The sequence below is a fragment of the Adiantum capillus-veneris genome, chromosome 3, assembly GCF_014529385.1.
Source record: "Adiantum capillus-veneris isolate H3 chromosome 3, ASM1452938v2, whole genome shotgun sequence".
Lineage (NCBI taxonomy): Eukaryota > Viridiplantae > Streptophyta > Polypodiopsida > Polypodiales > Pteridaceae > Adiantum > Adiantum capillus-veneris.
In genome coordinates, this window is record NC_140933.1 from 24,083,962 (window position 1) to 24,191,597 (window position 107,636).

The following is a 107,636-nucleotide window of genomic DNA, read 5'->3' on the forward strand; positions in this document are numbered from 1 at the left end:
TTAAGTTCTTGATAGCTTGTCTCTGGTGTTGTCATCAATCTAGCCATAAATCCCACATACTGTAAGAGGGCGACAGGGTGGAGAGGACTCCCCTGGCCTTAAGACAGTGATTGGGGTGGCTTTTCTAGTGATGTGTTGTGGTGAAATTTACGCAAGCTATGTTGAACAAGTACTAATCTCACTTTGATTTGTCATGACAGATTTGTAAGAAGGTATTAATGCAACAAGCACCCCCTCCCCCTTTCTCTCTCTTTCTTAAATATATAGTTGTGTTTGCTTGATCATCGCCGATACGTTTCAAAGCAGCCCGAGCACTATCTCTCTCTCTCTCTCTCTCTCTCTCTCTCTCTCTCTCTATCTCTCTCTCTCTCTCGTGTTTTAGTGTGTGAGAGTATTCCATTGGTGTTAGGGTTAGTGTAATTCCTTGCTTGTTTGTGGGTTGCTCTAACGATTCTCCTCTTTTGCGTCCTAGTTCGCTCTTAAACTAGGTGGTGCCCCTTGTGTAGTTGGGATTTGGCGGTGGGTTTGTTGTTTTGGTTTGTGTTGTGTTGTGCCCCAGCCCCATTGAGCAGCACGGGAGCCTTGAAGGGTGTCTAGAGGCCACTCTTCTTGTTGCCCGCCCCGGACCGCCTCAACGTCTGAAATGATGTTTTCATAATAGGACTTTTTGGCCGTCCTTATGCAAGAAAGCAGATCCGCACATCCACTTTATGTTTTATCACTAACCACATGGCCTTCACCTTCCCACTTGCTCTGCATGTCCTAAGAGGTTTCCACATGAAAACCTTCTTCAAAGCATCGAACCTCTACTTTGATCCACATAGCCGCATAAGTCATACACATCCTAAATTCTTTGGTCTGCACTGGGTATTCACATATTCTTTGACATTCGGACACACATCCGTAAGCACCTTTGGCATTGCTTTTTAGGCTTTCTGGAATTGGCACTTTTTGGATGCACCAACGTGTATAGGGTGGAGGGCCCCATCAAGTGAGCTTTATTGAAGACAAATCCGCATGAGCAGCATAGATGGTGAACAAGGCAACCCTTTTTGGTAGTGGGGTAATGACGGGTGCATGCTCATAGTGAATGATGACGAGCTTGGAACCTTATTTGAATTGCCTTTTAAAAAAAAGGTTATTGAATGGTACAGTCCCATGAAACTTCTCTTTTGTCCTCTAAGACACACATAGATCTTCAAAATTTAAAATGAGTGTGCCTGCGCACGCATGCACACACACACACACACAATTGATCAAGTTAATCAAAGCAATTGTTAAGCAAAAATTGATGGGCTTAACAAGCACAAAAATTATAAGGATTTAATCAAGGCATCAATGCTCAATGCCTTGACCAAAAATAGCATAAATTTGATTTTGGAAAACTTGTGAAAGTGTCTAGGCATGCACATACATTTCAATTCAATCAATGCTCTCAAGAAATGTAATTTGACTCTAGAAACAACAAAACACAATGAACACAATCAAGGAACTCAAGCAATGTTAAGCGAGCGAAGCTTACCTTAGATTTTTTAAAAAGCGAAGGAGAGTGCTAACACATTGCAAAAATGGTGTAAAAAATGGGAAAGAGGGAAAAAGTGAGAGGGAGGGGTACAAAACATAAGAAAAACATTTAGCTATAGATTAGCTCATCAATGGTGAAATCTCTTACAAAAGGAGAGAGAAGTTGTATAGGGAGTGAAAAAACATGTACCAAGAGGTTTTCCTTGGGGCATTATCATACATTAAAGAGGGAAAATTTACAAAGGGCTTTGTCATTGTAAGGGACTATGAGAGGGCTAATGTCAGGTATTAGATTTTCAAGTAAGGGAATATGGGAGTACAAGAAAACCTAGAGGGGTGGGAATCCATCAACAAGAGAGATGCTTAGCTATCAAGCCCTCCAACCTATAAGTGAAGAGTAGGTGCAAATCCTATTAAAAAAAGCCAAGTACCACGTGAAATTACTAGTAATGTAGAGGGAAAAAAATCCAAGTACCATGCCAAATTACTAGCCATGTAGAGGGAAACAAAAACTTTTATTATGAGAGAAATTGGGGGGGGGGTGATTAGGGGTTGACATTAGAGGTAAGGATAGTCCCTAGGTTTGGAGAATTTAGCCAATTGAGGATGGGTTTAGGAAGATGGGCAAGTTCCGGCAAGTAACACAAGCAATGTTAAGCGAGCGAAGCTTACCTTAATTCTTTTTTAAAGGCAAAGGAGAGTGCTAACACATTGCACAAATGATGTAAAAAATGGAAAAAAGGAAATAAATGTGAGGAAAGGGGTACAAAACATAAGAGAAACACCAAACACGTTTTGCTACAGATTATCTCATTAGTGGTGACATCTCTTACAAAAGGAGAGGGAAGCTATATAGGGAGTGAAAAAACATGTACCACGAGGTTTTCCTTGGGGCATTATCATGCATTAAAGAGGGACAAAAGGGCTTTGTTATTGTAAGGGAATATGAGAGGGCTAATGTTAGTAGTTAGATTTTCAAGTAAGGGAATATGGGAGTACAAGAAAACCTAGAGGGGTGGGAATCCATCAACAAGAGAGATGCTTAGCTATCAAGCCCTCCAACCTGTAAGTGAAGAGTAGGTGAAAATTCTGTTCAAAAAATCCAAGTACCATGTGAAATTACTAGCCATGTAGAGGGGAAAAAAATCCAAGTACCATGCCAAATTATTAGCCATGTAGAGGGAAAAAAAACCAAGTATCATGCCAAATTACTAGCCATGTAGAGGAAAAAAAAACTTTGTCAAATTACTAGCCATGTATAGGGGAAAAAAAAATTATTACGAGAGGAAGCATTGAGGGGGGGATTAGGGGTTGACATTAGAGGTAAGGATAGTCCCTAGGTTTGGAGCATTTAGACAACAACCGATGGGTTTAGGAAGATGGACAAGTTTTGGATTGCAGAAAGGAGTTTTTAAAGGGGTTTGTTGATGATATTGGCCAACCAAAGCTTACAATTGAGGGGTGAGAAATGTATTTTTACAACAATGGGAGAGTCATTGGCTTACGCTTGTGAAGAAGAGATTCCCTACAATGTAGGAAACAAACTCAAAGCATGCCAAAAGAAGGGGTATGGGGTAACCTTTGGCTCTCAACCTAGAAAAAAAGCTGCCACGAATGTTTATAAAGCTTGAGAGGGAGCTTTCTCTAATTATATATCGCTTAAGTTTTGAGATGATGAAGGGTGTGTAGGGTGCCACGAGCACCAATGAATGAGGGGCTTTTGGTGGCAATGGGAGTCTAGGATACCCAAGTTGGAGAAGGAATATCTTTTATAGAAGTGTATATCAAGGATAAAATCCTCTTGAGAGGAAATGAAAGGGATGATCTTAATGTGCTCCTGTAGAGGGTGCCCATAATGATCACAGAGGCTAGCCAAGCTATTGTGAGAGCTCTTATGCCAAATGCCGAATGTATTGTCTACGTAACTTTTATAATATAGTAGGGGTGGAGCATCAAGAAGTTTAATGCTATCTTCTAGATGACACAAAAACAGACAAGCATACTCTGTTGTAAAATTAGACCCAATGCGATGCCTTTCACTTGGTGTCAGAAGCCACCATTGAACGAAATGTAGTGATGATTGAGGACAAGTGATACCAAGGCTAGAATGAGGTTGAGCTTGGGGGTGAAAAATTGCTACAAGATGACACATTTAAAATAAATAAGGCCCTTGACGATAGGGATACTAGAATAGAGTGACTCCACATCAAAAGGAAGAGGATGATATGCGGTGGAAGGGGGAGGGATCCAAGGTCCACGATAAGTGACTATGAATTCCTAAGGTGTTGCTTTTTTGGAAATAAGGATATGATAGAGTTGTGAATGAAGCCATTTGGAGGCATTTTCCAAAACATAGCCTTTACACGAGCAAATGGGGCAACCCACAAGATTAGACTCGTGGATCTTGGGAAGGAGGAAGAACGGACAAGGCTTAAGGGTGATTTTGGGAGATGCTAGAATATAATTTTTCTCTTTAACAGGAAGGACTTAGCAAGGATAGAGGAAAGGAGGGATTGCACAAATTTGAGGGGTGCTGAGAAGATGGGAGCATCGGTAAGGAGGTGGCGAGACGCTTCTTGAATGTACCAATCCTTAGAAAGGATAACGGGTCCCAAGTTTTTATATTGTGGGTTTAAGTGATTGTAGGCCCTTGCCAAAGATGGTCGAGTGTGAAAAGAGAAAGGGCTAGGAAAAGAAGAGAGAAGGGACTCTAGGATAGAGGAAATGCCCTTGAAAACAATGCTAAGGGCCAGGGATGGCAAAGGAGGAAGCCAAGAGGGGTTAAGAATGTGGAAGTGGGGAGGAGGAGGTTGTGGTGAATTTTGGAAAAATAATTGAAGTTGGTATCCTCTCTCCAACTTAGAATAAGCCTCTATAATAGAGTCATTCTTCCTCTATTATAGAGGCCTATTCTAAGTTGGAGAGAGGATACCATTACCACTATGTCAGGGAGAGGCTCTCAACAAGATCATCTTGGCTTATGTGCCAACACATGACAACCTTGCATATCTTTTCACAAAGGCATTGCCTCGTGAGAAGTTTGAAGCTTTCCGCAAAGCTTTGGGCTTACTCCCCTTTGTGGATTGATCATGTCGGCACTCCCCTTTACTCTATGTGCCAGCTCTCATTCACCGCACCACTATAGGGGGGATTTGCTACTATATACATGTGGTAGTGATGCCTATGAATACACTTAGGACCATCGGGGCATTTTTTCCCTCACTAGGAGGGTTTTTTCCCCTATGCATCGTATACACACCCATCATTCTAGGGCTATCTATCTTTCCATTGCACACTAAGTAATACATTCTCTATTGTGTGCCTTGGGCTTCCTTCGTCTTCTCCAAGCTGTGTGTGTTTTCCTACAACTCTAATTCCAACAACAGACGTACTAAAGTGTTAACTAGTGCATAAAGTGGCAGAATGTGTGCAAAAGTCACAAATCACTTGCTTATTAGTTGTACTAAGGTATAAGGAAGCTATGAAAATTGTCATGGCCAAGTTTGGGTCAATGTACCTTTTTTGGAGGAAGATATACATTTCAAAGTCCTTCGAGCAATTCAAAACCTATACAGGGAATGGGGCGATCCAAAACACTATAATATGACAACAAAGGACTTAGTGAGCATCACGAAACACATGCAAATGTCAAACTCCAAAAAATACAAAATTTTTTAGAATCGTGATTCTTAACATCTTGGCCAAATTGAGAATTTTTTATCATCACAGGGTATATCAAGTTTACTTATGGCTATTTGCATCTATTTGAAGCAAATTTTCATATCAAGTCCTCCATTGCCATTTTTGTCCACAATCACAAATGGAGGACAGTATTGGTCATTGAATTTTGGATTATCTACCTTCAATTTCATAAGAGCTTCTATACCACTCTTGAACTTGTGAGGAGCTTCTCCCAGAACTTGTGCATCCTAGCCTCTTTTTACCACATTCCAGTCATTCTATTTCACAAAGTCCCAACAAAACTAAATCTTCAAGACTGCATTGCAGACCCAAATCAAAGTGAAACAATCAACAGCGACAATTTCTATTGATGTTGTCTTGGCTCTTAAGGTGTTTGCATGGATGCATTAAGACCCATATTGAAATCTTAGCAAGCTCTTTCAAACCAAAAGGCAACTGTTGGTATTTGGTAATCACAAGGTACCTCGTAGCGATTCATAGTTACATGCATACGTCCCCCTCTAGATGCCAGTGAGGCATCCACTCCTTGTTGCCGTAACTGTTCTAAATCTTTCTCGAGCAAAATATTGGAAACTATATATGCCATTTCAATACTTCTCAAGTGAAAAAATTTATGAAAGGATGAGAGAGAGAGAGAGAGAGAGAGAGAGAGAGAGAGAGAGAGAGAGAGAGGCTACCGATTGCCGTGGTTCAGAGGTGTAACTCAAAAGAATGAGATGATACTGATCGTAGTGCTTCCGAGGGGTACCTTGCAAAAAACCACGAGGAGGGTTAGAGGTTTGTCAAGCTCAATGTTCGTAATCATACAAGAGGTCAATGTTATTAATTGTTTGTTGTTCCATTTTTATGTTTCAAAAAAAAACAAAACATGCAAGTTTCCTTGCACGGGGGAGTTTGCACAGTCCTCCCCAATTTTTATAATACGAGGGAACGTGCCATTCCCACGGTAGCGTGCAATTCTTAGTGTGTTCATTAACTGCGTTCTCAGTGTCAAAAATGTCAAAAATCACAGAATGATAATGCTTACTCACCGCGCGATTGAAGGAAGGCCTTTCCTTCGCATCTGCTAAAAATATCTCAATGCTTCGTTGCCACAACCATGTTGTGCATATCTCATGAAAACATCCTAGCCATGAAAAAGCGCCTTTCTTTTGCATCTGGTGAAAAATCTGATTACTTCGTTATTGCCATAGCCATGTTGGGTATATCTTGTAGTGCACCACATTTGGCAACATAACCTGAGTGGATACATGCATAGAGCACATTGACATAAGTGATTGCATTGGGGGAAATGCCATCTTGCTGCATGCATTGAAAACTGTCCAGAGCTTCATTGGCCCGCCCTTGCTGGGCATATCCTCCTAAAGTGCAGTCCAAGAAACTACATTTGGGGAGAAACCCTCCCTTTGCATTCGCTGAAAACACCCCTTAGCTTCCTGGCCCTGCCCCTGTCGGGCATATCCTGTAATCAGTGCATTCCAAGAGACTTCATTCCGGACAGAAAGCTGGTCAAGAACTTGTTGTGATTTCAAAAGTACGGCATACATGTCAACCAAAGCATTGGCAAGCACGACATCTTTTTGTAACAGCCCCTGCCTAACAATCTCATCATGACTCTACTTGCCCATGATAGCATTTTGCATAATGCCACATGCCTTCAAAACACAAGCATAGGTGACTGCATCCGGAGAGAAGCCCTCACTTTGCATCCGATGAACACATCCAAGCACTTCTTGGCCCTGATCTTGTTGGGCATATCCTGCAATCAATGCATTCCAAGAGACTGCATCCCGGACATAAAGCTCGTCAAGAACTTGTTGTGCTACACTACACTTGGCATACATGTCAACCAAAGCATTACCAAGCACGCCAGTTTTTTCCAATAGCCCCCGACTAACAAGCTCATCATGAATTTGTTTTCCTGTGTCGACGTCTTTCAAAGTGCCACATGCCTTCAAAATGCAAGCATAGGTGACTGCATCTGGAGAGAAGCCCTCGCTTCGCATTCGCTGGAAACACCCCAATGCTTCTTGGCCCTGCCCTTGTTGGGCATAACCTGCAATCAATGCATTCCAAGAGACCGCATCTCGATCAGGAAGCTCGTCAAGAACTTGTTGAGCTTAAGTACACCACACCTGGCATACATGTCAACCAAAGCATTGCCAAGCAGTTCTTTCCAATAGCCCCTGATTGACAATCTTATCGTGAATTTGTTTTCCCATATCAATGTCTCACATAATGCCACATGCCTTCAAAATGTAAGCATAGGTGACTACATCTGGAGAGAAACCCTCACTTCGCATACAATGGAAACAATTCAAAGCTTCCTAGCCCTGGCCTTGTTGGGAATATTCTGCAATTAATGCAGTCCAAGAGATGAAATCTCGGTTGGGAAGCTCGTCCAGAACTTGTTGTGCTTTCCAAAGTACACCACAATTAGCATACATGTATACCAACGCATTGCCAAGCACGACATTCTTCTCCAACAACCTCTGAATAACAATCTTGTCATGAATTTGTTTGCCCAGATCAACGTCTTGAATAATACTGCATGCTTTCAAGGCACAAGTATAGGTGACCGCATCCGGAGAGAGGCCCTCGCTTCGCAAGCGAAAAACAAAACCTGGCCTAAGTTTTCTGAACGACATGAAGGAGCTGTGTGACCTCATTCGTCATTAGCATTACGTCTAGCCAAAATAAAAGAGGACATGGATGCATAATGTCTCTTTTGGCAATCCTTGAACAACGTTATGGTCAGGCACAATTGTGAGCCGGCAGACTTCCATGGGTAGCAATGTGAACTGAACCAACAACTTTAGCATTATAACATGTAGGTGTCATTGTCAGACAATGTTAAATTGAAAGGGCCTTCTAAAAGACTTGACCCTCCCCAAAGCATTGATTAAAACTAGGTTCCTCCTCATCAATCCCATGTACAGAATCAACGGTCACAGAACCACAATGTGTGTACAAAGGAGTATAGAATGACCCTGATGCACCTACTTGGCCACATAAATAAATATGCATAACAAGAGTAAAATGCTTCTCAACATACACCACTGCTCTGCCTTCGATCAATGAGTAAGGTAGATCAAAGGGGGGGTCTATGCAAGTGGAGAATCTTCTACGAAGGCACTATATCCAGCAGCCCCTTTGGCTACAATCTCCTTTCCTTGTAGAATTCTGCCGAAAACAGAAGCTTGAAACAACAATCTTTGATCTTTCAAAATCTTTCTTTATCTACAAAATAGAAGTAGTGAGCCTTAAGCCGAAAGAGTACAGAAAAAGGTAAGGAACGTGGAGAGGGTGAGGCATGTCGAGCGACGACGTAGAAGCCATGGCGTGCGGACCTTAGTGCGGACATGAGCGGCGACCTGTAGGATGATGCGTGCAAAATGGTCGCCTGGAGAGAGAGAGAGAGAGAGAGAGAGAGAGAGAGAGAGAGAGAGAGAGAGAGAGAGAGAGAGAGAGAGAGAGAGAGAGAGAGAGAGAGAGAGACCCATGCTCGATTCTGTATCTAGGCACAAAAAGAGGAGCCACGTGGGTTAACGACAGGCCAGGAATTTGGAAAATAGAAGTAGCGAGCCTTAAGCCGAAAGAGTACAGAAAAAGGTAAGGAACGTGGAGAGGGTGAGGCATGTCGAACGACGACGCAGAAGCCATGGCGTGCGGACCTTAGTGCGGACATGAGCGGCGACCTGTAGGATGGTGCGTGCAAAATGGTCGCCTGGATGGAGAGAGAGAGAGAGAGAGAGAGAGAGAGAGAGAGAGAGAGAGAGAGAGAGAGAGAGAGAGAGAGAGAGAGAGAGAGAGAGAGAGAGAGAGAGAGAGAGAGAGACCCAGACTCGATTCCGTATCTAGGCACAAAAAGAGGAGCCACGTGGGCTAACGACAGGCCAAGAATTTGGAAAATAGAAGTAGCGAGCCTTAAGCCGAAAGAGTACAGAAAAAGGTAAGGAACGTGGAGAGGGTGAGGCATGTCGAGTGACGACGCAGAAGCCATGGCGTGCGGGCATGTTAGTGCGGACATGAGCGGCGACCTGTAGGATGGTGCGTGCAAAATGGTCGCCTGGAGAGAGAGAGAGAGAGAGAGAGAGAGAGAGAGAGAGAGAGAGAGAGAGAGAGAGAGAGAGAGAGAGAGAGAGAGAGAGAGAGAGAGAGACCCATGCTCGATTCCGTATCTAGGCACAAAAAGAGGAGCCACGTGGGTTAACGACAGGCCAGGAATTTGGAAAATAAAAGGAGCGAGCCTTAAGCCGAAAGAGTACAAAAAAAGGTAAGGAACATGAAGAGGGTGAGGCATGTCGAGAGACGACGCAGAAGCCATGGCGTGCGGGCCTGTTAGTGCGGACATGAGCGGTGACCTGTAGGATGGTGCGTGCCAAATGGTCGCCTGGAGAGAGAGAGAGAGAGAGAGAGAGAGAGAGAGAGAGAGAGAGAGAGAGAGAGAGAGAGAGAGAGAGAGAGACCCAGGCTCGATTCCGTATCTAGGCACAAAAAGAGGAGCCACGTGGGCTAAGGACAGGCCAAGAATTTGGAAAATAGAAGTAGCGAGGCTTAAGCCGAAAGAGTACAGAAAAAGGTAAGGAACGTGGAGAGGGTGAGGCATGTCGAGCGACGACGCAGAAGCCATGGCGTGTGGGCCTATTAGTGCAGACATGAGCGGCGACTTGTAAGATAGTGCGTGCAAAATGGTCGCCTGGAGAGAGAGAGAGAGAGAGAGAGAGACCCATGCTCGATTCCGTATCTAGGCACAAAAAGAAGAGCCACGTGGGCTAACGACATGTCAAGAATTTGGAATTGCCCACTACGCTAACGAAGTAATGACGCTTTTTCAGGTGATCGTTACAAGTGGATTACACCTCAGCTGGATAAAGGAAGTGTGCAAGTGTATCCATGGCGATGGTGGCGGGGCTTTCTGCGGCGTCCATTGTCTCGCCCAGCCCATGGACATACGGCAAACAACTGCTTGCTGACTCGGCAAAGGTAGAACATTGTCTCCTTTGAGAGAGAGAGAGAGAGAGAGAGAGAGAGAGTGCCCAGGAAAATTGTGTTTGCCTCATGGTTATATTCATTTGAAGAGCTGATAGCAGAGACGTTGTTGTGATTTGTGGTCTTTTGATAGAGCTACTTGTTCAAAGACATCTGAGGAGTTTGGGATGTATCTTTTGGAATGCAAAGTATCATGATGCCCTCTTTAAGGTCCTAGGATATCATAAGGTTGGAAAAGGGGGCTTCTCAGAAAGCCTGTATTGATGAAGATAATGTCAATTCACGATGCCCAAATACCCATCTATGAGTCAAGCATTTGAAAGTGATAGCTAAATGTCCACTGCATGAGTGAAACATGAATCGACTTATTGGATACAATGGAATAGCATGACCTTTCTCATTTATGTGAAGTTTAAGTTCTCTGCCTCTACTGTGAAAAGTAATGATTCTTCTAGGAAGCTTAGGTGCACCAAACACACATTGTCATGGATCATGGGAGAGAGGAATAAAGCCTCTTGATCCACATATTCTTGCACATGGAGGAGGAAATTCTTAATCAATGGTGTGATTGGTATGTCGTACCCAATCAAACCTCCCTCACTCTCAAGTGACGAAAAGCAGGGTAAGAAAATAAAAAGCAGGATGGACAAAGCCAACAGAGAGAAATTTCTGTTACAGAGACAGAAAAGCAACATCTCTACCTGAGGAGGGTTCTCGCCTTGACCCGATTCATCTTCTTGCTTTGACTCGTAGTGGTCACCATTTCCAGCCAGATGGAACTGGTGACCAGCTACCTCTTTGACTTTATAACGTAAAACCTCTGTCATACACAATCACACTTACTCATAACGATGCAGACACACATGGTGGGAAATGATCGTGCTAGCACTATCAAATGCAGTGCACAAAAGAAGCTGTAGTCTTATCCTTGGCTCTTAGATCAATGCCCAGGATTACCATGTACTGATCTATGTTTTAACCTTGGAGCTTCCACGACAAAGATGTCAAATCATTGAAGTAGTTTCCATTTGAACATAGAGTGTGACATTCTAATGCAATTGGATATTCAAAGCCTAGTTTTTTTGAACCTATTTTCCTTGCTAACCACAGGATAGTTTTTGCATGGCTGGCACATGAAAAGCATGGCATGTTCTCTTTATCTTTGTGCGGATCACTATACAATAGTGTTTCATAAAAATTCTGTCACTGTCTACAATTTCTGATTTTCTTATTATCTAACCAGATCCAACTTCTCTAGTTTCTCCTTTATTTCTATCACAGGTTTTGATTCACCATCATGTAAGATCGTGTGCATGGATGACATCTCCATATTGTACAATGAGCTCCAGGAGTAGCAATTTCGAAGATCAGAAACTAACAGGTATTTAGAAAGTCTATTTAGCTACTTTTATTTAGGAGGGCCGCTTTTTGTAAACCCAAATTTCCAAGATTAAGATGAACAAAGTGGCACCTTTGCTTTATTGATTGCCAAACTAGAGCTACGACTTCAGAACTAAGGAGAACTAGTGGGATCACAAATTTTCAATTTGTGATAGAGAGCGAATGAATGGTCCACTTATAAGTTTTTAGACCGTTTTTGTTGAAGAACCTTATCAGTTGTTTGTCTATTGTTTATGGGGAAAGTTTATTGTACTCAATGAAATTGTACATGGCTTACCATGGATGTGGCATGATACATTAAGACACTTTCCAATATTGGAAATTTTTTCATTGAAGGGTGCATCTTCTCTTGCTTAAGGATTGCATGCACCGGTGCCATTTTCTCTTGTGATTGTATCACCACCCACACCTTTTAGCCTCTTGCCAATTTTCTTTCTTCACCTTGAAGCCTCTCTATTCTACCTTTTAGTTTATCACTTCAGCCTATCCTTTCTTAGGCTCCCACCTTGTTTTGCTCAAGGCTGCTAATCCTGCCTCACTCCCAGGCCCTAAGAATGGTAAACAAAAATCGGTCTTCCCATCCCTAGCTCAGCCCAACTTTGAGCATCTCTGTGAAAATCTTAGGAGTCTCAGGTCGCCATGGGCCACTTGTTAAAACTTGATCCTAGCAGGGTCTGCTAGCCCTAGTCCATCGTGCAAGGTGATGACCTTCCAAGTAACCTTGGCGCATGCTGGCTGTCCCAGACCATATAAAATTCTTGATAAGACATTGGGTCTGGGCTGTACAGAAACTCTAGAAAATCCAACAAAAATCGATGTGTCACATTGTTCCCAAAAGCACCTGGTTTTCCACCACAATCCTCCCTATCAAGGGTAGATGGGCCGAGCTCAAGTGGAGAAGCTGCCTCCGAATGCTCAAGAGGAGGGGTGCAATCTGCCACTCAGGTGTTTGATCTAGTCCGACTTGGCAGCCCATATCTACATAGGTATTCTGAGGATAATCCAACTGAAACCTTGTGTGGAGACCAATTGGGGGTGGTGACAGACCGTTGCTCTAGTGATGAGCCCATTGGAGCTACATACGAAGTCTGAAGGACCCGCTGACCCCTTTTAAGATTGGCCTCTCCGCCATGCAAGTATAGTGCAGTATATTAGCAAACTCTGCATCCAACTTCTTCTCATCCACAAATAGGAATATGTAAGCCTCTGAGCCCAATCTCTTGAACTAGGGACACTAGGCAGCCGTGTCTAGCAGATTTGGACACCGCAAATCTTTGCCCCCGCCCACTCGCAATCATCACCTACAATGTTGCAACATCCTTGAAGTCTAGAAGAATGTCGTCAAATCCCATCATGTTGCATGCATATGGGCCAAGGTTGTTTCCTTCCAGAAAGCGAAGGCATGCCCCGCCCCCCCTCCCCACCCCTCCCCCCCAAGTTACAGACTTCCATTCCCCGTTCCCATTCCAACTTCCGGATCCAAATCTCCATTCCGTATTTTAGATGTTGTTGGGAAAACAAGAGCAAGTGACACCTCTATAGCAATGTCTCCCAATAGCGCGCGAGAAACAATTTAAGCACCACAAACCATATCAAAAGAACTCCCACAACACCACAACTCAAAGCACACGCCCACCCAAAAGACCACCATGGAAACTAAGAAGCACCTGCCATGGCATGGAATTACAACACACGTCAACCAATGCACTTGAGGAAAAGCGCTTCCCTCTTCACCAATTGATTCCTTAAAACCACAATTGCAAAGTGTGCATATGCCACAAAACATGTAAGCCTTCACAACTTACTCTACACCAAATTGCTTGCGAGCTGCCATATCCTGTACCCTGCGGAAAATATACTATATCTTCTAAACCACAATTCCAAAAGGGATGCTTTCAAGCCTCAAAAATTCTTTGCATTTTTTGCAACAAGACAACAAATTTCAAATCTATGCACTACTAGGTGCAAAATTGGCGTGAACAGCAGGCTACCATAGCAGGACTACATGCAGAGAAGGCTAGTCGAGGGAAACTAGTGTGCCATGACTACCTAGGCTTCGAGAATGGTCTTGAGTATCACATCTTGTTTTTCAATGAAATTGTGAACCTTTTTATAACCCCTTGAGAAAGGGCCACATTTTTGCAGATAGAAATTCAATAATAAGTGAAAAATAAGTAAATAGGGAAAATGGGTTCTATGCACTGTAAAATGCTCATGATGGATACTCAATGTCATGCTGATGATCATGTTGTGTGCAACCAGAGGATATGCAACTACTGTAAGTGCCTGGACATGCACGGCCTGCGCACAGGCTCACAAAGATACCATAACACTTCCTAAGCTAACTTGAACCCTAGACCTGAGATAGCTTGTCCACGTATTAGATGTGTACGTGACATCCCCTCCTTTTCAAAGTGAGGTACTGGTACAGAGCTGCATGGCTTCCTTGTAGTCCGCCAACAGCTCTGGGTAATCTCTGAAAAACTCTTAATCGACCCACACTGCCTCGTGGGTTCCTCGATCCTTGAACTTCAAAAAGTACTGTCTAACTTGCTTCTTTGAGCCATGGTGAAACCGATGCAACAACACTTGCTCCGGTTCCATGACTTCAGCTTCATCAATGATCTCCGGCTCTTCTTCTTCGGTAATGTCCTTTGGAGGTGTACCCTAAAACACTTTCAACCAAGAAACATGGAAAACGTTGTGCTTCATAGAAACTGCATTGATCTTCTTAAGGATAGGAAATGGACCATACATTCTGAAAGACAACTTAAGACACTTCCTTCCAACTTGCTTAAGACGTTGCTTCATGATGCTTAAATAAACCCAATCTCCTTCCTTGATAGAAACATCTTGACAATGCTTGTTAGCCTGTCGTGAGTAAGATTCAATAGCCTTGCTTAGCCGAAGCTTCACACACTCAGAAATCTCATCCAACGACTGACTTTCAGCATTGGCATCAGGCATTGAACTGACCGAGCGAGTCAAAAGTGATTGGAACGGACGTCCAAAAGCTGCCTCATACGGAGTTCTACCAATGGTAGAGGAATAAGAGTCATTCAAAATTGCTTGAACCAATGGGTGATAGAGCTCCCAATGAGACTGCTGATCATGCACATATGACTTCAAAACATCAAAAGCCAAGTGATTGTAAATTTCTGTTTGACCATCTGACTGTGGATGAAAAGCCGATGAAAAATTCAACTTAGTGCCAAAATTTTCAAAAGAGTGCGCGCCAAAAACTGGACGTGAACTTGACATCCCTATCTGAAACAATTGACTTTGGCAAACCACAGAGGGGGTACCAATGCTTTATGAACAACCGTGCTACATCTTGTGCAGTGACTTTGGCCTTACAAGGAATCAATATGCAAAATTTGCCGAAACGGTCGACAATTGTCAAACATTGAGTGTTCCTTGAATGCAAACTAGGTGGAAGGTTAGTCGCAAAATCCATAGAAATATCATGAAAAGGTCCATCGGGAATAGGCAGTGGAAGCAAGAGGCCTTGCTGCTTACCCCGAGGAGCTTAAACCTTTTGACAAATGGTGCATTGTGTGACATAATGAAACGCAGCCTTTTTCATTTTAGGCCAATAAAAGAATCTTTCTATTTTTTCCAGAGTGGTGTTCATTCCCCTGTGCCCACCCGTGAGAGTCATAAGCATCGTGCAATATGGTTGTTCTGAGAGAGGGCAACACACATAGACCGTGAAGAAAATACAACAAACCTTCACGAATGAGATAGTTGCTAGGCCCTTGGGAAGCAAGAGCCTGCAACCATTGCTTACCAAACTTAGAATCTGCATACTTCTTCATCCTGTCGAAAGACACACCCTGAAGAGAAACTGTGACAACCGTGCTTGGCGATCACTCCAATGTGCACTAGGCATAGACTGGAGCCACTTGAGGGCTTGGTGATATGTGCGAACTGTGAACTCTCTACCATACAGAAAATGCTTCCAATGCTTGAGAGAGTGAATGACAGACAGAAGTTCTTTGTCATAAACTGAATAGTTCTTTTCTGCACTATTTAACTTCCGACTAAGGAATGCAACTGGACGGCCATGCTGCTGAAGCACAACACCTATGGCGACATTGCTCGCATCCGTTCATACCTCAAAGGGGTCATCCCAAGAGGCAAGGGTAAGACACGGCGCTTTTGTCACCGCAATCTTGAGAGCTACGAAAGCCTCAATGGCTGCCTCAGACAAATCCACGCGCTGTCGGCGAGTCTTTACCCCTTTCAAAACATCTGTCATGGGTGCGGCAATGCGTGCAAAATTCTCTATGTGCGAACTATATGCTTGATATAAACCAAGAAAAGAACGCACATCTTATGTAGTTTTGGGCAAATCCCAATTACGTACCTGTTTTACCTTCGCGGGATCTAGCTTGACGTGTTCTGTAGAAATGATATAACCCAGATAAGTAACTTTAGTGAGAAAAAACTCAAATTTCTTAGTTGCAATGTACAACTGACACTCATCCAAAGGGGTTAAAACCCTTTCTATATCCTTTTCATGTCGTTCCCACGATGCAAAAAAAAAGAGAGAAAGATGAACACACACACGCCAACCATATCGCCAAAATGGCCTACCATGAGACGGTTAAATGTACCCACGACACCTGTCAATCCAAAAGGCATGACCACATACTCCCATTGCCCTCGCTCTATGCAAAAAGCGGTCTTGTAGATGTCGCCTTTGAATACCCTTACCTGATGGTATCCACTTTTGAGATCGACCTTACTGAAAACCCTTGCCCCATTGAGGCTATCGAGGATATACACAATGCGAAGCATCGGGAACTTGTTCTTGACGGTCATCTTGTTCAATGCCCTGCAATCAACACAGAAACGAGACGAACTATCCTTCTTGCGGACAAATAAAATAGGAGCAGCAAAAGGACTTACACTAGGGCGTATGAATCCTCTGGCCACCAACTCCGTGAGTTGCCGCTCTAACTCTTCTTCCTAAGTCTTGTTCAAGCGGTAGGGAGCTTACTGAACTGGCTATGTCCCCTTCGTGACTTCGATGCGATGGTCCTCCGGCTGCTCGGGAGGGAGACGGGGTGGAAGATTATCCTGCAAAACGAGGTGCTCATACTTGGTAAACAGGGCTCAATACCTGTTTGGAGCATGAATGCTCTGGGTAACTAGAGAGGCATAGATAAATGCCGCTTGCACTCCTCTTCATAATTCACGCTTCGCTTGCACATGAGAAATGAGAGGTAAAGAATGCAGACCCTTCTCACCATGAATGATCATGGGAGAGTCACTTTTGGCATTTAGAGTGAGAGTATTGTCTACCCAATCAATGAGAGGGTTCACGAAACCATATAATGCCCAAAATCATATCACATCCTAAGAGAGGAGACACGACAAATTTTCTGTGGAAGGAAGCTTGTTGAACAGTGAAAAACACATCAAGGCACTCTTGCGTAATGAGAGAGTCCATACCGGGAGCGAAGCCCGATACCTCGAGAGGAGTTGTCTGGCTAACCTCTAGGCGGGCTCTCTCTACAAGAGAGGCACCAATCACATCATGCATACTGCATGAATCAAACAATATGACAAAACGCTGACCCTTCACATGACCATAACATTTAAAGAGAGACTCATCAATGTGTGTGTCCAAAACATGTGGAGACTAGGATTGGTTCATTAAAGTGCTTGTGGTAGCTGTCGGTGCTTTGGGTTCTTTAGGTGGTGTTGTCTTAGGACAAGCCTTCTTAATATGACCCTTGATGTGACATTGATAACATCGACCTTACTTAGCATAAATGATTTGTTCTTTTGCCATTATGTATCCTCCTATAGTTCCTTGTGCGACTTTTTCATCCGGGGTTAGCTTAGGTTTAGCAGGTGCTTTAGCTTTACTCTTAGATTCATTTTGAGAGTTCTTTTCCGAAGGATTAGAGGAAGATTGGCTAGAAGAGTTACCATTCTTACCATTCTTACTGTTCTTATCATTCTATGGGTTCTGAAGAGTCTGAGAGGTACTGTGAGAAGACTTGTTTTCCTTAGGATTTCCTTTGTTGTGCTTCATGTCCTATGCGAGAGCAATCGCTACCGCCTTGTTGAGATCCACTGGATTGAGTAATTCGACATCAAACTTGTTATACTCGTCTAATCCAAAAAGGAATGCCTCTTTGCGCTCATAATCCGATTTGCGTAATTGGGTGTCGAGCTGCAAAATACGGTTAGAAAAAGACATGACGGGTATGCCATTTTGCTTGATATTGCACCAATTTTCTCTCAACCGCACTAAGTAGTGAGGTGGCATAAACCGCGCCTTGAGCTTGTTTTGGAAGTCGGCCCAATTGAAAGAAAGGGGCACGTCTTCTTTGGTTTCCTCTAGGTGCGCGTCCGAATGTGCCTCTTGCCATGCGTGATACCAATTAATGGCATCATCGTCAAGGGACATGGCTGCCGTCAAAACTTTGCTATTTCCTGTTTTCTTAGTTGTCGCAAAGTAAGCATTAAATTGATGCAACCAAGAATGAATAACATTAGCATCCATCTTACCGTCATACTTACTGAACATCAACTTCTCAGTGACTGGGTTGTTGGAGTCCGCATCTCAATTTGAGCTACCTGATGAACTGCCCACATCTTTGACTGGCTCGGACTTCGAGGTGAGTACCTGTAGGACCAACTCTTGCATGCGTTGGTCTCTCTGCGCCTCACGTTCTAATTCCAAGGCAGCTCGTCTGTCTTCGACCGCTATGCGTTGGGCTTTGCGTGCTTGCTCACGCTCAGGCTCAATAGCTGCCTTTCTGTCTTTGTTCGCCAAGCGCGCTTGCTCACGCTCATACTCCAAGGCTACCCTTCTTTCTTCATCCGCCAAGCGCGCTTGCTCACGCTCACACTCCAAGGCTGCCGTTCTTTCTTCGACCGCCAAGCGCGCTTGCTCACGCTCACGCTCCAAGGCTGCCTTTCTTTCTTTGCGCTCGCGATCCAAGGCGGCGTGTTGCGCCTCTTGTTGTAGCATCTTGTCCATCATCGACTTGACCAAAGCCTCCATGTGGCGTAGATGGGGAAGGGGGAGGGTCGGAAAAAAATCCTCTTGGTGGGGAAAGTTCTTCTTCACTACCTCCCTGCTCATCACCTTCATGCAAAGTATCCATTCTGCTTCGGGTGATGACCATACACTGAGATCTTGGGTACTTAAGTTCGCGAGGAACTTGGGTTCTTGAGGTTCTTGGGTTCTTGAGTTCTTGAGTTCTTTTGCTTGCAATCTATGTTAGAGAAGGCTTTTCTCTTACCCGAGCTTGACTCTTCCCTGCGGGCGCACCCTTTGGCTGCCTTGCGCTCACACGAAAGTTTCTTTTTCCCACCCCATGTCGATTGACCGGCCGCTAAGTGCACGGTCCGCTCAAGAGGAACAAGGGGAGGCTGGACAAGCCCTTCTTTCTTGGGTTACCTGTCACTCTTCAAAAACACGATTAGGAATCGACACGACCAAGTGAACTAGGGTTGCGTGCGACCGCAACAAGCAATAAATTTTATGTGGTTCTTTCCTTGAGTGATACAGAACACTGCCAAAGCTCTGATACCAATGTAAGGTGCAGCGGAAGTGAATGTTGATTTTGCTCAAGATGAGTGCTCCGAACTGTGCTCAAGGGTTCCTTTTACTTACGAAAGGGAGAGCCTTCCGTTCCTTCAGTGAGAGAGTGCAATGATCACAAACAAAGTGAATGCCACTGTGAATGAAGGTACTGAGACTGAGAGAGAGAGAGAGAGAGAGAGAAGAATACGACACAAGACGGTTGTCAAACCCTCCTCCAAGGGCCCCCCTCTCTATGGCGAGAGAGATCTATGCTATTGATTGCACAAATCTGGTAAAATAGTCTAGATGCAATGGACTTGTCGACAATGTCGACGACAATGATGACGACAACGAGGACGGGCTGAAATATGAAAACGGTAGGGCTGAACTGCTGAAATCTACAAAAATGCTGACTTTCTGCTGATCTCTGACAATGTGTCGACGAGGACGGTGTTGGCAAGGATGCGACAATGATGCGTTGAAAATGCAGATGCTGAAATCTGCGGACAGCAGGCTGAATCTGAAAACGATGGTTGACTCGACGGGGTGCTAGGTGGAGTAACTGAAGCCAGTTTATCCTTTGGCCCTGCATAGAGACATCTTGAGGCACATCATACGGTTTATCCTTTGGCCCTGCATAGAGACATCTTGAGGCAGTTTATCCTTTGGCCCTGCATAGAGACATCTTGAGGCACATCATACGGTTTAGAACATTCACCCAGAGAAAAATCTACAATGTCAATTTTACGTCGTGACTTGGACATATTTTTGCTAGATTTTCCTTTAATTTTGATATTTTCTTCCTTTTGGGAAGATTCACCATGCCTAGCGCGCTTTACCCTCGTGGTATCTACCCCTTCTACCTTGGTCTTACCTTTTGCCACTCTTTTGATATCCTTCTCCACTTTCACCTTTCCCTTACCTTCAAAACTGATGACACTTACTGATAGTAACAGGGAATGGCCATTTTCAGGTCTCTGTTCCCCGTTCCCATCCCAATTTCCCGTTCGGAATTCCCGTTCCGTGTTTCAAACGTGAGTATCCGAAACAACAAATGGCATTTCATGCATGTTGCCGTTCCTCGTTCCGATTTTCCGTTCTGGGTAACTATGTACTTACTGCCTGGTTGCCGGGGTAAGGGTGGAATGAGAGTTCCGATTTCATGCATGTTGCTGTTCCCCGTTCCGATTTTCCGTTCTGGGTAACTATGCACTTACTGCCTGGTTGCCGGGGTAAGGGTGGAATGAGAGTTTGTTGTGGTGGTGGGTGTGGTTGAACCAGTGGTTGTAGAATTGCGGGGTAAGGGTGGAATGAGAGTTTGTTGTGGTGGTGGGTGTGGTTGAACCGGTGGCTGTAGAATTTGCACGGGTGGTGCTTGTTGTGGTGGTTTGGGTGGTGGTGGTCTTGCTCTTGGTTGTGAAATTTGGTTTTACCTTGCTCTTCTGTTGAAATTCTGCCTCCTTGGGTGTGGACAGTAATACATACCATGGCCGTCTTCTCCACAATTGTAGCAATGGCATTTGTGGTTTTGCCTTTGTTGTCCTCTCCCTTGCTCTTGATTGCGGTTGTGTGCATGCCTTTGCTGCACCAAATGCACAGACAAAGTCTCTAGCTGAGTAGTGATGCGGCTCAACAGGTCTTGCTACTCTTCTGATACCTCTTGTGGTTGGGTCCTTTGGGCGGCTGTTGCAGTTACTGGGGTTAGTCGGATTGAGCTTGATTCCTCTGACTCGTTGACTCTTGCTTGCATGTGCAACTTCTTGTCTTTAAGGCGGACTACTTCCATTTCCAACTCATACGATGTAGGGAATCTCCCCTTCACCTTCTCTTTAAGCGGCGACCACAGGCCAGCAATGAAATGATCCTTCTTCAGGAAATTAGGCGCTCCTTCACCTTCCTTTAGTGAAGTAACTCATCACTCCCACAAATCCACAAACTTGGATTCGTAAGTGGCATACTCTAGCAATTCATATGTGGCATACTCTAGCAGATCTCCGTGCTTTAACAGTAGCTACTATAACTTTTTTGAGGTTGTGACTTCACCAACATAGTTACAGGGGACGGGGGGGACGGGCCCTAGGGCCGGGGAACGGTTGTAACCGGGCTGGGAACGGCTGGGAACGCCGAGGGACGGACGGAAAACGGGCCGGACGGGCGGGTCGCAGGGGGGACGAACCGGGGCCGGCCGGGGCCGGACCGGGGTCGGACGGACCGGACGGGGACGGCAGGGGTCGGCCGGGGTCGGATTCAAAAAAGTGACTGTTTTTGACCGTTTGCAACGGCTCTGTGCAGCCCCAACTGCCATATTTTTAAGCCTTGGCCCTTGGGAGGCTATAAAAGGCTCCCTTGGGCCTCTTAATACTCATAGTCTCAATGCTCAATGCTCATTCCATTTCCCTCAAGCTCAAGGCTCAAGCTCATTCCATTTCCCTCAAGCTCAAGGCTCAAGTTTGAACTTTGAAGCTCTCCTCTCCCTCTTCTACCCACTTTGAAGCTCTCCTTTACTCTCTCTCCACACAAGCTCTCCTCTAACCCTTCTAACTTCTAAGCTCTACTCTCTCGAGTCTCTCCACCATCATGTCATCTCAAGCCAACTCCACTTCTCAAGCCGCTTCTTCTCGAAGGAGGCCCGCCATGCAAACGTGGTCGTGGTGGGATGAAGTCGACTTTAGCTCGCGTGGCAAAGGTGGCGGTGCAAGACCATGGACGTGCAAGCTATGTCCATACAAGAGATCGGGTGGTTCAAACAAAGTGCGAGTCCATCTTCTTCATGAACCCGGTCACGAGGTGAAGTTTTGCCCTCATGTAGCTCCCGAGAAGAGGTTGGATCTTCTTGAGAAACTCACGGTGTATGAGGTTGCGGAAGCGGCCAAGAGGGGCCGTTTTGTTGCCGTTGATCCCTCCGCCACGGCGACACCGTGAGAGCAAAGGGAAGCCAACCTTGACGACATCTCTCGAACCTTCAAGAGCCATGGATCTACACCGTCCTCTTCCCTTCCGCATCGCCAAACCACTCTCAACGAAAATTGGAATCCTAAATTGAAGGAAGAGGTAGATAGGTCGGTTGCCCGATTCTTCTTCCACGACCACATTGCCTTCCATGCTTCGCGGTGAGTTTCCCTTGGCATATGCACATTGCAATCTTCCATTTTGTATTCATAATGGGTTATAATTTCTCGACTCTCCATACTAACGCAACATGCTCTATTTTGTGTGGATAGGTCTCCATACTTTCGAACCATGGTTACGAAAATAGGGGAATATGGCTCCTCTTATGTGCCACCTTCATCGGAGAGGCTTCGCACCACCCTTCTTGACAAAGAGAAGCTTGCCGTGGAGCAAGCGGCCCAAGCAACAAAGGATTTGTGGGAGACCAATGGCGTCTCTCTTCTTGTAGATGGATGGAGCAACACCCGCAAGCGGTCCATCCACGGGGTGGTGGCCTACTCTCGGGGAGAGATGTACTTTGTGGAGTCACATGATGCATCCGATAGTGGCAAGGCCGCCGAGATGCTTGCTGCGGAGTGGACAAGCACCATAGAGATCACCGGCCCGGAGAATGTCCTTTGTATGGTTGCAGATGGAGAGGCGTCAAATAGGGCAGCCGGAGCTATCATTGAGGGCATGTATCCCAGCATCCATGTCACATTTCGCATGGCGCATTGCCTCAATAACCTCCTCAAGGACATAGGGAACTTGTCATGGATTTCACCCACCATTGGTGACGCCTCTCGAATTGTCTCCTTTGTGCTCAACCATCAAAAAGTGCGCCATGAATTCTCAAAGAGGAGCCAGTTGTCTTTGCTCAAATATTCAGAGACAATATTTGCATTCAATTGGCTTATGCTAGGCCGCTTGTCTACATGTGGCGGAGCCTTAAGGGGCCTCTTTCTCAGTGATGAGTTCCAGGCCATGCCGGAGTCTACATCAGCAGTAGGATTGAAATGCCGAGAATGGGCCGACGACGCCGCTTGGTGGGAGGAGGTGAAGACTCTTGACGCCATGGTCAAGCCTATTCTACACCTACTTCGAGTGGTGGATGGCTTGCAGCCATGCATTGACAAAGTCTACGAAGCCATGGATCGGATGATAGAGGCACTTGAGAAGCTTGTGCATGACCCTGTTCAGTATGCGGAGATTCATGGCTTGTGTGAGTCGAGGTGGAATGGATACTACTCTCCACTTCATGCGGCAGCTTATGTGCTTGACCCTGAGTTTCAAGGAAGGCGTCAAGAGACCGACAAGGAGGTGAGCAAAGGATGGCGGCTTGTATTGGAGCGCCTTGAGCCTAGCAGTGACATTAGGCGCAAGATTAGAGACGAGCTACTCAACTACAGGCAAAAGAAGGGCTCCTATGGATGTGTAGATGCACAGCTTGATCGCAACAAGATTGGCTCGGTTTTGTGGTGGGAGGACTACGGAGGAGATGGCCCACATTTGCAGCGCTTGGCTGTTCGTGTCCTTAGCCAAGCATGTACCACTAGTTGCTTGGAGCAACTATGGAGTGTGTACAGCCACATTGCCTCTAAGAAGAGGAATCGCCTTGGCGTTCAGAGGGCCAATGATTTGGTGTTTGTGAGCGCTAACTTGCGCATGCTTGCCAAGAGCATCACACACAAGGCAGATCCTTTCACTGAGTGGGAGATGGCACAAGAGAATCCATCTATGGACGATACTCTTTTGGAGGAGCTAGAGGAGGATTTCGAGCCTCAATGCGAGCCTCCCGAGCCGGAGCCCTCATACGTTGCTGACGACCTCGACTACGACGACGATGTGGAGATTCAGCAGGCGAGCACTTCTTGAGTTTGATGATCATTGATCACTCGACTCTCGAGTCTAGACTCTTGAGTCTACGACTCTACCTACTACATAGCCCTTTGTACTTTTTGTTATCCTTGAGGCCTCAGGCTTGTCCTAAGTCCTTTAGGCTTTTTGACTCTTGAGCCCTTGTGGCATGCACTTCTCATTTTGTATCCATCGATCATCGATGTTTTATTAGCACATTTCAGCCTATATGACTCGTGTTCTTTGGTCTATTTAGTGTAAATTTATGGTCAAAGTGATGCTCTATGTGTGTAGATCAAAAAATGCCAAAAAAACTCTTTTTTTTTTTGGCCGTTCCGACCTCCGTCCCCGTTTCCTGACTTTTGCCATCCCGACCCCGTTCTCGACCCCGACCCGCCGTCCCATGTAACTATGTTCACCAAACCTCTTCACGAATGTAGCACGTAGTAAGTCCCATGTATCCTTGATAGCTTGAGGCAAAGCATTGTACCAAGACTTGGCCTCTACTTTCATCAGTAGAGGAAAGATTCGTAGCCGTGAGGCGTCGTCATCCTTGTTGGAAACTACACAAGCGATGTCAAAGTTATCCAAAAAATTGGTGGTGATGTCCCCTCCCTTCATGCCAGTGAATGTGGGAAAAGAGACTTGCCATGGTAGTAAATCAATGAGCAGAGAATCACAAACTTTTTTTTGTTTTGGGAATGACTTAGTGATTCATAAAGGTTTATACAGGGGTGGAAAATTGGAGATCGAGCTAAGAAGAGCACAAGGCTAGAATAAAATAAAGATACTTACATCAAAAGAGTGGTCGTAATCAAGAATGGGCAAGACGATAGGATGTGGGGATCTAAGGATTTCATCAAACATCTCTGCGCCGAGCAAGAAAACAATCTTTTGCTGGTAGAATATCTTCCTATCAATGTGCACGTTTACATGCATGTGTTGCAAGACACGAAAAGGAAAGACTTCTGGCCTATTATTATTATCCATGTTGGGTGTAGGACAACGCTTTGAACACTAGAGTTGTATACCTTAAGTGTTGATAAGGTGACACTTTCACCACATGCCTCTACCTCTTGTTGAAGTCCACATAATCCTCCAAACTGGGTTCAAAATAGACTGGGCGAGAAGAGTCTACCTCACTCGGTTTTCCATTTTGCATGCGACGGCGACGCTTGGGTGGTCGTATTTTACTTGAACTCTCTAGGCCTAGAGAGAGCGTAGGCCCACTTGCTTTCACTAAATGCTTTAGGCTTTGTGGCTTTGACTTTGTGGTTGATGTAGTTGATGACTCTTCTTTGACCGTTGGAGAGAAAACACTTGGTGCTATACAAAATCTGACTAATGTGAGAGTGTTGACGTGGTTCTCAAAAGAAAAGCTCACCGTCTTTTCTTCACCTTCTCTGTCGGCATTCATTGACAGAATGCTTTGGTTGATAACAGTGATGACACTCTGTAGCCCTCCCTCTTAATGCTCTTGATTTGCGATAAGGACGAGCAATGTGAGATGGGGAGCTTACCTCTTGGATATCGATGACGCTACAACCTGGCAGTAGGACTTCGATGAAGGTCTTTAGTGCTTCTACAGTGTCCTCTTCTTCAGTCTTCCAGTTTAAAAACTCCTGTAGACACTCATCCATGATTGATGACATGCATCGCTACTCTTTGTTAACGGAAGGTCTTTGCAAAGCCCTCCTCCGTGGGGACATCAAATGAGAGGCGAAGATGCAAAACAGACCTGGTGGCCTCTACACCAAGACTAATGCATGATGGCCTCATCATGGGAGCAATGGGCACCACCTAGCTTGGAATGCGGCTAGGATGCATGGTAAGGGGTCGGCACATAACACAAGGAAAATTGTGAGAGTAGAGGGAGGGAGATGAAGAGATCATTAGAGCTTCATCAACATAGACTTCATAAACACCATACAAACATTCATGAGGTGAATTTTACATAATCAACATTTTACAAACTCATGTGTGCATGGTAACTCAAACCTCTTGGCCATTAAGAAACATATACATACATAGACACCAAAACAAACAACCATAGCCAATACTATGTTATAGTAGAATTATTCGTGCCTAGAGGTGCATACACAAGGATGTACATGTGAGAGTGTGAGTGCTAGAGCTTGATTTTTTGTCTGTCCGTTTACAAAAGAGGAAGTCTCTTTTAATAGGCTAAGAGTGTGATTACGAAAGAGATTATGAGCAAGAGGGGTTATTACAAAGTAACCTTAATTAGGGGCATTCCTCCAATGAGAGAGCTCCATGTACCCTGCTTATTGACCAATTTTCTCCTAATCGTCTTTATCATGACAAGCTTTGTCTCCATGTCACCTTGCATAGCTTGAGTCCAAGAGCTTCCTTACAATATTTGAGAGAATCTTGATAAAATAAGAGAAAATCTAGCAATAATAGAGAGAAACCTATAAGAAATTATGTGTGTGGAGTTGGATAATCATGAATTCTTCCCCATGTGGACAGATAGGCTCCACCATTTTGGCTATATCTCTCAAACCGTAGCTCCAAAAATTATTAAAAAAATAGGGCAAAAAGGTCAGCTCAATGCCTACAACTTTGTTGTTGAAACTTTTTAAAAATTCAGAATTGAAAAAATAGAGAAAAATCCCACAAAAATATGTGTGTCTTTTCCTTCCTGAAAGTCTTTCAAGTGGTCCCCTCTTGACTCCATGTGCAAGCCTTGTGTCCACAAGTGAATTACGCTTGCATTTGATAATACTTTGTTGACTTTAACTCCATAATGCGTAAGATTCTGCTCACTTTCACTATTGACTGTTATTCTTCACCTGTAGTGATGGTATGTAGAATTAGCATCCAGTGAACTTTTTTGTTTTCATAGGGTTTGTTCCTACCTCTCCTTATTTCCAAGATCCAAATGCGTTGAAACCATAGCTATGTACAAAATATATGCATAGATTTTTTGTGATTTTCATGCATCAGGTCCCTCCTCCTCCGTGAAGCCTTGAAGCATTGCCATCAAGTGTATACCAAGAGAGAGGTGGACCGAAAATTTGAAAAGCGGCCCTCAATGTCTACCCCAGCCGAGCTGTACTGAACTGGAATGAGACGGTAAATGTGAGGAGGGCATGATCTACTGCTACCCCAATAGGCATAGTGTTGCACTTTTTTTTGGCCAAGAGCATAGGGATTTTGAGTGGGAAGGAGAGAATTTCTACGAGAGCCTGTGTTCTTTTGCAAGTTTAAACTATACGCTTTATTAAACATAATCATAATGATGATCTCACTTGGTTTGCCTTGGCCGAGGGGTAGTGGGCGAGAGAGAGTCGGAGGAACACGAGGGGAGGTGCAAGCAAGAGTAGCAAGGCCTTCTAGAGCGATTGTCGCACCGGAGATGATGAGAGGGTGTGAATAGGGTCTTGAAGAGGTTTTGTTAAAATAAAAATAGAGGTTTTTTTTGAACAAGCTGATGAGAGGTCACTATGAGTCGTGAGGGCGTGGATTGGCGAGCGGACGTTTTGCAAGCCGTAGGCCAGGCTGAGCAAGAAAATAGAGCTAGAGAAACCACAAGTGGTATGTAGGCCAAGGGCGTTTGCAGAGAAGTGAGGAGGGTCGGTTGCCATGCCGAGAGGCACCATTGCTTGCGAGAGAGAAAAGGGGCACCACCGTTTGCAGGGGATTGGGGAGACGCCGTGGTTTGCAAGCGAGGAGCAGGAGATGACGAGTTGTGGGGCAATATGAGAAGGGGCGCCAGTTTTTGGTTGTGCCGAAAACGAGATGCCGAGAGTCGAGTTAGAGAGAGAGGCTTGGCCTCTGCTGTGTCACGAGCAAGCGAGAGAGAGGCTTGGCCTCTGCTGTGTATCGAGCACGGCGTATTCTGAGAGAGATGCTGTCCTGCTTCGAAGCGTAACCAGGGAGAGGGAAAGTCCACCTGCATGGGCCACCAATGCTTTGAAAAAAAAAAAGGGCTAGCTATAAGGGGGCTCTCCCATAGAAAGAGGAGAGGCCGTGAGTGCGTGGGTGAGAGAGAGACCTAGACTCGGTGGTTGCTGCGGAAAGGAGAAGACAGAGAGACATTTGCTCTTAAGAATCGAGAAAGAGAGAGGAAGAGAAGTGCCTAGTGGGTTGGCTCGAGAGGTAGTGAGTTCAAGCCTTTATCTGTAAGGCAGGCTAGGATGGAGAGCCGCCTTTATAACATAATCGAGAGGTTCATAAGTCGAATGCTTCTCTCTAGAGCTAGAAGAGTGAACTCTTTTGAGCCATGGTCGATAGAGAGAGAGAGAGAGAGAGAGAGAGAGAGAGAGAGAGAGAGAGAGAGAGAGAGAGAGAGAGAGAGAGAGTATTTGGAGCTACTAACCAATTACAGACTGCACTGCCCTATTGGGTGTAAGCCAATTGCAAGTGCGCTGCCCTATAGGATGTAAGCCTCAAGTCGCTACCATTGCAAAGTTTGGAGCTTACGAAGCTGTCTCGACAAAAGGTTTTGAAGACAAAAGATAAGTTTTGTTAAAATGCTGTAAAAACAATATTTTCAATATTCATGCAGAATAATCTCACAATATCTCGTGCTCGTCTTGTCTTTCTCTCTCTATTTGGAAATAAAGACAACATTAAATTCACTCTCTCTCTCTCTCTCTCTCTCTCTCTCTCTCTCTTTTGATGTATGGTGAAGTGATCACTTCGTTTGTGGATAGTCATTGGTGAGATCGGACACTGAGAGTGCATTGCACATTCCTTGGTAGCAGTTTTCAGCAGCACATCTCCAGCCATAGTTCCTTGTTGGTGGGCTTGGGTTTGGCAGTTTGAGCATCTTTAGTATTTGCTTGGTTTTTCTTGTCTGGGTTTGCTCCATGGCGTAGGTCTAGAAAAATATCCATCACATGGGCCCGACTGTAATGTCAGGGTATGAAACTAGGCTGAGCCAAAACATAATCCACTGTGCTAGCCCCATGCCTATTAGGAAAACAAGGGAACCCACTCGATGCTGGAAATCTCTGGAGGCCATTGAAGATGGCCAGTCCATGTGCAATCCCCAAATTTGTAAGATATCCCCCATATCCAGTGTCATCCTGCAAACACCTGGTCAATCCCATATCACTGACATCCAATTCTCTCAACATTTTATTTGAGGTATCGTAGAAACTGTCTGAATCTGGCTCGTCCTGGCATTAATGTCTCCTAGAAGAATGACATCTCCATCCCTAGAGAACTCCCATATGTCCTCATCCAATATCATGTAGTGTGATTGTCCCCTGGACGATGCATAATGAGATGTGATGGGGGCAAAATAGCTTATTGCAATGTAGAGTGGCCTGCTCATCTCTTCAAACAATACGAATGAGGGGTTGAAGCTCCTTGTGTTTTGAATAGGTGCTCCGCCCATGAAGAGGTTGTTCATGCCTTCTACTCTTCCTCTTACTGTAGAGTTTTCACCTGCTCCTTAATGCTTTCGAGCTCCTTTATCATTGAGGGTTGATTTTCTCCCTCCTTTGCGGGGGTATTTTTGCAAGCTGTGAGGTCTCCCTTAAGTGCTTTGCTCAATGCATCCTTTTCATTCATCGTTCTTTCATTTTAATTTCCAAGATTCAAATGCCGCAAGTGCATCCTCTAATCTTTTTTGCATCACAAATTCCATTACATTCACTTTTGCCCTCACAATCGTCTGTATTTCGGCCTTCAATGATGTGTACATCTCGTCACGCTTACTAAGCATCTCTTTGTCCAATTCTTTCCTCATATCTGCATACATAGTTTTTTTGTAAGTCTTTGCATTCACATACATCTCTTTTTTCAATGTCACCCCTCAAAAGGCAGAGCAATGCTCTACAGGCAAAAAATGCATTGTGGTGATATGGGAGGGGGAAAGGACGGACAATGAGCAACAGATCATCCTGATAAGGTTGGGTGATCTTCTTTACAACGGTCCAAGCGTCCGCGCTGTCGGAGCAAAGGGGATCAATGAAGGCCTTCAGTAGCACAAGCGAGGAAGAGCTTGACGAATTGTTGAGTCTCACCGAATTGAAGACAAACCCATCGTAGCGCTCAGAGAGATAGAGAAGAAGAAGAAGAAGAAGAAGAAGAAGAAGAAGAGAGTTTTAACGTCGTAGGAAACTATCCCAAGAGACCTTAAAGATCTAGCCGGTGAAGAGAGAGAGAGAGAGAGAGAGAGAGAGAGAGAGAGAGAGAGAGAGAGAGAGAGATGAAATGAAATGTAATATTAACGTCTTCAAAAGGCCAAAATGACCTATGAGACCAAAAGGTTACATGTGGTGAATCTAATATCAGGTCTGTGTACAAAAAGTACAAAGAACTGAAAAGAAAATATTGGGTAGGGGTGGGGTGAGAAAATGAAATGAAATGTTATATAATGTCTTCAAAAGGCCAAAATGACCTATGAGACCAATTTGATACAAAATAGTGAATCTGATACCATGTCTGGGTACAAAAAGATTAGAACAAAAATACTACTACTACTAGAATCCATCCTCATCTGCACTATGGATGTCGCGAGAGTATGGCTCGAATCCTCTGCTGTAGTCTCCGTCGATGCTGTGTAGCCCCTCTCCTCAATCGTGGCTGTCTGGGCGGGGGGGGGGATTAACGTCTTCAAAAGGCCAAAATCATAAATGACGTATGAGACCAAGCTGTTACAACATAGTGAATCTGATACCATGTCCGGAATAAAAAGAACTGAAACAAAAAATACAACTACTACAAGCTGGGACTGTATGGATGTGCCAGCTAATACAAAGGGTGCCCAGTACAATGTGTAGTACAATGAGACTGCACTTTGTACGTCAAGAAAGTATGGCTCGAATCCTCTGTTGTAGTCTCCGTTGATACTGTGTAGCTCCTATCCTCAATCGCGGTCGTTGAGAGAGAGAGAGAGAGAGAGAGAGAGAGAGAGAGAGAGAAATGATATATTAACGTCTTCAAAAGGCCAAAATGACCTATGAGACCATCAGATACAAAGTGGTGAATCTAATACAATGTCTGAAGTACAAGTACAAAAAGTACTGAAAGTAAAAATGAAAACTGAAAATGAAGTGTGAAATGTGAAATCTGAAAATGTAGAATAGGCCCTCAATGACAATCTGGGTGTCGTGCTAGAATGCCTCTGATCCTCTGCTGGAGTCTCCGTCGATGTAGTGTGCTCCTGTGTCTCGGTCGTGGTCGTCTCGATCTCCCGAGCTCAGTCGCCCTGTCAATGAGGGTGCCTCTCGTATGAATGCGGGTACAACCCTGTGCTGGTGGTTGGTCTCTTGGCTCCCTCGATCCAAAGAAGTCTGTGATCTGTCTCTGCGACTGTCGTACTCCATGTCTCCTCAACAGACTATCTCTATGTCGGTGTAGCTCAAGTAGATATAGGCCAAGGCATCTCTGATCCTGATACCTCATGACTCTATCTAGGGGTCCAAAACCCTCCCTGAATAAGCAATGGAAGCGCCCCCGTATCTCATAATACATAGTGCAGTGGCATATGTAGTGTAGCTCTGTCTCTGGCTCTCTACCGCATAGTTGACATATCCTAGACTCCGGTGGTATCCCTCTGAATCTACCCATCTCAGTCTCTAGCTGGTGTGAGGATGTGCGAATCTGACCAATAGCACATCGCAGACCATGAGACAAATGAGTGTCCATGTAGCTTGGACGAGTCACAAACCCATCTCCCGAAAGTTGGAGAAGGTGCTATTTGTAGAAAGCCATCTTGGTGCCCAACTCTTGCATCGGCTCTACCCATGTCCTTCTGGTGTCCAACTGTATAAGATCCTGCCGAATGAGTCTAGTGATCTCCGTCCGTGTGACTGGTAGGGAGGGTGCATCCAGGGAATACTGAAAGGGAGGCAATCTATCCATGCTGAGACCATGCCTCTGAAACCATGAGGTCATCTGCGCATACCAACATGATGCATCTCCCTGCATCGCTAATTGTCTAGAGGACTCAAGAGCCAATCTGGTATATCTGCCTCTATGTGTATCCCATAGACTGTGCATAAAGGACACTGATCTGGTAAGAGCCTCAATCTCTATAGGAGGGGCGGTACCTCTGCTCGAATAATTGCATGTGGTATGGAGGCCTTGGCTCTAATCATCCGGGATATCATAAATACCAAGGGTCTCTCCATGTTCCTCCAACTGTCATGATTCACAGATGGTCCCCACACTTGGACCCCAAAAAGCATAGCTGAAGCAACCAAAGTATCAAAGAGCCATAACTTTGTTCTGGTTCTTGAAACTGAACCTGCGAACACATCCTCTCTAGCCCTCCCAATGCCGCATAGGCTCTGGACAGTCTAGTCTCTGCTGCTCTCCTCAGAGTAAACCTCGGTCCCGTGAATACCACCCCCAGATATGTATATTCATCTGTGTACTCCACAGAATCTTGACCATATACGAATGCAGGTGCCGATCTCTTGACCCACTGTGGTGTGGTGTTAAACACCATAACCTTGGTTTTACCAAGGTTCACAGACAGTCCACTATCCTCTGCAAAGTTGTGCAATGCATCCAAATGTCTCTGCATGCCCTCTGGCGACTCTGATATTAACACAATATCATCAGCATATAATAATAAAGGGATCCATGTCCCTGCTAGCTAAGCGCCTCTATCACCCTCTCTGTCAATGTAGTCAGAGACCTCATCTACATACATACCAAAAAGTGTAGGGGACAAAGGACACCCCTGTTTCACTCCAATAGTGGAATGAACAATGTCAGAAAACCCCTCAAGAGTGCGTACCTGGCCAGTCACTGAGCCGTATAAAGCCATGATCCCCCATATGATCTCTGTGGGTACTCCCAAGTTCAGTAGCCTGTGCATCAATCTGGCCCTCGGCACTGTGTCAAATGCTTTGCGGAAGTCCACAAAGCAGCAATACATCCGTCTCCCATGAGCCCGACCCTCCTCAATAAGGGCTCTGAGTGTAAGAATATGGTCCAAAGTGGAGAATCCCCTCCTGAATCCAGCCTGTCCTGTTGCTCGCATGCCCTCATTTTCTACCCATTTACTCAGTTGCTGTTCAAGAATGGATGCATACAACCATGCCAATGTGTGCCCTATCAAAATAGTACGGTAGTTCCCTGGCACTGTGGGGTCCCCTGCCTTGAAGAGAGGTACAATAGTAGATAATCTCCAGGACTCGGGTAGTCCCTCACACATGACACGGTTAAACAACCGTGCAAGAACCTCTGACAGTAAATCTCTAGCATGTATCAAGTGCTCTGCCACCAAACCATCATGATCATATGCTCTCCTAGTCCTCATCCTGTCAATGGCGTTTTTCACCATCTCAGTGGTAAAGAAGGTACTAGTGGCTGGACATGGCTCTAGAGGGTCTGGTAATGGTGGTTGCCCGGGTACTGTATATAATGATGCTGCATACTGACCCCAAGTCTCGGGAGAGGTAATCAATGGAGGAGGTGAGTGCTCACGGAAGAGACGCCAGGCCTCACCTGAATCTCGACTCAAAACGAGCTGATACAAATCACGTTCCATCTGGGCTAAAAAGGCCCGCTTCTTCCGTCGCACTAAACGCCGAAGAGCAATCCGAGACTGTCGATATGTAATGACTCCAAGTATAAGCTCGCTCTGAATCTGAACTCTCATCTCTCTGCATTCCTCATCATACCAACTATTCTGAGGCATGTTCCCAGAACGTCTTCTCTGATCTGGTTGAGTGTGTGGGTATGCCTCTGCTGCTGCCCCATGCAAGATCTCCGTCAATAAAGTGGTGATCTCCTCCACTGTATATACAGGCTCGGCTGCCCACATCCGTCTGTAAATCTCTTCCACATAAACTGAATCCGTCTCTGGTGTAAAAGTATACCGTGTGTGTGCAATCCTTCATGGTGTCTGAAAGACACTATACTGGAAAGAGACTGAAAAAGTCAGGAGAGCATGGTCCACTTCTACTCCAACACGCGTAGGGCCCACACTGAAATCCTGAATATTAGAGATGAAGCTCGGTGAAGTCATGACATAGTCTACTGTACTGGCCCCATGTTTGAGTGGAAAGCATGTGAATCCCCCAGACGAAGGAAAAATCTCTAGACCATTAAGTATGGCCAAACCATGCGTAGTCGCCATCTCTATGAGATATCTCCCATACTCTGTGTGCTCTCTATCCTGTGAGTGTCTGTCAAGCCCCATCTCCGATATATCCATCTCTCTAAGCATCTCCTCCGAGGTATCATAAAATACCGTTTGGGAGTTGGCAGTCCTGGCATTAAAGTCTCCCAAGAGAATGATATCTCCATCTCTAGAGAATTCCCATATGTCATCATCAAGTATAGAGAAAGGGGATTGCCCTCTAGGTGAGGTATAGACTGATGTGCTAGGGGGAAAGTAACATATAGCAATGTATAAGAATCTGCCTGTCTCAGCTCTTAGTCTCATCCACATGTATCTTGCCTGGTCATCTCTCCGGACAATCTGTAATAGCGGCTGCAACTCCTCCTTGAATAAGACTGCTACCCCTCCTGAACCTCGACTCCCATGCTGGGATCTAGCGTCTGGCCGACAAGCTGTCTCCCATAAATAACCAGTCACACTTGGCATCAACTGTCCAGATTTTTTATGTGTCTCTGAGTAAAAGACAATGTCTCTATCTCTGAAGCTATCCTCAAAGGCACCCACATCCAGCCTATATGATCCATTACAATTCCATGCTGCCATCCGGAGTGTGGTCCCATATGTCTCGCACCGTCATGCTGTGCGTTTTTCCAAAACCACTACTTTCCCTCCTCTATAAAAGGCAATTTTTCCCTTCTCCCTTGCCGCCTTGATCTCTGGCATCAACTCTTGCATATGTGCTATTTGTGCTAAAGTAAGGTCATCCCCCCATAAATATTCCAGTTTTCTTAAGTGCCGGTCTCTTCTTCAGAATTCCTTCCTTGTTTCCAAAGTCGGGAAACACAAAATAAGTGCTTTCTCTTTGACGTTTCCCTTCTCATCCACTCCTTTCTTTCCTACTCTCCAAGCACCTGTGTGCATAGGTTCCGGGATGCCCATGCGCTGCAAGAGTTCCTTCACTTCGTCTTCTACATTTTCGGTGTCTTTGATACCAGTAATACGCACATGGAGGGCTCTAGTCCTCTTCTGTTCCTCCTCAATGGTCATATTGATGATGGTAGAAGTCTGTGCGGCTTCTGGCATCCGGGCCTTCCCTTTCTTTGCACCTTCAATCCATTTTTTTGCTTCGTCAACTTTCTCCTGTGTTTTAAAAAGGCGCTCCGCCCATGAGGAAGCCTCTTTCGAGTTTTGTTCTTCCCCTTCGCGCAGAGTTTTCACCTGCTCCTTAATATGTTCGAGCTCCTTTAACATCGAGGGCTGATTTCCCCCTTCCGTTTTGGGCATAATTTTGCAAGCTGCAAGTTCCCCTTTAAGCTCTTCAATCACTGCATCTTTTTCCTTCATGCACTTTTCCACATTGGTTTTCCAAGATTCAAAGCTTGCAATTGCCTCATCCAACTTTTTCTGCATAATACATTTCATTACATTCACTTCTCCCCGCATTAGAGCCTGCATCTCCCCTTTCACAGATAGATACATCTCATCATGCCTATCAAGCATCGCTTTATCTAATTCTTTCCTCATATCTGCATACATAGAATTCTTATAACTATCTGCATTTGCGTACATCTCTTTCCTGATGTCATCTCTCATAAAGCTGAGCTCAGATTTAATCATTACTTGAACCCTCTCCATCATTAAATCATCTTGGACTTTGACGGTTTTCCCTGCCCTCAGTGAGCTTGGCGAGAGTATACTATCTCTGCTCCTCCGCTTGAAAGTCACTTTCATTTTTTGTGGGGTGGTGAAGCCACTTGCATCACCATCCTCGGCTGGTTGGTCCATCTGAGAGAGAAGAACAAAGACTCATTAGCAGAGGTCTCGCCTCCACCCTGGTTGGCCTCGCCTTCGTCACCAAAGTCCTCGCCCTAGCCCTGGTAGGCTGGTCTCGTCTCGTCGCCCTTGGCTCTTCTCGCCCTCACCCTTGGTAGGCAGCTCGCTCTCGCCCTTGGCAAGCAGCTCGCCCTTGTCCTTTAGAGGTCAGGACCCTCGCCCTCGCCCTTGGCAGGCAACTCGTCCTCGCCCTTTGGTAGGCTCCTAGTCCTCGACCCAGGAGCTCGACCTCTTGACACAAGACCAGCAGCTTGCCCAGGCTTAGCAGCTGGCCCTTGACCAGGTCTAGCAGCTCGCCCTTCCTCTTTCGACCAGCAGCTCGCCCCTCGCCCAGTCGAGCTCGTCTCTCGTCCAAGATCAGCAGTTCGCCCTCGCCCAAGACTCTCGTCCAGCAGAGAGAGAGCTCGCCTCTCGTCCCTCGTCCAGCAGGTTTGCAGCACGACAGCTCGCCCTCGCCTCAGCCAGCTCGCCCTTGCCAAGAACCTGCTCGTCCTCGCCTCAGATTCCTGCTCGCCAAGAACTGCTCGCCCTCGCCTCAGCCAGCACGAGAGAGAGAGAGAGAGGGATTTGTTGCAAAATAGAGACTAGATTAATGCATAAAGAGTATGTACGTTGGCTGCTCTTCAGTGGCACACATGAAGAACACAAAAAAGGTGGCACATTTTAAGCATTCCACCTTTTAGAGTTTCCATATCACATACCACATAGCACATATCACCATTGATTATATTTACATGGATTACACAGGTTCAATTCACACAAGAGATGCAACAAAGCCTACATCATCATGGCCCTCCTTGATAACTGAAATTGCATCTTTTACAAAGTGTGCTGAATTCAGTGAAGTTACCTGTGGTATTTTCTATTCTTTGTTTGTACTTTTGTGTGTGGCATAGCCTCTGCTCTTGCTTTGCGCTATATTTCAACTAGCAGCTTTTTATAGAGCTCCATTATTTACTCATTCGTCTTGATTGAATCTTTCTGGATGGCTTCAAGCTTCCCTTCCACTTTCTTCAGCCCTTGGAGCAGATAGAGCTCTCATGTCGATTTTTACCGATGGGTAGTGGGACTGGTAGAGGTGTCATGTAAGGGAAGCCACAAAGCTTTTCTTACCCTCCTGATGTTGGTGCTGCTGAACAACAGTGACTGTGTCTGGACGAGAGGGGATACTGCCCTCCCACCCACAAGGGGCCCCCTTCCCCATCTGGGGGGTCAGCAAATAGCTCTCAGCCAGCTGCTCTATTGATCCTTAGCGTTAGATAGCTGCTGTTATGTAGACAAGAGAGGAAGAGCCTTGCGGCTGGTGGGTGGTCGGGGGACTGTCCATAGTGTGCGTAGCATCATGCACAGCATGTACAGAGATTTCTATGCATAATTCTACATTCACTATTGAGCTCTGTTTACACTATATTGTTGTTACAGTGTATATTGAAGCTAATGGTTATGTAAACTTGTCGATCAAGTTATCTAGGTTTACCAGGTTCTTGCCATTATCTACGTTTGCAGGTTCTTTTAAACTGTACTGAGAGAAAAAAATGTGTCATAACATTAGACAAAGCAGAACCCTCTGCATAACACTCCCCTTTTTTTCAAAAATTGAGACGTTGCAGGTCAAAGCTGTGTATTGGAGACGAGGGAGTCTGGAGTTTTACGACGAGAAATGCTTTCTCTACCTATAACACTCATTGCTTTGGCTTTCGATACTGCACAAGATGAAAGAGTGCTGGCATCAGAATTTGTAGACAGTATGTCCCTTGCCACCAGCATTATTTGTTGAATCGCTTGAAGTTGCTATGGGTTCTATAGGATTGTAATGAGGGATTTTGAAAGTGATTTCTTATGTGGCCAGGTTTCCTATGGTTTTCTTTTGACTCCAGTGCCAGCCTTGCGAGGGAAAGATTATGGAAAGCCAAAGATGAAGTACCCTGATTATACAATGACAGAGTCTGGATTACAGTTCAAGGTACTCTACTGTTGGTATCTTCTATAGACTCTCTTACGCGTGCACACATATAATGATGCAGATGTATACACAGTTTAGAGGGTGCTAACAAAATCTCTCTCCCCCCCCCAAAACAACCACCACCACCCAAAAAAAACAAAAACCTTTCTTTGAACTCCAAAGATGTAGGACAGCCATTCTACTTGAGAGGAGACCTCACCTAGCCTCTAGGCATACTGACTTTCTTCTTTGCCAAAACACATGAGCACGAGCAGGAGTGTTGACACCATACGAGCCCGGCGGCTCTTTGGTAGGGGAGACGCCCTTTGGTAGGGAAGACGCCCAAGCCGACCGGAACACCCACACCATAGGTAGATGGAGCTATCATTGAGCGCCACAGGAGGAAGATGCCAAGGAATTCATGGAAAGATAGATCTTGTCACGTTGCTCACTTATTATTTTTACTCAAAAACGGCCTGCCCAACCAGGGCTAGAAAAATACAATTACCCCTAACCGGTCAAAATAACGGGAAACTTGAAATTCTCCCGGTTTTTAGGTTAAAATTTGAATCTTTTGCCGGTAATTACACTAAAACTTGTGTAAATTTGCCGGTTTTCTTAAAGGTAAGCTCAAAATCTAATTTCAGTCGGTTAAAATACACTAGACCCCGGTTTTTTTTTTGACACTGTGCCCAAGCTTTTAAGTGACTGGACCTATTTTAATGGGTTTGAAATGACTTCTTTTGACTTAATCATTTTCTTAAAACGCCGCCCACATGAGAAACCTGAAATTTACCTCTTTAGTGCATCAAATCACGCGTAATCTCTTGGGAAAATTCCCTGCTTGAGCTCTAAGGGGGCTAGATCTCCTCGCCCTTCTTTGTAAGTGTGCTGGCGACCGGGAGCATGATGGAACTGTCACCGTCAGCTCTCTCTCATACACAAAGCTCTCTCGCCCTCTCTACCTCTCTCACTCTGTTATCTTGCTTATCTACTTAAGTGTCTTGGGCATCTTCCCCAGCAATCCTCCTCTACATACTCCGGTATCCTTCTACATATTTAAGCGCAATGGCGTCACACGATGCTTCTCCGCACAAGAATGGCGCCGCTTGCACACATCAACCCATGGAGGAGATGCCTCCTCCTCCCGATTCTACGCACATGCACAGGCTTCGTCGTGAGGGTTCTTCTTTCCCATCTTCCGCCTTCGACACATCTCTCATTGCTATACGGGAACAAGAGTGGCAGAGATGCAGAGGCAACTCGTGGAGCTGCGCTCTACGCAGATGCGGTTTTCGCCCGTCACCATGGATGCTTTGCCTCTTCAGCTCTATCCCGATCCCTTCAAAGGGGAAATGAAAGAGTGTGAAGAGACTGCCATAGGCTCGTGGTTGGCGAAATTGGCCGTTTTCATCGATATGCATTGTTTTACGGACGCCCAACATCTTGGGAAGCTTCCATTCATGCTAAAAGGAATGCCTATTCTTGGTGGGTTGCGCTATCACCGCAACCCACCAAGGAAGGCCTATTCTTGGTGGGTTGCGCTATCACCGCAACCCACGACTTGGGCTCTTGTGCCCGCGTTGTGCAAGTCGATAGGATTGAATGCTTTAAAAAGCTTTTTTGTTGTGAGATGTGAAAGCGAACTCTGGATGCTTACTCACAGGCCTTCAAGGATCTTCTCCATAAAACGAAGGCTGTCCATGACCCTACGGTCATCGTGAAAATGTTGTACCTCTTCTGATTGCCGCCAGTATATCAGAATGAGGTTTTACGCAATCCGATTACATCTATTGAGGACATCTATAAGTTTGCCAAAACTATGATAATACTTTGGCGGCTTCTAGAGGTGGACCGACGGATGGGGAATCTCCTCGTTGTGGTTCCTCCACGTTTAAATTCAAGCGCTCGAACACTTCAGCATCCACAAGTCAGCCATCAGACCCTCCGCGCAAAAAAATCGAAGAACAACGGCAAATCGAAAGCAGCTTGTGTGGAAGACCAAAAGAAAAATCGATGTTTCGATTGCCATCGGACCGATCACTTCCGCGGTGATAAGGCGTGTCCCAAGCAAACGAAGAAGACGTCTACCTCCGCACCGGCGAATACTTCGGTAAACGCCATCGTAATTCAGGTACTTTGTCTTCTTTGAATTCATAGAGTTTTCATGATAATGCATGTAGCCGCTCGGGTTGTCGCATTAATAAGGCTGTGTATGACCCACATGATCTTCTTCGCGTCAAAGGAGAGATCAATGGCCATGTTGTAACAATCTTTTTCGGCAACGGCTCTACTCATAACTTCATTTCTTCTCAGGGGGTACAGGCACTTAGGCTCGACACGTCTCTCGCAGACCATCCGTTTGTGGTCCGTTATGTGGAGCGTAGGAGCTATCAATGGACTGAGGTTGTGGCGCGACTCGACCTTCGAATCTAGCGTTACCATGAAGTCTTGGACTTTGCATCATGGGCCTTGAACATGTCCAAGTGTAGCGGAAGTGTTTACGGATTTAGCTCGGATCTAGTACTCCGCACAAACACAAGGGACATTACTTCACTTGAGAGAACTAAACTGAATTGAATGTGAGAGAGAGAGAGAGAGAGAGAGAGAGAGAGAGAGAGATGGTATGTCGGGTCCGAAACCCTCAAGGGCCCTCTTACTCTATTGCCAGAGCAAGTACTTTCTTTATTCTTGCACAATGCTTATACAATGATGCTAAATGCTGAGATGCTGATGCTAATGGGTACTGATGCTACAGATGCTGGGTACTACTGAGATAATATTGAAGGTATTGGGGTACTGAAGGTACTAATGGGTACTGCACGTACTGATGGATATTGAGGTACTACGGGTACTGATGGGTATTGAGGTAATGACGGGTTCTGTGTCAACGACGACGATGACGAGGTACTGATGGGTTATGTGTCGACGACTACAAGGTACTGAAGGGTACTCCGGTACTGCTGGGTACTGAGGGGTACTAGATGCTGGGGTGTCGTGTCAACGGCGACGACGATGAAGACGAGGAGTTCTGTGTTGAATGACGACGACGAGGAGATACTGATGGGTTTTGTGTCGACGACGATGACGAGGTACCGATGGGTATTGCGGGTACTGAGGATTTCTATGCTGAGCTAAGCCGAACAAAAGGGGTGCTAGATACTGGGGTATTGTGTTGACGACGATGACGAAGCTATGGCTGAATAGTGAAAATGCTAGCGATTTCGATGGCTAGAATCTGCAACCATGATGAGGCTAGGGCTGAACGCTATCGCTTAGGACGACAACGGGCTCAGATCTGCTGGCGATTAGAGGCTGAATCGCTGGCTGTTTCTGGTTGGAAATGCTGGCTCTTCTGGGCTGAAAACGCTAATGGGACTTTGAGGAAGGTGCTGGCGATCTGGATGAAGAACACCAGTGAGGCTGAGAGGCTGTCGGTCCTCCTCCTCCTCCTCCTGCTTCCTGCTTTCCAAGCGCTGCCTATGGCTGCTTATAAAGGTGCCAACTTCTGGGTCGAGCAGCAAAAAGGAGACCCCACGACCATGGGATAAAAAAGCTGAAAATAACTTATTAAAAAATACCATGCTAAGGATCGGTCTACATGCGGTAAATTGTCTATGTGCAGTACCGTGCAAGAGAGGGTATGCAACGATGATTTTCTTGGATATGCGCGTCCTGCTAGAGGCTTGCAAAGGTGCTAGGCTAGGTCGTAAGCTAATGACTCATGCTAGAGTGTAGTAGAAGCATGTCCACGTAGCGCAAGTGAACTGCGCACGTGAGAGAACATGTAGATGTTATTTTAGGCATGCCATGGTTTTACGACAAGACAACGTCTCTGTCTATTGATTATGCATCGCACACACTTTTCTTTTGAGCTTGATGGTGTGTACCATGTAGTCAAGGGATCTGGTTCTTCCCTGACCGCGGAGTATGATGTAAATCTGCTTTTAGCTAATGAATTATTGCGTTGTCTCATGATTCTAGTGTGCAACTTGCAGTTTGTTGGGATAAAGATTTTGTTGTTAATTTCCCGTTTCTGTCACAAGATAGGCACCACGTGCCAATAGAAAAGAACAAATTGAATAGACTTTTAGCACTTCAATAACTATTGAATTGAGAGAGAGAAACGACACGCGACACGGAGTGGCGGAATTCCATCCCAGAGAGTATTGTCCCCAAACCTTGGCGCCCCTTTCGGTATTTCTTTATATTGCATCAACACAGTACAAGCCGGTACTCTAGACTCTGCACCTTCTCCAGGAAGCTTGCCAGAGAATGAGCCCATGGCCTCATATTTAAAGGACCTAGGTCCTAGAAGTAGTTTACATGAAAAGCCTTCAAACTCGAAAGCTTCTGGTCCAAAAGCAATGCCAAAAAGCTGCCAACATAAATCACGGAAATCCGTACACGGCATGTTAGCACTGTCTGCGCGTTTTGCGAAAATCTGCCACGTCAGCACTGTCAGGGTAAAATCCGGGATGTCCGTACAGCTGCCACGTCATCAATTTTTGCGCAAGTCTATGTGTGTGTGTGTGGGTTGTGCTTTATTCTAATCCTTTATGTCACTTAGGCCCTATCGGACGGGGTCCCATCAGTTGGTAGGACTTCTTCTTCTAGTGTTGCTTGCTCTTCTTAGGGTTTAGGCCCCTTGACTGTGATCCGAAGGTTTACTCTGTTCTTCACTGACTTGACACGTCAGCAATTTGTAACAGTCTCAATGTCATTCTCTTCTTTCAAAAAGTGATATTAATGCATTGGAAACTTTTGAGTCTCTATCCTATCATGATATAGGTGTTAAGCGTTATTTGGATTATGTTTTGGCTGAATTTGCGGACGTCTTTCTGTCGGATTTACCAGATGGGCTTTTGTCATGAGGCTGTGGCAACCACTAACCTTAGTCGTTGGTTTCTTTCCCTTGATTTTTATTTAATTTTTGGGACCCACTTTTTGAAGTCACAAATGGCCGGACATTGTGTGGCCAATGTGAAACAGACGACGGCCGAGAGTTTCACCCGCAGTCGGGAAGGGCAGGTCGCCACGAGAGGCGTGTCGGCACTGGAATCGGAGCAGTAAAAGGGTGTCTAGGCTGAGTTCAAAGTCATTTAGGCCCCTCGCTAGAAGTTGGTGGGCACTAGGGAATTAATTCAAAAGAGACATAACGGACACTTGGCGGGTCCAGATAAATTTTCCAAGTCAGCTTGAAGAGGGGGCGCCCAAATTGAGAGAGGAGGCTGTTTTGCTTCATTAAGTGACTAAAGTGTGTGTGTGAGTAGTGGGTGCACGTGATCACAGCTTTAATGGAAAGCTTGCCTTCTCCCTTGTCTTTTGTAGCGCGATGATTCCGCTCTCGTGCACCTCTCTCCCCCTTTGAATACAGAATCGTAATGCCCTGCTCGAGGGCTTTCCAGCTGTATGTATAGTTGTGTGGGTTCATGCGCGTATGCTGAGGCAAGAGCCTCTTGTCCAGGTATTGGATTAGTTAATTGCTAATCCTCCGTAGGTACAGGTGAATTTGGAGAGATTTCACGCGAGAAATCTCGTCCGATTCAAAGGTCAAGTAGCCCTATAGGTGCGGGAGTACGAGGGCTTGCTACGGATGCGACCGGCATGCGAAATGGGGCCCAAAACAGTAAAATACAGCCTGCTGTGTATTTTCCAGGTATAGGGTTTTGACCCTAATTGGTCCCGAATACCCCCAGGAGCTTTCGGGAAGTGATGGGATTACTGTACAGGTGATTTGGTGCATTTTTAGGGCAGAAAACAGAGAATTCAGCGCGCTGCAGATTCTTGCCAGGTTTGGGAAAGTGTCCGTATGCGCCGGGAAAGTCACCTTTGGCATGGGGATTTTGTCTGTGAAGCCTCCTATGTTAGGCTACCAAAATTGGGCTAGAGTAGGCCATTTTTAGCCCAGTAAAAGCGAGACAGCTCGTAGGAACTTGCAGGTTTTCTCCCAAGTTTTATAAGAATAAAGAAATACCAAAAGGGGCGCCAGTCTTTGGGGCCTACAAGGTGTCGTTGTCTGCTTGGTAGCACTCTATCTGCCGAGCCATGGTTTGTTTGAAGTATTAATTCCAGTTATAAGTTTATTTGCGAAGTTTCTCTGTGTCGTAAAGTCAAGTAAAGTTTATCAAGTAAAGATTCGGGTTAAAGCTAAAGTTTACCCGCCCTATTGGCCGGTTTTATGGTTCCATCGGGACAGAATCACTTTTTCTTTAAATAGTGAGCCTTGGTTGGTTTGTGGAAAAGACACAGAGCATAGGAACTCGGAATTACACTATGACTGACAGGGCAAACGACGCCAGGGAAGCGGGTTCCTCTTCACAGGACAGACAGGCTATTCCTCCTCCAATGTTCGAGCGTGGTTAGAGTTCACAGCCACCCTTGTCAGTACCTTTTGTTAATTTGAATGCTCCACAAGGTCAAGGGTATACGACTAGGCAACTAGACGAGGATGCATTCAGGACACATTTGGTTGCCGCCGTGAATGTGTTCTCTCGGTTGGTGCAGAATCCTAGGTTTATGGAATTTCAAGAAGCACCACCGATGTCACAACAGACAAGGCAATTGTCTCATGTAGTAGAGCCGGTTGAGGCTCAAGCCCGGGTCCCTTGTGCATCTCAACAGGACAGGGAGCACTCACATGTTGCGGAGTCACGTGGGGCTCCAAGACAAGTTCCTTCTGTCGACGAACAGTTGGCTAGGACCCCTATTCCACAAGCTTTACCAATTCATCCAGTCACCTTTCAGAGTCCGCATGTTGCATTAAATGGACAGAGAACTAGTTTCGAGGCTATGCAACAGGTTTTTCCACCACCCACGGTACATCATTGGTTTTTCGGGGTGGATCGGTGTTTCAAAGCATGGATGGTTATGTGCTTGGAAACTATGTTTGGGAGTATGCAGGGCATGATGCCAAACCCCATGTATGGTAACATTGGCATGCAGCAAGGGTTTTAGTGCAATCCAGGCTAGTTTGGGGTGCCACAAGGCAATTTTGGCATGTCTGGTTTTTCCGACCAGCATGCACATATGGCACCAGTGATGCAAAATGTCAATGGCCAAGGGGCGTGGATGATCCCTATCATAGTGCCCATGTTGCAAACAATTCCCTATGACAATTTGGGAGCACTTGAAAAGCCAAAAGCATACAAAGAAGGTGGTGCAACTGTAAAGTTTGATACTTTCAATGGCTTTGAGGATAAGGCAAAAGCTCTTACTTTCCTCCAGTAGTTTGATACAACTTATGAAGGGGGGAGTTTTAGAGAGGCCTCTAAGGTTAGGAAAGTTGCCACTTTCTTGAAAGGCAATGCGCTTACATGGTGGATGACACGGTTGATGCAAGGACAGGCACCCGCCACATGGGTATACTTCAAGCAAATGTTTGCATTTGCGTGGCTGTCAAATGAATTTGAAGCCGATGTTATGATAGATTGGCACCAACTCACTGTGGCTACTTGCAAGAGCCTCCAGGAGTACAATCGGAGGTTTTGTAAAGCGTTGCTCTCAATAACCTCCTGCACGTTTGTGCCACTGAGAGAGTAGATTGAGAGGTATTGTTGTGGGCTACCTAAAGGGCTTCGAGATTACTGTACAAAGAACAGTGGCTACTCTCACTTAGCTTATGGAAGTTGCCAGCACTGGTCTTGCCTTGTTGAAGAGAGAGGATAGTGGGTTTCAGGGCAACGTGAATGGGGGTCCGCAAAAGAAAAAGGCAAACAAAGGCAAGAACTCAGTCGAAACGTCTGGAGCGCAGGCTAAGAAACGAAAAAGGAATCCTTTTGTGCGCAAGTCGTTTGAGGAAAAGAAAGTTCTAATGGTTGAGAACAAATGTTTCATATGCGAGTAGACTGGTCACTTTGCTACAGATTGTCCACAAAGAAGAAGACCAGCTGATTCGGATGATAAAGAGGACCGGAAAGGCAAGAAGCCTAAACCCACGACAGGTCTAGTGCTAGATATGGTGGGTGATAGGCCAAGTTCAGATGCCAGTGAGCTATGCAGAGCGTGGGGTAAAGGCCGAGACTAAACAACACTTATCTTCTTTGATCCAAGTACTAAAGCAAACTTTATCTCATCAGTTTTGGCCATCAAGCTGGGCATCAAAGTTGAAGAGATGGGGTACACAGCAGAGGCAGTGTTCGCATGTCCTCGCCACTCAAAGTGTGTTACACCTATCATTAAGAAGCTGCGTCTGCATATCCATTCATATGTGGACACATAGGAATTTTACATCATGCCTTTGGAAGGGTGCAATGCAATGTTGGGAATCCCGTGGATGTTCCGTATACATGGAGTGCTGGATGTCTTCAACAATAAGATCACTCTTCAACATAGGGGCAAAACTCACATCCTTGCTGTAAAGCTTAAAGGGGAGTCTGTCCCTATTGTATTCGCTTCGACTATCACTTCTGTAATTAAGAATCATCTTTCTGCATACTTGATTTTTGCACATGATGTTTTAGATAATTGTCGGTCAAATTTATCTGTCTTAGATAAAGAAAGGTCAGCATTTTTGCGAGAGTTTAGTGACTGTTTTTCTGATTCATTACTGTCGCAGTTGCTGCCAGAGAGGCTTGAGGATCATGTGATAGATTTGGTGCCAAGTTGTAGCCCACCAAATATGCCTTCGTACAGGGTTAGTGCGGCTCATCAGAAAGAGATTATGGGTCAAGTAGAGAAGTTGTTAGAGAAAGGGCTGATTCAACCTAGTTCTTCACCCTTTTGCTCCCCAGTGATTCTAGTGCAGAAGAAGGATGGCTCTTGGCGCATGTGTACTCATTACGGTGTGTTGAATAAGAATACCATCAAGAACAATTTTCCTATCCCAAGGATTGACGATATAGATGCGACAGTGAAAGTGGTCGAGACATTCTTTTATTGGCCTACTTTGAGGAGAGATGTGGATGCCTTTGTGCCAACATGCGTGATTTGCCAAAAGGTTAAGTTTGACAAGCAAAGGGCATCAGGGTTGTTAAAGCCACTGTCTATTCCAGATAAGCCATGGGAAAGTATTGCTATGGATTTTATCTTTGATCTTCCATGAACACCGACAGGGAATGATGGTATATGGACCATTATTTGCAGGTTCAACAAGCAGGCCCATTTTATTCTTGTCAGGAAGAAAATAAATCTGACGAGATGGCATGGTTGTTTATGTACAATGTATTCAAGTACCATGGTATGCCACAATCTATTGTCAGTGATCGTGATCCTCGTATGACGAGCTTGTTTTAGAGAGGCTTGTTTGAAAACATGGGCACCACGCTCAAATTTTCCTCCTCATTTCATCCACAAATTGATGAACAGTTAGAAGAGGCTAATTCTACTGTCTTGGATCTATTGAAGTGTTATGTGTCAGATAATAAGGGCAAGTGGGAACAGTATCTACCCATGCTTGAGTATGCGTGCAACAAAATGATGCATTCGTCAATAGGCAAGGCACCTTTTGAGATTGTTGAGAGTGGCAAAAAGGTTCCTCCCATTTTGCACACAAAGGATAAAATTTTCTAAGGAGATCGATATGTTGAGAAACATGGATGAAATGTATAAGAAAATCAAGCTTGCCTTGGAGAAGACTCAATCAAAGGAAAAAAGGGTTGCTGATCGTCACTGACGTGAATTGTTGTTTTCACCTGGTGATTGGGTACTCTTACGGTTTGAAAAGGCAAGGCTAAAGAAGATGAAGGGCAAGGAAAGGTTATTCCCCAAGCTCAACATGCGTTATTATGGGCCTTTTCAAGTACTTGATAAGATCAACGATGTTGCTTATAGATTGAAATTGTCTGACACTTGGAAGATTCATAATGCATTTCACTTGAGTTGTAACAAACTTGGACACTCCAAGTCAAGAATCTACCGTGACACCACAAAAGATCACTTCAAACAGTTCACAGTTCACAATTGATTCGACACTGGCCCCGACGGAGTTCCGTGCCTAGAGATATTGGCCCCAAAGACTGGCGCCCCTTTTGGTATTTCTTTTTGTATTAATCTGTAACTCAAAGTACAAGCGAGTAGCTGGGACTCACTCTCAGACTGCGTCCAGATGCTCTGAGAAGTGAGAGTCCAAACTACCAATATCTTTAAAGGTTTACAAGGGATGCCAAAAGCAGAGCCCAAAATCTGAAAATCAAAAGCTTTTAAAATAAAGCAAAAGCCCTCTGTCTCTCACAAGCTCTCTCTCTCTCTCTCTTGAGAGGAAAATAAAGCAAAAGAGTTATCTCAGGAGTTACAGAATGTTGTGACCAAACAACAAATTCAAGAGAAAACTCAAGAAGAGACATTGGAAGCAACACAACAAGACTATAATACTTCAAAGGTACAATCTGAGACTTTTGTTAAAGAAGTGCTATCAGTTTTAAAGGAAAAGAGAGGGAAAAAAGCTTGGAAGGATATGTCAGAATTGGTGGTTTACCAGATGATTGGTCGGTGGGCACTTTACCAGATGAACATTTAGAAGGCTACATCCTAGATGTAGACATACTTAAGGAAAGATTAAGTAAAGTGGTGCCCTTCGTGGATCTTGGTGACCCAACTCACATTGAAGTTAAAGGGAAGCAGGCAAAGGTTTGCTACTACGACCTACATGAGAAGATCAAGGTAATGAAGCAGCCTAAATCAGTGCAAGGTACATCGGTATGGATCTCAGATGAGTTGACACCCCTTCAACTCAAAAATAGAGCCAAAGAGTTGGCTAAAGTCAGAGAAGCAAGGAAGCAAGGAAAATGGGTAGTGTATAGACTCTAGAGGAGGAAAAGCTATTATCCAAGACTTCAAGAATCCATCCATTCCCACAAAGACATGGACTTAGGTCTTCTATAGATGTAGACACAGTATGCACACGGTGATTTTTTACCATTGTAAACCTAGCTCTCATGAGTCATGAGAGCAATGAGGTTATGTTTTGCACATGCACTCATTTTCCTTTTATGATACCCGAAGTGGAATGTAACCAAAGATGTATCGGTTTTGTCTTATAGGCCAGCTTTGGCCTCCACAGGACGTTAATTGATTTTCTTTTGTTCTTAATGCTTTTGTTGGCAGCAGTTCGTCTGGGAATTCTAGTGATAAGGGAAAAAATAAGATGAGTTTTCATTATTGTAAAGCTAATGATCACTTGATCAAGTAGTTTCCTAAGTTGAAGGCCAAAGAGGCTAAGAAGAAAGTGGCTGGATCCACTACTAATGTTGTATCCACTACAAATGCAGCTATTGTTGAGTCTCTATGAAAGGAGACTGTGATGCTAATGTTGATGCAGAATGGGCTTTTAGTGCCAAGTGTATCTATAATCTTGTTGTCCACAATGCACGCATGTTAGTTGTTGCAGATTCACATGTGTGGCTTTTTGACAGCGGTCCTACAAAGCAAATTACCTCAAATCATGATTTGTTCACCTCTCTTAAGTCTCTCCCTTATGGGAATTCAATTACTTGCATAGCAGGTTCCTGTCAGTCTAGATTAGAAGTGATCTGGCACTTTTGTGAGTCTATTCGTAGACCGTGTATGCCCAGTCACACTAAGTGTAGATGCATATCCTCTGGTTGCACACTGCATAAGCATAAGCATTTACATCAGAATCCATCAGAGTCAGTTTGGGGATTTTTCCAATGCATTTAGCCTATTTTCCCTATTTTTGACATTTTTCACTTATTTATTAAGTGACTTTTGTTGGGAACTGAGTAGGGCAAATTGGGTAAGTTAATATATAAGCAACCCAAAGCTAGCACTCTTTGGCAGATGAGCAAGGAGCACAACAGGCCCTCAGGCAGCAGGTACTCCCTCTCTCTCAGCAAGAACTCTCCAAGTTTCCCTTGGTGAGCCCAGAACCCCCTTGGCGTTTTCAGCATTGCATGTGTCGCCATCACCAGCACACCTAGCGTTTGCATTATCAAGGAATCGCCAGCAGATGCTATCAGCCTGGCGTTAAGGAAAACCCAGCCTTGCTTAGCGTTTTGATCCCATGATTGCCAACAGTCCCAGAACCTCAGAATTTTCCCACTAAGCCCTAGCGTTTTTGCATACCATCAGCAGTACCAGATCCCCCTAGCGTTTTCCATTGCTGCCATCGCCGGAAGTTCCCTGACAACCTAGCGTTTTTGCTAGCGATAGCAAATCTGCCAGCGTTTTGTATTTTCAGCCAATCAGCATCAGATGGTCAGCGTTTTTCAGCATACATGACAGCATCAGAGTCAGCCCTAGTTGGTTGCAGAAGATCCTTAATTTTCAGCCTTGAAAACGCAGCCAAAACAGTCATTTTCAGCCACCGAACAGCCCCGAAATTCAGCAGGTAGAAGACCACAGATTTCAGCCCTAAAGTCGTCGTCGTCATCACCGTTGTCGTCATCGGCATAGTCCCAAGTTGCATCAGTCCATTGCATCCGCATTGTACCACTTTGTGCAATCAATAAGTAGACCACTCTCGCCGACGAGAGTGGGGCCTTCGGAGGAGGGTTTTACAACCTCTCGGGTGTCGTATCTCTCTTCTCTCTTTCTCTCAGTCTCATACACTTGCACGCACAGTGTTCACTCACTTTGTTTGTGATCATAACACTCTCCATTAAGAACAGAAGGCTCTCCCTTCCATAAGAACTAAAAGGAACCTTGAGCACACTATGGAGCACTCATCTTGAGCAAAGCGCAAACATTCATTCCGCTGCACCTAACACTATGTTCTGCCTCACCCTTGGAGAAAACATTGATATCGTCAAAGAAAGTGCCAACAAATAGTCTGTACTCTCAAAAAATCCTGTCCATCATCCGGTGAAATGTCGCAGGAGCATTGGTTAAGCCAAAAGGCATCACCAAAAACTCAAATAACCTAAAAGTCGTTCGAAAGGCTGTCTTGTAGACGTCTCTAGGCGCGATTTGGATCTGATGATATCCGCTGTTCAAATCAATCCTGCTAAAGCACGAGGATCCCTGTAATTTGTCAAGTATATCATCCATCCTAGGAATCGGAATTCTGTTCTTGATGGTGATTTTGTTGAGAGCTCTATAATCAATGTACATTCTCCAAGATCCGTCTTTCTTCAAAACCAACAACATTGGAGAGCAATACGGTAAAGTACTAGGCTGGACAAGACCTTTTTCCAAGAGGTCTTTCACTTGGTTCATAATTTCTTCATTCTGGGCTCAGCTCACACGGTAAAGTGGCCGGTTCAGTGGTGTGCTTCCAGGTAACAGATCAATGGTATGATCCTCAGAACAAGCGGGTGGTAACTCGCCTAGCAGGCCCTCTTAGAAGCAATCGGCATGAGTGGAGAAAATCTTGGCGTCCTTTATCAAGTTCAGACATATTTGTCCTATTCTCATCATTCATCTCTCTCAAGAAGATCTAGTAAACAAACAGATTGGATTTCATTAATTTTGAAATGGCCGAAGCCGATACAATAGGGATAGACTCGCCCTTAAGTTCACATCAAGTACAATGGTTCTGCCCTTCTTTGTGGTCAAAGTCGCTTTCCTCGCCTGATAGTTGACCACGTCGTTGTTCTTGTGGTACCAGGGAATCCCCAAGAGTACATCACAACCTTCCAAAGGCATTATGTAGAAGTCCTCATGCCCCAAATACCCTTAACAATGCAACCGAAGTTTGCCAATGACAGGTGTAATGGCTATGTCCCTGCCGGGTGCCGCTAGAACTGCCTCTACTAGTGGTCCCATCCGATCGGGTGTGATCTCGAGCCGTGCCGCCAATTCAGGTGAAATGAAGTTGGCCTTGTCTCCTCCATCAAAGAAAATTAGGGCTTCTTGGTCTTTCACTTTGCCCCAAGCTTGGCGAAGTTCTGTACTCTCATCAATCATGCTAGGGTCAGTACCCATGCAATCTGGAACGAGTCCTGCTTTCATCTTGCCTTTTCATCCACGGTCCTCAGTTGCTCTCGAACTCTCTGGCCTGTCTTCATCCTTGTTGTTCTTTTCTTTCGGTGCCTTTTTAGGGCACTTCGCGAAGATATGCCTAGTTTCCCCGCATCCGAAGCACTTCCCCTCTTTGATGTAAAGAGCTCTCTGTGAAAGAGTAAGCTTGGGTCGTGCATCCTTTTCTTTCTTTTCTGGGTTACACTTCTTCTTTCTATTTTCATTGTTCGAAGTCTGTTCATTCCTCTGTGTCATGATTTCATCTGTGGGGTAGGTCAAACTGCCAGAGTGAATGGCAAAACCCCGTTTCGCATGACTCATCAATTCCTGAATGGAATCTGACTTTTGTTCTAAGCAGTGATCTCGGATCTCTGTAGGAAGACCCAAGGTCAACCGCTCAATCTGCTCTCTGAACGAGATCTTCTTAAATGAAGAGGCGGGTAGAAAAGAGCTCCAGAATCTCTCGCAATAAGCGTCCAAAGTATCCTTCTTGGTCATCTGAAAATGGTTCCAAGCGGTTCGTATGTCGCGTTCGTACTCTCGAGTCAGCCAAGAAGAAATAAAAAGCCTTTTAAATTTCAGCCATTTAACTGGCGCTTTCCTGTTCAATAGAAGCGTGGACCACCAAGTTTGAGCGTTCCCTCTAAAATAGGAAGTAGCCCTCTGAATCTTGGAGTGCTCTGAGTAACGTCCTCCAGAGAAGGCTTTGTCAAACTGCTGTATGAAGGCCAAAGCCTTCGAAGCATCTCGAAGACTAGAAAAAGTGTTAAATTTAAATGACTGTCCACCTTCTTTGAACTCTTGGACTTTCTTGCTTTTATCTTCTAGAAAGTCATACTGGTTGGCTTTGTAAAAAATTTTCTTCTTTGAATAGAATCTGCGGTCGTCGAAGTCCGAACTATCTGAAGACGAGTCCTCTGAAGAATTGTCTGAAAATGGGCGAGATTTAGACTTCTTTGCCTTTTTCTTGCCCTTATGCTTTTTACTTCGCTTTTTGCCTTTTCTGTCCTCTTCGCTCGAATCGGAAGAGCTAGAAGAACTCGAAGAAGAAGAAGAAGAAGAACTAGGTAATCCTTCAAACCGCACACGCTTCTTTTGCTTTTTAGCCGAGGCAAAAGTAGACTAACGACCCAAATAACCCGGGAAGTTAGTTCCTTTCTTCTGCTTTTTGTCGTGCGTTTCTGCTTTGTTCTGCGCGTTAAAAAGCTGAGAAATCCATGCATCAACCACCTCTTCTAATTCGTGCTTAGTAAACATCCTTGGGGTAGGAGGTTTCTTGAGTACTGGTTTGGGGGGTGGTTCAGTGGTCTACTGCCACTGTGCATACACCTGGTCGAAGGAGGTTTGAGTCATAAATTTCGCAAATTTCGGGTCCTTCGCAAAATTTAGCATCATCTTTCTTGCGTCCTCGATCAGTCGTCGACGCTCCATCTCTTCAAGCTCCGCCGGAGTAGGCCGAGGCGGGCCGTACTCCTCGCGTGAATCTTCTTCGTGCTCTCCTCCCGCATCTCCGGATGCAGAGGGAGTCGACTGATCTCTGTCTGAAGCCATAAGTGTCACGTAAAAAGGATTGGATTTCCCGGTAGCAGAGAAATCGGCCGCGCTCTGATACCATTGGAACAAACTTGGACACTCCAAGTCAAGAATCTACCGCGACACCACAAAAGATCACTTCAAACAGTTCACAGTTCACAATTGATTCGACATTGGCCCAGCGGAGTTCCGTGCCTAGAGATATTCACCCCAAAGACTGGTGCCCCTTTCGTTATTTCTTTTTGTATTAATCTGTAAAGTACAAGCGAGTAGCCGGGACTCACTCTCAGACTCTGCGTCCAGATGCCTGAGAAGTGAGAGCCAAACTACCAATATAAAGGTTTACAAGGGATGCTAAAAACAGAGCCCAAAAGCTGAAAATCAAAATCTTTTAAAATAAAGCAAAAGCCCTCTCTCTCTCTCTCTCTCTCTCTCTCTCTCTCTCTCTCTCTCTCTCTCTCTCTCTCTCTCTCCCCAATTTGCGTGGAATAAAGCAAAAGCAATCCCCAAAATTTGCCGTAAAAGTGAATGCAAAAACGCCGCAAAAAGCAGGTGTCCGTACAGCCTGCCATGTGTCAGCTTTCCGCAATTGGCGCCACAATTTCTGGGGCTGCCGTACAGCCAACCACGTCAGCATTTCAGATCATTTCCAGCCTGTCCATTGTGGGGAGGATGTGTGTGTATTGGGCAGCCACGTCACCAGTTTGTGACATGAGTCTTCTAAGACCCTTCGTGGTGATATGCCAGAAGATATGTCAGATGAGGATCAACTAGAAGTTGAGGAAGTTGATGAGATCTTGGTTTGTGAGTAGATTTTGGCACATAAGGAAAGAAAAGTTAAGGGAAAAGTTGTATGATGGTATTTGGTGAAGTTCAAGAACTATCCACTTATGGATGCAAAGTGGATGGAAGAGTGTGAACTGCTAGAGTCACCGAACGTATTGCAGCTTTACCTTGAGGCCTTTGGGTTACAACCTACGTATGCTCCAACTCAACGTGCTCGAAAGAGGGGTCATAATGGAACTAGAACATCAAATGTACATACGGATTCAGTGCAATAGAAGTTGACAGTGCTCTACAAATGCTAAAGGTATAATGTTCACTTCTATCGTAGATAGAAATGGCAAAAGTATGAAGGTTTCATTTCTATATTTCTTGTGGATACATGTGATGATAAAATGGTGCTAATCACACTAAATCTATGGCATGTATATCTGTCATGTATATCTGGCATGCAATTGAGGACGTTTGCGATTTCAAGAGGGGGGTATGCCACGAGGCTGTGGCAACCACTAACCTTAGTTGTTGGTTTCTTTCCCTTGATTTTTATTTAATTTTTGGGACCCTCTTTTTGAAGTCGCAAATGGACTGACGGTCGAGACTTTCATCCGCAGCAGTGGAGGACAGGTTGCCACGAGATGGTCGGGCCAGTAAAAGTATGTCTAGGCTCAGTTCAAAGTCGCCCCTCACGACACGTGTAAGTTGGTGGGTACTAGAAAATCAACTCAAAAGAGGCAAATTGGACACATGGCAGTAGGAGAGCAACTTTCAAGCGAACACACACTCCAAAAGCTGAAGTCTCAAGAGGGGGCGCCCATTTTTGGAGTGGGGGAGTGGTTTTTCAACTTAGTGTGACTACAGTGTGTGTGTAAGTAGTGTGCAAGTGATCAAAGCTTTAATGGAAAGCTTGCCTTCTCCCTTGTCTCATGTAGCGCGACGATTTGCTCTTGCGCATCTCTCTCTCCCCTTTGCACATATGGTAATGCCCCACTAGTTGGGCTTCTCAGATGACTGTACAATTCAGGGGGTTTTATGGGAAATTGCCTAGGCAAGAGCCTTCTGTACAGAAACTAGATTAGCTAATTGCTAATCCCCCAGAGGTACACACAGTTCCATCGTGAAGGATTGCAAAATCGGAGAGTTTTCTCGCATGAAAATTCACTTGATTCAAAGAGGAACCGTCCCATTGTATGCGGGAGCACTTGAGACACGCGTGGGCGTGTTCGCTCCGCCCAAAACGATCCAAAATAGAAAATTACAGCCTGCTGTGTCTTTCTGCAGGTTTAGGGTTTCACCAGGGTAGCCTCGGGATAGCCTTGGGATGCTTAAACAAGGAATTACAGCACGCTGAAATTGGCCTGCGGCTCACTGGAAAGCTTCCAAATTGCAAGGGAAAGTGTCCTTGAGGTGTACTTTTGACCTGAAGGGATTTTTGTGCCGTTATGCTGGCGAAATTGGGTCCAAAACCTGCAATTACAGCCATGGACAGCTTGGTGAGAGTTAGGTGAAAGCGTTCAAATCCTTTATTTGGAATAAGAATAAAGAAATACCGAAAGGGGTGCCAGTCTTTGGGCCCTACAGTGTGTCACTGTGTGCTTGGAAGCACTCTAGCTCCCATACCGTGTTTGGTCCTTATCCTGTTATATGCTGATGAGATTATTGGTTTGTGAGCATCTTCAAGCTCTAGATGATTTTTATATACATAAGGCCCTTACAATGAACCTTGGGGAGACCAAGGTCATGATCTCCCACTCTTGGAGACAGGGCAGGAGAGTCATGCCACATTCACACTTGCAAGAGGTCAGGTAGAGTCCGTTGCTTCATATGTAAATCTGAGGTTTACCTTTTCCGCTGCTGCAACCTCCTTGACTATGGGAGTAACCACCAGAGCCAGACTGACACGAGGATATGCGGCCCTATCCATGCTAGAGGGATGGTCTCACTAGGCACACTTCTAGAAGCTGCAGACAAAGGGGCTCTTGATACTTTTGTGACTCTGTCATTGATGTGTGCAGCAGCAATATGGGCACGTGGATTAGTTGTTCTTTCCTAGACTGAGATTGAGAGACTGCAGGCCATTATGAATCAAGGAGGATATGCAACAAACCCATCAGAGCAGAGTTTGCTGTGCCACCATTTGCCTCACAGACAGATTCAGATAGCTCCCCCAACCAGGTAGCTTGTTGAGGCAAGAGATAGAGGATCATGGTATGCACAAGTGGTACAACAGTTTACACAGTAATTATTAGGAATTGATAGCTCATGACCATGAACCACATTCTTGACGCTAGCTCCTAGAGCTTGGGCTTGGAAATACTGTGCCATACAGAGGTTTTCCTACAGGCCTAGACCCCGTGTGGTGCACAGGGGTTAGCAGGGGCGTCAGATATTATTGATGCTTTTTAGAGGTCCACTCCTACAGTCCCTAAATCTCTTTCTCTGTATGCATGCATTGCATTGTGCTCATTAACACAGATCTGAGCTGTGTTTACTTTATATAACATCAAGTTTTGCTTTGATTCTTCTTGCTCATTGCTAAATATGCCTTCTGTCGCTTTCAACTAATTGTATCCTGTTTGCAGGACCTGCGGCCAGGCTCAGGACAAACACCAAAAGAGGGTGAAACTGTTGTGGTATTTCATTTGTTCCCCTTTTGTGTTGCTTTAAAAATTTATGGTGTGTATTATTCTATAAATGTAACGCAAAAGAAAAAGACAAACCAGGATGAACTGTCCAATTTTTTATCAGGTGGATTGGGATGGTTACACTATTGGCTATTATGGTCGTATTTTTGAAGCCCGGAACAAAGCAAAGGGTGGCTCATTTGAGGTAGAAACTCTGCTTTTATTTTTTGTATAACTTTTAGAGCCAAGGGACTGGTTGATGCCAGTTTAATTCCCATTTTTTAAAGACTGAAAAATAGCCTGACCTGAAACTTTTGTCCTGTCAGTCTCTATCATTGACTGTGCAACAACGTTTTATTCACATGCATTTCAAAGAGCCTGTTGAATGAGATGCGGGGAGGACTCTTGTCCATCTGTATTCATCCTGATGCGATCAGTTATATGGAATTGTCCCTCTAGTGTAGTGCTCTCACTAATGTGTGTTGAGCTGGAGCCGTGGCCAGTTAAGCTCCTACAAGGAGTGAGGGTCAAGTTCGTAGAGGGAATGAGTTAATATACATGGGATTTCTGACTTCATATTGAGAACGGATATGGTTAGATAATCTGTCTGTGGCTGGTATACAAACAATTGAGGAAGAGGGCATGGGGATTGGATGAAGGAGATAATGAGATTCAGTCGATTACGTGTGTACAGATTTAGAGCCATGACATGACTTGTGCAGCATTCATAAGATTGAGAGTTGTGGGCACGTTATAAGGCCATTTAAGATGGTAAATGTATGAGCTCTTCCCGAGGCAAGAAGATGCACCCCAAAGGTTACTTTTTTGCATTGTGTGACTCTTTGTACGTCCAATAGAGCTGGTCTATCTGTCTGTGGATAGATTTTGGATCTCGAAAAGGTGATTTGTTTGGCTATCAATAAGCACATCAGATAATTTTTTTCCTGAGAAAAAGATCCTTCTATTAGTTAATGAAACTGCCCATAGAGCTACAACCACCTCTACAAGAGAGGGCTACAACAATCCTGAGGGGGAGACTCTCCCAATGAAAGAACAACATATGTACAATGAGGCTAAATCAAGAGATGGGAGGAGGGGAAAGCCACACAGGTGGACGGTAGTGCCATCTGAGCACACCCTCGACCATGGTGAAGAAAGGCCCAGGGCGCCAGAGTCGAAGGAAAGCCTCTCTACGCCCCCGCATGCGGTCGGAGCTGCCATGGAGTCTCTCGAACTATCCTCTGAGAGTATGGATTAACTCTAGTCAAAGATCCCGAACTGTCTCTGCTGGTGGTACAGGGCGAGCCTCAAAGATGCGGAAGCAGCGGGCCCGCCAGATGAACCAGATTGTCAGGCCGCAGATGAGCTCCCAACACTCCTTCTCTCACTACACCACTCCTGTGGAGTAAGCTCTGTAGCAGGCTGCAGTGTAGGTCGACCCCCCTTATCACTATCATCCTGTTGGTGGAGGATAGCTCAAACTGAAGTGCCGGGCCCGTGCGAGTGGACCAAGAAGCTGCCCCCCAAGTGTACTGTCGTGCTCTGGAGAGAGCTTGCATCAACCGAAGAACACGAAGCCAAACCTGCTATGCCAAAGGACAGTCCCACAGACAGTGGCGCTGACTCTCCACAAGATAGTCACAAGCTGCGCATGCTGCCGAAAGACCACTATGTACTAGCCAGCTCCCAACTGTTGTAGCTCGATGTGCAATCAGCCACTAGAACAAAGTGACTCGTCTCGGCTGTCTGGAGTCCCACAACCTCTCCCAAAAAGTTGTCAAGAACTCAGCTGTGAGACCCTCCTCGTGCCAATGAAGTGCTGCAGCAGGACGAGACTCCCTCCGTGCTGCCAGTATGTGACGTCCCAGTCGAACAGTGTACTGAAATAAAGGGACACCTAGATGGTTTAATGAGGAGAAAGGGTCCCTCCAAAACCACTCTCCAGGATCCCACTGCACTCGTGCCAGTGGACAGCTCTCCCAAGCCCACAGCCTCCAGTGGCCAGTCTCAAGAGCTGCTGGGTCAGGATCTATGACACAAGTCCTCCCGCAGATGCCCACAACTCGGATCCTCTTAAAACAGCACTCTGCCACCTGTGGGGCCTCTACTGAAACTCGGTGTAAGCATCCCTCACCCTGTATCTCAAAAAACAGGGAGGGTACAGTCTCTTAGCAAGCGCGAACTGCGATAAGAACCTCCAGTCGAGTGAAGGCCCCCATCCATATGGGCGCTGCTGACTCGAGTGGTGTGAGCCACTTAGCTGGTACTGCCTCTGCGATGTCCCGACACATGCTCTGCACCCCTCTCATGCCCTGTAGCTGGATGCCTTGAAGCTCCTCTGACAAGCCTGAGAACTATAGCCAGTCACCTAAAGTGCGTGTTGGACCCTCTGCCATGGGACCCCAGGACACATGAGGCCTACTACCAACCAAGTGGCCTCTTTGAGTGCTAACCATGGGGTTCCAAACAAGGGACTATCTCAGGCGCTCCTCCGTGCAAGTAGGCTGACACTGCTCCAGGCCTCTCCGCAGCTGCTCCCAAGAGCGGAGCAGACTCACAGCGAAGCAGTCCTCCAGTCTCCTGCTCAGGCCAACTCTGCGCATCTCTGTGAAAATCCATATGGTCGAAGGTCGTCAGGGGCCTCCAGCCTGAGGCACTCTAGCACTAAGCCGCTGAAGCAAAAACTCCTTCCAGGGCTCCTCCTCTCCCATGCCACTTTGGCTCGGGCTCTCTGAGTGTCATGCCCTGACCAAAGGAAGTTCCTGATCGGCCTCTCTACTTGGCTGATGCAGGAACTCAAAAAGATCCAACAAGAAGTGATGTACCACATAGTAGCCAACACACCTGGTTGGCCACTACAATCCTGCCTGCCAGAGAAAGTCGTGCGGAGTTCCAATGTAACAACTTCCTCCTGATGGACAAGAGGAGAGGAGCAATCTGCTGCTCAGAAGATAAGTCCAAGCCAACCTGACAGCCCAAGTATCGAACTGTAGCCCCTAGGGGAATCCATCTGAAATCCTCGCCTGGCAGCCAATCAGGCGTAGGAGCACTACCAGCCGAGAAAGCCACTGTCTTTCTCCAGTTGATTAGTGCGCATGACGCACAACAAAAGGTCTCAAGAGCCTGCTCACACCTGTGAAGGTTGGCCTCCTGGCCATCCAAGTACAAGGCTGAGTCATCTGCAAACTCAGCATCCAGTAGCTCATCTCCCCGAATAGGGAGCGTTAAACCACGTAGACCAACCTGCTGTGAAACCAAAAATCTGCTCATCGCCTCAGCATAGAACAGAAAGAGGAAGGGGACAAGCGGGTAGCCCTGTCTGACCGAACGCATGAGCATGAAACAATCACATCTACCTCCAGACAAAAGTACCTGTCTGTAAAGAGCTGACACACCTCTGATCCAAGAATCTGAGAAGCCCATCTTGCGAAGAGTGCCCTCCAAAAAGTCCCAGTCAACTCTATCGTAGGCCTTCTCAAAATCGAGGAGTATCACCAGATCCTCACCATGGAGACGCGCAAGGGCAGAAGCCTCCCAAAAAGTAAAGATGTTGTCAAGGATACTACACTCCTTGACAAAACTTGTCTGTGTCCCATGTATAATGCTCTCCAGAAGTGGGTGTATCCTCAAACTCAGAGCCTTGGCAAGAATTTTGTAGGATGAGTTGAGGATGATGATGGGCTGCCACTGTCGAATCTCATCCAAGGAGCCACCCTCCTTGGGAATGAGGTAAATCAGGCCCTCACTCATGCTGGCAGGCATCTCTCTTGTGTGCAGGATGTACTGAAAAGCGCTGCAGAGATCTGAGCCAAGCAAGTTCCAGTACTCCACTGGGAGTCAAACCATCCTCACCTAGACAGCTACCACGGGGAAGTGCTCTAAGGGCCACGTGTAGCTCCTCTAGCTGAAGAGGCAGCTCAAGCTTCTGGCGCATCTCCTCAATCACAAGACAAGGCATCTGTGCCCACACCTGCTCTCTGCATGCATCCTGACGCTCTGACTGAGGCTCTGCAGACAGTAGGTCACGGTAAAAGTCAATAGCAACTGCACCCATGTCCTCTGGCTTTGAAGTTGTTAAGAATGGGATCGTGCTAGTTACGGTGGATCAAAGAGAAACATAGTGTTAATGTGTGAGTGTGTGTGTAAGCAAGATTATCACTCAAGTGAATTAGGTTCTAAGATAGAATTAGCTTGGACTCATAAACACAATCTTGAGTATCAATTTAGACGAGATTTCTTGCAAGAAATCTCTAAATCAACTTGTACCTGCTTGGGATTAGCAGTTAGCTAATCCGGTACTTGTGCAAGAGGCTCTTATCTTGGCAATTGTGCATAAACCCACAGAACCGTTCATACAGATGAGTAGCCCTTGAGTTGGGCATCACGAATCTGTATTCAAAAGAGAAGAGAGGTGCACGAGAGCGGAATCATCGTGCTACATAAGAGAGAGGAGAAGGCAAGCTTTCCATTAGAGTTGTAGACTTTGCACCCACTACACACACACACACACACACACACACACTCTGTAGGTTCATAATGAGCTTCAAAATCAGCCCCAGCAGCCCCAAATCAATTTTGGGCGCCCCCTCCGAGCTAAGGTGTCCTACAGAGTGCTCCAGAGCTGCCAAGTGTCCGCTATGCCCATTTGGTTTAAAGTTCTAGTACCCACCATCTTATGATAAGAGCTCTAGGCTTGTGTATGCTCATGCAAGAAGTACCTGCTTTATTTGTACAGGTGCTTTTATGCATGTTTTATGGGATGAGTTCCGTAGTGCTGGATTCACTTGATTTACCCAACCATTCTTCCTATCAAGTGTTTGCTTTAGTGGCATATACAAAAGTTGTAGGCTGTTCAAGTTTTGAAAGATTCCCCCATTAGTGCAATGTTCCTCTACTCTACTCTTATGGCCAAGCATATGCTGGTGACTCTTTTCATGCTTAGAAACGTTAAGGAGGATGTACAACAGATTATGTATGCTCTGCATTTATTTGGCTTGGCAGCTATAGTCTGCATGTTTATTTTCGTAAATCCAAGTTGTTGCCTCTAAATGGATGTGATTGGCACAAGATTCTATGGCCAGGGGAGGTTGTTTCCGTGAAGCCATCATATGCCACCTGGGATATGTGTCCACGGCGTAGAAACTTGACTAGGTGCTCCAAAGATTGCACTTAAAGTGCAGCTGTTGGAAATTATCAACCTTGCCATTAGATGTGCGACTTAGAATTGTCCAATGCATCATGATGGCCTATGTGCAGTTCTATTTACTACTTTTTGGCTGGCCGTAGCGGCGCCTTGGATCTCTTATGTGATGTATGTTGGAACATTTCTAATGTGCATCCTCCCACAAGTAGAGATTGCGGTTTTTATCTATGGATAAGTTATGCACGCCAAAGATATTGGGAGGGATTAATATTTTGGTCTTACGTCGGCATGTTTTGGCCGGGAAAGCTATGCTTTTGCCTATTCTGGTGGATCAGCGGTAGCCTTGGACACTCATGGTTTCACATTAATGTGATGGTATTGTCTCACAGTCTTTTGGTCACTGGCATCCTTCGTATTGGGATGTCATTTTTGGGAAGCTAGATGGCCATATTCCGGGATGTCCCTTCACTTGTTGTGGATTGGAAGGCTATACCTTGTACTTATCCTGGCATGGTCGCAAATCTCCTCAAGGAAACTTACTTCGGGTGCAAAGCAATCATTGGAGTAAAGCATTTTCTCTTACTCTTGTTCAATGCTCTCCTCAATAAGCATATTTTCTTTCACAAAAAGGGATTTGCCAAGTTGATCAAGTGGTGGATGACTCGGGACAGGTTCTTTCTATTCCGGCTGCCCCTATTCATTATGAGCCGGGACCTCATTTTTGGCAACTGTGGCAGAAAATTCAGCAATTGCTTGCCGATGTTTCTCCAGTGCCTCCATTACTTGGGGACGCTCGGCTTTCCGATTGGCGTCTCACTCAAACTAGGATGGATTGCATATCCGCTGGATCAGTTTATGCTTTGATGTAGGCTAACGCATGGATTCTGGCTCATGGAAATCAATTGTGGTCGCTCTCCAAATCTCAGTTGTGATGTTTGGAAGAATCACTTACCATTCAAGGAACGCATTTTCTTATGGCGATGCATGGTGTGCTCTACCGATTGGTACTTTGTAGCATGTACGACATATTGCCTGCTCTCGTTGTGTCCAATGTCATGGGGCTGACGAGATTGTTCCGCATTTACTTTGGGATTGTTCCGCATTTACTTTCATCAGACAAGTGTCCTCTGCTCTGCGCCTTCGTTTCCCATCCGGAATCTTTCACAGATGGTTTTGGATTTTTGGGGTTCTCCAACGGCCACAATCTCCGTTTGAGGTCTTCTTCAGTTGAGTAAAATTTTGGATTATGTGGACCATTTGGCACCAACGTAACTCTCGGATGTTTCATGCATTAGAAATTGATCCTTTCCCCTCGAGTTATCGCTTGGGCAAGCTCTACAGTATGCTTTTGATGTGGGAGACATCTCTCTTGAAGCCTGGAGGATTTTCTTTGATTGTTTCTAGCTTTCCGAGCATTGCATTGCTCCTTCTTTTGTTCGATTTTCCTCGCTTTGAGGTTTCTCGTTTGTAAATTTAATCAAGATTTACAACCAAAAAAAAGTGTGTGTGTGTGTGGTTGCCTTGTGTTGATGTGTGTGTGTGATAGTGTGTGTGTTGTTGTATTAAGATACTACTTATACACAAAAGAACATTATGTTCAAAAGACAACTTGCTTTAGACATTTGGAAGGTGGTTTGTACAAAAAACAATTCTGCATTCGACTCATTTTTGTACTACATAATTGTCACGTGCACACTTCACTTGCGCTACGTGGACATGCTTCCTACAGTCTAGCATAAGTCATTAGCTTAGGACTGAGCATGGCACCTTTGTGAGCCTCTAGCAGGACGTGCATGTTCAGGCCAGTCATAGTTGCATACCGTCTCTTGCACAAGACATCATTTCATCATGCGGGCATTTTATCGCGTGAATCACCTCTTATAGGTCATTTATTAATAAGTGACTTTTCATTTACCCTTGTTGGAATGTAATTAGGGCAAATGGCTAAAGGAACTGTGAAAGGAAGGATGGGGTCCCAGTAGAGAGCAGATGAATGCAAAGACACAAGGAGGCAGACACCCAATCGGCAACACGTGAGGAGCTCTAGCGTTTTCTCTAGGATCAACCCAGTGTTTTCAGCATTAGAAGACTAGCGTTTTCAGATCAGCCCTAAACCTTGCCGTACCGCACCCTTCCCGGTTGCAGATCCTCGCCGCATCGACCATCAACACCTAGATCAGCCTAGCATTTTTGGTTTCAGCCCAAAGCAGCCAACACTTCGTACATTCAACCCAAATTAGCTAGCGTTTTTGCATTCCAGCTTTGCATGCATTGGCGGTGGCAAAGCCTCGCCGTAGTACCACCGTAGTTGTAGATCTCTAGCAGAAGTACCTAGCGTTTTTAGATTTCAGCCTTGACATCGTCGTCATCGTCGTCATCAAGTACCAAAGTATTAGTACCCATTAGCATCAGCATCTCAGCATCCAGTCATTGTATGAGCATTTGTGCAAGAATAACAAAAGTACTTGCTCTGGTAACAGAGCAAGGGGGCCATTGAGGATTGGTATCCGACACCCCTTATCTTTAAGCTTCACCTGCAATGTTTTCACGACAGGATTGTTCGAGTGGTAGTACTTTCTCGCAAGGCAGAGTCGGCATGAAGGCTGGTATTCTGCAGCAGTAGTACTTTCTCGCAAGGCAGAGTCAGCATGAAGGCTGGTATTCTGCGACAGTAGTAAGGCTACCTAGCAACTCGGTTGGTGGTGTCTACATCGCAACAGGACCTACATCCACAGTACCCACAAGTTTAGAGGAGTTTTCATCGGTTTATGCATCCACATGCATTAGAACACTCAGCATCCGAAGAACATAAAAGTATCCAAAAATAGAAGTTCTACAGTTGTGCCTCACCTTTAACAGGGGAGGATGTCACGTGGTACACTCCACTTGCGCTACGTGGACATGCTTCTGCTACAGTCTAGCATGAGTCATTAGCTTAGGATTGCACCTGGCACCTTTGTGAGCCTCTAGCAAGACGTGCATGTAAAGGCCAGTCATAGTCGCATACCCTCTCTTGCACGGGACATCATTTCATCATGCATGCATTTTACTACGTGAACCACCTCTTATAGGTCATTTATTAATAAGTGACTTTTCATTTATCCTTATTGGATTGTAGGTAGGGCAAATGGCTAAAGGAACTATGAAAGGAAGGATGGGGCGCCAGTAGAGAGCAGATGAATGCAGAGACACAAGGAGGCGGGCACCCGATCGGCAACACCTCAAGAGCTCTAGCGTTTTCTCCAAGATCAGCCCAATGTTTTTAGCATTAGAAGACCAGCGTTTTCAGTGCATAAAACTAGCGTTTTCAGATCAGCCCCGAACCTCGTCGTACCGCACCCTTCCCGGTTGCAAATCCTCGCCGCATCGACCATCAGCATCTAGATCAGTCTAGCGTTCTTGGTTTCAGGCCAAAGCAAGCAGCGCTTGGCAGATTCAGCCCAGATCAGCCAGCGTTTTTGCATTCGAGCTTTGCATGCATTGGCGGTGACAAAGCCTCGCCGCAGTTTTACTGCAGTTGCAGATCTCTAGCAGAAGTACCTAGCGTTTTTCAGATTTCAGCCTTGACATCGTTGTCGTCGTCGTCATCGACATCAAGTACCCCAGCATTAGTACCCATTAGTATCAGCATCGAGTCATCGAGTCATTGTATGAGCATTTGTGCAAGAATAAAGAAAGTACTTTCTCTGGCAACAGAGCAAGGGGGTCCTTGAGGGTTGGAACCCGACATCCCTATGTCGTCTCTTTTCTCTCTCTTTCTTTCAATTCAGTTCAATTCTTTCAAGCGAAGTAAAGTAATCCCTTGTGTTTGTGTGGAGTACTAGATCCGAGCTAAATCCATAAACACTTCGCTGCACCTGACAATAATTAGAACGACATGTCATTCCAGTTATCCTATACAACAGGACTAGACCATATTCTGAGGATGAAATACGCCTTCATGTTCTAGGTCGGATTGCAACAAAGCTAAACCTTTTTAAGCAAAAATAGAATTCTCACATGCATTCATATAAACAAGACAACAGATTCGTTAGCCTTGAATACATTTTACAGGTGTCAAAGGAATCTACAGTTGTTACTTGACCTAGTTAAGAATTTTAACTTAAAATACTGTCCTAAAAAGTTTAAGATATGTATTTAAAGTATATAAAATGTGAAGCATCAGAAGGCCATCACCCCTTCCAATGCAAATGGCAAAACTTGTATATAATTTTTTGGATCATTTAGCAGTTGTTTTTCCCGACAGACCTAATATATCTTGTTTTTACAAAGTTAATATGTTGTTATTAGATTTAAAGTAATCAACTCAATTTGTTTGACTTAGAAAAGTAATGAAGCAAATTTTTAAAGGTTTTATGATTATAGAGCTTAAACAAACCAGATTTCAGTGTCTTTCTGAGAATTGAATCACATAGATGCTGTACAATTCTTATAAAAGTTACACCCATATCCACTCCCAAAAAATTTCACTTTGAACTCGATGGTGCTCATAGTTAGTAAAAGGATCATGCTTTATATCATGACCAATTAGTGTGGTAAATGTATTGCAAGCACATCTAGAACAATGCAAATCATAAGCATTATACAAGCCAATCTTCTCCAATGTTTCATTAGTCATAGCTAGAAGAAAAAGAACTGTCAAAATCATAAGCAAAACAGTTCGGGAATGCGACCATATGAAGCAAAAGCTCCTCCCATAAATTACATAATATAAATCAAAGAAAGGAACACAACTAGTCGAGATTCCTAGTAACAAAGTGTCAGAATCAAGCAAAGACATCAAAGCTCAGATTCCTCAGTAAGCAGCAAGTCAGTAGTTTGAAAAGTATCTAATACCCATGACCAGCTAAAAAGGTATGCTCATGTCACAAAGTGATGACATGGCTACCCGTCTGCAGAAACCCTAAAAACCTGAAAACCCTAACCCTAAAACCAGCAAACCCTAATTTTGTTGCCAGAAACCCTAAACTGCAAAAGCCCTAACCCTAACCCTAAAGGCAGCAGGGGAAGATCTCGGAAAACGCGAAAACTGCCAGCTGTACGGAATCCCGCTTTTTGTGGCGCAATTTACGACAGGACAGCATGCTTTTTCTACGCAATTTCAGAGAGAGAGAGAGAGAGAGAGAGAGAGAGAGAGAGAGAGAGAGAGAGAGAGAGAGAGAGAACTCCTTTGCTTTATTTTTAGAAGCTCAAGAGAGAGCTTGTGAGAGAAAGAGCCTTTGCTTTATTTTCAGGCTTTTGATTTTAAGCTTTTGGGGCTCTACTTTTGGCATCCCTTGTAAATAAATACGTGGTTTGGGCTCGCACTCTGCAGAGCATCTGGACGCAGAGTCTAAGAGTGAGACCCAACCACTCTTGTACTTTTGAACTCAGATTAATACAAAAAGAAATACCGAAATGGGCGCCAGTCTTTGGGGCCAATATCTCTAGGCACGGAACTCCGTCGGGCCAGTGTAAATCTATTGTGAACTGTGAACTGTTTTTAAGTGGTTATTTGGTGCTATGGCGGTTGATTCTTGGCTTGGAGTGTCCAAGTTTGTTACAGTGGTATCAGAGCACGGCCAATTTCTCTTCTACGAGAAATCTGATTCCTAATTTTTTTTTCCCGCGGCACCTATGGCTTAAGGCAAAGATCAGTCGACTCCCTCTGCATCCGGAGATGCGCGAAGGTATCACAACGAAGATTTCAGCAAGGAGTATGGCCCGCCTCGGCCTACTCAGACGGAACGTCGAGAGATGGAGCGTCAACAATTGATCGGCGACGCAACAAAGATGATGCTTAATTTTGCCAAGGACCCGAAGATGGAAAAATATATGAGCAAGACCTCTTTGGAAGAGGTGTTCACAGAGTGGCAGAAAACTACAACACCACCCCCAAAACCCGCTCTCAAGAAACCTCCTGCTCCGAAGACATATTCAGAGAAGGAATTAGAAGAGGTGGTCGATGCACGAATTGCTCAGTTTTTTGACGCGCAAAACAAAGCTAAAAAGCACGGAAAAAGCGGAAGAAAGGCACTGACTTCCCGGGCTATTTGGGTCGTCAGTCGACATTTGAAAAGGCAAAGAAACAAAAGAAGCGTGTTCGATTTGAAGGAGTACCGAGTTCTTCTTCTTCTGACAGTTCTTCTAGCTCATCTGACTCGAGCGAAGAAGACCGCAAAGGCAAAAAGAGAAGCAAGAAACAACGCTTCGGAAAGGGAAAGAAAAAGGCAAAGAAGTCTAAATCTCGCCCAGTGAGAGACAGTTCTACGGAGGACTCGTCTACAGACAGTTCAGACTCTGATGAGAGCAACTTTTATGCAAAGAAGAAGAATGTTTACAAAGCCAACCAGTATGACTTTCTCAAAGACGAAAGCAAGAAAGTTCGAGAGTTTAAAGAAGGTGGACAGTCAATTAAATTTGACACGTTTTCGGGATATAGAGATGCTTCGAAGGCTTTGTCTTTTGTACAGCAGTTTGACATCGCTTTCGCGGGAGGACGTTACTCCGAGCACTCTAAGATTCGGAGAGCTGCCTCTTACTTTAAGGGGAATGCTCGAACTTGGTGGTCCACGCTTCTATTAAGCAAGACTACGCCAGTTAAATGGCTGAAATTCAAGAGGCTTTTTATTTCTTCTTGGTTGCCTCGAGAGTATGAACGTGATATACGAACTGCTTGGAACCATCTTCGGATGACCAAGAAAGATACAGTGGACGCTTATTGCGAGAGATTCTAGAGCTCTTTTCTACCCGCCTCTTCATTTAAGAAGATCTCGTTCAAGGAATAGATTGAGCGGTTTACCTTGGGTCTACCTACAGAGATCCGAGATCACTGCTTGGAACAGAAGTCAGCTTCTATTCAGGTGTTGATGAGTCATGCGAAAAGGGGTTTTGCCATTCACTCTGGCAGTCTGACCTACCCCACCGATGAGATCATGACACAAAGAGCGGAAGAGACTTCGACAAATGAAAGTAGAAAGAGAAAGAGCAACTCAGAAAAGAAAGATGCACGACCCAAGCTTACTCCTCAGGAGCGGGCTCGCTTCGTCAGGGAGGGGAAGTGCTTTGGATGCGGGGAACATGGACATATCTCCGCGAAGTGCCCTAAAAAGGCACAGAAACAACCGAATGACAAGGACGGCGAAAGGCCTGAGAGTTCGAGAGCAGCTGAGGAACGTGGAAGAAAAGGCAAGATGAAAACAAGACTGGTTCCAGATTGTGTGGGTACCGATCCCAGCATGATGGACGAGAGTACAGAACTTTGCCGAGCTTGGGGCAAAGTGAAAGACCAAGAGGCCCTAATCTTCTTTGATGGAGGAGCCAAGGCCAACTTCATTTCACCGGAATTGGCGGCGCGGCTCGAGATCACTCCCAATCGGATGGGACCACTTGCGGAGGCAGTTCTAGCTACACCCGACAGGGACGTAGCCATTACACCTGTCATTGGCAAACTTCGGTTGCATTGTCAAGGGTATTTGGGGCATGAGGACTTTTACATAATGCTTTTGGAAGGTTGTGATCTTCTCTTGGGAATTCCCTGGTACCACAAGAACAACGCCGTGGTCGATTACCGTGCGAGGAAAGCGACATTGACTACAGAGAAGGACAGAACCAATTAAACTGAAGGGCGAGTCTGTCCCTATTGTATCGGCTTCGGCCATTTCTAAATTAATGAAATCCAGTGTGTTTGTTTACTCGATCTTTATGAAAGAGTTGAGTGATGAGGATAGGACAAATATGTCCAAACTTGATAAAGAACGCCAAGATTTTCTCCACTCTCACGCCGATTGCTTCTCAGAGGGCCTACCAGGCGAGCTACCACCTACTCGTCCTGAAGATCATACCATTGATCTGATACCTGGAAGCACACCACCGAACTGGCCACCTTACCGTGTGAGCCGAGCACAGAGTGAAGAGATTATGAACCAAGTGAAAGACCTCTTGGAAAGGGGTCTTGTCTAGCCTAGTACTTCATCGTATTGCTCTCCAGTGTTGTTGGTTTTGAAGAAAGACGGATCTTGGAGGATGTGCATCGATTATAGAGCTCTCAACAAAATCACCATCAAGAACAGATTTCCGATTCCTAGGATCGATGATATACTCGACAGATTACAGGGATCCTCGTGCTTTAGCAGGATTGATTTGAAGAATGGATATCATCAGATTAGAATCGCACTGGGAGACGTCTACAAGACAGCTTTAGACGACTTTTGGGTTATTTGAGTTTTTGGTGATGCCTTTTGGCTTAACCAATGCTCCTGCGACATTTAACCGGATGATGGACAGGATTTTTCGAGAGTACAGGCTATTTGTTGGCACTTTCTTTGACGATATCATTGTTTTCTCCAAGAATGAGGCAGAACATAGAGATCATTTGCTTCAGGTCTTTCAGGCATTCCGAGATCACAAGTTAGTGATTAATGCAAAGAAAAGTGAATTTTTCCTACGAGCGATACACTTTTTGGGACACATTGTGTCAGCAGCAAGAGTGCAGATGGATCCGGCCAAGATAGAGACTATCCGTGATTGGCCCGTATTGAAGAATGTCCATGAAGTTAGAAGCTTCTTGGGATTGTGTTCGTACTACAGGCAGTTCATTCGAAAGTGTGCAGAGGTTGCTTTCCCTTTGCATATCTTGACACAGAAAGGAGTCCCTTTCTCGTGGGGACCCATGGAGGTGACTGCCTTTCAGATTTTGAAAGAGAAATTGACTACGGGACCAGTTTTGACTCTACCGGACTTGCAGAAGTCTTTTGAAGTATATTGTGATGCTTGTGGTCATAGTCTGGGTGCGGTCTTAATGCAAGAAGGCCATGTCATCGCTTACGAGAGCCAATTGTTCTCAAGGCCGGAAACGACAGCACAGATTTATGAGAAAGAGCTTCTGGCGGTTATCCATGCTCTTACTCAGTGGCGGCATTACCTACTCGGAGCGGATTTTACTGTCTTTACAGACCATCAGAGTTTGCGCTACTTCTTGTCACAGAAGCAGCTATCGGAAAAGCAGATGCGGTGGACGAACATCTTGTCACAGTTTCACTTCCAGATTGTCCATGTGCAGGGACAGAAGAATGTGGTGGCAGATGCTTTGTCTCGGAAGCCGTTGGTTCTGGCTATTTCCACAATACATCATAGGAGCTTCGAGGATATGGTCGACCAGTATGCCACAGATACAGATTTTGCAGACGTTTTCACACGGATACAGGATGGGGAGACAGTAGCGGGATATTCCATTCGGGATGGCTACTTGATGAGAAAAACCATGTTGTGCGTTACACAGCCGTTGAGGGGAAAGGTTATGACTGAATGCCACTATCCACCTTTTACGGGTCACCGCGGCATTGCTACCACCATGAAAGGGGTAGAGAGAGACTTCTTTTGGCCGAGACTCAAGAAGGATGTGGAAGAGTTTGTGCGCAGTTGCTTGGTATGCCAGAAGGTCAAGTTTGACAGGCATGAAGCACAAGGATTGTTACAGCCTTTGCCCATACCCACCTGCCCCTAGGAAAGTATTGCAATGGATTTCATTTTTGATCTCCCGAGAACACAGAGTGGTCACGATAGTATCTGGACTGTTATTGACAGATTTAGCAAGCAGGCTCATTTCATTCCAGTGAAAAAAACAATCAAGCCGGATCACTTAGCGAGACTGTTTGTGGCCCAGATTTTCAGATTACATGGCATGCCTGAGACGATTATCTCCGACAGGGACCCCAGATTTACGAGTTTGTTTTGGAAGGCAATTTGGGAGAACATTGGCACGCGGTTGCAATTCTCGTCATTGTTTCACCCACAGACTGACGGGCAATCTTAGATTGCCAATTCAGTGGTTTTAGATTTATTGAAGTCTTATATCTCGGATCAGAAGACTCAATGGGAAAAGTGCTTACCTTTGGTGGAATTTGCCTACAATAGCACGATACACTTTTCGACGGGGAAGGCGCCATTTGAGATTGTTGAAGGTGCTGCGAAGGTTCCACCCTTCCTAAGCACGAAAGATAAGATTTTTGAAGCAGATGAGTATACACGAGACTTAGACACGGCTTTTGCCAAGGTCCGCGAGGCTTTGCAAAAATCTCAAGAACGACAGAAAAAGGCAGCGGATCGCCATCATCGCGACTTGAAATTGAAGGAGGATGATTGGGTGCTCTTACGTTTTGAGAAGGCACGCCTGAGAAAGAAAAAAGGAAAGGAGAGGCTTTTTCCAAAGCTTAGTATGCGATAATACAGACCTTTCTAGATCTCTGAAAAGATAAATGATGTCTCCTTCCGACTGACACTGCCTGACACTTGGAGGATTCACAATGCATTTCATGGAGTCTCTTGAAACCTTGTAAAGGTGATGTTCCTGATGAGCAACCCGAAGTGGAAGAAAACGAGGAGATCCTTGTTCTTGAACAGATTTTGGCACATAAGGATACGAAGAATAAAGGTAAAGTCTGAAGGTAGTTCTTGGTTAAGTTCAAGAACTATCCTGCATTGGATGCGAAGTGGATGGAGGAGGAGGACCTAGCAGATGCTCATCAAATTGTGAAACTTTACCTCGAGGCTTTTGGTTTAGCACAGTCTACTCCAAATGGAACCCAGAATTCAGCTTGGCCGGAGATCTGGTGCAGTGGGATGCACAAGAGGGGAGTTACTCTGCTCCTTTGTCAACAGATGCCTCGATATTGATACTAGAGTCACGGATGTCTCTTTGAGCTTCAGAGATACTGATAGTTGACAGTATTATGCTGTATGACTGAATATGATACTGATTTGTTCTTGACTTCTTTTTAAGTGCAGGAACTGATAGACGAAATGACTGCAGCATTTTAGTCTACTTGATCTCGAATAGACATGGTTGCAATAGGGGTTAGTCAATCGGACATCGATGAGGTCCCGACTGGATCTAGATGCGATTGCTAGCTACATTGCCGATAAATCATGGTCTAAGATCCGAATGAATGTTGAATGTCATGTGATGTCCTGTGATGTTGAGTGATGTCTTGTGATATCGTGTGATGTGACTGTCGATTGGTACATGTGCTAGATGTGTGTTCCTAGTGCGTAGGTACTAACAGTCAGTGTCTGCTAAGACGGTTTATGGCCTTTGTCTGTTTTGCAGGCGTAATCGAGGGTGATTACAATGCTTTCAAGAGGGGGGTATGTCACAAAGTGATGATGTGGCTACCCGTCTGCAGAAACCCTAAAAACCTGGAAACCCTAACCCTAAAACCTGCAAACCCCAATTCTGCTGTCAGAAACCCTAAACTGTAGAAACCCTAACCCTTACCCTAACCCTAAAGGCAGCAAGGGAAGATCCCGGAAAACGCGGAAACTGCCAGCTGTACGGAATTCCGCTTTTTGCGGCGCAATTTACGGCAAGACAACATGCTTTTTCTACGCAATTTCAGAGAGAGAGAGAGAGAGAGAGAGAGAGAGAGAGAGAGAGCTCCTTTGCTTTATTTCTAGAAGCTCAAGAGAGAGCTTGTGAGAGAAAGAGCCTTTGCTTTATTTTCAGGCTTTTGATTTTAAGCTTTTGGGGCTATGCTTTTGGCATCCCTTGTAAATAAATACGTGGTTTGGGCTCACACTCTGCAGAGCATTTGGACGCAGAGTCTTGAGAGTGAGACCCAACCACTCTTGTACTTTGAACTCATATTAATACAAAAAGAAATACCGAAAGGGGCACCGGTCTTTGGGGCCAATATCTCTAGGCACGGAACTGCGTCGGGCTAGTGTAAATCTATTGTGAACTGTGAACTGTTTTGAAGTGGTTATTTGGTGCTATCGCGGTTGATTCTTGACTTGGAGTGTCCAAGTTTGTTACAGCTCAACCATCAGTTAGATCCAAGCCAAAATCTAGGCTTTAATCCAAGCAATTCAATTTGAGATTAGGACCCCAACAAATTTCCAGTAGTAAGTTGAAGGTTGAAACCACAAAATCAAAATTTGTATGTATAAGAAATCAGCAAATCCCTGTGTTTTTCCACAAACAGCCAACATAATAAATCCAAAGGAGAGTCTATGTCTGAGGCATGTAAGTTAGCCTCATTCATTATTATGTAAATGAGTCCAAGTCTAGGTCAAGAAGCCCTTATAGCCACAAGTTGTCAAGAACATCACTTTCAAAGCCCTTATAGCCACAGAGTGCTAAGATAGTCCTAGAAGCACCCAAGTGAAGAAACACCAATAAAAAAACAAGTATTTTCAGGCTACAAACCAGCCTATAGCGAGTCAAACATCCAAGGTCAGACAGCTTTAATTTAAACATGGTGTTCCCAGCCGAGAAATATACCCCAAAACAATCCACAATCTACAGACAAGCACCAGGAAAGTCAAAATACCTCAATTTAGTACTCGTGTTTCATGCGAGGAACCAAAAGAGCAACATCCTAATCATAAACTCTACTAAAAGTAGGCAATCCTGAGTTATGCACTATCATTATAAAAACCTTCAGTTCAGCATCAAGTCAATCAATCAATAGAAAGATCAGAGATATAAAAGATCTTCAGTCGAATTTTAAAGTTCCAAGGCAAGAGTATAAACACAAAACTCCAAGTATAGCACATGATTAGATGTTACCATTGCCAATAATAAACCACAAAGTGGTGCCTGCCATGCCATCAGAGATCAGCCTCCCAGCTATCAAAGGCATATTTTTCAGAAACAAATGTAGGACTTAAAAGGCCAGCAATCTATAAAGCTTCGAAGTAGTTAGGTCAAGCTTAGAACCAGTCAAAGAGGAAAAATATTCCACATCCTTAGCAAAAAACCAATCCCACTTTATCACTAGGTGTTGGTGAATGCTCCTGAAATAGCCTCCATGCCTCGCCCGAGTCCTGACTCATAAATAGCTGATATAAATCCCGCTCTAACTAAGATACATAAGCCCTCTTCTTTCGTCGCACTAGGCGGCGAAAGATAATCCGTGACTGTCTATGTGTGATAATACCCATGAGCACCTCCCTCTGTAGTCTGATCCTCGTCTCTCTACACTCCTCATCATACCAGCTGTATTGGGGCATGCTCCCAGATTGTCTCCGTGTAGGCTGAGTGTGGGGATATGCCTCTGATGTTGTATCATGGAGCGTCTCTGTCAGTATCTGAGTGAGCTCATGTAGTGGTCGTCCTTGCTCCTGAGTGCACAGCTGCCTGTACATCTCATCAATGTACACGGAATCCGTCTCCCTCATGGAGGTATACCGAGTGCGTGTGGAGACCTCTCCAATGGAGCTATGCTGAACGAAAACATGAGAGTGAAAGACAAGATAGTATGATCAACTGCTACTCCAAGTGGCCTAATGCCCACCATGAAATCATAAAATATGGAATGAGACCTGGCTGAGCCATAACATAAGCCACTGTACTAGCCCCATGTCGATGTGGAAAACATGTAAAACCTCCCGCTGTAGGAAATCTCTGTAGGCCATTCAAAATGGCCAATCCATGTGCAGTTCCCATGTCTATCAAGTATCGGCCATACTTAGTGTGCTCCTCATCTTGTGACAATCTGGATAGGCCCATCTCTGTAACATCTAGCTCCCTAAGCATATCCTCTAAAGTACCATAGAATACTGTCTAGTAATGGGCATCCCTAGCATTGAAGTCCCCTAGGATGATAATGTCACCATTCTTGGAAAACTCCCATATGTCATCATCCAAAACTCTAGGTGATGCATACACTGACGTACTAGGAGGGAAATAACATATAGCAATGTAGAGGTATTTGCCTGTCTCTGCCCTCAATCTCACCCACATGTACCTAGCATGCTCATCCCTATGGGCTGTATCTCCTCCCTAAATAAAACTGCCACTCCTCGTGAGCCTCATCCTCTATGCTCCGATCGAGTCTCCTGCCTGCAAGTAGTCTCCCATCTCTATCCGCTCACATGTGGCATGGACTGCCCAGGGGCCTGATGTGTCTCAGAGAGAAGATGATGTCCCTCCCAGTGAAACTATCCTCAAAGGCACCTATATCAAGGCGTAGAAATCCATTACAATTCCAGGTGGCAACTTTGAGTGTGGTGAGGGGTGGGCTAAGAGAGCGCGAGGGGAGGGGCTGAGAGAAATGAAATGAAATGACATGTAATATTAACGTCTTCAAAAGGCCAAAATGACCTATGAGACCAAAGGGTTACATGTGGTGAATCTAATACCAGGTTTGGGTACAAAAAGTACCAAGATTTGAAAAGAAAATAGTGGGTAGGGGTGGGGTGAAAGCTGATACAAAGGGAATAGGAAATACAAAGGGTGACCTGATACAATGCAATGGAGCTTTTAACAGTCGAGGCATCATATACATATACATCAGTATCCGAGACAGCTCCTATGTCGCGCCAATATGGTATGGATCCTCTGTCTCAATCTACGTCAATATCGAGAGGGCTCCCTCATCCATGGGCGACGGGACCGCCCCAACTCTATCACCCGATCAAGCAGTATGCCTCTGGTGCCTCTGGTGTTGTTATGTTGTGGAGGTTGCTCGAACTCCTCTGTCTGTGACTGAAAGAAATTTGTAATCTTCCGCTATTGCTGGATCTCTCTCATTGTGCCCCTCTTCAAGAGGTCCTCTCTATGTTTGCGAATCTCCAGTAAGTATAATCCGAGGCATCTCTGATCCTGGTATCTCATGACTCTAGAAAGTGGCCCAAAACCCTCTCTGAATAGACAGTGAAAGCCGCCTCGTATCTCATAGTATACTGGGCAGTGACATATGTAATGTAGCTCTGTCTCTGGCTCTATTTGGCGCACCTGACAAATCGTGGACTCAACGGGTACTCCTCTAAATCTTCCTGTCTCGATCTCTAGCTGATGTGAGGATGTGCTTATCTGACCAATAGCACATCGTATCCCGTGGGATAGATGAGTATCCATGTATCCTGGTCTGATCACAAAACCATCCTCCGTGAGTTGGAGAAGACGAGAGAGAGAGAGAGAGAGAGAGAGAGAGAGAGAGAGAGAGAGAGAGAGAGAGAGAGAGAGAGAGAAATGAAATGAAATGATATATTAACGTTTTCAAAAGGCCAAAATGACCTATGAGACCATCAGATACAAAGTGGTGAATCTAATACAATGTCTGAAGTACAAGTACGAAAGTACTGAATGTAAAAATGAAAACTGAAAATGAAGTGTGAAATGTGAAATGTGAAATGCGCAAATGTAGAATAGGCCCTCAATGACACTCTTGGTGTCGTACTAGAATGCCTCTGATCCTCTGCTGGAGTCTCCGTCGATGGAGTGTGCTCCTGTGTCTTGGTCGTGGTCGTCTCGATCTCCCGAGCTCAGTCGCCCTGTCAATGAGAGTGCCTCTGGTATGAATGTGGGTACCACCCTGTGCTGGTGGTTGGTCTCCTGGCTCCCTCAATCCAAAGAAGTCTGTGATCTGTCTCTGTGACTGTCATACTCCATGTCTCCTCAGCAGACTATCTCTATGTCGGTGTAGCTCAAGTAGATATAAGCCAAGGCATCTCTGATCCTGATACCTCATGACCCTATCTAGGGGTCCAAACCCTCCCTGAATAGGCAATGGAAGCGTCCTCGTATCTCATAATACACACTGCAGTGGCATATGTAGTGTAGCTCTGTCTCTGGCTCTCTATCGCACAGTTGGCATATCCTAGACTCTGGTGGTATCCCTCTGAATCTACCTGTCTCAATCTCTAGCTGGTGTGAGGATGTGCGAATCTGACCAATAGCACATCACAGACCATGAGACAAATGAGTGTCCATGTAGCTTGGACGAATCACAAACCCATCTCCCGAAAGTTGGAGAAGATGCTCTTTGTAGAAAGCCATCTTCGTGCCCAACTCCTGCATCGGCTCTACCCATGTCCTCCTGGTGTCCAACTGTATAAGATCCTGACGAATGAGTCTAGTGATCTCCGTCCGTGTGACTGGCAGGGAGGGTACATCCAGTGAATACTGAAAAGGAGGCAATCTATCCATGCTGAAACCATGAGGTCATCTGCGCATACCAACATGATGCGTCTCCCTGCATCGCTAATTGTCTAGAGGACTCAAGAGCCAATCTAGTATATCTGCCTCTATGTGTATCCCATAGACTATGCATAAAGGACACTGATCTGGTAAGAGCCTCAATCTCTATAGGAGGGGCGGCTACCTCCGCTCGGATAATCGCATGTGGTACGGAGGCCTTGGCTCTAATCATCCGGGATATCATAAATACCAAGGGTTCTCTCCATGCTCCAACTATCATGATTCACAGATGGTCCCCAAACCTGGACCCCATAAAGCATAGTTGAAGCAACCAAAGTATCAAAGAGCCATAGCTTTGTTCGTGGTTCTTGAAATTGAACCCGCGAACACATCCTCTCTAGCCCTCCCAATGCCGCATAGGCTCTGGACAGTCTAGTCTCTGCTACTAACCTCGGTCCCGTGAATACCACCCCCAGATATGTATATTCATCTGTGTACTCCAGAGCTGTGTTGCACGAAACGTTTCCAAACTGGAAACGTCGCCCTGTCGAAATGAACAGAAACGGCATTCTATAGAACCAGGAAACGGAGGGGGTACACCCATTTGAGAGTAGACAACAACATAAAAATTCAAACATATATCGACACCTACATTGAAGCAAACATTTTAAAAAGATCTGCATCAACACATGAATGAAACAATAACTAGATTCATAATCTACATTAATCAAAAGCAAAAAACTTGACACATAAAGTCTCTTGGCAACCAGATTTCATTAAGCATCAATGCAAATGTTCAATACATCATACATAGAGCAGTTACATAGCTTCGGCATCACCAACTTCAACATCCATTTCCACTTCGATATGGCCTTCCATTGTCAAGTCCTCTTCCACATCCCAAAAGCAACATGGCCCTGAAACATAAGAGGCTTCTTTCCTGGATTGTAGCCTTAAATTGCTATGTACATATACCAAGTCATCAGCCATTTCATGCTGCAAACGGTTGCGCTTGATGAAATGTATAAAACCATATGTCGACCAATTTCTCTCACATGCGGAAGCACTACATACCTCGGATAAAATCTTTATAGACAATCTTTGAAGAAGGGGGGTATCTTCCCCATACTTTTCCCACCAAGAAACTGCTGAGAGCTTTTGCATGTCATCCAAAGCTTCAGGATCCCCAAAGCTCCCTTGCAATCCAATGTACATAGACAATTGTGCTTTTAGCTGTTTCTTTTCCATAGCACTCCTTCCCACTCTGTTGAGTGTGGCCTTCCATCCTTTCATTACCTCACCATCCTTGTTAGGTGACTTTGAAAACCACTTTGGATTTAAGAGGAAAGTTCTTGCATGAAGAGGAGTATGCATCATCAACCACCGTGCCTGTATGAATTCATTCATTTGCTGAAACATCTCTTCGCCATCCACCTCCTCTGCCAAAATATCCTTGATCTTTTCTACCATCTGATCCATGCCTTCAAAAATTACACCCATGCATGCTTCATCCATGTCAACCATACGCAACATTGCCATGATTGGCCAACACACCTTGACATACAACTCAATGTCCTCCCAAAAGCTAGAAGACAAAATGCTCCTCTCTATCACTTTTGCATCTTCATTCTGACACTTCTAGGCATCCCAATCCTCGCATGTCACCAAGTGCTTCAAAGCAGTCTTAACCCTCAACAATCTATGCAGCATCATGAAATGTGAAGCAAAACGGGTATCTCCTGGTCTAATTAGCTTGAGATTGGAGTGCTTACCAAACATGGCTCGTGTTGCATCATGATTTTCGATGAACTGTTGAACTTCCTTTCCCTTTGTTACAAGCTGCTCCAACCACTTGATTGCCATCAAATCCTTCAAAAGCAAGTTCAGACAATGTGTTGCACAAGGAGTCCAAAAGATATGCTTGTACTCTCCCTCCACAATCTGTCCTGCAAGCTTGCAATTTGCCGCATTATCAGTGATAACCTGCACAACGTGATCAACACCAACCTCTTTAATAACTTTCTTAAGTGCATCTGCTATGAACTCCCCAGTCTTAGAACTACCACTAGTATCAATGGAGCCCTTGAATACTATTCCTCTTGGACTGGACACCACAAAATTAATCAACGGTCTTTTGGCTGTATCTGTCCACCCATCGGAAATAAGAGAGCAACCATAATGTTGCCAAGAACACTCTATAGGTAAGAGACTTCTCTCTAATCTTGCCTTTTCTTACTGTAGTAGGGTTGTACGCAACTTTTCGTAGTTGGGAGGCTTATATCCTTTACCAAAAGTTGCAATTGCAGAGACCATATCTGAAAAGTATGGAGAACGAGCAAGCGAGAAAGACAATCCGCATGCATAAAAACATCTAGCCACTACCTTGTCCACATCTTCTCTACATGAGGCATTGAACATACCTTCCAAAGATGGTTGATCCTGAGCCTTTCTCTTTGTATGCAAAGGATTGGTGCTGGCAATCTTTTGCTTCTTGTTGGCACTATCGTGATCCTCCCGTGTCATGGAGACTTTTTGAGCCATGGTAACCTTCTTACAGATGCCAATACCTTGCTTCTTGATACCAAGCAAGTGGGCACACACTCGTGAGTATGACCCTGAGTAGCCTTCCTGGCAAATAGAGCAAGTCCATTTCTTGCTACCACCTGCATTGAAGCAACCTGTCTCAGTTACATACTTCCAAAGAGGTTCTTGTTCGGATGGCGCTTTTTGTGTAAATGGCGTAACCAAGAATGGTTTCTTGGAGCTAGATGCGGGTGTTGCAGTCGGAGAAGGCTTGGAGCTAGCGACAGCTGACACGAACATGTTGGCTTTTATTTGCGAAAGATTGGTGCTCTTCGCTCTCGTCTTTGTTGAGCCAAATAAGAGTCTGGCTCTTTGTATTTCGGACAAGCCCACTCCGGTGACAAAACAACTTTGATACAGTTGCACTTCAAGGCCCTTTTTCTGATCGCATCATCCAAACCAAAAGAAAATTTCAGCTTGAGAGGACACTTACATGGCTCAAAAATGACTGCTCGCGGGACGCAATTGAAACAAAAACAAGTGTTCGTGGCCGTAGGGTCTTCCTCTTTCATTAATGCGTACGCATGGAAGCTTTCCTTGCTTGCACTCACGCCGAGAGGAGTCTTCTGTGAAGCTTTGGAGCTCTCTGAGTGTTGTGCAGAGAAAAGATTTCGCTCTCTGGAATGAATCTCAGGCAACATTGGATAAGAGGGGTCGTTTATTTTTTTAGAGGGATCGTTTTTTGATCAAAGGGCCGGAGTTCGAACACGGTGAAAGAGACAGCTCGCTTTTAATTATTTTACCTTATGTTTTTTTTTTAAACATAACTCAACGCGTTTCGGCACGTTTCAAGGCAGCTGGAAACGCAGGGCCACTCCAGAAACGGCAAAAGGCGTTTCCAAGCTCTATGTAGCCGTTTCCTGCAACTCAGCTCCACAGTGTCTTGACCATCTACGAGTGTGGGTGCCGATCTCTTGACCCACTGTTGTGTGGTGTTAAACACCATAACCTTGGTTTTACCAAGGTTCACAGACAATCCACTATCCTCTGCAAAGTTGTGCAATGCATCCAACTGTCTCTGTATGCCCTCTGATGACTTTGATATCAACACAATATCATCAGCATATAATAATAAAGGGATCCATGTCCCTGCCAACTGAGCGCCTCTGTCGCCCTCTCTGTCAATGTAGTCAGAGACCCCATCTACATACATACCAAAAAGTGTAGGGGACAAAGGACACCACCCTGTTTCACTCCAATAGTGGAATGAACAATGTTAGAAATCCCCTCAAGAGTGCATACCTGACCAGTCATTGAGCCGTATAAAGCCATGATCCCCCATATGATCTCTGTGGGTACTCCCAACCTGATGTCATCCCTCATATAGTTTAGCTCTGATTTGAGCATCACCTGGACCTTCTCCATCATTAGCTCATCATGTATCCTGGAGGTTTTCCCAACTCGTAAGGATCCTGGTGATAGTACAATATCTCTGTTTCTCCGTTTAAATGTAGCTGTTGTTTTTTTGGGGGTGGTGTAGCTATCTTCACCCGGCCCTTCCCCTTCGGTAGGCGGATCCATCGAACCCGAGCCACAAATGTGGCGACCCCTGCTACCTGTGTGAATGTTGTTGCCGCCTACGCGTATGTTGATGCCGCTCGTGCTCTCTTGCTGACGTCTACGCGTATGATGTCTCCGTCGGTTACTGACCACCAGCTGCTGCTGTCCAGCTTTTATGCAGGGAGGGGCAGCTTCGCGGAGGGGTGCAACAGCAGGGAGCAGGGGGATGCTGCGTGCAGGGGCGGGGCTGCTTGGCGGGCACCACAGAGAGAGAGAGAGAGAGAGAGAGAGAGAGAGAGAGAGAGAGAGAGAGATGTTGGTTGGCACCAGGGAAATGATAAGGACTATTTGAGAATTCGGCTTGGGACTCATGAGGTGAGTATCAATTCAAATCCATCTATTTCTTTCTGTAGAAATGTTGAGGAAATTAAGCCTAGCTGATTTTGGATTGTGAATAAAAGAAAAGCAGGCACAATTTCAGAGGAACCAGATCGTGATAGACTATGATTTCTATCAGACTTATGATCTCATTGAGAAATCTACACAGTTAGCATGCTTCTGGATTGTTTCAGTGATGTCTTAGGCTTATCTTAGAACTTTTAAAACATTCTTTTTTTATGGAAAAAAATCAACAAATTGTTGAATACAGAAAGAATCTACAGATGTTTGATGTGATCCCTCCCAGCCATACGTCTATGAGACAACTGTTTTAGCTTCTGAAGAATAGACACTGAATGTTGCACTTAGTTAGTTAAGATGGTTGAAATCTGTTTATTTCTATCAAGTTATGTAGATAAGAGCTGGACTTCCAATTCTGTATATGTATATATGTAATTTTCAATCATTTCTTCCTTTCCTTGATGTGTGTACATATTTCCATACAGGTTATTCCAGCTTTTGAAGAAGCTATATCGACTATGAGCTTAGGTGGTGTGCGCAGGTACATGATACATCTGTGTCATTGTTTACATTGTAGTGGTGTTACTCAAGCAGTGCTGATGGAGTTCGTTTTCAATTTTTGCTTCAAATTCTATGGCAAGCTCATCCTTAATGACCAGCACACCGAAACAAGGGAGGCATCTCAAACGGATCCCCCTCTTTGAGTGATCTACCAACAAGATGTGTTCAGGGGCAATGGGAGAACACACTGAGGGAACATAGATGCACATCGAGTCCGAGGAGACTTGGACTTCTGAAGCACAAGCCCTACCTTTTGACTTAACTCATCTGGGCTAAAGGTTCAACCTCTGCCCTCGGCTTTTAGAGATTCTGAAGCCGGCAGACTGTTTTTTTCCAAGAGTTGTTTGAGACATGTTGCAAACTCGCGTTTTATTAAACCAGCGATTTAGGATTATTATCGAAAGATAATGAAGGTAGGCTCAGAAGGTGTTCTGTTTTGAATGAAAGAAGGTTAGATAAGTATTGCCACAGTGGAGGAGTTAACATGTGGTTGGTACTTCGGGAAACTTGAGGGCATATGTGGAGAAAGAGAGATGTAATTTGAGGTGTCATATGAGGGGTCCAATAAAAATTTTGGAATATAGAAGAGGTACTCACGAGTCATCTAGATGCAGACTGTATAGGGCATTAAGTGCGACACTGACAGCTGGTCCAGATGGGTGGGCTTAATTAGGTGGCAGCATTGGCAATCAATGATTAGAATCACAAAGTGGTCAGATGGCTAATCTCAAATGGGGAGAACATATATGTGGAAGACCATGTTCTTTGATAATGATGCTGGCTATCATGATCTTTTCCCCAGTTGGCTTTCAACTTTTTAGAAAATTGGATTGCAGGGAAACTGAAAGTGTAGATTTTTTATGCAGAATTATAGTACCACCAGAACTTGGGTATCCAGACAATGATTTCAACAAGAAAGGCCCAAAGCCTACAACTTTCTCAGTAAGCCTCAACTGTTGCATACTTTCTTGTCAGTTACCTCTTGGACCAATGAGTCTCTGTGTTCAGTTTCCTTTTACATATCATTGCAATCAACTTTTGAATGCAGAGGTAGCTTAAGGCAATTATGGCTTAGCTGCGATTATACTATACATTGAAGTAGACGCAGAAAAGTGCCAATTCACCCAAGAAAAGACAATTGAATCTCATTTTCTTTGTACTTTTTTATACCATTTAGTCTCTGCCTAGTGCTGTTGCTTGATGTGTTCCCCTTGGAAGTATAATATGCATGGGGTCTATCCGGCCTGTCGCATTGCAGACCATTTTTTTCTTTTATGAGCTTGGGTGGCATAGAAAACGAAGAGGAACTCTGCTTGAAGGGGTGCGCATAGGCTTTGAAAGGGGCTGACCTTAGTGAGCCTTCAGCATTGGTTTTAGGCAGCCCCCATAAATAGGTCAGCTTTTTTCCTAGTCTGGCTCTTCTCATTGGAATACTGTATACTTTCATGCTAGGCTTCTGATGCGCACATTCTGTATATCGTTGCAGATCTTAAGACTGGCAAGCATGATAGTTTTCAAAACTTTTTTGTGACCATTCACAAGAATTTAGTTGCCTAATTCCCTTGGGTGTGATTACAGAGCACTTCTCTTGTTTGTGATTGTTCTCACTTTATGTTTAAATTGGCTCTTAAGTTGTTATATCATTTGGTTGGAAACACTTGGACTCTCTTGCAGGCATAGATATTCCAGCAACCAGATTAGGCCTTCTGTACTCATAAACTATGGACCTTTTATGCAGGGGCAGAGGGCGCTTGCATTTGTGCTGCAGAACCAGAATTTAATTGATAAGACATTGCTTTTTGACATAGAACTCTTGAAGATCTCTTCCACATAAGAGGCATCAAGTGCTTGAAGGACGGACCAGGAGGCCATGCAGCAAAGCATATCTTGACTGAAGAAGATATCTGATCAATGCCAGGATCAGATGGCACAATTGTAACTACATGTACATTTTTGTAGGGATGATTTTGTATGACAAGCGTCCATTTACAATGCCATAAGTGTTTTTCATAATTGCTGAAAAAAATGATGTTGTTTTAAGGTTCTGACTCATTAGCTCTTTACTCACGAGTAAATCATTCTGACGGGCTTTTAAATTTGAAGTGAAAATGTGAATCCAATTACAAACTCTACGTCAGTTTTGCTTTCGGACAAGAACGAACGGAGCAAAATCATACATCTGCATTAGTCATAGTTGAGGCATCTGCAATGGACATTGGTTGTTGAGAGAACAATGATGATTGAGGAGAAGCTAAATGGACAATTACCTAGTGTTGTATGAATTGCAAAGGTATTTAAAAATAGTGGCTAGAGCATTGTTTGTGGGTATTGTGAAGGATGAGAAGTGTTTTAACCCACCCAATTTGTGATCATCTTCACTTCTCAATTTCTTTCTAGCAGATGATGTTTTGTAGCTTGGCTACTCATGACAAGATTATGATTTTGGCCTTTACTTTCCACTAATGGCAAATTAATTGTTGCATCTTCATTGTTGATGAGTTAAAGCATCAACAAGAGATTCCATGTATAGGTCATGAAGGCCTCATTCATCATGCGAATTTTGCATACAATGTACAATGGGCTTGAACATTTAGCTTCCCTTTTGTTGTGTTTCCAGCACAACACAATTTCTCTATGTAATGTGTTCGAATCTCACTAGTGGAAAGCCCACGTGTAAAAACTTTAGTCTTTAGTGCAATAGGAATCAAAAAATTAAAAAAATTAACTCTTAACCTCTACACTTGTCAGGGCTCGGGAATAGCCTACTTATAAGGTAGGTCTATTTGCAAAAGAAAATTCTCAAGATCTTGTCCATAGGTTAAAAATTCTGATGTGCAGCAAATAAGGATATGCACGTTTTGGTCATCTGTTTTTGAAGGTCATGGTTCTATTTTCAAAGAATATTTTTTATACTGCTATAATTATTTAAAGCTCCTCAAGGTAAAAGTAGAAAAGTTGCATATGAAAGTCAAATTGAGTGTCCTTAAGATCTTTTTGATATCTATATGCTCCACACGAGTCAGCATACTCCTTTCTAGACAACAGGCAATCATTACGACAAGCAAGAACGGAGTTATAATCCATCCCTGACAATCGTAGAATCTTTCTTGTGTCATACCTTAAGCCTAGGATTATGTTGTTTGCTAGTAAAATGTGCTCCTTAAGGAACCTACATAAACAAAAGTAATAATGCAGCTTCCAAGAATGGTCATTGCATATGTGAAGTGAAGAAAGCTTAGAGAGTCACCTTAAAGCCCTATGATGATAGTATCACTTCACCCAAAATTTGCTTGTTCACAAGGACCATGAGCATCTTCAGTATGGAAAGCCCGCTCCTTGTTATAGTGGGGTGGTGACCTCACACTTCATATTGTCATATGCAAACCTCAGTATATCCATGATTGTGGCAATCATCTTATGGATCTTTGGCTCAAACATCTCCCTGTCTAGGGGACTCTGGTCACCTTCTTCAATACCAAATTTGGATGCACCTCAAATGTTGCAAAATTTTTGAGTGGCCTCCACAATCGAAGTCCTAACATCCACCATCATCTATTTAGCACACAAAATTCACATTGCATGCATAAGGTGGTTCATAGTGCTTTGGTCCAAACATACTGGGAAATTGTGGTTGCTGGAACCAACTTAATTTGTTATAGATCGATTGAATTTTCCACGGTTGTTAATGTGCTACATTGCAACGGTTTGAGTCTGACACACATCCCATTTGCATTGATTGCAAGGGGATGGCACCTTGTCTGAGAGATGGATGTATCGATCGACTTGGCTCACATAGTCATCACTACTCAAAATTCCTATGATCATGTGTTAAGGTTGCCAATACATAGGAGAATCAAAAGGTAATCCTTAAAGTGCCCACATTACACAAACTCCATGGAGCATTGTGAGAACTTGGAATTACCTTGGAGTAGTTAGGAATTGGAAATTGTTGTAGATAGGTAAGAACTAGGTTATAGCTTAAGACATGGTGGATTTCATTTTAGTGTTTTGGTTTTGTTCTTTATGTCAATGGGATCCCATCTAAATCCTCCTTACTATGGTCACCATTTGGATAGAGATTACATCACATCCTTCTTCATCACAAAACTTTGTAGGAGTTGACTCATTGACATATACAACTATTGTCGTTAATATTTGAGTCTATTTAAATTGTTCAAAAAAATGCTCAAAGAATGGATTAGGAACTTACCCTTCATCCTCCATAGCTCTATCTAGGATACAATCATCTCATTAAAAACTACTATTCTTTGAAGCTCCACATATCCAAAGATGTGGTTTTGCATTTAATCATGATGGAAATATTGTGTCTACTATAGATACAAAGTCAAATTCTTCTATTGGGGTCATTGACACATCCTTGAAAGAATGGTCTTCCAAATTAATCCTTGTAATTGATCTTACTTGCATGACGTATATGTTATTATAACTCCAATCATGAATCATGTGCCACTATTGCATAAATGGACTCCCCAATATGATTTCATAGTTGGTATTCTTTCCATAATCGATTGCAAAATTATGTTGTTAGTCAATACCACAAGACTTGATCACAACTCCCTCTAAAAATCTCATCAATCTTTCAACATGCCCATCAACAAGCTGAATTTTCATCCTTGTCTTTCTTATAATTGGTTTGCCCCAAGATTTCCATACTTTTTTGTTGGCAATGGAAATTCCCACTCCACTCATCTAGTATAGCTAGAGATTTGATCCCAGCATATTGTACAAGTAAAGTAGTATTACTTTTTCCTACACAATTTTGTTCACTAGAATAGGTTTGATGGTTCTTGTTACCATACACATGTGGTAGTGATGTGTGTGAACATACTTAGGACCGCCGGGACATTTTTCCCCTCTTTATTAGGAGGTTTTTTCCCCCTGCATTGTATATACGCCCATCATTCTAGGGCTATCCATATTTCCATTGCACACTAAGTAAAGCACCCTCTGTTGTGTGCCTTGAGCTTCATCTTCTCCAAGCTGTGTGTGTGTTTTTTGCAACCCTAATTCCAACAATTGGTATCAGCAGCTCCAGCACATGCCTGCTCACTTTCTCTGGATTCGGTGAGCTTTGGCAAGCATTTACAGGTCGACAAAATTTTTGGGAAAGCTGGAAGAACCGAGTTCATTTCTGCCTCCGTTCCCACTATAGGCAATGATGCGCAGGCTATTTCGTCATTTTGTGCAAATTTTTTGTCAGTGCCATTTTTTGCATAACAGGCCCCTTATAGTCTTCTACGGTTTGTGCTATATATAGCACGTGTTGTTCCCGCTTCGTTTATCCTTTTTTTGGAAAATTTTCACATCGGGTGCATCATTTACCATGGCTGACAACAATATAGATGTGTTCAAGATGTTTGTTGTTGAGGACAGATTGGATGGGGACAATTACCCTATGTGAGCTTATATGATGCAACATGTTCTTGTGTCGAAGGGCGTCTTGAATATTGTGCAGGGCATTGATGTACGTCCTGGTTCTAAGGATGTAGGCGATGTTGACGATGTTGCAGGTCTTGCTGTAAAGGATTGCTGTTGTTAGACTTGTTTTGCCTATAGTTGAGCAAGCTCATTGGGATGTAAAAGATGCGCAGTCTAATGCATTGATTGTGTTGTCTGTGAAGCGCACCATTACTCCTCACATTTGTTCAGCAAAATCTCTTTATGCAGGTCGCAATGAGTCTAAAATTGCATTGATGCGTAAAGAGTTGAAATCAAAGATTATGCATGAGAAAGATGACATGGACACTTTCCTTGTTGGTGTCAAGGATATTAATTAACAAATTATTTCCACAAGTGAAGTCATTTCAGACAGTTCCCTTGTGCAGATTGTTCTTGATGCCTTGCCAAATTCTTACCAGACTTTTGCTAGTACTTGGAGACTTATGACCCAAGGAAATCTTGAAGTTGTCAAGTTTGATGCATTATACACATTTGTTGTTGCAAGAGTCGCTTTCCAAAAAAAATAGGACAAGACAGTGTGCAGTTGAACAGGCTTTTATTGTTGCTCAAACAAAAGGTGGTAACAGTAATGCAGCCACTTCTCATGGTTCTTCAGAGAGTGGAAAATCACATGTTCCTAGTGCTTCTGTTGGCAGCAATTTGTCTAGAAATTCTCGTGATAAGGGCAAAAAGAAGATGCGTTGCCATTATTGTAAAACTAATGATCACTTGATCAAGCAGTGCCCTAAGTTGAAGGCCAAAGAGGCTAATATCACTTTGTGACATACCCCCCTCTTGAAAGTATTACAATCGCCCTCGATTACGCCTGCAAAATAGACAGAGGCCATAAACTGTCTTAGCAAACACCTTTGGCCACCTTAGGGAGTAGAGCTTGCCATGTGTGAGTAAAGGAAAATAAGAGGAGGAGGAGGACCTTGCCAGCAACACTAAGATGCAGTAGCTCTTATCCGGTTCAGGGAGTTGGAAAGATTGTGCTTACTGCAACTGGAAGTTCTTTCACACTTGTTGATACACTTTATGTACCTGGGATCAAGAAGACTATTTTGTCTGTATCTGCACTTGCTAGACTTGATCTTGTAGTCAAATTTGTGGATAACATATGTACAGTACATGATCTCAATTTTGGTGATAACATTATTGCATCTCGCATTTTATGCCATGGGCTGTATAAGCCCACTTTGTATGACAAGTGTAGGCAAAAATTTTCAAATGTAGTTGTGAATTCAAAGCCTATTTTAGATGCAAAACTTTACCATGCACGTTTTGGTCATCTGAATTTTGTCAATTTGCTGCGTTTGCAGAAATCTAATATGGTTGCTTCTTTGCCGCCTCTTCAAGCATCTGTCAAACATGTTTGTGTATTTTAAGTAAGATGCAACGCTTGAATTTTCCAAAGGATGGTTCAATTAGGGCCACATGCAGGTTGTAGCTTGTACATAGTGATGTTTGTGGACCCATGCAAACTCCGTCCTTGGGCAATTACCTTTACTTCGCGAATTTCATTGATGATTATTCCAGGCATGCATGGGTATTTCCACTAAAAGAGAAGTCCAAAGTTTTTATGTGCTTCAAACAATTTTTTGGCTAGGCTGAAAATGTCTCAAAATGTACTATGGGAACCCTCCATTCCGATCGAGGGGGGGAGTATATGTCTCATGAATTTAATGCATTTTTGGCTAGTCATGGGATAAAACGCCAATGTACAGTGCCTTATATGCCTCAACAAAATGGTGTTGCTGAGAGGAAAAACATGTCACTTACGGAAATAGCACGATGTATGTCAAAAGTCAAGCTTTGCCGCATTCTTTTTGGCTCGAGGCCATCATGTGTGCCACTTATGTACTAAGAAAGTGTCCTACGAAAGCTTTGCAGTCTATTACTCCATATGATAGAAAGCATGGCATGATAGAAAGCCTTCTATTGAGCACATGCATGTTTTTGGCTGTTTGGCATATGCTTTGGTGCCACAAACACAATGCAAAAAATTGGATGATAAGACTGTCAAATGTATTTTTGTTGGTTATAGTGCTGAAAGCAAAGGTTACAGGTTGTATCATCCACAAATAAAGCGTATTTTGGTTTTGTAGGATGTTGTGTTTGTGGAAGATTCTGTTCAGCCCTTGTTGTCATGTACTAGAAACAGTAATGTAAGCTCACAAGACATTTATGACACTTTGTTGCCTCTTTTCAGTGGTGGAAGGTCGAATGTAAATTCCAATGAGGCAAATGTACAACCTATGGGGGTTCTGAAAATGTTATAGATGAGCCTATTACTTATGCAGATGTACATGATGTACTTGATGAGGAAAGGGTTGAAAATGAGCAAGCTAGAGGTATGCCAAAATGGCTAGTGCATACATTGCATGACAGTAAATTGCATGCATCTTTGTCTAGTCGCACTCGTTCAGGCTCTCGCCATGCATCTTATGCATCAAATTGTTATGCTTTGGCTATGTCTAGCTTACATGATGTTGAGGAACCTCTGTCTTTTGATGAAGCACATAATTTAAAAAATTGGATGGCTGCCATGCAATCAAAATATGATGCACTTATAGAAAAATGACACATGGACTTTATGTGATTTGCCTCCTGGAAAAAAGTCCACTCGTACGAAGTGGGTTTACAAGTTGAAACGCAAGCCGGATGGTGAGATTGATCGCTATAAGGCTCGACTTGTTGCAAAGGGTTATGCACAACAAAAAGATATAGATTATGAAGAGACTTTTTCTCCCACTTGTCGTATGACTACTGTGCGTTTTCTATGTGCATTGGCAGTTCATTTTGGTTGGGATGTACATCAATCAGAAATTGTTACTGCTTTCTTGAATGGTGACATATTTGAGGAAGTTTATGTAATGTAGCCTCGCGGTTTTTTCAACAAAGGACAAGAGGATAAGGTGTACAAATGTAACAAAGCTTTGTATGGGTTGAAGCAATCTCGTCATGCTTGGTATGAGAAGGTTGGCACTCATTTGGTCAAATGAGGCTTTTGGAACAGTCCAAAAAAAAGCACATTGTATGTAAAGCGTGAAAGTGATGTACTTCTCATTGTGGTTCTTTATGTAGATGATTTGCTGATCACTGGACCAAATGAGAGATATATTGTTGAATTTAAGGCTGATTTGAATGCTACTTTCAAGATGAAAGATTTGGGATTGTTGCATCATTACTTGGGTATATAGTTTAAGCAGTGTAATGGTGGTATTGCCTTGTGTCAAAAAAGTTACATAGAGATATTGCTATGTAAGTTTGGACTTGAGGATTGCAAATCTATTGTAACTCCCATGGAAACATGTTTGAAATTGAGTCTTCATGATGTTGGCAATCTTGCAGCTGTCACTCTTTTTCAAATTGTTGTTGGATGTCTCATTTATGTATGCAACATGAGGCCGGATATTATGTTTACAGTCTCACATGTCAACAAATTTATGCATAGCCCAGGGTCTAAGCATTCGCAAGCTCTCAAAAGGATTTTCCCCTACCTTAGTGGCCCTTTACATCTTGGCTTGTTTTATCCCAAGGGGGGATCATTGTCGCCATACTTACATGCTTTTTCGGACTCAGATTGGACTGGTTGTTTTGACACACGAGTGTCCACAAGTGGCTTTTGTTTCATGCTTTGCAGCTCATGCATATCAGATTGAGAAAGAAGAAACCTATCGTGGCCACTTCCAGTTGCGAGACTGAGTACAGGGCAGTCTTCATGTGTGTATGGCTCAGGCGCCTTATGGTTGATTTAGGTGTTGGATAGGACACTACCAACACTATCTACACTGACAGTCAGAGCGCATTGGCAGTTGCAAGGAACCCAGTTTTTCATGCTCGCACAAAGCACAGTGAGGTGCATTACCACTATGTCAGGGAGAGGCTCTCAACAGGAGAGATCAGCTTGGCTTATGTGCCAACACAGGACAACCTTGCAAATCTTTTCACAAAGGCATTGTCTCATGAGAAGTTTGAAGCTTTCCGCAAAGCTTTGGTCTTACTCCCCTTTGTGGACTAATCATGTCCTCAGGGCATGGCACTTCCCTTTACTCTATGTGCCATCTCTCATTCACCGCATCACTCCAGGGGAGAATTGTTACCATATACATGTGGTAGTGATGTGTGTGAACACACTTAGGACCGTCAGGGGCATTTTTTTCTCTCTTTATGAGGTTTTTCCCCCCGTGCATTGTATATACGCCCATCATTCTAGGGCTATCCATCTTTCCATTGCACACTAAGTAAAACACTCTTTGTTGTGTGCCTTGCGCTTCCTTCATCTTCTCCAAGTTGTGTGGGTTTTCCTACAACCCTAATTCCATCAATTCTTTTTTGGAGACTATTCTTGTTTCATCTCGCCAATTTTCTCTTGAGTTAGACCTTTAGTCCTTAATTTCTCTAAGTACTTGTGTAAGTCACTCCATAGGTTTGATCTAACTTTGTAAGTGTTAATGGCACATAACCATTGTGGAGATTGTACAATGTAAGCTATGTACATCCAAATGTTCTGACTTTCGACACTTAGTTGTCTTGAAAATTAAAAATTGTTCTTCATGTTTGTCCAAATATGAAGGTAGGGTTTTCACGATATTTTCTTTTGATTCTTTATATTTTTTTGAACCCCAATCCACCTCCATGGGCAGATGATCCATATGCAACTCTTCAAATGGAGAAAAACCAAGGGTCTAGCTTCTAGTCATGTCTTTTACCACATCCCATAGATCATTTGGCTAGTCTTCCACCATAGAAGGAATTCCATGAAAATGTCTTTCTTATATGTCACAACAACTATTCGCTTCACCTAATGGCTCTGCTTTTAGTTTCCATTACATAGAATCTTCCCAAGATGCTTTAGCATCTCCAATTAGGATCTCCATTCAACTCACAATTTAAAATCAATCTTAATGGATAGGATTTGACCTCAGCATGTATGTAGGAGAACAAAGGCTCAACCTTAACCACTAGGCTACAAGCCTACGGTACCCTTAGGGGTGCCCTTGAGCACTAAAAAAAAAAACAATCCCCCCCCCCCTTTCTCCTTTCCATTTTTTTCCCCCCACCCTTCCCTTTTCCTTCCCCCCCCCCCCCCCAAAAAAAAAACTAATTAATGGTTTCTCAAAAAGTCGTTTTGGGGACCTACTGGTTCTTTAGTTGATTTTGGGCTTCTTTCTATCAATTTATCCACTTTTTCACTAGTGTCTCATTTCTCTTCTTTAGTGGAATGGTTCTTTAGTTGATTTTGGGCTTCTTTCTATCAATTTATCCACTTTTTCACTAGTGTCTCATTTCTCTTCTTTAGTTTCCACTAGTATTGTCCGTCCTTCTTTTTGTATGTCTCAAAGTTTTTGAGTAATCTTGACTAGATTTCAGTGTGCTTTTCTCTAGCTTAAGATCTAAGCAATGTTTCCATTTATTGTCCAAGTTTTGCCTAGCTTGTAACCTGCTTGATATGCCTCCAAGAAACATTTATGGGCTCAAAGAGTTCATCAACAAGATAAATCCACCATAATTAACTATTGTTTCCTCTATAATTTGGCTCTCTTTTTTTTTTAACAGTTCTATGGCATTTTACTTGATTTGTGCTTTTAGTTTCTATTTTCTTCATGTAGTTCTATGCCTTTGTGTTCTCCTCAATTGAGGTGGCTTCTTGCTTTTATTATAGCCCTCATAATAGTCTATTTTTGGAGCTTGGCTTGAGGTCTCATCACGACCTTCATTGATACATTTGGTTTTCTATCACATGAACTTGATGAAACTAATCCCACCATGTTGATAGCAGCTTGTCCTTTGTTGTTTGGATTTTTAGGGCAATCCTGTAAAAAATGTCCATCATTTTGACAGTAATCATTGTAGTACACAATTGTGACAATTTTTTTGTCTAAAAGAGGACATATGTTCTTCCAATGGTCAAGTGCCCCGCAATTATAGAATCCACTTGGCCTTTGCTTAGGCTAATGCTATTGCTTGACCATAGGAGGTATAGCTCGAGGATTTGAAATGATGTACACTGGAGTAGCCTCTGGTGGTGCATAATAAGTCAGGTCTACTATGGGTATGGGTTGAGGTACATACCACCCTTCTCACAAGGATGAAGTTAAGGTGCTTTCTTTTTAAGCACTCACACGCACTAAAGCTTTCTCATCTATAGGATCTTTAGGATGCATAAGATCAAGAGGAATGACAATTGTTACCAAGTAATGGAGATTTTTGACCTAAGAGAGGCCAAGGTCCATCCAACCTCATTGTTGGCTTTTGTAATTGAGATATATTAGATGGATACATTTACGTAGGCTTGGGGGAAACACTATATGTAGAACCTATACATCGCGTGCGTTCAAGCACTATTTTTAAAACCCCTTAGATTTGAATTTCTCACAATTTAAAATAAAAGGGATGCTTTTCCTATTCAATCTTTAAATCTTTTCCAAGATTCTTTTTTCAACACCCTTTTGTATGTATAGAATAAAATAACCCCCAATGTTGCACCCACGTGATATGTATTCTTTTTTGTGGTGACCCCCCCCCCCCCCCCCCCCCCCCCCCCCCCCCCCGTTTATAAATAACACGGGGTCCAGTTCGAGGGATCGACGGCAGGGGCAAGCGAGCGGCGATGCGCGTGATCTGGACCGTCGAATCGACGCAACAGGGGGGGGCTAGTATTTGATTGCGCGAAATCGCATGCTTTGCATCAACGCGCAGCAGCGCAGGCGGATAGAGCTCCAGGCTCGTGAGAGGGAGGTTGTGGGTTCAAGAGGTGCTCGCGACGGCTGGAACCCTCAATTTTTTATTTTAATGGGTGGGCGATCAACGGCCGATTGATTCTCAGCCGCTGATCCCTCGAGATGCTTGTAAAGCTGTGAAGGAAACAAAGAGCGGATCTATTGGCATGGAGGACTTGCCACTTGGACTAGAATCTTTACCGCATGTCAACCCCTATATAGCCATACTAGCATTTTGGCTTTGGACTTCTTCTACAAGCGGTTTGACTTCTTCTTGTAGCTGTTTCACTTAATCAATTTTGGCTTCAACAAGGCTTTCGTGCTCAAATCTTTTCAAACTTTCCTAGAGTATTTCAATTTTCAATGTTAAGATCCTTCTATCAATGGTAGAAAATCTAAATTTCCAAAAAAAAACATCATTATAGGCAATGTCACTTGTGATTGCCTTGGCTCTGGCTGCTTAAAATTTTTGACCTTCTGAGCTCCCTTGTTCCAAGCATTAAACACCTTTATTTGCATAGCAATTTCACCTTTCTCTGGTAACATTGGTGATGTCTCATGCTCTCCACCAATAACCTTTACCCATAAGGAAATTGGTTATTCTGAACTTCCAAGCATGGAAATTATTCTTGTCTGGCTTTTTGCTAAAAATCTAGCTAAGTTCATGGATGACACGTTTTCAACACTTAACCAAGTCTTTAAGTATCTTGCTAAAAATAGTTAGTTACCACCTGTAACCACAATATGCGTATCTACAACCATTATGAACACTACAACCAAAACAAAACAATCTCCACCACCAAAATGTAGATCTGCAAAATCTTGAACCTTAGTGTTTTTACATGGTAATACATTCTAACTCCAAAACAAGGGCCAATACGCACTCGAACTGGAAATTTGGTTCCACACTCTTAGTCCAAAGGAATTTTTTGAAGGACTTTTTCAAAGGACTGGACACAAACCCAAGGTGCACAATCTTCAAAAAGAAGCACCTCAATCGAAGATCATTTGGCAATACATCATACCCTAGGAAAAATGGTCTATAATGTGTGGCTCATGTGTTGGCATAAGAACTTTGGGAGACACCAATTGAGTGTGGTGAGATGAAGTCTCCTCCTGGTCATTTGTAACTCTTTTTTTTTTTCTGGGTCTCCTCCCCCTTGGTTTGCACTTTGATTCTGTGGAGGTGATGGAGGTCGAGAAGGAGTGTAAGAAAGGTAGAAAAAAAATGGATTGTCTATCAAGGAGAGTAGAGAGAGATACAATGCAAATTAGATTAGTATCAAATCAAAACTTAGATTAGCACTATCACAAGTGATGGTGTCATCCATCCATGCGCTCTTAAGGTAGAGCTTAAATGGTGATATAGACAACTAGAGCTATTAGGCAGGAATACAAGGGGCTAGTTATCGTTCAATATGGATTCCATGGTTCATGGAGATGGCCTTCTTATAGAAATGTAAAGGAGCCTCTGTAGACTACCCTCTCTCATAAGAGACACCCGATGTGTAGCCAAGTCCACCTAGAAATTGGTCACTAGCCATCGGTCACAGACCATCGACCACCAACCATTAACTATCAATTATCGCTTGGCTGTTTTTTGGTCTTTTCTAGTTTCCGTCCGACCAAGATATTTTGAAGAAAAGGAATTTTTTGCAACATATACATTATGGTAGGTAGGCATTGCAAGTATACTAACATCCCCCTCAAGGAACACCCGAAGATGATTTATGTTGGCCGTGTACCAACTCTGAGTTGATGAAGATGTCAAAGTAATTGGTCTTTCCCAAGAGCTTTGGTGAAGATATCTGTATAACTATCTTTAGTAGGACAACACCCACTTAGGGTATTTGTGCCAATGCCACAGAAACTACCATGGTCCAAAATACCTTTAATATACTTTAGAGCACACATGTCCACCTTCCAATGAGATTCCTTAGGGTGGTTGGAAAACCTGCTCAAAATACCAACTCCAAAACAAGTGTCTGGTTACACAAGAAAATCAAAATTTCCACAAACTTCTTGTACTTCTTGATGTTGACTAAGGGAGAAGAATCCTCCATGAAGATTTTCACATTCACCTCCATTGGAGTGCTCACAGGGTTACAATCCATCATCCCAAATCTTTTAGAATTTTTGTTGCATAATTTTTTTGAGATATGAAGATGCCCTTTGTGGATTGCCAAACCTCAATCCCCAAATAGTAAGGTAAAAGTCCCAATTCTATCATTTCAAACTCAAAGCTTAAACTCTTTCAAGTTTATTGAATGAGCTCTTCATGGTCACCTTTAAGAATTAAGTCATCTACATACAAGATAACAATGAATTTTTGTTACATAATTTTGTTGAGAGATGAAGATGCCCTTTGTGGATTGTCAAACCTCAATCCCCAAATAGTAAGGTAAAAGTCCCAAGTCTTTCATTTCAAACTCAGTGCTTATTGAACTCTTTTGAGCATATTGAATGAGCTCTTTATGATCACCTAAAGTCATCTACATACAAGATAACAGTGACTGACTTTCCGTTCTCTCTTAGTACATACAAATTTGCATCATAATCACTTCTTCTAAAACCAAGCTTTTTAAAAACATATCTATCATAGCCTACCATGTTCTTGGTGATTGCTTTAGGCAAATAAAAGCCTTTTTCAACCTAAAGACCTTCCTTTTTGAATGGAACGACTCAAACTCTGGTGGATGTTCTATGTAAACCTCCTCCTTGAAAAGTCCATTAAAAAAAGTGGATTTTACATCCATTTGAAAAACAACCCAACAAAAGATAGCGGTAAGAGTAAGTACAAGGCAAATAGTGATCATTTGAGTTCTGGGAGTAAAGGTTTTTGGCACATCAAACCCTTCAATTTGTGAAAAATCTTGTGCTACTAACCTTGCTTTGTACCTTTCCAATGAGCCATCGGCCTTGTGTTTGACTTTGTAAAACTATTTGGGGTTGATGACCTTCTTCTTTGGTGGCTGATCCATTATTTCCCATGTGTCGTTCTTTGTTATGCAATCATATTATGACTACATTGATTCTTTCCACTTTTGATCACCCATGGACTTTTTTATGGAGGTTGGATCCTTTACAAAGCCCATAATTTCAATCATTAGAACCATGTTGACGATGTGTTTGGAGGCTGTTTTTTGCTCCTCTATTCTCTTTGACCTTTGAAAACCATCCTCTTCTTCACGAGGATTGTGAACATGAGGATTTCGATCATCAAAGAGCTATTGAGCACACTTTGGTAGTGGCTTCTCCTGTGATGCTACAACAGGCTGGTTAGTTTCGTTTGAGTTTTGATAATCAAACAACTCCTCCTCCTCAATTTTTACCTGGCTTCGATATGGCCCAAGCTGGGTTTTTTCTTTATTTGATGAGAAAGTGAATGAACCTGTCTTATCCACAGAATGTGGCCCTTTTTCCAATACCACATCACAACTAGTGAGTATCTTCTTTGCCTCTGGATAATAGAGTCTGTATGTCTTAGACTCTTTAATATTTTCTAGAAATACACACTTCTTTCTTTTGGCTTCTAACTTTGCTCTTTTGGAATCAAGAACACGTGCATAACAAAAACACTCAAAAGTTTTGAAATGCAAGGATGAAGGTTTCTTACCAAAATAGGTTTCTTGAGGAGTTTTTTCTTTAAAAGCATTTGTAAAGCTTTGGTTGAGGATATTAACTATTGTACAAACTGCTTCAACCTAAAAGAAATCTGGCATACCCTTGGATTTGAGCATGCATCATGTCATCTCTACCATAGTTTGATTGCGACGTTCCACAACTTCATTCTGTTGTGGTGTGTAAGTAGTAGTAAGGTGACACTTAATGCCATGTTCATTGTAGTAGTTGTTGAATTCATTTAAAATGAATTCTCCTCCTCTATCTATGCGATGTTTCTTGACCTTCTTTCCTGTATCATTTTCTACGAGTGCATTATATCTTCAAGCTTTTCATTTGTGCTTTTCAAAATAGATCACCTCTCTCTCTCTCTCTCTCTCTCTCTCTCTCTCTCTCTCTCTCTCTCTCTCTCTCTCTCTGTGTGTGTGTGTGTGTGTGTGTGTGTGTGTGTGTGTGTGTGTGTGTGTGTGTGTGTGCTTCTATCAAAACGATCTATACATTTACAACTTGATGTCCCTAAACTTGCATGTATATGCAAGTGTGAAAATCATTAGCCCAATACATTTACATATGATTGCTAATGAAAAAGATAGAGATCAAGATCATGGAAATGCATCAAGATCATGCAACTCACTCTCTCTCTCTCTCTCTCTCTCTCTCTCTCTCTCTCCTCCTTCTATCAAAACGACTCATACATTTACTATTTGATGTTCTTAAACTTGCATGTATGCAAGTGTACAAGGTGTAAGGATTAAGATAGTCAATCTCTTAGGATCAATTGATATTCTTATGAGGAAAATCATTAGCCCAAGATGTCTGCATATGCAACTTAGAGATGACCATATGGAATTATGGTCTTTTTGTGGTTGGGAAATCAAAAGTGCCAATAGATCTCTCTTAGGATTGGTTAAACTCTCTTATTTATTAGTCACTCACTCAATGGCTTCATCCTTATCCATGATGCATAGGCTATTTATAGCCATGATATAACTTAGATATAGGAGAAATTCATTCGTGTATGGTTTATGTACTTGTAATACTTAGAAGCAAACAAGATTGTATGTTTCTAAGTAATATTGAGCAAACAAACATGGCAAAAGAGAAAGAATACTCCCACTTGTTGTGTATATTCAACACATGAACTTGAGAGAGAGAGAGAGAGAGAGAGAGAGAGAGAGAGAGAGAGATCAGACATCAAATGTGAAAAATTAGAAAGAGAGGGAAGATATGATAGATTAGAGGAGTTGGTGTCTATGACTTATTTGCCTATTTTAAGTGTGCGACCATGCACTCTATATCAGTTCTAGTATCTTGTGTCCAACATCTGGCTTTGTGCTTTCATTTCATTATTTGATTTCCTTATGTTCATCAAAAGTACATTAATTCTCTTATGAATGGTGCAAAGTCACCTTTTTTTCATCATTTGATGTGAAATTTTTAATGAGAATCTATATGCCATGTACAAATGAAATAAAACTCTTTAAAAGCTCAAAATATATGTATATAAAATGATAGGTTTTGAATAATGAAAGAATTCATATGGAAAATGATTTTGGTTTTCAACCAACTAAGGACAAGGCCCGGGGGATTCATCATGGAAATCTTATCGCACCCCGTAAGTGCAAGGGACGGGTGTTTTTTTAACAAGTTACATAAGGGTATAAGTTAGGGACAGGCCCCCAATAACTTATCTCCCAAGCTTAAAGATAAGGGAGGGAGGTATCATATTTGGGGGGGGGGGGGGCTGACCCGGATTGATTACTTGTAACGATTGGTCATCGATGTGTACTAGAACTCGGATGAATTTAAGGAAAGTTTTTTATCAGGTCACACATCAAATTTTGCATCAAGCCGGTCATAGATAAGGGCTGATTTGGAGCAGGTTAAGGGTTGATGTACACCAGCTTTGGATGGGCCAAAAGTGGATGAGTAGCCAGAGTGCAAGGTGATCGGGCACATAGTTTGAAAGTCAAACTAATACACATTGAAGGTACATCTAGTTATCAATAGTAGTGGTTCCTTAGTACATTGCCAATCGCTATGCTACACACTCTTTGACTAATTTTACTTAGCTAGATCATGTAAGACCTAAATTTTACATATAAGATAGGGGTATGATAGTTTTCTTCATTGATTGTCGTATAAGCATAGAAAGGGGGGTCATATTCCCTAATATGAGTCGTATATAGGGGTTTTATCAAAGTTATTCGCTCGCACGTGGTGTCCCATTTTGTATATAGAGTGAATCCCCCGGGGGACAAGGCCAAAGTGAGGGGTTTTAGCAATGGAATCCGCATCAGATGCTACCAGCAAACTAAGACCATATCCCACCTTATATGGGGATGTCCAATTATCAAAAGCTTCAATGGAAGAGATTGCAGATGAGTGTTTTGCCAGTTAGGTACCCCTTTCTTTAGATGAGACCTAGCGCTAGCTTCCTGCTCTGCAGGTGCTTGGACGATGAAGATCTAAGGACATAAATTTGTATAGTTAGAGTTGTAGTCCTAAAAGCCAATTGGGTTTCTAGGAATGAACAACTATTCCCAAAAAAGAACGATGGGCTACATGCAAAACGAGTGTTGGAAATTTGCGGATGGCTTTTGTCAAGCGCGAGGAAGCCGCTTGCCAAGAAGAAAGAGACATGTCCTTGACAAAGATATAGCATAGCAGTAAGAAATGGTGTAACACGAATTAAGGGTACGTTTAGGGTCAATGGTCTCAAATCCCTCAGGGGATTTACACTCATTGAGTTGACTTTTTGTACATGTTGGATGCCCCTGCAAAGGATATGCCAAGGTTTGCATGTATTATTTTGAGTTAATTTTAATCAAGCTCTAGTAGGGGGTACCAGCTGACGTATAATAAAAAAAAGAGATGAATCTGAGGTGATACCTACAGGAAATGAAAAGCAAAAAGGTTATGCACAACTAGTAAAGGATAGTTGCGATGGCGGGTGTGTGCACGACAGTTGGCGCACTCAGGCAGAGTAGTTGTAGGGCGGAGGGAGATTAAGCGTGTAGCTCTAGAGGAGGAGGAGGAGGAGGGAAGGGAAGGGGGGATGTTTTTTTTTAAATGTGAATGACAGGTAGTTGACAGCGTGGGCATCTATCGAGATGGCTTAACCCACCTCACTTAGAGTCGATAGAATATGGTGAGGGTGACGGTTCAAGTCCTACAGTGTTTTTTTGAGGGTAGGAGAAAGGGGGGGGAGAGAAATTACAGGGAGCTTGTAGTGAGAGGACTAAGTTGAATCACAAAAGTTTACTTCTCTGATTACAATTTGATATAATGTTTGTCTCGTGAAGACGAGAAGAAAGCCTACTGTGCATTTGAAAACATGTTTCACTGAGGGGATATTAAATGTTCAATTTTCAAGAAATATCTATGTGACACCCTTGGTACCACATGCACTACTTGATAGGGTTAAATTATAGGGTAGTAGCATTAGTGTCTCCACTTGGAAAGAGTTTCAAAATGTTCAAAAGCATTTCCATACAACCTTTCTCCATGTGAACATACAAACAGCTTACATGCTCCTTCTCCTTCACTTCCCCTTGTCATTGCACTTCTCCCTAAGAAGAACGGACGGCTCTCCCTTCCGTAAGTAAAAGGAACTCTTGAGCAAAGTTCGGAGCACTCATCCTGAGAACTATTGACATTCACTTCCGTTGCACCTTACAGGAACGGGGGGAAGGGGGGGGATGGCCAGAACGGCAAGGGAGTTGTAAGGTACATGATAAAGATGCATGAAATTAGCTTTGTGGAATTGCATGAGAGAAAAGTGACAAAGTTCAAAAGACTCATAGAAGCAAAATATTGAGTTGTACATGGATGCAAGATATTAAAACGTGCATCAATAGACCCTACAGTGAATGAAGCTTTCCTATAATGCCAATGTATCAAGCCATGGGGAAAATCCACAAGCTCGTATTCATCATCTTCTTCTTCTTGTGGATTGAGATAGAGGAGAAACATGCTTCTTGCTTACCATTGGAGTTTATTTGTCTTTGTGTGTGCAAGTCAAGGATGGATCTTGGGCTTATGAGATAAGCCCAACTTGGGAATTTCAGCATCAGCACCAACAATCCACAGGAGCGACTTTCTTCTTCTTTGACAGCTCATACATTAACTTTTCTATATATTTATAATTTATTCTTGAAATAAAGTGCTTGAGTGTTACTTTAGAGAGTGTTCACACAAAAGAACTCAACAATATATTTATTGTTGGTGTGTGATTGGTTAAAGGTAGATAAGCATGATCTTGGAGCGATACCAAAACAAATAAATAAAAGAAAACAAACCACCACATCCGTCTCAGAAATCACTTGTATGAAATTTGTAAGGGAGTAGACATTGGTCTTACTAAAGAAAAACAAAGACAACTTCCCTCCTTGTGATGAATCTACATATGTATGTGTGTGGTGGATGTATCCAAGTGAACCATGATGTGTTGCATCCTCTGAGAATCGCCACAATGTATCCTATGGAACCGTGATGTGCTAGATCTAGAGAGAACCACCACGATGTATCTAAGAGATCCCAATCTCGTACAACGTAGAGCTAGAATGATTGTCATGATTTGCCCCAAGTTTTGCTTACGGGGCGTTTGTTGGGATAAGCCCAACTTGGCTAGCCACCATATGAGAATGTGTGTGAACAATATGTAATGCCTATAAAGGCCTCAAAAACCAATGAAAATTCTCTCTTCCATTTTTTTGCTACTCATGCACCTTTTCTTCTTCTTCTTCTTCTTCTTCTTCTTCTTCTTCTTCTCTCTCTCTCTCTCTCTCTCTCTCTCTCTCTCTCTCTCACACCAATTATTTGTTAGTGTGTAGGATATAACGACATGGCATATAAAGGATTTCAATTCCCTAAAGGATTCCTAGAACAATTTGGTCTCACTAGATGTGACCAATTAAAAGGCAAGAAAGTTGCAGTAGAAGATAGAGGTTAATATTGTGCAAAAAAAGGGTATGTTAGTGAATGGCCACGTCTTGAACATAAAGGACATTTGTGAATTCCTTGTGTCAATTGGTGTCATGGTAGAAGATGATGATGAGATGAAAGCATGCTTGCATTGTTTGGGACCAGCTTACAAGCATATCAAGACCCCATTCATATTTGGGAGAACATTCTAAGTTTCACAGATCTTGTGTCTATGTTGATTGTGAAAGAGGAGAACATTGGTGAAGGATCACCTTCATAAGTCCCAAATAATTTTGAAAATGTCTTCTACAACAACAAAGGGAGTGATAGAGGATGAAGTATTGGTCCAAGAGGTGGTCATGGTCGTGGAAATCGGGACATGTATAGCAATCAAAGGCAAAATGCAGTTAATAAAGGAAATTTTTGAGATAGGGGGAGTCAAAAGACTATGGAATTTTGACAAAAATAATCCAAATAACAATGAAAGTGGTGTTGGGGTAGGCAAGACCAATTTAAATGTGATTGTCCATTAAAAAAAGGTAGCAAAATATATATACTACTAGTGGCAAGGGTGTACATGAGTCAAAGAGATTATTTGTTATGCAGTATACGATGAACACCATGTCTGCAAATGTATCAAAAATCTGGTGATAAAATATGGTATGTACATTTGGGTGCCTCGATTTCATTACCAGCCACAAGGAATTATTTAAGAACTTGTGTACTTTGGGGACAATCTTGGTTATGTTGAAACTAGGGATGATACTATATATTCTATTGCACATACACACGATGTGCCATTGTTTTTTACATTGTGTAAGGTTATGATGTAAGACCAGGTTAAGTTTTTTGTATGACGGTGTAGGCTCTAAAATTTTTGCTGCTAGAGTTTTTTTTCTCTCTACTGTGAGTAGGCACATTGGGATGCTAAGGATGCGCAACTCATGCACCAATGATTGCACTTTTCATTATCCCACACATTCACTCAGCACAAACAACAACCTATGTAAAGAGCTAGAGTCCAAGGTTATGCGTAAGGAGGACATGCATAATGCTAATATGGCTATATAGGGGTTGACATGTGGTAAAGATTCTAGTCCAAGTGGAAAGTTGTGAAAGCTTACTCCATTTCATGTTCTCGAGATATCTTGTTGTCTGAGAAAGACAAAGAATTTGGGCATTTATTCAAAGTTGCAGTGGCATAGCTTTCATTGAGAGGCACGCTTTGTGCTTGACAAAAATTCTAGGTTTAGTGTAATCCCATCTAGAATTTTTACATTTATTTCTAAAGGCTTACATGTGAGAAAACATACAAAATTTTCTCAAATTAAGTTTTCTACATGCGGCTGTTATGGTGGCCTTAGAGAATAGCATAAAATTAGGATTACGAGATGCTGTGTGTGTGTGTGTGTGTGTGTGTGTGTGTGTGTGTGTGTGTGTGTGTGTGTGTGTGTGTGTGTGTGTGTGTGTGTGTGTGTGTGAGAGAGAGAGAGAGAGAGAGAGAGAGAGAGATGTGTGCGTGAACACAATAAGGTGTGATTGTGATGATGAAAGAGGGAGGGAAAGATAAAACGACACAAATGATCGGTGCAATGTCCCGTGTGCACAAGAGTGCCTAAACCGGTGGATCGATACCAGTGGGTGTGCTACCTAATCGATGAATCTACACTAATGTTGCCTAAAATAGTGGATCTACATTCTTGTTCATGCTACCTAGATTGGTAAGTCAACATTGATGGTGTCTATACCAAAAAATCTACATATATGGTCGTGCTGCCTAAACTGACAAATCTACACTTGTGCTGCCAAAACCAGCGGATCTGCACTAAAAGAGAAACACTACCTAAATTGGATAATTTGTGTCTCTAAGTGTGTGATATTCAAGTATTGTGAAGGAATGGATCATAGGCGTACATGTGTGCAGCGATGGAGAGAGTGCGAGAGAGGGAGAGAGAGAGCACGACACAGGGATGTGGGGTGGAGCTCCCAAATCTCACTGTATGAGAACAGTGTGAGAATGAGTGAGATCTCTTTATTCTTTGTTAGGTAAAAATGTGGGCGGTTGGACACGAGCAAAGCACGGTGAGGCACACTGCCTTTACCTAACATTCTCCCACTAAAGGTTGTGTGTCGATAAGTGGCGAGAAGACTAGCCTACAACTAGTATATACAAGAGGTGAGAGAAGACGGCTCTCAACCTATGCCCACTGGCTCACTCCAAACACGTGAGTGCATTTGTAATCGCTCTAGTGTAGATGCAACATTCATACCACTAGGGCTAGAGCCACGATGACACTCCTGATGCAGGTATCAAGTGATGACCTGCATGGCTCCACAATGCACAATACCAATGTCAGTCATCGCACAACTGACAACTCCCATTGCAAATGCACCAACCGCATAAGCAAGATCAGGTCTCGAGACCAAAAGGTCATACATGAGAGACCCGAAAGCTGATTTGGTATTTTGTTTAATCTCTAGTTTGTAAGTATTATCAGCGAGCTCCAAGAATTGGTGAGCAATATCCTGCCCATGAACTGCCATTAGTCTTATCACGACCCTTACATGAACCGCCACTAGTCTTATCATGACTCAAGGCTTGCAGCTGCTATTGACATTTGTAACACCCACGTGTAGTCTTCTGCCCTTGTTCATGTGTTGCACTCCCTAGCTCTTCTGCTATGTTAGCATGCCACATGAGTTCATCAAGAGGGGTAAAATTACTTCCAAAAGTTAAACTTTTAAAATCTATAGGAAGTTGCTATCACTATTTTTTTAAATTATCATCATGCTAGTACTAGTTTTCAAGGATGTACATTTTAGAGAGTTCCGATGTGCCTAGAAAATGTTGCGAGAAATCCCTCGATAATCTCCTAAACGTTCTAAATTGTGTGTGTGTGTGTGTGTGTCACATCCCAAAAATGTCAATCAAGCCTAGTTTCCATAGCTAGTATTATGTAAACAAGACACAAGATGGATTCCACCATTAGTGTGGTTATGACATATTAGTGTGGTTTATTTTGCCCACAAATAAGGTTCTTTTGGGAAAATACATCTTCAATGGTTGTTGTAAGCGTTTTTTTCCTAGCAATGCATTCATGCCACACTAAGCAGACAAGCATAGATCAGTGGAGGTATTCAGTCTTCATCGTCTAGGCAAGGATGATTGTACTTGTGTATATCATGGGCATTAAAATTTAATTTTATGTATTCTAGATACATGCATTTGTGATGAACAATCTCCTATGAAGTCATTCATGGGTTCAAGCTCTTCTTCAATGTTACATACCCAAGATGTAGGTTGTTAAGGTTTAGATCAGCATGAATTAGGACAATTTTCTTCGATTTTGATGTATTGGCGACGCTTATAGCAACCAACATGGTTCCAATTTTCAGGTGGGCAGGATTATTGTGTGTATTTGGATTGCAGGGTATGAGGTGTGTGGATGTGATTTGGAAAATTGTGTTATGGGAAATGCTTATTTGGGAAGAGGGGTGGATGTGTTTGTGTGTAATTGTTTGTGAGAGGATTATGTGTATACCTATTGAAATTATTACCATTGGGATTACATTTGTGGTTGTCCCAATGAGGACATTGTTGAAAATTGGGGTGATTGTTGTGCTATGGGTGTGTGTTACGTACCTCATGAACGATATATTTAATGTCTTTTTTTTTGCATATCTTAGTGACATTCACATTTAACAGTGAAAAATGTGATTTTAAAATAGTCATACATGTTTGTAGTGCTCTAAACTCTTGGATATCAAGCAATTCATAGCTATCATCCGACCCTATTGTCGTGCGGGTACCCTTCGCGATTGTAAGCAACTGCAGGACAATAGTAGTAGGCGGAATCGATATAGTATTTTAAAAAGCAAATGTATGTTGCATGTCAATATCCAAATCCATGGAGTTTTGTGATGTGCTAGCAAGAGAAAAGATAGTACCTTAGAGAAAATCACCTGTCGAGAACAATTCGGAACGATCTATGAAGTTAATTAGCCTTGCTAATTCAATACCTCCAAGTTATAGACAATTGTTCATGTCGACTGAAAATCATTGTAAATCACCGTCCAATTGCGAGCTTTGCCAATATTTGAAAGCTTATCGAAAAAGATCGTGTCTAATTTGACCTTTTAAAACTGTCAACTTGAAGATCGCAAAATGGGTTTTGCAAAATATTATCGTCTTGTCGTGACTCAATCCGTCGAAAACGACCGTGTGTAATCGGACT

General features: G+C 43.8%; 2 protein-coding genes across 2 annotated transcripts; one reads left to right on the top strand and one right to left on the bottom strand.

Moving 5' to 3' along the window:
• The first annotated feature begins 10,053 nt into the window (after nucleotides 1–10,053).
• On the top strand, nucleotides 10,054–84,709 carry LOC147460614 (peptidyl-prolyl cis-trans isomerase FKBP19, chloroplastic-like). The gene is made up of 10 exons (XM_086508189.1): nucleotides 10,054–10,212; nucleotides 11,500–11,599; nucleotides 37,457–37,591; nucleotides 37,724–37,809; nucleotides 56,541–56,591; nucleotides 56,707–56,787; nucleotides 82,040–82,084; nucleotides 82,594–82,649; nucleotides 83,536–83,611; nucleotides 84,408–84,709. The coding sequence occupies exons 1-10, from the start codon at nucleotides 10,123–10,125 to the stop codon at nucleotides 84,501–84,503; spliced, it is 816 nt and encodes a 271-aa protein (XP_086364315.1). The 5' UTR covers nucleotides 10,054–10,122; the 3' UTR covers nucleotides 84,504–84,709.
• Nucleotides 78,297–79,240, bottom strand: LOC147460615 (uncharacterized). Its single transcript, XM_086508196.1, has one exon. It carries the CDS (start codon nucleotides 79,163–79,165, stop codon nucleotides 78,446–78,448), a length of 720 nt encoding a protein of 239 aa, XP_086364322.1. The 5' UTR covers nucleotides 79,166–79,240; the 3' UTR covers nucleotides 78,297–78,445.
• Nucleotides 84,710–107,636: the final 22,927 nt, after the last annotated feature.

Bases quoted from the DNA above. Each gene is read 5' to 3' on its own strand.
- LOC147460615 (XM_086508196.1), bottom strand. From the start codon at position 79,165: ATGGCAATGTTGCGTATGGTTGACATGGATGAAGCATGCATGGGTGTA.
- LOC147460614 (XM_086508189.1), top strand. From the start codon at position 10,123: ATGGCGATGGTGGCGGGGCTTTCTGCGGCGTCCATTGTCTCGCCCAGC. The intron at 10,213-11,499 runs GTAGAACATTGT...TTTCTATCACAG, and splicing joins TGCTTGCTGACTCGGCAAAG to GTTTTGATTCACCATCATGT. The intron at 37,810-56,540 runs GTACTCTACTGT...TCCTGTTTGCAG, and splicing joins AGTCTGGATTACAGTTCAAG to GACCTGCGGCCAGGCTCAGG.